The 140,000-nt window shown below is 45.9% G+C and overlaps 5 protein-coding genes and 5 long non-coding RNA genes across 34 annotated transcripts in view; 5 read left to right on the top strand and 5 right to left on the bottom strand.

Moving 5' to 3' along the window:
- LOC127928839 (uncharacterized) overlaps window positions 1-13,774 on the top strand; it is a 22,455-nt gene extending 8,681 nt beyond the window's left edge. Inside the window, exons 7-8 of the mRNA XM_052516264.1 lie at window positions 453-672; window positions 13,625-13,774. Of these exons, the coding sequence (XP_052372224.1) occupies window positions 453-542 (90 nt within the window). The 3' untranslated portion in view covers window positions 543-672; window positions 13,625-13,774. The remainder of the gene's footprint in view (window positions 1-452; window positions 673-13,624) is intronic.
- A 15,709-nt stretch (window positions 13,775-29,483) lies between these two features.
- On the top strand, window positions 29,484-30,647 carry LOC127928843 (uncharacterized). Of its 4 annotated transcripts, XR_008132439.1 has the most exons (5): window positions 29,488-29,571; window positions 29,609-29,725; window positions 29,843-29,959; window positions 30,350-30,427; window positions 30,506-30,647. It is a non-coding gene; the product is annotated as an uncharacterized LOC127928843 (long non-coding RNA). The 4 variants fall into 4 exon arrangements; XR_008132438.1 differs by having other exon boundaries at window positions 30,350-30,647; XR_008132437.1 differs by lacking the exons at window positions 30,350-30,427; window positions 30,506-30,647 and adding an exon at window positions 30,116-30,339.
- Window positions 30,648-30,688: 41 nt separating this feature from the next.
- Window positions 30,689-43,961, top strand: LOC127928842 (mesothelin-like protein). 3 transcript variants are annotated; one of them, XM_052516269.1, is made up of 9 exons: window positions 30,689-30,779; window positions 31,032-31,166; window positions 31,943-32,133; window positions 32,360-32,521; window positions 32,735-32,871; window positions 40,171-40,304; window positions 41,559-41,653; window positions 41,791-42,055; window positions 42,187-43,961. In XM_052516269.1, the coding sequence occupies exons 2-9, from the start codon at window positions 31,109-31,111 to the stop codon at window positions 42,273-42,275; spliced, it is 1,131 nt and encodes a 376-aa protein (XP_052372229.1). In that variant the 5' UTR covers window positions 30,689-30,779; window positions 31,032-31,108; the 3' UTR covers window positions 42,276-43,961. The 3 variants fall into 3 exon arrangements, with proteins under 3 accessions (XP_052372229.1, XP_052372228.1, XP_052372226.1); XM_052516268.1 differs by having other exon boundaries at window positions 40,171-40,337; window positions 42,199-43,961; XM_052516266.1 differs by having other exon boundaries at window positions 40,171-40,337.
- Window positions 43,962-44,784: 823 nt separating this feature from the next.
- On the bottom strand, window positions 44,785-84,918 carry LOC127928841 (thioredoxin domain-containing protein 11-like). Its single transcript, XM_052516265.1, has 14 exons — window positions 84,547-84,918; window positions 82,403-82,560; window positions 82,114-82,180; window positions 79,904-80,001; window positions 74,286-74,419; window positions 73,305-73,398; window positions 71,624-71,736; window positions 70,397-70,600; window positions 69,520-70,168; window positions 64,190-64,232; window positions 61,292-62,145; window positions 49,730-49,759; window positions 49,345-49,486; window positions 44,785-44,893 (listed from the first exon to the last, which is right to left on the bottom strand). The coding sequence occupies exons 1-14, from the start codon at window positions 84,669-84,671 to the stop codon at window positions 44,785-44,787; spliced, it is 2,820 nt and encodes a 939-aa protein (XP_052372225.1). The 5' UTR covers window positions 84,672-84,918.
- On the bottom strand, window positions 65,380-69,365 carry LOC127928836 (uncharacterized). Of its 11 annotated transcripts, none has more exons than XR_008132422.1 (3): window positions 69,344-69,365; window positions 66,986-67,139; window positions 65,380-65,398 (listed from the first exon to the last, which is right to left on the bottom strand). It is a non-coding gene; the product is annotated as an uncharacterized LOC127928836 (long non-coding RNA). The 11 variants fall into 11 exon arrangements; XR_008132423.1 differs by lacking the exon at window positions 69,344-69,365 and adding an exon at window positions 69,293-69,314; XR_008132424.1 differs by lacking the exon at window positions 69,344-69,365 and adding an exon at window positions 68,868-68,889.
- Window positions 71,744-73,297, bottom strand: LOC127928835 (uncharacterized). Of its 4 annotated transcripts, XR_008132417.1 has the most exons (4): window positions 72,924-73,297; window positions 72,384-72,783; window positions 72,180-72,232; window positions 71,744-72,126 (listed from the first exon to the last, which is right to left on the bottom strand). It is a non-coding gene; the product is annotated as an uncharacterized LOC127928835 (long non-coding RNA). The 4 variants fall into 4 exon arrangements; XR_008132415.1 differs by lacking the exon at window positions 72,180-72,232 and having other exon boundaries at window positions 72,331-72,783; XR_008132414.1 differs by having other exon boundaries at window positions 71,744-72,232.
- A 351-nt stretch (window positions 84,919-85,269) lies between the features above and the next one.
- Window positions 85,270-103,134, bottom strand: LOC127928838 (uncharacterized). 7 transcript variants are annotated; one of them, XR_008132431.1, is made up of 6 exons: window positions 102,264-103,134; window positions 102,070-102,133; window positions 101,521-101,712; window positions 86,688-86,783; window positions 86,561-86,624; window positions 85,270-85,902 (listed from the first exon to the last, which is right to left on the bottom strand). It is a non-coding gene; the product is annotated as an uncharacterized LOC127928838 (long non-coding RNA). The 7 variants fall into 7 exon arrangements; XR_008132435.1 differs by lacking the exon at window positions 86,561-86,624 and adding an exon at window positions 85,903-85,934 and having other exon boundaries at window positions 85,270-85,838; XR_008132433.1 differs by lacking the exon at window positions 86,561-86,624 and having other exon boundaries at window positions 85,270-85,934; window positions 101,521-101,680; window positions 101,906-102,133.
- Window positions 89,996-99,106, top strand: LOC127928837 (phospholipase A2-like). Its single transcript, XM_052516263.1, has 4 exons — window positions 89,996-90,135; window positions 90,631-90,859; window positions 97,672-97,778; window positions 98,636-99,106. The coding sequence occupies exons 1-4, from the start codon at window positions 90,093-90,095 to the stop codon at window positions 98,782-98,784; spliced, it is 528 nt and encodes a 175-aa protein (XP_052372223.1). The 5' UTR covers window positions 89,996-90,092; the 3' UTR covers window positions 98,785-99,106.
- A 2,098-nt stretch (window positions 103,135-105,232) lies between the features above and the next one.
- LOC127928833 (bifunctional apoptosis regulator-like) lies at window positions 105,233-134,275 on the bottom strand. Its single transcript, XM_052516260.1, has 5 exons — window positions 133,919-134,275; window positions 114,538-114,682; window positions 109,836-110,018; window positions 106,706-106,902; window positions 105,233-105,692 (listed from the first exon to the last, which is right to left on the bottom strand). The coding sequence occupies exons 1-5, from the start codon at window positions 134,239-134,241 to the stop codon at window positions 105,500-105,502; spliced, it is 1,041 nt and encodes a 346-aa protein (XP_052372220.1). The 5' UTR covers window positions 134,242-134,275; the 3' UTR covers window positions 105,233-105,499.
- LOC127928834 (uncharacterized) lies at window positions 110,026-113,475 on the top strand. The gene is made up of 4 exons (XR_008132413.1): window positions 110,026-110,205; window positions 110,259-110,549; window positions 111,442-112,778; window positions 112,869-113,475. It is a non-coding gene; the product is annotated as an uncharacterized LOC127928834 (long non-coding RNA).
- Window positions 134,276-140,000: the final 5,725 nt, after the last annotated feature.

Here is a 140,000-nt window from a genome sequence, read left to right as displayed (position 1 = left end):
TCACACACACACAGACACATACACACACGCATACACACACACATACACACACACACGCATTCACACACACAGACACACACACACGCATATACACACACACACACACCACACTCTCACATGGACAGATACACACACACACACAGACACATACACACAGGCATACACACACACATACACACACACACTCATTCACACACACAGACACATACACACACGCATACACACACACATACACACACACACGCATTCACACCCTCAGACACACACACATGCATATACACCCACACACACACTCTTCAAACACACACCCACACTATCACACACATACATTCATTTCCACAGACACACAGACACAGACACAGACACACACACAGACAAACACACAGACACACACAGACACAGACACAGACACACGAACTGTAATATTAACCCTCGCTGTGTGTTCTCTGCAGGTGTCTGCAGCTCTAGCAGCTAACATGGGAGACAACATAAACAGCAACACCATCGCTGCCCTCGGCAGAGTCAACTACAGGTCTATCTGAGGGTCAGATCACCATGGCACCCGCCAGCGTTCTGTGGGCTTCCTTCAGCATTCTGAGCACTGTGATTGGCTGGAACCAGGGCCAGGCCATGGCCATCATCCAATCACTGATGCTGTCAGGAGCCGTGAAGGTAACCTAGTTTATCACCTAGTACTGGTTGTTGTTGTGGTAGTTAATCACCTAGTACTGGTTGTTGTTGTGGTAGTTAATCACCTAGTACTGGTTGTTGTTGTGGTAGTTAATCACCTAGTACTGGTTGTTGTTGTGGTAGTTAATCACCTAGTACTGGTTGTTGTTGTGGTAGTTAATCACCTAGTACTGGTTGTTGTTGTGGTAGTTAATCACCTAGTACTGGTTGTTGTTGTGTAGTTAATCACCTAGTACTGGTTGTTGTTGTGGTAGTTAATCACCTAGTACTGGTTGTTGTTGTCAACTGGGTAGTTAATCACCTAGTACTGGTTGTTGTTGTGGTAGTTAATCACCTAGTACTGGTTGTTGTTGTTGTGGTAGTTAATCACCTAGTACTGGTTGTTGTTGTTTCTTGTAGTTAGTCACCTAGTACTGGTTGTTGTTGTTGTAGTTAATCACCTAGTACTGGTTGTTGTTGTTGTAGTTAGTCACCTAGTACTGGTTGTTGTTGTTGGTAGTTAGTTAATCACCTAGTACTGGTTGTTGTTGTGGTAGTTTATCACCTAGTACTGGTTGTTGTTGTGGTAGTTAGTTAATCACCTAGTACTGGTTGTTGTTGTTGTAGTTAGTCACCTAGTACTGGTTGTTGTTGTTGTAGTTAATCACCTAGTACTGGTTGTTGTTGTTGTAGTTAGTCACCTAGTACTGGTTGTTGTTGTGGTAGTTAATCACCTAGTACTGGTTGTTGTTGTGGTAGTTTAATCACCTAGTACTGGTTGTTGTTGTAATAGTTAGTTAATCACCTAGTACTGGTTGTTGTTGTGGTAGTTAATCACCTAGTACTGGTTGTTGTTGTGGTAGTTAATCACCTAGTACTGGTTGTTGTTGTGGTAGTTAATCACCTAGTACTGGTTGTTGTTGTGGTAGTTAATCACCTAGTACTGGTTGTTGTTGTGGTAGTTAATCACCTAGTACTGGTTGTTGTTGTGGTAGTTTATCACCTAGTACTGGTTGTTGTTGTGGTAGTTAATCACCTAGTACTGGTTGTTGTTGTGGTAGTTAATCACCTAGTACTGGTTGTTGTTGTGGTAGTTACATCACCTAGTACTGGTTGTTGTTGTGGTAGTTAATCACCTAGTACTGGTTGTTGTTGTTGGTAGTTAATCACCTAGTACTGGTTGTTCACCTAGTACTGTTGTGGTAGTTAATCACCTAGTACTGGTTGTTGTTGTGGTAGTTAATCACCTAGTACTGGTTGTTGTTGTGGTAGTTAGTTAATCACCTAGTACTGGTTGTTGTTGTGGTAGTTAATCACCTAGTACTGGTTGTTGTTGTGGTACAATCACCTAGTACTGGTTGTTGTTGTGGTAGTTAATCACCTAGTACTGGTTGTTGTTGTGGTAGTTAATCACCTAGTACTGGTTGTTGTTGTGGTAGTTAATCACCTAGTACTGGTTGTTGTTGTGGTAGTTAATCACCTGATACTGGTTGTTGTTGTGGTAGTTAATCACCTAGTACTGGTTGTTGTTGTGGTAGTTAATCACCTAGTACTGGTTGTTGTTGTGGTAATTAATCACCTAGTACTGGTTGTTGTTGTGGTAGTTAATCACCTAGTACTGGTTGTTGTTGTGGTAGTTAATCACCTAGTACTGGTTGTTGTTGTGGTAGTTAATCACCTAGTACTGGTTGTTGTTGTGGTAGTTAATCACCTAGTACTGGTTGTTGTTGTGGTAGTTAATCACCTAGTACTGGTTGTTGTTGTGGTAGTTAATCACCTAGTACTGGTTGTTGTTGTGGTAGTTAATCACCTAGTACTGGTTGTTGTTGTGTTAGTTAATCACCTAGTACACCTGGTTGTTGTTGTGGTAGTTAATCACCTAGTACTGGTTGTTGTTGTGGTAGTTAATCACCTAGTACTGGTTGTTGTTGTGGTAGTTAATCACCTAGTACTGGTTGTTGTTGTGGTAGTTAATCACCTAGTACTGGTTGTTGTTGTGGTAGTTAATCACCTAGTACTGGTTGTTGTTGTGGTAGTTAATCACCTAGTACTGGTTGTTGTTGTGGTAGTTAATCACCTAGTACTGGTTGTTGTTGTAGTAGTTATCACCTAGTACTGGTTGTTGTTGTGGTAGTTAATCACCTAGTACTGGTTGTTGTTGTGGTAGTTAATCACCTAGTACTGGTTGTTGTTGTGGTAGTTAATCACCTAGTACTGGTTGTTGTTGTGGTAGTTAATCACCTAGTACTGGTTGTTGTTGTGGTAGTTAATCACCTAGTACTGGTTGTTGTTGTGGTAGTTAATCACCTAGTACTGGTTGTTGTTGTTGGTAGTTAATCACCTAGTACTGGTTGTTGTTGTGGTTAGTTAATCACCTAGTACTGGTTGTTGTTGTGGTAGTTAATCACCTAGTACTGGTTGTTGTTGTGGTAGTTAATCACCTAGTACTGGTTGTTGTTGTTGGTAGTTAATCACCTAGTACTGGTTGTTGTTGTGGTAGTTAATCACCTAGTACTGGTTGTTGTTGTGGTAGTTAATCACCTAGTACTGGTTGTTGTTGTGGTAGTTAATCACCTAGTACTGGTTGTTGTTGGTAGTTAATCACCTAGTACTGGTTGTTGTTGTTGTAGTTAATCACCTAGTACTGGTTGTTGTTGTGGTAGTTAATCACCTAGTACTGGTTGTTGTTGTGGTAGTTAGTCACCTAGTACTGGTTGTTGTTGTTGGTAGTTAGTTAATCACCTAGTACTGGTTGTTGTTGTGGTAGTTTATCACCTAGTACTGGTTGTTGTTGTGGTAGTTAGTTAATCACCTAGTACTGGTTGTTGTTGTGGTAGTTAATCACCTAGTACTGGTTGTTGTTGTTAGTAGTTAATCACCTAGTACTGGTTGTTGTTGTTGTAGTTAATCACCTAGTACTGGTTGTTGTTGTGGTAGTTAATCACCTAGTACTGGTTGTTGTTGTGGTAGTTAATCACCTAGTACTGGTTGTTGTTGTGGTAGTTAGTTAATCACCTAGTACTGGTTGTTGTTGTGGTAGTTATCACCTAGTACTGGTTGTTGTTGTCACCTAGTACTGTAGTTAATCACCTAGTACTGGTTGTTGTTGTGTAGTTAATCACCTAGTACTGGTTGTTGTTGTTGGTAGTTTAGTTAATCACCTAGTACTGGTTGTTGTTGTGGTAGTTAATCACCTAGTACTGGTTGTTGTTGTGGTAGTTAATCACCTAGTACTGGTTGTTGTTGTGGTAGTTAATCACCTAGTACTGGTTGTTGTTGTGGTAGTTAATCACCTAGTACTGGTTGTTGTTGTGGTAGTTAATCACCTAGTACTGGTTGTTGTTGTGGTAGTTAATCACCTAGTACTGGTTGTTGTTGTGGTAGTTAATCACCTAGTACTGGTTGTTGTTGTGGTAGTTAATCACCTAGTACTGGTTGTTGTTGTGGTAGTTAATCACCTAGTACTGGTTGTTGTTGTTGTAGTTAGTTAATCACCTAGTACTGGTTGTTGTTGTGGTAGTTAATCACCTAGTACTGGTTGTTGTTGTGGTAGTTAATCACCTAGTACTGGTTGTTGTTGTGGTAGTTAATCACCTAGTACTGGTTGTTGTTGTGGTAGTTAATCACCTAGTACTGGTTGTTGTTGTGGTAGTTAATCACCTAGTACTGGTTGTTGTTGTGGTAGTTAATCACCTAGTACTGGTTGTTGTTGTGGTAGTTAATCACCTAGTACTGGTTGTTGTTGTGGTAGTTAATCACCTAGTACTGGTTGTTGTTGTGGTAGTTAATCACCTAGTACTGGTTGTTGTTGTGGTAGTTAATCACCTAGTACTGGTTGTTGTTGTGGTAGTTAATCACCTAGTACTGGTTGTTGTTGTGGTAGTTAATCACCTAGTACTGGTTGTTGTTGTGGTAGTTAATCACCTAGTACTGGTTGTTGTTGTGGTAGTTAATCACCTAGTACTGGTTGTTGTTGTGGTAGTTAATCACCTAGTACTGGTTGTTGTTGTGGTAGTTAATCACCTAGTACTGGTTGTTGTTGTGGTAGTTAATCACCTAGTACTGGTTGTTGTTGTGGTAGTTAATCACCTAGTACTGGTTGTTGTTGTGGTAGTTAATCACCTAGTACTGGTTGTTGTTGTGGTAGTTAATCACCTAGTACTGGTTGTTGTTGTGGTAGTTAATCACCTAGTACTGGTTGTTGTTGTGGTAGTTAATCACCTAGTACTGGTTGTTGTTGTGGTAGTTAATCACCTAGTACTGGTTGTTGTTGTGGTAGTTAATCACCTAGTACTGGTTGTTGTTGTGGTAGTTAATCACCTAGTACTGGTTGTTGTTGTGGTAGTTAATCACCTAGTACTGGTTGTTGTTGTGGTGGTTAATGGTAGTTAATCACCTAGTACTGGTTGTTGTTGTGGTAGTTAATCACCTAGTACTGGTTGTTGTTGTGGTAGTTAATCACCTAGTACTGGTTGTTGTTGTGGTAGTTAATCACCTAGTACTGGTTGTTGTTGTGGTAGTTAATCACCTAGTACTGGTTGTTGTTGTGGTAGTTAATCACCTAGTACTGGTTGTTGTTGTGGTAGTTAATCACCTAGTACTGGTTGTTGTTGTGGTAGTTAATCACCTAGTACTGGTTGTTGTTGTGGTAGTTAATCACCTAGTACTGGTTGTTGTTGTGGTAGTTAATCACCTAGTACTGGTTGTTGTTGTGGTAGTTAATCACCTAGTACTGGTTGTTGTTGTGGTAGTTAATCACCTAGTACTGGTTGTTGTTGTGGTAGTTAATCACCTAGTACTGGTTGTTGTTGTGGTAGTTAATCACCTAGTACTGGTTGTTGTTGTTGTGGTAGTTAATCACCTAGTACTGGTTGTTGTTGTGGTAGTTAATCACCTAGTACTGGTTGTTGTTGTGGTAGTTAATCACCTAGTACTGGTTGTTGTTGTGGTAGTTAATCACCTAGTACTGGTTGTTGTTGTGGTAGTTAATCACCTAGTACTGGTTGTTGTTGTGGTAGTTAATCACCTAGTACTGGTTGTTGTTGTGGTAGTTAATCACCTAGTACTGGTTGTTGTTGTTGGTAGTTAATCACCTAGTACTGGTTGTTGTTGTGGTAGTTAATCACCTAGTACTGGTTGGTTGTTGTTGTGGTAGTTAATCACCCTAGTACTGGTTGTTGTTGTGGTAGTTAATCACCTAGTACTGGTTGTTGTTGTGGTAGTTAATCACCTAGTACTGGTTGTTGTTGTGGTAGTTAATCACCTAGTACTGGTTGTTGTTGTGGTAGTTAATCACCTAGTACTGGTTGTTGTTGTTGTAGTTAATCACCTAGTACTGGTTGTTGTTGTGGTAGTTAATCACCTAGTACTGGTTGTTGTTGTGGTAGTTAATCACCTAGTACTGGTTGTTGTTGTGGTAGTTAGTTAATCACCTAGTACTGGTTGTTGTTGTGGTAGTTAATCACCTAGTACTGGTTGTTGTTGTGGTAGTTAATCACCTAGTACTGGTTGTTGTTGTGTAGTTAATCACCTAGTACTGGTTGTTGTTGTGGTAGTTAATCACCTAGTACTGGTTGTTGTTGTGGTAGTTAATCACCTAGTACTGGTTGTTGTTGTGGTAGTTAGTTAATCACCTAGTACTGGTTGTTGTTGTGGTAGTTTATCACTGGTAGTACTGGTTGTTGTTGTGGTAGTTAATCACCTAGTACTGGTTGTTGTTGTGGTAGTTAATCACCTAGTACTGGTTGTTGTTGTGGTAGTTTATCACCTAGTACTGGTTGTTGTTGTGGTAGTTAATCACCTAGTACTGGTTGTTGTTGTGGTAGTTAATCACCTAGTACTGGTTGTTGTTGTGGTAGTTAATCACCTAGTACTGGTTGTTGTTGTGGTAGTTAATCACCTAGTACTGGTTGTTGTTGTGGTAGTTAATCACCTAGTACTGGTTGTTGTTGTGGTAGTTAATCACCTAGTACTGGTTGTTGTTGTGGTAGTTAATCACCTAGTACTGGTTGTTGTTGTGGTAGTTAATCACCTAGTACTGGTTGTTGTTGTGGTAGTTAATCACCTAGTACTGGTTGTTGTTGTTGGTAGTTAGTTAATCACCTAGTACTGGTTGTTGTTGTGGTAGTTAATCACCTAGTACTGGTTGTTGTTGTGGTAGTTAATCACCTAGTACTGGTTGTTGTTGTGGTAGTTAATCACCTAGTACTGGTTGTTGTTGTGGTAGTTAATCACCTAGTACTGGTTGTTGTTGTGGTAGTTAATCACCTAGTACTGGTTGTTGTTGTGGTAGTTAATCACCTAGTACTGGTTGTTGTTGTGGTAGTTAATCACCTAGTACTGGTTGTTGTTGGTAGTTAGTTAATCACCTAGTACTGGTTGTTGTTGTGGTAATTAATCACCTAGTACTGGTTGTTGTTGTGTAGTAGTTAATCACCTAGTACTGGTTGTTGTTGTGGTAGTTAATCACCTAGTACTGGTTGTTGTTGTGGTAGTTAATCACCTAGTACTGGTTGTTGTTGTGGTAGTTAATCACCTAGTACTGGTTGTTGTTGTGGTAGTTAATCACCTAGTACTGGTTGTTGTTGTGGTAGTTAATCACCTAGTACTGGTTGTTGTTGTGGTAGTTAATCACCTAGTACTGGTTGTTGTTGTGGTAGTTAATCACCTAGTACTGGTTGTTGTTGTGGTAGTTAATCACCTAGTACTGGTTGTTGTTGTGGTAGTTAATCACCTAGTACTGGTTGTTGTTGTGGTAGTTAATCACCTAGTACTGGTTGTTGTTGTGGTAGTTAATCACCTAGTACTGGTTGTTGTTGTGGTAGTTAATCACCTAGTACTGGTTGTTGTTGTGGTAGTTAATCACCTAGTACTGGTTGTTGTTGTGGTAGTTAATCACCTAGTACTGGTTGTTGTTGTGGTAGTTAATCACCTAGTACTGGTTGTTGTTGTGGTAGTTAATCACCTAGTACTGGTTGTTGTTGTGGTAGTTAATCACCTAGTACTGGTTGTTGTTGTGGTAGTTAAATCACCTAGTACTGGTTGTTGTTGTAGTAGTTAATCACCTAGTACTGGTTGTTGTTGTGGTAGTTAATCACCTAGTACTGGTTGTTGTTGTGGTAGTTAATCACCTAGTACTGGTTGTTGTTGTGGTAGTTAAATCACCTAGTACTGGTTGTTGTTGTGGTAGTTAATCACCTAGTACTGGTTGTTGTTGTGGTAGTTAATCACCTAGTACTGGTTGTTGTTGTGGTAGTTAATCACCTAGTACTGGTTGTTGTTGTGGTAGTTAGTCACCTAGTACTGGTTGTTGTTGTGGTAGTTAATCACCTAGTACTGGTTGTTGTTGTGGTAGTTAATCACCTAGTACTGGTTGTTGTTGTGGTAGTTAATCACCTAGTACTGGTTGTTGTTGTGGTAGTTAATCACCTAGTACTGGTTGTTGTTGTGGTAGTTAATCACCTAGTACTGGTTGTTGTTGTGGTAGTTAATCACCTAGTACTGGTTGTTGTTGTGGTAGTTAATCACCTAGTACTGGTTGTTGTTGTGGTAGTTAATCACCTAGTACTGGTTGTTGTTGTGGTAGTTAATCACCTAGTACTGGTTGTTGTTGTGGTAGTTAATCACCTAGTACTGGTTGTTGTTGTGGTAGTTAATCACCTAGTACTGGTTGTTGTTGTGGTAGTTAATCACCTAGTACTGGTTGCTGCTGGTAGTTAGTTAATCACCTAGTACTGGTTGTTGTTGTGGTAGTTAATCACCTAGTACTGGTTGTTGTTGTGGTAGTTAATCACCTAGTACTGGTTGTTGTTGTGGTAGTTAATCACCTAGTACTGGTTGTTGTTGTGGTAGTTAATCACCTAGTACTGGTTGTTGATGTGGTAGTTAATCACCTAGTACTGGTTGTTGTTGGTAGTAGTTAATCACCTAGTACTGGTTGTTGTTGTGGTTAGTTAATCACCTAGTACTGGTTGTTGTTGCTGGTTGTTAGTTAATCACCTAGTACTGGTTGTTGTTGTGGTAGTTAATCACCTAGTACTGGTTGTTGTTGTGGTAGTTAATCACCTAGTACTGGTTGTTGTTGTGGTAGTTAATCACCTAGTACTGGTTGTTGTTGTGGTAGTTAATCACCTAGTACTGGTTGTTGTTGTGGTAGTTAGTTAATCACCTAGTACTGGTTGTTGTTGTGGTAGTTAATCACCTAGTACTGGTTGTTGTTGTGGTAGTTAGTTAATCACCTAGTACTGGTTGTTGTTGTGGTAGTTAATCACCTAGTACTGGTTGTTGTTGTGGTAGTTAATCACCTAGTACTGGTTGTTGTTGTGGTAGTTAATCACCTAGTACTGGTTGTTGTTGTGGTAGTTAATCACCTAGTACTGGTTGTTGTTGTGGTAGTTAATCACCTAGTACTGGTTGTTGTTGTGTTAGTTTATCACCTAGTACTGGTTGCTGCTGGTAGTTAGTTTATCACCTAGTACTGGTTGTTGTTGTTGGTAGTTAGTTAATCACCTAGTACTGGTTGTTGTTGTGGTAGTTAATCACCTAGTACTGGTTGCTGCTGGTAGTTAGTTAATCACCTAGTACTGGTTGTTGCTGGTAGTTAGTTAATCACCTAGTACTGGTTGTTGTTGGTAAGTAGTTAGTTAATCACCTAGTACAGGTTGTTGTTGTGGTAGTTAGTTAATCACATAGTACTGGTTGTTGTTGGTAGTTAGTTAATCACCTAGTACTGGTTGTTGTTGTGGTAGTTAGTTAATCACATAGTACTGGTTGTTGTTGGTAAGTAGTTAGTTAATCACCTAGTACAGGTTGTTGTTGTGGTAGTTAGTTAATCACATAGTACTGGTTGTTGTTGGTAAGTAGTTAGTTAATCACCTAGTACAGGTTGTTGTTGTGGTAGTTAGTTAATCACATAGTACTGGTTGTTGTTGGTAAGTAGTTAGTTAATCGCCTAGTACTGGTTGTTGTTGGTAAGTAGTTAGTTAATCACCTAGTACAGGTTGTTGTTGTGGTAGTTAGTTAATCACCTAGTACTGGTTGTTGTTGTTGGTAGTTAGTTAATCACCTAGTACTGGTTGTTGTTGTTGGTAGTTAGTTAATCACCTAGTACTGGTTGTTGTTGTTGGTAGTTAGTTAATCACCTAGTACTGGTTGTTGTTGTGGTAGTCAGTTAATCACCTAGTACTGGTTGTTGTTGTTGGTAGTTAGTTAATCACCTAGTACTGGTTGTTGTTGGTAGTTAGTTAATCACCTAGTACTGGTTGTTGTTGGTAGTTAGTTAATCACCTAGTACTGGTTGTTGTTGGTAGTTAGTTAATCACCTAGTACTGGTTGTTGTTGGTAGTTAGTTAATCACCTAGTACTGGTTGTTGTTGGTAGTTAGTTAATCACCTAGTACTGGTTCTTGTTTTTGGTAGTTAGTTAATCACCTAGTACTGGTTGTTGTTGCTGGTAGTTAGTTAATCACCTAGTACTGGTTGTTGTTGCTGGTAGTTAGTTAATCACCTAGTACTGGTTGTTGTTGTGGTAGTTAGTTAATCACCTAGTACTGGTTGTTGTTGCTGGTAGTTAGTTAATCACCTAGTACTGGTTGTTGTTGCTGGTAGTTAGTTAATCACCTAGTACTGGTTGTTGTTGTTGGTAGTTAGTTAATCACCTAGTACTGGTTGTTGTTGTTGGTAGTTAGTTAATCACCTAGTACTGGTTGTTGTTGTTGGTAGTTAGTTAATCACCTAGTACTGGTTGTTGTTGTGGTAGTTAGTTAATCACCTAGTACTGGTTGTTGTTGCTGGTAGTTAGTTAATCACCTAGTACTGGTTGTTGTTGTTGGTAGTTAGTTAATCACCTAGTACTGGTTGTTGTTGCTGGTAGTTAGTTAATCACCTAGTACTGGTTGTTGTTGTTGGAAGTTAGTTAATCACCTAGTACTGGTTGTTGCTGGTAGTTAGTTAATCACCTAGTACTGGTTGTTGTTGTTGGAAGTTAGTTAATCACCTAGTACTAGTTGTTGCTGGTAGTTAGTTAATCACCTAGTACTGGTTGTTGTTGTTGGTAGTTAGTTAATCACCTAGTACTGGAGGTTGCTGGTAGTTAGTTAATCACCTAGTACTGGTTGTTGCTGGTAGTTAGTTAATCACCTAGTACTGGTTGTTGTTGTTGGTAGTTAGTTAATCACCTAGTACTGGTTGTTGTTGTTGGTAGTTAGTTAATCACCTAGTACTGGTTGTTGCTGGTAGTTAGTTAATCACCTAGTACTGGTTGTTGCTGTTTAGTTAATCACCTAGTACTGGTTGTTGTTGTTGGTGGTTAGTTAATCACCTAGTACTGGTTGTTGTTGGTAGTTTGTTAATCACCTAGTACTGGTTGTTGTTGTTGGTAGTTAGTTAATCACCTAGTACTGGTTGTTGTTGGTAGTTAGTTAATCACCTAGTACTGGTTGTTGCTGGTAGTTAGTTAATCACCTAGTACTGGTTGTTGTTGTTGGAAGTTAGTTAATCACCTAGTACTGGTTGTTGCTGGTAGTTAGTTAATCACCTAGTACTGGTTGTTGTTGTTGGAAGTTAGTTAATCACCTAGTACTGGTTGTTGTTGGTAGTTAGTTAATCACCTAGTACTGGTTGTTGCTGGTAGTTAGTTAATCACCTAGTACTGGTTGTTGTTGTTGGTAGTTAGTTAATCACCTAGTACTGGTTGTTGTTGTTGGAAGTTAGTTAATCACCTAGTACTGGTTGTTTTTGTTGGTAGTTAGTTAATCACCTAGTACTGGTTGTTGTTGTTGGAAGTTAGTTAATCACCTAGTACTGGTTGTTGTTGTTGGTAGTTAGTTAATCACCTAGTACTGGTTGTTGTTGTGGTAGTTAGTTAATCACCTAGTACTGGTTGTTGTTGCTGGTAGTTAGTTAATCACCTAGTACTGGTTGTTGTTGTTGGTAGTTAGTTAATCACCTAGTACTGGTTGTTGCTGGTAGTTAGTTAATCACCTAGTACTGGTTGTTGTTGTTGGTAAGTTAGTTAATCACCTAGTACTGGTTGTTGCTGGTAGTTAGTTAATCACCTAGTACTGGTTGTTGTTGTTGGAAGTTAGTTAATCACCTAGTACTGGTTGTTGCTGGTAGTTAGTTAATCACCTAGTACTGGTTGTTGTTGTTGGAAGTTAGTTAATCACCTAGTACTGGTTGTTGCTGGTAGTTAGTTAATCACCTAGTACTGGTTGTTGTTGTTGGAAGTTAAATCACCTAGTACTAGTTGTTGCTGGTAGTTAGTTAATCACCTAGTACTGGTTGTTGCTGTAGTTAGTTAATCACCTAGTACTGGTTGTTGTTGCTGGTAGTTAGTTAATCACCTAGTACTCGTTGTTGTTGGTAGTTAGTTAATCACCTAGTACTGGTTGTTGTTGTTGTACTGGTTGTTGTTGTTGGTAGTTAGTTAATCACCTAGTACTGGTTGTTGTTGTTGGTAGTTAGTTAATCACCTAGTACTGGTTGTTGCTGGTAGTTAGTTAATCACCTAGTACTGGTTGTTGTTGTTGGAAGTTAGTTAATCACCTAGTACTGGTTGTTGTTGTTGGAAGTTAGTTAATCACCTAGTACTGGTTGTTGCTGGTAGTTAGTTAATCACCTAGTACTGGTTGTTGTTGTTGGTAGTTAGTTAATCACCTAGTACTGGTTGTTGTTGTTGGTAGTTAGTTAATCACCTAGTACTGGTTGTTGTTGTTGGTAGTTAGTTAATCACCTAGTACTGGTTGTTGTTGTTGGAAGTTAGTTAATCACCTAGTACTGGTTGTTGTTGTTGGAAGTTAGTTAATCACCTAGTACTGGTTGTTGTTGTTGGTAGTTAGTTAATCACCTAGTACTGGTTGTTGTTGTAGTTAGTTAATCACCTAGTACTGGTTGTTGTTGCTGGTAGTTAGTTAATCACCTAGTACTGGTTGTTGTTGTTGGTAGTTAGTTAATCACCTAGTACTGGTTGTTGCTGGTAGTTAGTTAATCACCTAGTACTGGTTGTTGTTGTTGGAAGTTAGTTAATCACCTAGTACTGGTTGTTGCTGGTAGTTAGTTAATCACCTAGTACTGGTTGTTGCTGTTGGAAGTTAGTTAATCACCTAGTACTGGTTGTTGCTGGTAGTTAGTTAATCACCTAGTACTGGTTGTTGTTGGTAGTTAGTTAATCACCTAGTACTGGTTGTTGCTGGTAGTTAGTTAATCACCTAGTACTGGTTGTTGTTGGGAAGTTAGTTAATCACCTAGTACTAGTTGTTGCTGGTAGTTAGTTAATCACCTAGTACTGGTTGTTGCTGGTAGTTAGTTAATCACCTAGTACTGGTTGTTGCTGGTAGTTAGTTAATCACCTAGTACTGGTTGTTGCTGGTAGTTAGTTAATCACCTAGTACTCGTTGTTGTTGGTAGTTAGTTAATCACCTAGTACTGGTTGTTGTTGTTGTACTGGTTGTTGTTGTTGGTAGTTAGTTAATCACCTAGTACTGGTTGTTGTTGGTAGTTAGTTAATCACCTAGTACTGGTTGTTGTTGTTGGTAGTTAGTTAATCACCTAGTACTGGTTGTTGTTGTTGGTAGTTAGTTAATCACCTAGTACTGGTTGTTGTTGGTAGTTAGTTAATCACCTAGTACTGGTTGTTGTTGTTGGAAGTTAGTTAATCACCTAGTACTGGTTGTTGCTGGTAGTTAGTTAATCACCTAGTACTGGTTGTTGTTGTTGGTAGTTAGTTAATCACCTAGTACTGGTTGTTGTTGTTGGTAGTTAGTTAATCACCTAGTACTGGTTGTTGTTGTTGTTTGATAATATCATCTGAATCTGTACTGAATCTGTAGAATCTGTACTTGAATCATTATTCTGTCGTCGTTCACCATTTTCTTCCTTTTGATCAGATGATCAGAACCTTCCTTCGTTTGTTTCATACACTCATCCGTGTTGTCGTTTTCACCTCTACTTCCTGTCAGATCAACAGCGCATCCACCTTGACAGCGCTGGGTTCCCTGGTGACCGGTGTTCCCTCGGCAACCTTAGGCAGCATCAGCGGCACAGAACTCCTCTACGCGTCCCAGGATGCCACATTCATAACATACATGCAGACCGCCCCGACCATCTTAATCCAGACTTTCGTCACTCAGGTACCGTGTCGCAGTTAAAGTCTTCCTCACTTAACCTTTTGGTTCCTACTATGAGAACTGTTGAGTATTTCCAGTTAATTCTATAGCAGTGAAACACATTTCTTAGCTGAATGCTTGTAATATAGATGGATAAAAGCATGGATGTTTGACTGACCGACAAACTGATTGATTAATATGGTGTCTATTCTCCCCATACAGTTGACTGATTGATTAGGTGTCTATTCTCCCTATACAATTGATTGATTGATTAGGTGTCTATTCTCCCCATAGGGTTGACTGATTGATTAATATGGTGTTTATTCTCCCCATAGGGTTGACTGATTGATTAATATGGTGTCTATTCTCCCCATACAGTTGACTGATTGATTAATATGGTGTCTATTCTCCCCATAGGGTTGACTGATTGATTAATATGGTGTCTATTCTCCCCCATATAGTTGACTGATTGATTAATATGGTGTCTATTCTCCCCATAGGGTTGACTGATTGATTAATATGGTGTCTATTCTCCCCATACAGTTGACTTGATTGATTAATACAGTTGACTGATTGATCTGTCTATTCTCCCCACAGTTGACTGATTGATTAATTAATGGTGTCTATTCTCCCATTACAGTTGACTGATTGATTAATATGGGGTCTATTCTCCCCATACAGTTGACTGATTGATTAATATGGTGTCTATTCTCCCCATAGGGTTGACTGATTGATTAATATGGTGTCTATTCTCCCCATATAGTTGACTGATTGATTAATATGGTGTCTATTCTCCCCATAGGGTTGACTGATTGATTAATATGGTGTCTATTCTCCCCATAGGGTTGACTGATTGATTAATATGGGGTCTATTCTCCCCATACAGTTGACTGATTGATTAATATGGTGTCTATTCTCCCCATCCAGTTGACTGATTGATTAGGTGTCTATTCTCCCCATACAGTTGACTGATTGATTAATATGGTGTCTATTCTCCCCATACAGTTGACTGATTGATTAGGTGTCTATTCTCCCCATACAGTTGACTGATTGATTAATATGGTGTCTATTCTCCCATTACAGTTGACTGATTGATTAATATGGGGTCTATTCTCCCCATACAGTTGACTGATTGATTAGGTGTCTATTCTCCCCATACAGTTGACTGATTGATTAATATGGTGTCTATTCTCCCATTACAGTTGACTGATTGATTAATATGGTGTCTATTCTCCCTATACAATTGATTGATTGATTAATGTGGTGTCTATTCTCCCCATCCAGTTGATCACAGTGAACCCTAACCCAGACAGTATTCTCCAGAACGTCCCAGACAGCATGTCTCCTGAGATCCCCAGGTCCCTGCTGCAGGGCTTCTCTCAGAGCAGTGTGGTGGTGGAGAAACTGAACCAGAAGACGTGGAGACACGAACAGGTGACGGGAGCACACACACACACACACACACACACACACACACACACACACACACACACACACACACACATACTGTGAACACACACACACACACACACAGAAAACACACGCACACAGAAAACACACACACACAGTGAACACACACAGTGAACACACACAGTGAACACACACAGTGAACACACAGAGTGAACACACACAGTGAACACACAGTGAATTTAAGAAACTATAATCCTGTTCTTTTATTTTCAGGCTGTGTTGTTCTTTGACACAGTGGCTCTAGGAATTGACAACTCCGACAAGTGAGTCTGGGAACATCTGCACATTGTGATGTACAGTATATATATATATACACAGATATATATCTATATATATATACACAGACATATATATATATACACAGATATATATATATATATATATACACAGATATATATATATATACACAGATATATATACACAGATATATATATATACACACACAGAGCATTCGGAAAGTATTTACGTAAGTATTCAGACCCTTTACTCAGTACTTTGTTGAAGCACCTTTGGCAGCGATTACAGCCTTGAGTCTTCTTGGGTATGATGCTACAAGCTTGGTACACCTGTATTTGGGAGTTTCTCCAATTCTTCTCTGTAGATCCTCTCGAGCTCTGTCAGGTTGGATGGGGAGTGTCGCTGCACAGCTATTTCAGGGCTCTCCAGAGATGCTAGATCAGGTTCAAGTCTGGGCTCTGGCTGGGCCACTCAAGGACATTCAGAGACTTGTCCCAAAGCCACTCCTGCGTTGTTTTGGCTGTGTGCTTAGGGTCGTTGTCCTATTGGAAGGCGAACCCTCGTCCCAGTCTGGGGTTCTGAGCGCTCTGGAGCAGGTTTTCATCAAAGACCTCTCTGTACTTTGCTCCGTTCGTCTTTCCCTCGATCCTGACTCGTCTCCCAGTCCCTGCCACTGAAAAACATCCCCACAGCATGATGCTGCCACCACCATGAATCCCCGTAGGGATGGTACCAGGTTTCCTCCAGATGTGACGCTTGGCGTTTAGGCCAAAGAGTTCAATCTTGGTTTTATCAGAACATCTTGTTTCTCATAGGTCTGAGAGTCCTTTAGGTACCTTTTGGCAAACTCCAAGCGGGCTGTCATGTGCCTTTTACTGAGGAGTAGCTTCCGTCTGGCTACTCTGCCATAAAGGCCTGATTGGTGGAGTGCTACAGAAATGGTTTTCCTTCTGGAAGGTTCTCCCATCTCCACAGAGGAACTCTAGAGCTCTGTCAGAGTGACCATCGGGTTCCCTGACCAAGGCCCTTCTCCCCCGATTGCTCAGTTTGGCCAGGCGGACAGCTCTTGGAAGAGTCTTGGTGGTTCCAAACTTGATGGAGGCCACTGGGTTCTTGGGGACCCACAATGCTGCAGAAATGTTTTGGTACCCTTCCCCAGACCTGTGCTTCGACGTTCTTCTGTCTCGGAGCTCTATGGATCATTCCTTCGACCTCATGGCTAGGTTCTTGCTCTGACATGCACTGTCAACTGGGACCTTATACAGACAGGTGTGTGTCATGTCCAATCAATTAAATTCACCACAGGTGGACCTCAATCAAATTGTAGAAACATGTCAAAGATGATCAATGGAAACAGGATGCACCTGAGCTCATTTTCAACATGTCAAGGATGATCAATGGAAACACGATGCACCTGAGCTCATTTTCAACTCTCATAGCAAAGGGTCTGAATACTTATGTAAATAAGGTATTATATTTTTTGTTTGTAATACATTTGCAAAAATGTCTAAAAAACAGTTTTCACTTTGTCATTATGGGGTATTGTGTGTAGATAAAAAAACAGTTTTAATTATGAAATCCATTTTAGAACAAGGCTGTAACGTAACAAAATGTGGAAAAAGTCCAGGTGTCTGAATACTTTCAGAATGCACTTTAAAACCAGGAAGTGTCATGTGGGCGTGTTGATGGTGTCTCAGTGCAATTTCTCTCAGTTTAATGGTTATTTATTTTCAATTATTGTGTGTGTGTCCGCGCCTTTGTGCGTGTGCATGTGTGTGTGTGTGTGTGTGTGTGTGTGCGTGCGTGTGTGTGTGTCTGTGTGTGTGTGCGTGCGTGCGTGTGTGTCTGTGTGTGTCCCCAGTATGTCATCCAGCGTGCTCCAGGGCTTCACCTGCACCAGAGTGGCCAGTATGACCACAACCAAGATCAAGAAACTGGTCAAGGCCTGCAGGAGGAAGGGCAAGAAGAGGGTCACTGAGAGAGACTCAGGTCAGATACCAGCTGTTGTTGTTGTTTTCACTGTGGTTGTTGTTGTAGTTGTTGTCGTACTCAAAGAGACTCAGGTCAGCCTCTCATCACCAAGCTTAATACCAGCTGTTGTTGTTGTCGTTGTTGTTGTCGTACTCAAAGAGACTCTGGTCAGCCTCTCATCACCAAGCTTAATACCAGCTGTTGTTGTAGTTGTTGTCGTACTCAAAGAGACTCTGGTCAGCCTCTGGTCAGCCTCTGGTCAGCCTCTCATCACCAAGCTTAATACCAGCTGTTGTTGTCGTTGTTGTTGTCGTACTCAAAGAGACTCTGGTCAGCCTCTCATCACCAAGCTTAATACCAGCTGTTGTTGTAGTTGTTGTCGTACTCAAAGAGACTCTGGTCAGCCTCTCATCACCAAGCTTAATACCAGCTGTTGTTGTAGTTGTTGTCGTACTCAAAGAGACTCTGGTCAGCCTCTGGTCAGCCTCTGGTCAGCCTCTCATCACCAAGCTTAATACCAGCTGTTGTTGTTGTCCTTGTTGTTGTCGTACTCAAAGAGACTCTGGTCAGCCTCTCATCACCAAGCTTAATACCAGCTGTTGTTGTAGTTGTTGTCGTACTCAAAGAGACTCTGGTCAGCCTCTCATCACCAAGCTTAATACCAGCTGTTGTTGTAGTTGTTGTCGTACTCAAAGAGACTCAGGTCATTGTTGGATTCCAACAGTTGTTTGAGAAGTCAGCATGTAAAGGGATTATCCAACAGTTGTTTGAGAAGTCAGCATGTAAAGGGATTATTCAACAGTTGTTTGAGAAGTCAGCATGTAAAGGGATTATCCAACAGTTGTTTGAGAAGTCAGCATGTAAAGGGATTATTCAACAGTTGTTTGAGAAGTCAGCATGTAAAGGGATTATCCAACAGTTGTTTGAGAAGTCAGCATGTAAAGGGAATATCCAACAGTTGTTTGAGAAGTCAGCATGTAAAGGGATTATCCAACAGTTGTTTGAGAAGTCAGCATGTAAAGGGATTATTCAACAGTTGTTTGAGAAGTCAGCATGTAAAGGGATTATTCAACAGTTGTTTGAGAAGTCAGCATGTAAAGGGATTATCCAACAGTTGTTTGAGAAGTCAGCATGTAAAGGGATTATCCAACAGTTGTTTGAGAAGTCAGCATGTAAAGGGATTATCCAACAGTTGTTTGAGAAGTCAGCATGTAAAGGGATTATTCAACAGTTGTTTGAGAAGTCAGCATGTAAAGGGATTATCCAACAGTTGTTTGAGAAGTCAGCATGTAAAGGGAATATTAATTTGATAAATAATCATCATATTATTATATGTTTGTGTGAACCACAGTTGACCTGCATGTACAACTACATCAAGGAAGAGTCAAATGTCACCAGCTACAACCTGTACCCTCCTGACATGCTGCTTTACTACGAGTGAGTACCGCATGTCACACATTCAACCAATCAATCAATACATCAATTAACCAATCAACCAATAAATACATTGACCAACCAATCAACCAATCAATCAACCAATCAATTAACCAATCAACCAATTAACCAATCAACCAATAGATACATTGACCAACCAACCAATCAACCAATAAATCCATTTACCAATCAACCAATCAATACATTAACCAATCAACCAATCAACCAATAAATACATTAAGTTACTGATGAATGAAACTGGTTTATTAAGTTACTGATGAATGAAACTGGTTTATTAAGTTACTGATGAATGAAACTGGTTTATTAAGTTACTGATGAAACTGGTTTATTAAGTTACCGATGAATGAAACTGGTTTATTAAGTTACTGATGAATGAAACTGGTTTATTAAGTTACTGATGAAACTGGTTTATTAAGTTACAGATGAATGAAACTGGTTTATTAAGTTACTGATGAATGAAACTGGTTTATTAGGTTACTGATGAATGAAACTGGTTTATTAAGTTACTGATGAATGAAACTGGTTTATTAAGTTACTGATGAATGAAACTGGTTTATTAAGTTACTGATGAAACTGGTTTATTAAGTTACAGATGAATGAAACTGGTTTATTATGTTACTGATGAATGAAACTGGTTTATTAAGTTACTGATGAATGAAACTGGTTTATTAAGTTACTGATGAAACTGGTTTATTAAGTTACAGATGAATGAAACTGGTTTATTATGTTACTGATGAATGAAACTGGTTTATTAAGTTACTGATGAATGAAACTGGTTTATTAAGTTACTGATGAATGAAACTGGTTTATTAAGTTACTGATGAAACTGGTTTATTAAGTTACTGATGAATGAAACTGGTTTATTAAGTTACTGATGAATGAAACTGGTTTATTAAGTTACTGATGAATGAAACTGGTTTATTAAGTTACTGATGAATGAAACTGGTTTATTAAGTTACTGATGAATGAAACTGGTTTATTAAGTTACTGATGAATGAAACTGGTTTATTAAGTTACTGATGAATGATACTGGTTTATTAAGTTACTGATGAAACTGGTTTATTAAGTTACTGATGAATGAAACTGGTTTATTAAGTTACTGATGAATGAAACTGGTTTATTAAGTTACTGATGAAACTGGTTTATTAAGTTACTGATGAAACTGGTTTATTAAGTTACTGATGAATGAAACTGGTTTATTAAGTTACTGGTTTATTAAGTTACTGATGAATGAAACTGGTTTATTAAGTTACTGATGAAACTGGTTTATTAAGTTACCGATGAATGAAACTGGTTTATTAAGTTACTGGTTTATTAAGTTACTGATGAAACTGGTTTATTAAGTTACTGATGAATGAAACTGGTTTATTAAGTTACTGATGAATGAAACTGGTTTATTAAGTTACTGATGAAACTGGTTTATTAAGTTACTGATGAAACTGGTTTATTAAGTTACCGATGAATGAAACTGGTTTATTAAGTTACTGGTTTATTAAGTTACTGATGAATGAAACTGGTTTATTAAGTTACTGATGAAACTGGTTTATTAAGTTACTGATGAAACTGGTTTATTAAGTTACCGATGAATGAAACTGGTTTATTAAGTTACTGGTTTATTAAGTTACTGATGAATGAAACTGGTTTATTAAGTTACTGATGAAACTGGTTTATTAAGTTACTGATGAAACTGGTTTATTAAGTTACTGATGAAACTGGTTTATTAAGTTACTGATGAATGAAACTGGTTTATTAAGTTACTGATGAATGAAACTGGTTTATTAAGTTACTGATGAAACTGGTTTATTAAGTTACTGATGAAACTGGTTTATTAAGTTACTGATGAATGAAACTGGTTTATTAAGTTACTGATGAAACTGGTTTATTACGTTACTGATGAAACTGGTTTATTAAGTTACTGATGAAACTGGTTTATTAAGTTACCGATGAATGAAACTGGTTTATTAAGTTACTGATGAATGAAACTGGTTTATTAAGTTACTGGTTTATTAAGTTACTGATGAATGAAACTGGTTTATTAAGTTACTGATGAAACTGGTTTATTAAGTTACTGGTTTATTAAGTTACTGATGAAACTGGTTTATTAAGTTACTGATGAAACTGGTTTATTAAGTTACTGATGAAACTGGTTTATTAAGTTACTGATGAATGAAACTGGTTTATTAAGTTACCGATGAATGAAACTGGTTTATTAAGTTACTGATGAATGAAACTGGTTTATTAAGTTACTGATGAAACTGGTTTATTAAGTTACTGATGAAACTGGTTTATTAAGTTACTGATGAAACTGGTTTATTAAGTTACTGTTGAATGAAACTGGTTTATTAAGTTACTGATGAATGAAACTGGTTTATTAAGTTACTGATGAATGAAACTGGTTTATTAAGTTACTGATGAAACTGGTTTATTAAGTTACTGATGAAACTGGTTTATTAAGTTACTGATGAAACTGGTTTATTAAGTTACTGATGAATGATACTGGTTTATTAAGTTACTGATGAATGATACTGGTTTATTAAGTTACTGATGAATGAAACTGGTTTATTAAGTTACTGATGAATGATACTGGTTTATTAAGATACTGATGAATGAAACTGGTTTATTAAGTTACTGATGAATGATACTGGTTTATTAAGTTACTGATGAATGATACTGGTTTATTAAGTTACTGTTGAATGAAACTGGTTTATTAAGTTACTGATGAATGAAACTGGTTTATTAAGTTACTGATGAATGATACTGGTTTATTAAGTTACTGATGAATGATACTGGTTTATTAAGTTACTGTTGAATGAAACTGGTTTATTAAGTTACTGATGAATGAAACTGGTTTATTAAGTTACTGATGAATGATACTGGTTTATTAAGTTACTGATGAATGATACTAGTTTATTAAGTTACTGTTGAATGAAACTGGTTTATTAAGTTACTGTTGAATGAAACTGGTTTATTAAGTTACTGATGAATGAAACTGGTTTATTAAGTTACTGATGAATGAAACTGGTTTATTAAGTTACTGATGAAACTGGTTTATTAAGTTACTGATGAATGATACTGGTTTATTAAGTTACTGATGAAACTGGTTTATTAAGTTACTGATGAATGAAACTGGTTTATTAAGTTACTGATGAATGAAACTGGTTTATTAAGTTACTGATGAATGAAACTGGTTTATTAAGTTACTGATGAAACTGGTTTATTAAGTTACTGATGAAACTGGTTTATTAAGTTACTGATGAATGAAACTGGTTTATTAAGTTACTGATGAAACTGGTTTATTAAGTTACTGATGAAACTGGTTTATTAAGTTACTGATGAATGAAACTGGTTTATTAAGTTACTGATGAAACTGGTTTATTAAGTTACCGATGAATGAAACTGGTTTATTAAGTTACTGGTTTATTAAGTTACTGATGAATGAAACTGGTTTATTAAGTTACCGATGAATGAAACTGGTTTATTAAGTTACCGATGAATGAAACTGGTTTATTAAGTTACTGATGAAACTGGTTTATTAAGTTACTGATGAAACTGGTTTATTAAGTTACTGATGAAACTGGTTTATTAAGTTACTGATGAAACTGGTTTATTAAGTTACAGATGAATGAAACTGGTTTATTAAGTTACTGATGAATGAAACTGGTTTATTAAGTTACTGATGAAACTGGTTTATTAAGTTACTGATGAAACTGGTTTATTAAGTTACTGATGAAACTGGTTTATTAAGTTACTGATGAATGAAACTGGTTTATTAAGTTACTGATGAATGAAACTGGTTTATTAAGTTACTGATGAATGAAACTGGTTTATTAAGTTACTGATGAATGAAACTGGTTTATTAAGTTACTGATGAAACTGGTTTATTAAGTTACTGATGAATGAAACTGGTTTATTAAGTTACTGATGAAACTGGTTTATTAAGTTACTGATGAAACTGGTTTATTAAGTTACTGATGAAACTGGTTTATTAAGTTACTGATGAATGAAACTGGTTTATTAAGTTACTGATGAATGAAACTGGTTTATTAAGTTACTGATGAATGAAACTGGTTTATTAAGTTACTGATGAAACTGGTTTATTAAGTTACTGATGAATGAAACTGGTTTATTAAGTTACTGATGAAACTGGTTTATTAAGTTACTGATGAATGATACTGGTTTATTAAGTTACTGATGAATGATACTGGTTTATTAAGTTACTGATGAATGAAACTGGTTTATTAAGTTACTGATGAATGATACTGGTTTATTAAGTTACTGATGAATGAAACTGGTTTATTAAGTTACTGATGAATGATACTGGTTTATTAAGTTACTGATGAATGATACTGGTTTATTAAGTTACTGTTGAATGAAACTGGTTTATTAAGTTACTGATGAATGAAACTGGTTTATTAAGTTACTGATGAATGATACTGGTTTATTAAGTTACTGATGAATGATACTGGTTTATTAAGTTACTGTTGAATGAAACTGGTTTATTAAGTTACTGATGAATGAAACTGGTTTATTAAGTTACTGATGAATGATACTGGTTTATTAAGTTACTGATGAATGATACTAGTTTATTAAGTTACTGTTGAATGAAACTGGTTTATTAAGTTACTGATGAATGAAACTGGTTTATTAAGTTACTGATGAATGATACTGGTTTATTAAGTTACTGATGAATGAAACTGGTTTATTAAGTTACTGATGAATGAAACTGGTTTATTAAGTTACTGATGAATGATACTGGTTTATTAAGTTACTGATGAAACTGGTTTATTAAGTTACTGATGAAACTGGTTTATTAAGTTACTGATGAATGAAACTGGTTTATTAAGTTACTGATGAATGATACTGGTTTATTAAGTTACTGATGAATGATACTGGTTTATTAAGTTACTGATGAATGAAACTGGTTTATTAAGTTACTGTTGAATGAAACTGGTTTATTAAGTTACTGATGAATGAAACTGGTTTATTAAGTTACTGATGAATGATACTGGTTTATTAAGTTACTGATGAAACTGGTTTATTAAGTTACTGATGAATGATACTGGTTTATTAAGTTACTGATGAATGAAACTGGTTTATTAAGTTACTGATGAAACTGGTTTATTAAGTTACTGATGAATGATACTGGTTTATTAAGTTACTGATGAATGAAACTGGTTTATTAAGTTACTGATGAAACTGGTTTATTAAGTTACTGATGAATGAAACTGGTTTATTAAGTTACTGATGAAACTGGTTTATTAAGTTACTGATGAATGATACTGGTTTATTAAGTTACTGATGAAACTGGTTTATTAAGTTACTGATGAATGAAACTGGTTTATTAAGTTACTGATGAATGAAACTGGTTTATTAAGTTACTGATGAATGAAACTGGTTTATTAAGTTACTGATGAAACTGGTTTATTAAGTTACTGATGAAACTGGTTTATTAAGTTACTGATGAATGAAACTGGTTTATTAAGTTACTGATGAAACTGGTTTATTAAGTTACTGATGAAACTGGTTTATTAAGTTACTGATGAATGAAACTGGTTTATTAAGTTACTGATGAATGAAACTGGTTTATTAAGTTACTGATGAAACTGGTTTATTAAGTTACTGATGAAACTGGTTTATTAAGTTACTGATGAATGATACTGGTTTATTAAGTTACTGATGAATGATACTGGTTTATTAAGTTACTGATGAATGAAACTGGTTTATTAAGTTACTGATGAATGATACTGGTTTATTAAGTTACTGATGAATGAAACTGGTTTATTAAGTTACTGATGAATGATACTGGTTTATTAAGTTACTGATGAATGATACTGGTTTATTAAGTTACTGTTGAATGAAACTGGTTTATTAAGTTACTGATGAATGAAACTGGTTTATTAAGTTACTGATGAATGATACTGTTTTATTAAGTTACTGATGAATGATACTGGTTTATTAAGTTACTGTTGAATGAAACTGGTTTATTAAGTTACTGATGAATGAAACTGGTTTATTAAGTTACTGATGAATGATACTGGTTTATTAAGTTACTGATGAATGATACTAGTTTATTAAGTTACTGTTGAATGAAACTGGTTTATTAAGTTACTGATGAATGAAACTGGTTTATTAAGTTACTGATGAATGATACTGGTTTATTAAGTTACTGATGAATGAAACTGGTTTATTAAGTTACTGATGAATGAAACTGGTTTATTAAGTTACTGATGAATGATACTGGTTTATTAAGTTACTGATGAAACTGGTTTATTAAGTTACTGATGAAACTGGTTTATTAAGTTACTGATGAATGAAACTGGTTTATTAAGTTACTGATGAATGATACTGGTTTATTAAGTTACTGATGAATGATACTGGTTTATTAAGTTACTGATGAATGAAACTGGTTTATTAAGTTACTGTTGAATGAAACTGGTTTATTAAGTTACTGATGAATGAAACTGGTTTATTAAGTTACTGATGAATGATACTGGTTTATTAAGTTACTGATGAAACTGGTTTATTAAGTTACTGATGAATGATACTGGTTTATTAAGTTACTGATGAATGAAACTGGTTTATTAAGTTACTGATGAAACTGGTTTATTAAGTTACTGATGAATGATACTGGTTTATTAAGTTACTGATGAATGAAACTGGTTTATTAAGTTACTGATGAAACTGGTTTATTAAGTTACTGGTTTATTAAGTTACTGATGAAACTGGTTTATTAAGTTACTGATGAAACTGGTTTATTAAGTTACTGATGAAACTGGTTTATTAAGTTACTGATGAATGAAACTGGTTTATTAAGTTACCGATGAATGAAACTGGTTTATTAAGTTACTGATGAAACTGGTTTATTAAGTTACCGATGAATGAAACTGGTTTATTAAGTTACTGGTTTATTAAGTTACTGATGAATGAAACTGGTTTATTAAGTTACTGATGAAACTGGTTTATTAAGTTACCGATGAATGAAACTGGTTTATTAAGTTACTGATGAAACTGGTTTATTAAGTTACCGATGAATGAAACTGGTTTATTAAGTTACTGGTTTATTAAGTTACTGATGAAACTGGTTTATTAAGTTACTAATGAATGAAACTGGTTTATTACGTTACTGATGAATGAAACTGGTTTATTACGTTACTGATGAATGAAACTGGTTTATTACGTTACTGATGAAACTGGTTTATTAAGTTACTGATGAATGAAACTGGTTTATTACGTTACTGATGAAACTGGTTTATTAAGTTACTGATGAAACTGGTTTATTAAGTTACTGATGAAACTGGTTTATTACGTTACTGTTGAATGAAACTGGTTTATTAAGTTACTGATGAATGAAACTGGTTTATTAAGTTACTGATGAATGAAACTGGTTTATTAAGTTACTGATGAATGAAACTGGTTTATTAAGTTACTGATGAAACTGGTTTATTAAGTTACTGATGAATGAAACTGGTTTATTAAGTTACTGATGAATGAAACTGGTTTATTAAGTTACTGTTGAATGAAACTGGTTTATTAAGTTACTGATGAATGAAACTGGTTTATTAAGTTACTGATGAATGAAACTGGTTTATTAAGTTACTGATGAAACTGGTTTATTAAGTTACTGATGAATGATACTGGTTTATTAAGTTACTGATGAAACTGGTTTATTAAGTTACTGATGAATGAAACTGGTTTATTAAGTTACTGATGAATGAAACTGGTTTATTAAGTTACTGATGAATGATACTGGTTTATTAAGTTACTGATGAATGAAACTGGTTTATTAAGTTACCGATGAATGAAACTGGTTTATTAAGTTACTGATGAATGAAACTGGTTTATTAAGTTACTGATGAATGAAACTGGTTTATTAAGTTACTGATGAAACTGGTTTATTACGTTACTGTTGAATAATGCCAGATGTATTTGTTTATTTATACTGTATGAATATAAAGGTGTTGTATTGTATTACAGGACACCTGTCAGGACTACTACTGTATGAATATAAAGGTGTTGTATTGTATTACAGGACACCTGTCAGGACTACTACTGTATGAATATAAAGGTGTTGTATTGTATTACAGGACACCTGTCAGGACTACTACTGTATGAATATAAAGGTGTTGTATTGTATTACAGGACACCTGTCAGGACTACTACTGTATGAATATAAAGGTGTTGTGTTGTATTACAGGACACCTGTCAGGACTACTACTGTATGAATATAAAGGTGTTGTATTGTATTACAGGACACCTGTCAGGACTACTACTGTATGAATATAAAGGTGTTGTATTGTATTACAGGACACCTGTCAGGACTACTACTGTATGAATATAAAGGTGTTGTATTACAGGACACCTGTCAGGACTACTACTGTATGAATATAAAGGTGTTGTATTGTATTACAGGACACCTGTCAGGACTACTACTGTATGAATATAAAGGTGTTGTATTGTATTACAGGACACCTGTCAGGACTACTACTGTATGAATATAAAGGTGTTGTATTACAGGACACCTGTCAGGACTACTACTGTATGAATATAAAGGTGTTGTATTACAGGACACCTGTCAGGACTACTACTGTATGAATATAAAGGTGTTGTATTGTATTACAGGACACCTGTCAGGACTACTACTGTATGAATATAAAGGTGTTGTATTGTATTAGCTACAGTCAGGTTTCTCAGGACACCTGTCAGGACTACTACTGTATGAATATAAAGGTGTTGTATTGTATTAGCTACAGTCAGGTTTCTCAGGACACCTGTCAGGACTACTTCAGTGAGCTGGGAGACGCAGACTTCTCCGTGTTCTCCGACGCGCTCAGCTTCAAACGCACAGCCCTGGTTAACAATGTCAAGACCTGCCTGGTGAGTCATCACACTGTCACACAACATGGGTGTGGTCCAAATGACTCCACTAATCCCTTTAATAGTACACTACTTTTGACCGGGCCTATCGGTCTCTGGTCTCAGTAGTACACTATAAATCTACAACCTCCTTCCATTGCTTTCTGCAATGCAGTAAAGGCAGATTGAAGCTCTGGAATTAACCTGGTTAACCCTGGGGGGCAGCAACAGGAGCATCTGAAAGAGTCTGGTTAACCCTGGGGGGGAATAGCAACAGTAACATCTGAAAGAGTCTGGTTAACCCTGGGGGGGAATAGCAACAGTAGCATCTGAAAGAGTCTGGTTAACCCTGGGGGGGAATAGCAACAGTAGCATCTGAAAGAGTCTGGTTAACCCTGGGGGGGAATAGCAACAGTAACATCTGAAAGAGTCTGGTTAACCCTGGGGGGGAATAGCAACAGTAGCATCTGAAAGAGTCTGGTTAACCCTGGGGGGTATAGGGGGCAGCAACAGTAGCATCTGAAAGAGTCTGGTTAACCCTGGGGGGGAATAGCAACAGTTTAGAATGGCAATATAGACCGTCAATATAGAATGACAATATAGACCGTCAATACAGAATGACAATATAGAATGGCAATATAGAATGGCAATATATAAATGCTTATGATATGAGCTTGCATTTGATGCGATCTGATTGCACGTCGTGATGTCAGTGCTGTGTTGTGTCCATCTGTCCCTGCAGGGTATCAGCGGCACGGTTCTGAGCAGTGACAACCTGCAGGTCCTAGGTAACATGGTGTGTGTTCTGGACGGTTCCTACATCCAGAACTCTGACCAGCTCATCCTGCAGAAACTACAAAACTGTAATGACCTCACCGACGAACAGGTGGCTGCCATAGAAACGCTGTTGACGTCTGGGAAAACACAGTACGGGTAAGTCAACATGGAAACATGGAATTAAACAAACGCATCTGACTGACTGACTGACTGGTCTGAAACTGACTGATTGACTGACTGACTGACTGACTGGGCTGAAACTGACAGACTGACTGGGCTGAAACTGACAGACTGACTGGGCTGAAACTGACTGACTGACTGACTGACTGGTCTGAAACTGACTGATTGACTGACTGACTGACTGACTGACTGGGCTGAAACTGACAGACTGACTGGGCTGAAACTGACTGGCTGAAACTGACTGACTGACTGACTGGGCTGAAACTAACTGACTGACTGGGCTGAAACTGACTGGCTGAAACTGACTGACTGACTGGGCTGAAACTGGCTGACTGACTGACTGGGCTGAAACTGACTGACAGACTGGGCTGAAACTGACTGACTGGGCTGAAACTGACTGGCTGAAACTGACTGACTGACTGGGCTGAAACTAACTGACTGATTGGGCTGAAACTGACTGGCTGAAACTGACTGACTGACTGGGCTGAAACTGACTGACTGACTGACTGACTGGGCTGAAACTGACTGACTGACTGGGCTGAAACTACCTGACTGACTGGGCTGAAACTGACTGACTGACTGGGCTGAAACTGACTGACTAGGCTGAAACTGACTGACTGACTGACTGACTGGGCTGAAACTGACCGACTGAGCTGAAACTGACTGACTGGGAAGAAATTGACTGATTGGGCTGAAACTGTAGCTGAAGTTAGGATTGGGCCCTAAAATGTAAACATTATATGTCAGATACACTGATGTACTTCCCATCAACAGTATAGTTGAGTCTGTACTGTGAGAGTTTCCTGTCAACAGTATAGTTGAGTCTGTACTGTGAGAGTTTCCTGTCAACAGTATAGGTGAGTCTGTACTGTGAGTTTCCTGTCAACAGTATAGTTGAGTCTGTACTGTGAGAGTTTCCTGTCAACAGTATAGTTGAGTCTGTACTGTGAGAGGGTCCTGTCAACAGTATAGTTGAGTCTGTACTGTGAGAGTTTCCTGTCAACAGTATAGGTGAGTCTGTACTGTGAGAGTTTCCTGTCAACAGTATAGTTGAGTCTGTACTGTGAGAGTTTCCTGTCAACAGTATAGTTGAGTCTGTACTGTGAGAGTTTCCCATCAACAGTATAGTTGAGTCTGTACTGTGAGAGTTTCCTGTCAACAGTATAGTTGAGTCTGTACTGTGAGAGTTTCCTGTCAACAGTATAGTTGAGTCTGTACTGTGAGAGTTTCCTGTCAACAGTATAGGTGAGTCTGTACTGTGAGAGTTTCCTGTCAACAGTATAGTTGAGTCTGTACTGTGAGAGTTTCCTGTCAACAGTATAGTTGAGTCTGTACTGTGAGAGTTTCCTGTCAACAGTATAGTTGAGTCTGTACTGTGAGAGTTTCCCGTCAACAGTATAGTTGAGTCTGTACTGTGAGAGTTTCCTGTCAACAGTATAGTTGAGTCTGTACTGTGAGAGTTTCCTGTCAACAGTATAGTTGAGTCTGTACTGTGAGAGTTTCCTGTCAACAGTATAGTTGAGTCTGTACTGTGAGAGTTTCCTGTCAACAGTATAGTTGAGTCTGTACTGTGAGAGTTTCCTGTCAACAGTATAGTTGAGTCTGTACTGTGAGAGTTTCCTGTCAACAGTCTAGTTGAGTCTGTACTGTGAGAGTTTCCTGTCAACAGTATAGTTGAGTCTGTACTGTGAGAGTTTCCTGTCAACAGTATAGGTGAGTCTGTACTGTGAGAGTTTCCTGTCAACAGTATAGGTGAGTCTGTACTGTGAGAGTTTCCTGTCAACAGTATAGTTGAGTCTGTACTGTGAGAGTTTCCTGTCAACAGTATAGTTGAGTCTGTACTGTGAGAGTTTCCTGTCAACAGTATAGTTGAGTCTGTACTGTGAGAGTTTCCTGTCAACAGTATAGGTGAGTCTGTACTGTGAGAGTTTCCTGTCAACAGTATAGGTGAGTCTGTACTGTGTGTTTCTCCAGACTCCCAGCTACCTGGAACAGAGAGACCCTGGACAACCTGGGTGTTCTGCCTCTCTACCTGACATCCTCCTTCTACAAGAACTTCTCTAAGGTCACAAACCACGACATCTGGCTGTGTGCGTGCATGCTGTGTGTGTGTGTGTGTGTGTGTGTGTGTGTGTGTGTGTGTGTGTGTGTGTGTACGTGTGTGTACGTGTGTGTACGTGTGTGTACGTGTGTGTACGTGTGTGTGTGTGTGTGTGTGTGTGTGTGTGTGTGTGTGTGTGTGTGTGTGTGTGTGTGTGTGTGTGTGTGTGTGTGTGTGTGTGTGTGTTTTTACAGGCTGTGTTGTGTTGTTCTCCAGAATGTAAAAGGCCAGTTCCTACAGTCATTCCTGAAGGTGCTGAGGAAGAATGGAACGTCCAGACAGAAGAAGAGAGGATGAAGACGGCTATCAGACAGTCCATCATCGACCAATCACAGTCCAAACGCTCCATAGGTGTGTCTACCCTGCACTAATATACCATGTCTGTCTGTCTGTCTGTCTGTCTGTCTGTCTGTCTCTGTCTCTCTCTCTCTCTCTCTCTCTCTCTCTCTCTCTCTCTCTCTCTCTCTCTCTCTCTCTCTCTCCCTCTCTCCCTCTCCCTCTCCCTCTCCCTCTCCCTCCTCCTCCTCCTCCTGAAAAGGGAATGTCTGTCTGTCTGTCTGTCCATAGTGAGTGAATAACAGTACTCTCCTCCCTGTCCATAGTGAGTGAATAACAGTACTCTCCTCCCTGTCCATAGTGAGTGAATAACAGTACTCTCCTCCCTGTCCATAGTGAGTGAATAACAGTACTCTCCTCCCTGTCCATAGTGAGTGAATAACAGTACTCTCCTCCCTGTCCATAGTGAGTGAATAACAGTACTCTCCTCCCTGTCCATAGTGAGTGAATAACAGTACTCTCCTCCCTGTCCGTAGTGAGTGAATAACAGTACTCTCCTCCCTGTCCGTAGTGAGTGAATAACAGTACTCTCCTCCCTGTCCATAGTGAGTGAATAACAGTACTCTCCTCCCTGTCCATAGTGAGTGAATAACAGTACTCTCCTCCCTGTCCGTAGTGAGTGAATAACAGTACTCTCCTCCCTGTCCATAGTGAGTGAATAACAGTACTCTCCTCCCTGTCCATAGTGAGTGAATAACAGTACTCTCCTCCCTGTCCATAGTGAGTGAATAACAGTACTCTCCTCCCTGTCCATAGTGAGTGAATAACAGTACTCTCCTCCCTGTCCATAGTGAGTGAATGCACGGTGGGAAATATCACTCAGGTCACGATCAGTGAGAATACGTTCCCCTTCAACTACGAGACCGTGACCAAGTTCAACTGCTGCCTGACGGCCAAGACAGTCGTTGACAACCTGGACGCCATCACCGCCAAGGTGGACGACCTGGAATACCTTGAAGTGGTCCTGGCGAGACTCAGAGAGGTACTGTCAGAATTATCATTACATCCGACCTGATATAAATACATTATCATTACATCTGACCTGATGTAAATACATTATCTTTACATCTGACCTGGTGTAAATACATTATCATCAGTTCTGATTAACAGAGAGAATGTACAGATAGTATGACATGGGTGTTATGAAGCTTTATCCTCCTGTTAGATTATGTGACTATACTTCCTGTTTCCTGTGTCCCGCCCGTCAGGCCTACTCCGCAAACTCCACCATCCCAGAAGCGAAGGTGCAGGTTCTTGGGCCGGCTTCGCGCGTTGCCACTAACGCTGACATCACCATGTGGAGCATCACCAAGATCGACACACTGTCAGCTCTGATGGACTCCTCCAATGGAGACTGGGATGCTGTTATGGTAGTCTATCTATCTATCTATCTATCTATCTATCTATCTATCTATCTCTGTCCTCCAATGGAAACTGGGATGCTGTTATGGTAGTCTGTCTGTCTGTCTGTCTGTCTGTCTGTCTGTCTGTCTGTCTGTCTGTCTGTCTGTCTGTCTGTCTGTCAAGTGATTAACCAATCAATCAGTCGGCCATTTACCAATCTATTCATGTCCCCCCTATAGGCGCAGGCCATCATCAGTAAGTACCTGAGTAACTCAGGAAATACTCTGGGCAGTGCCGAGCTCAACTCCATCGGAGGACCCAACCTGTGTTCACTAGACACCAGCCTCCTGAAGACCATTACACAGAGTAGCCTGAGGTAAGACCGAGAGGAGGACCCAACCTGTGTTCACTAGACACCAGCCTCCTGAAGACCATTACACAGAGTAGCCTGAGGTAAGACCGAGAGGAGGACCCAACCTGTGTTCTCTAGACACCAGCCTCCTGTAGCCTGTAACACAGAGTAGCCTGAGGTAAGACCGAGAGGAGGACCCAACCTGTGTTCTCTAGACACCAGCCTCCTGTAACCTGTAACACAGAGTAGCCTGAGGTAAGACCGAGAGGAGGACCCAACCTGTGTTCACTAGACACCAGCCTCCTGAGGAGGACCCAACCTGTGTTCTCTAGACACCAGCCTCCTGTAGCCTGTAACACAGAGTAGCCTGAGGTAAGACCGAGAGGAGGACCCAACCTGTGTTCTCTAGACACCAGCCTCCTGTAGCCTGTAACACAGAGTAGCCTGAGGTAAGACCGAGAGGAGGACCCAACCTGTGTTCTCTAGACACCAGTCTGTGTCTTCTCCTGATCTACAGTATGAGGAACAATCAGACAATAAGACAATCAGACGGTTGTGTTGATGTGTGATGTCAGACAATAAGATGGTTGTGTTGATGTGTGATGTCAGACAATAAGACAATAAGACGGTTGTGTTGATGTGTGATGTCAGACAATAAGACAATAAGACGGTTGTGTTGATGTGTGATGTCAGACAATAAGACAATAAGATGGTTGTGTTGATGTGTGATGTCAGACAATAAGACAATAAGACGGTTGTGTTGATGTGTGATGTCAGACAATAAGATGGTTGTGTTGATGTGTGATGTCAGACAATAAGACAATAAGATGGTTGTGTTGATGTGTGATGTCAGACAATAAGACAATAAGACGGTTGTGTTGATGTGTGATGTCAGACAATAAGATGGTTGTGTTGATGTGTGATGTCAGACAATAAGACAATAAGACGGTTGTGTTGATGTGTGATGTCAGACGGTTGTGTTGATGTGTGATGTCAGACAATAAGACAATAAGACGGTTGTGTTGACGTGTGATGTCAGACAATCAGACGGTTGTGTTGATGTGTGATGTCAGACAATAAGACGGTTGTGTTGATGTGTGATGTCAGACAATAAGACGGTTGTGTTGATGTGTGATGTCAGACAATAAGACAATAAGACGGTTGTGTTGATGTGTGATGTCAGACAATCAGACAATAAGATGGTTGTGTTGATGTGTGATGTCAGACAATAAGACAATCAGACGGTTGTGTTGATGTGTGATGTCAGACAATCAGACGGTTGTGTTGATGTGTGATGTCAGACAATCAGACGGTTGTGTTGATGTGTGATGTCAGACAATAAGACAATAAGACGGTTGTGTTGATGTGTGATGTCAGACAATAAGACAATAAGATGGTTGTGTTGATGTGTGATGTCAGATGGTTGTGTTGATGTGTGATGTCAGACAATAAGACAATAAGATGGTTGTGTTGATGTGTGATGTCAGACAATAAGACAATAAGATGGTTGTGTTGATGTGTGATGTCAGATGGTTGTGTTGATGTGTGATGTCAGACAATAAGACAATAAGATGGTTGTGTTGATGTGTGATGTCAGATGGTTGTGTTGATGTGTGATGTCAGACAATAAGACAATAAGATGGTTGTGTTGATGTGTGATGTCAGACAATAAGACAATAAGACGGTTGTGTTGATGTGTGATGTCAGACAATAAGATGGTTGTGTTGATGTGTGATGTCAGACAATAAGACGGTTGTGTTGATGTGTGATGTCAGACAATAAGATGGTTGTGTTGATGTGTGATGTCAGACAATAAGATGGTTGTGTTGATGTGTGATGTCAGACAATAAGACAATAAGACGGTTGTGTTGATGTGTGATGTCAGACAATAAGACAATAAGACGGTTGTGTTGATGTGTGATGTCAGACAATAAGACAATAAGACGGTTGTGTTGATGTGTGATGTCAGACAATAAGACAATAAGACGGTTGTGTTGATGTGTGATGTCAGACAATAAGACGGTTGTGTTGATGTGTGATGTCAGACAATAAGACAATAAGACGGTTGTGTTGATGTGTGATGTCAGACAATAAGACAATAAGACGGTTGTGTTGATGTGTGATGTCAGACAATAAGACAATCAGATGGTTGTGTTGATGTGTGATGTCAGACAATAAGATGGTTGTGTTGATGTGTGATGTCAGACAATAAGATGGTTGTGTTGATGTGTGATGTCAGACAATAAGACGGTTGTGTTGATGTGTGATGTCAGACAATAAGACAATAAGATGGTTGTGTTGATGTGTGATGTCAGACAATAAGACAATCAGATGGTTGTGTTGATGTGTGATGTCAGACAATAAGATGGTTGTGTTGATGTGTGATGTCAGACAATAAGACGGTTGTGTTGATGTGTGATGTCAGACAATAAGACAATAAGATGGTTGTGTTGATGTGTGATGTCAGACAATAAGACAATAAGATGGTTGTGTTGATGTGTGATGTCAGACAATAAGACAATCAGATGGTTGTGTTGATGTGTGATGTCAGACAATAAGATGGTTGTGTTGACGTGTGATGTCAGACAATAAGACAATCAGACGGTTGTGTTGATGTGTGATGTCAGACAATAAGACAATCAGACGGTTGTGTTGATGTGTGATGTCAGACAATAAGACGGTTGTGTTGATGTGTGATGTCAGACAATAAGACAATAAGACGGTTGTGTTGATGTGTGATGTCAGACAATCAGACGGTTGTGTTGATGTGTGATGTCAGATGGTTGTGTTGATGTGTGATGTCAGACAATAAGATGGTTGTGTTGATGTGTGATGTCAGACAATAAGACAATCAGACGGTTGTGTTGATGTGTGATGTCAGACAATAAGACAATAAGATGGTTGTGTTGATGTGTGATGTCAGACAATAAGATGGTTGTGTTGATGTGTGATGTCAGACAATAAGATGGTTGTGTTGATGTGTGATGTCAGACAATAAGATGGTTGTGTTGATGTGTGATGTCAGACAATAAGATGGTTGTGTTGATGTGTGATGTCAGACAATAAGATGGTTGTGTTGATGTGTGATGTCAGACAATAAGATGGTTGTGTTGATGTGTGATGTCAGACAATAAGATGGTTGTGTTGATGTGTGATGTCAGACAATAAGATGGTTGTGTTGATGTGTGATGTCAGACAATAAGATGGTTGTGTTGATGTGTGATGTCAGACAATAAGACAATAAGATGGTTGTGTTGATGTGTGATGTCAGACAATAAGACAATAAGATGGTTGTGTTGATGTGTGATGTCAGACAATAAGACGGTTGTGTTGATGTGTGATGTCAGACAATAAGATGGTTGTGTTGACGTGTGATGTCAGACAATAAGACAATCAGACGGTTGTGTTGATGTGTGATGTCAGACAATAAGACGGTTGTGTTGATGTGTGATGTCAGACAATGAGACAATCAGACGGTTGTGTTGATGTGTGATGTCAGACAATAAGATGGTTGTGTTGATGTGTGATGTCAGACAATAAGACAATCAGACGGTTGTGTTGATGTGTGATGTCAGACAATAAGACAATAAGATGGTTGTGTTGATGTGTGATGTCAGACAATAAGATGGTTGTGTTGATGTGTGATGTCAGACAATAAGATGGTTGTGTTGATGTGTGATGTCAGACAATAAGATGGTTGTGTTGATGTGTGATGTCAGACAATAAGACAATAAGATGGTTGTGTTGATGTGTGATGTCAGACAATAAGATGGTTGTGTTGATGTGTGATGTCAGACAATAAGATGGTTGTGTTGATGTGTGATGTCAGACAATAAGACAATAAGATGGTTGTGTTGATGTGTGATGTCAGACAATAAGATGGTTGTGTTGATGTGTGATGTCAGACAATAAGACAATAAGATGGTTGTGTTGATGTGTGATGTCAGACAATAAGATGGTTGTGTTGATGTGTGATGTCAGACAATAAGACAATAAGATGGTTGTGTTGATGTGTGATGTCAGACAATAAGACGGTTGTGTTGACGTGTGATGTCAGACAATAAGACAATAAGACGGTTGTGTTGATGTGTGATGTCAGACAATAAGACAATCAGACGGTTGTGTTGATGTGTGATGTCAGACAATAAGACAATCAGACAGTTGTGTTGATGTGTGATGTCAGACAATAAGACAATAAGACGGTTGTGTTGATGTGTGATGTCAGACAATAAGACGGTTGTGTTGATGTGTGATGTCAGACAATAAGACAATCAGACGGTTGTGTTGATGTGTGATGTCAGACAATAAGACGGTTGTGTTGATGTGTGATGTCAGACAATAAGATGGTTGTGTTGATGTGTGATGTCAGACAATAAGACGGTTGTGTTGATGTGTGATGTCAGACAATCAGATGGTTGTGTTGATGTGTGATGTCAGACAATAAGATGGTTGTGTTGATGTGTGATGTCAGACAATCAGACGGTTGTGTTGATGTGTGATGTCAGACAATAAGATGGTTGTGTTGATGTGTGATGTCAGACAATAAGATGGTTGTGTTGATGTGTGATGTCAGACAATAAAGATGGTTGTGTTGATGTGTGATGTCAGACAATAAGACGGTTGTGTTGATGTGTGATGTCAGACAATAAGACGGTTGTGTTGATGTGTGATGTCAGATGGTTGTGTTGATGTGTGATGTCAGACAATAAGATGGTTGTGTTGATGTGTGATGTCAGACAATAAGACGGTTGTGTTGATGTGTGATGTCAGATGGTTGTGTTGATGTGTGATGTCAGACAATAAGACGGTTGTGTTGACGTGTGATGTCAGACAATAAGATGGTTGTGTTGATGTGTGATGTCAGACAATAAGATGGTTGTGTTGATGTGTGATGTCAGACAATAAGATGGTTGTGTTGACGTGTGATGTCAGACAATAAGATGGTTGTGTTGATGTGTGATGTCAGACAATAAGACGGTTGTGTTGATGTGTGATGTAATACAATAAGACAATAAGACGGTTGTGTTGATGTGTGATGTCAGACAATAAGACAATCAGACGGTTGTGTTGACGTGTGATGTCAGATGGTTGTGTTGATGTGTGATGTCAGACAATAAGACGGTTGTGTTGATGTGTGATGTCAGATGGTTGTGTTGATGTGTGATGTCAGATGGTTGTGTTGATGTGTGATGTCAGACAATAAGATGGTTGTGTTGACGTGTGATGTCAGATGGTTGTGTTGACATGTGATGTCAGACAATAAGATGGTTGTGTTGACGTGTGATGTCAGACGGTTGTGTTGATGTGTGATGTCAGACAATAAGACGGTTGTGTTGATGTGTGATGTCAGATGGTTGTGTTGATGTGTGATGTCAGACAATAAGATGGTTGTGTTGATGTGTGATGTCAGACAATAAGACGGTTGTGTTGATGTGTGATGTCAGACGGTTGTGTTGATGTGTGATGTCAGACGGTTGTGTTGATGTGTGATGTCAGACAATAAGACGGTTGTGTTGATGTGTGATGTCAGACAATAAGATGGTTGTGTTGACGTGTGATGTCAGACAATAAGATGGTTGTGTTGATGTGTGATGTCAGACAATAAGATGGTTGTGTTGATGTGTGATGTCAGACAATAAGATGGTTGTGTTGATGTGTGATGTCAGACAATAAGATGGTTGTGTTGACGTGTGATGTCAGACAATAAGATGGTTGTGTTGATGTGTGATGTCAGACAATAAGATGGTTGTGTTGATGTGTGATGTCAGACAATAAGATGGTTGTGTTGACGTGTGATGTCAGACAATAAGACAATAAGACGGTTGTGTTGATGTGTGATGTCAGACAATCAGACGGTTGTGTTGACGTGTGATGTCAGATGGTTGTGTTGATGTGTGATGTCAGACAATAAGACAATCAGACGGTTGTGTTGATGTGTGATGTCAGATGGTTGTGTTGATGTGTGATGTCAGACAATAAGACAATCAGACGGTTGTGTTGATGTGTGATGTCAGACGGTTGTGTTGATGTGTGATGTCAGATGGTTGTGTTGATGTGTGATGTCAGATGGTTGTGTTGATGTGTGATGTCAGACAATAAGACGGTTGTGTTGATGTGTGATGTCAGACAATAAGACGGTTGTGTTGATGTGTGATGTCAGACAATAAGACGGTTGTGTTGATGTGTGATGTCAGGTTGTGTTGATGTGTGATGTCAGACAATAAGATGGGTGTGTTGATGTGTGATGTCAGACAATAAGGTTGTGTTGATGTGTGATGTCAGACAATAAGATGGTTGTGTTGATGTGTGATGTCAGATGGTTGTGTTGATGTGTGATGTCAGACAATAAGATGGTTGTGTTGATGTGATGTCAGACAATGATGTCAGATGGTTGTGTTGATGTGTGATGTCAGACAATAAGATGTGTTGATGTGTGATGTCAGATGGTTGTGTTGATGTGTGATGTCAGACAATAAGACGGTTGTGTTGATGTGTGATGTCAGATGGTTGTGTTGATGTGTGATGTCAGACAATAAGACGGTTGTGTTGATGTGTGATGTCAGATGGTTGTGTTGATGTGTGATGTCAGACAATAAGACGGTTGTGTTGATGTGTGATGTCAGATGGTTGTGTTGATGTGTGATGTCAGACAATAAGATGGTTGTGTTGATGTGTGATGTCAGACAATAAGACGGTTGTGTTGATGTGTGATGTCAGACAATAAGACAATAAGGCGGTTGTGTTGATGTGTGATGTCAGATGGTTGTGTTGATGTGTGATGTCAGACAATAAGACGGTTGTGTTGATGTGTGATGTCAGACAATAAGATGGTTGTGTTGATGTGTGATGTCAGACAATAAGACGGTTGTGTTGATGTGTGATGTCAGACAATAAGATGGTTGTGTTGATGTGTGATGTCAGACAACAAGACAATAAGACGGTTGTGTTGATGTGTGATGTCAGACAACAAGACAATAAGACGGTTGTGTTGATGTGTGATGTCAGACAATAAGATGGTTGTGTTGACGTGTGATGTAATACAATAAGACAATAAGACAATAAGACGGTTGTGTTGATGTGTGATGTCAGACAACAAGACAATAAGACGGTTGTGTTGATGTGTGATGTCAGACAATAAGATGGTTGTGTTGACGTGTGATGTAATACAATAAGACAATAAGACAATAAGACGGTTGTGTTGATGTGTGATGTCAGACGGTTGTGTTGATGTGTGATGTCAGATGGTTGTGTTGATGTGTGATGTCAGACAATAAGACAATAAGACAATAAGACGGGTGTGTTATCTGTTTCACCGTGTTGCAGTAAGGCCAATGCCCTGACGGTGACCAACTGCAGCATAATGAAGAAGAGAACGCTGTTCGTCATCGCTGAAGGGGCCTTCCAGAGCCGTAGTACTGTCTCTGCTACCTCCTACCAGCTAACACAGCCATACATAGGTACCTCCTACCAGCTAACACAGCCATACATAGGTACCTCCTACCAGCTAACACAGCCATACATAGGTACCTCCTACCAGCTAACACAGCCATACATAGGTACCTCCTACCAGCTAACACAGCCATACATAGGTACCTCCTACCAGCTAACACAGCCATACATAGGTACCTCCTACCAGCTAACACAGCCATACATAGGTACCTCCTACCAGCTAACACAGCCATACATAGGTACCTCCTACCAGCTAACACAGCCATACATAGGTACCTCCTACCAGCTAACACAGCCATACATAGGTACCTCCTACCAGCTAACACAGCCATACATAGGTACCTCCTACCAGCTAACACAGCCATACATAGGTACCTCCTACCAGCTAACACAGCCATACATAGGTACCTCCTACCAGCTAACACAGCCATACATAGGTACCTCCTACCAGCTAACACAGCCATACATAGGTACCTCCTACCAGCTAACACAGCCATACATAGGTACCTCCTACCAGCTAACACAGCCATACATAACATACATAACATACATACAGTTGAAGTCGGAAGTTTAGATACGAGTCTACTCTGCCTGTCCACTAGGGGGTGCTGACTCAGCCTACTCTTTCTGACCACTAGGGGGTGCTGACTCAGTCTACTCTCTGTCTGACCACTAGGGGGTGCTGACTCAGTCTACTCTGTCTGTCCACTAGGTGGTGCTGACTCAGTCTACACTCTGTCTGACCACTAGGGGGTGCTGACTCAGCCTACTCTGTCTGTCCACTAGGTGGTGCTGACTCAGCCTACTCTTTCTGACCACTAGGGGGTGCTGACTCAGTCTACTCTCTGTCTGACCACTAGGGGGTGCTGACTCAGCCTACTCTGTCTGTCCACTAGGGGGTGCTGACTCAGCCTACTCTGTCTGACCACTAGGGGGTGCTGACTCAGCCTACTCTGTCTGTCCACTAGGGGGTGCTGACTCAGCCTACTCTGTCTGTCCACTAGGGGGTGCTGACTCAGCCTACTCTTTCTGACCACTAGGGGGTGCTGACTCAGTCTACTCTCTTTCTGACCACTAGGGGGTGCTGACTCAGTCTACTCTCTGTCTGACCACTAGGGGGTGCTGACTCAGCCTACTCTGTCTGTCCACTAGGGGGTGCTGACTCAGCCTACTCTGTCTGTCCACTAGGGGGTGCTGACTCAGCCTACTCTGTCTGACCACTAGGGGGTGCTGACTCAGTCTACTCTCTGTCTGTCCACTAGGGGGTGCTGACTCAGCCTACGTCCAGCGTCTGTCCACCTCTAACATCAGTATGGACATGGACACTTTCATCAGCCTGGACCCTACTGTTATACAGGTGTGTATGTGTGTGCGTTTCTACCTACCTACCTACCTACCTACCTACCTACCTACATACATACATACATACATACATACATACATACATACCTGTCTGTCTGTCTGTCGTTATCCCCCTAACCCCTCCACCCTCAGACTCTGGGTGTGAGCCAGGTCAAAGGTCTGCTTGGTTCTAACCTGCCAGAGCTGAAAAGCTATGAGAACCAGAGCGCGGTCCGGACCTGGATCAGCACCCGTTTCCAGGCCGACCTGGACTATCTAGGGCTGGGTCTGAAGGGAGGCAAGGCTGACCCCATCACGGTTGGCGTGGGAACCATCATACTTCCTACCAGTGCAGGGGTAACTGGAGGAGCTGGGCCAGTCAACACCGTGGCTGGAGGAGCTTCTGCTACTACTACAGGTAAAACATAACCGTTCCTTCTTATCTAAGATCAGTTGGTTCTCTTTCATTTCTCTGTGAGCTCCGAGAGAGAGATTTATGATTTGAGGTTCAGTGAACAAAGTTATAATGTATGTTTTGTTTCTGTGTAGCGAGCGGCGGAGCGATCAACAGACCAACGTTCGGCCTCCACCTTCTCCTCACCACTCTGGCCATCGCTGTCCTGTACATTCTACACTGATTTCAGAGATTTTATATTTCAGAGTGAGAGAGTTAACTGACTCCATTAGCATCAAGTCGCATTCGGCTCAGACAGGGAAAAACATTATGTAAAGTTCTCAAACAGGAAACAAAAATGTATACATTTAGAGTCAGGTAGTGCCTTAGATATTGTAAATATCACTGAATACAAGGATATACTGGACCTATCAAAAGACTATAAAACCATCTAGCACTTTAGTCACGTCAATGTTTCTGCTCTGACAAGTTCTGCATTTTATTTAAGTGTCACTTTGTATGTTGTTCTGTCTTGGTGGTTGGAATGAAGTCTGTTCTGTCTTGGTGGTTGGAATGAAGTCTGTTCTGTCTTGGTGGTTGGAATGAAGTCTGTTCTGTCTTGGTGGTTGGAATGAAGTCTGGTTCTGTCTTGGTGGTTGGAATGAAGTCTGGTTCTGTCTTGGTGGTTGGAATGAAGTCTGTTCTGTCTTGGTGGTTGGAATGAAGTCTGGTTCTGTCTTGGTGGTTGGAATGAAGTCTGGTTCTGTCTTGGTGGTTGGAATGAAGTCTGGTTCTGTCTTGGTGGTTGGAATGAAGTCTGGTTCTGTCTTGGTGGTTGGAATGAAGTCTGGTTCTGTCTTGGTGGTTGGAATGAAGTCTGGTTCTGTCTTGGTGGTTGGAATGAAGTCTGGTTCTGTCTTGGTGGTTGGAATGAAGTCTGTTCTGTCTTGGTGGTTGGAATGAAGTCTGGTTCTGTCTTGGTGGTTGGAATGAAGTCTGGTTCTGTCTTGGTGATTGGAATGAAGTCTGTTCTGTCTTGGTGATTGGAATGAAGTCTGGTTCTGTCTTGGTGGTTGGAATGAAGTCTGGTTCTGTCTTGGTGGTTGGAATGAAGTCTGGTTCTGTCTTGGTGGTTGGAATGAAGTCTGGTTCTGTCTTGGTGGTTGGAATGAAGTCTGGTTCTGTCTTGGTGGTTGGAATGAAGTCTGGTTCTGTCTTGGTGGTTGGAATGAAGTCTGTTCTGTCTTGGTGGTTGGAATGAAGTCTGGTTCTGTCTTGGTGGTTGGAATGAAGTCTGGTTCTGTGTTGGTGATTGGAATGAAGTCTGTTCTGTCTTGGTGATTGGAATGAAGTCTGGTTCTGTCTTGGTGGTTGGAATGAAGTCTGTTCTGTCTTGGTGATTGGAATGAAGTCTGTTCTGTCTTGGTGGTTGGAATGTTTTTTATAAGAAGAATTTGTAGGGCTCTATTCAGTCTGTGTAGCTGAAAGGTCATTTCCTATTGAGCCAAGATCTGCAGCATTTACCATGAATGCAGTCTACGCTACGGGAACATCTGCAGCATTTACCATGAATGCAGTCTACGCTACGGGAACATAATGCTGTACTGCTGAACTTCCACCACGTGGATTGAATAGAGCCACTTGTCTTTGCCTTCGGGTGAAAATATGAAGGTATTTCATTACATGACAAAGAAGTCTTGTGTTGGTGATGTCGTCTTTCTGGGACAGCCATTTTGTTTTTCTCAGGGTTAGTATCTCCAACACTTATCCACCGAGCCAAAACCCTGTTCAATGTCATGACAACCAATTCCTCTGGTGCAGAATGATTATGTCATTAGAATGTCACTGTGCTTTTGTTCATGTCAGCTCAAACTAAATAGTAGATGTTGAATGTATGACTTAATTAATAAAAATGTATATTATTACACAATCCCCCCCAATTTTTAAAAATGTATTTATAAAGAAATAAACAGCCTATGAACGAACAGCTGATAATAAAAAAATACGTTTTTCTACAAATTAACAAAACATTTTAGCGGTTGTGAAATTATTGTATTTTTCAGGGCTCAGTTTATTCCTAACAAACCAGTACAGAACTCAATCAGAAAGACTCACAGTGCTGCATTGAGACAATTAGAGTAATATAACTTACAGATCATACAACAACCACCAGACCATGAATACTCACATTCTACGTTGTCTATTTCTATGGCACACATATTTTACCGTTGCCAAGGCAGCGGTGAATTGCATAACAAGGGACAGGGCGGGATGGGATGGAACACTGTCAATGACAATTCAATTGTTCTTTTGAGTTAAATCTAATTGAAGTCGTACATTTTTGCCGTTGCCAAGGCAACCGTTAACTGCATAGCTGGGGACAGGGCAGGATGGGACGGAACACTGTCAATGACAACATTCTGTGACAGTTAAATTGTTCTATTGAGTTAAATCTAATTGAAGTCATACATTTTTGCCGTTGCCAAGGCAACCGTTAACTGCATAGCTGGGGACAGGGCGGGATGGGACGGAACACTGTCAATGACAACATTCTATGACAGTTAAATTGTTCTATTGAGTTAAATCTAATTGGTCTTTCAAACACGTGGCAGCCTGCTGTGCAGTTCTACTGGGTGGAAGCTGAGACAAACAACAGACTGTGTTGGAAGAGCAACTTGTCTCAGACGACATGACACAATGTTGTAGCTAGCTTCCCAAAAGACACAGGAGTCTCCTGCTGGTTATTATGGGCTTTATAAGCGCTTATAAACCCCCAGGAGGGTCTTGCAGGAGGGACACGTGTGCTTGGCGTCTTTGAGCCTGTCGAAACAGAACGGGATGAGACAGCAACCCAGAACAAACCTGAGGAGGAGGAACAACGGTCACACATTGTAAGGAGATGCATCTTAAGGCCTGAAAGGGATTTTATTTCTCTTAATCACAATCATCTTTTACCAGTTAAATGTAGTCACAAATTAAATACATTTTGTATACAAATGTTTTCCAAAATATTGCATTCAAATATCTCATTAAATATAGTGTATGCATATTTGCACAAATGCATTTCAACCTGAATGAAGTCAGCTTAAATATTTTGGTTTCATTTTGTTAAAACACTCCAGAGCGTATTTTTTATTTTATTTTACCTTTATTTAACCAGGTAGGCTAGTTGAGAACACCTTTATTTAACCAGGTAGGCTAGTTGAGAACACCTTTATTTAACCAGGTAGGCCAGTTGAGAACACCTTTATTTAACCAGGTAGGCTAGTTGAGAACACCTTTATTTAACCAGGTAGGCTAGTTGAGAACACCTTTATTTAACCAGGTAGGCTAGTTGAGAACACCTTTATTTAACCAGGTAGGCCAGTTGAGAACACCTTTACTTAACCAGGTAGGCCAGTTGAGAACACCTTTATTTAACCAGGTAGGCCAGTTGAGAACACCTTTATTTAACCAGGTAGGCTAGTTAAGAACACCTTTATTTAACCAGGTAGGCTAGCTGAGGAACACCTTTATTTAACCAGGTAGGCTAGTTGAGAACACCTTTATTTAACCAGGTAGGCTAGTTGAGAACACCTTTATTTAACCAGGTAGGCTAGTTGAGAACACCTTTATTTAACCAGGTAGGCTAGTTGAGAACACCTTTATTTAACCAGGTGGCTAGTTGAGAACACCTTTATTTAACCAGGTAGGCCAGTTGAGAACACCTTTATTTAACCAGGTAGGCCAGTTGAGAACACCTTTATTTAAACAGGTAGGCCAGTTGAGAACACCTTTATTTAAACAGGTAGGCTAGTTGAGAACACCTTTATTTAACCAGGTAGGCTAGTTGAGAACACCTTTATTTAACCAGGTAGGCCAGTTGAGAACACCTTTATTTAACCAGGTAGGCTAGTTGAGAACACCTTTATTTAACCAGGTAGGCTAGTTGAGAACACCTTTATTTAACCAGGTAGGCTAGTTGAGAACACCTTTATTTAACCAGGTAGGCTAGTTGAGAACACCTTTATTTAACCAGGTAGGCTAGTTGAGAACAAATGTATTTAACCAGGTAGGCTAGTTGAGAACACCTTTATTTAACCAGGTAGGCTAGTTGAGAACACCTTTATTTAACCAGGTAGGCTAGCTGAGGAACACCTTTATTTAACCAGGTAGGCTAGTTGAGAACACCTTTATTTAACCAGGTAGGCTAGTTGAGAACACCTTTATTTAACCAGGTAGGCTAGTTGAGAACACCTTTATTTAACCAGGTAGGCTAGTTGAGAACACCTTTATTTAACCAGGTAGGCTAGTTGAGAACACCTTTATTTAACCAGGTAGGCTAGTTGAGAACACCTTTATTTAACCAGGTAGGCTAGTTGAGAACACCTTTATTTAACCAGGTAGGCTAGTTGAGAACACCTTTATTTAACCAGGTAGGCTAGTTGAGAACACCTTTATTTAACCAGGTAGGCTAGTTGAGAACACCTTTATTTAACCAGGTAGGCTAGTTGAGAACACCTTTATTTAACCAGGTAGGCTAGTTGAGAACACCTTTATTTAACCAGGTAGGCTAGTTGAGAACACCTTTATTTAACCAGGTAGGCTAGTTGAGAACACCTTTATTTAACCAGGTAGGCTAGTTGAGAACACCTTTATTTAACCAGGTAGGCTAGTTGAGAACACCTTTATTTAACCAGGTAGGCTAGTTGAGAACACCTTTATTTAACCAGGTAGGCTAGTTGAGAACACCTTTATTTAACCAGGTAGGCTAGTTGAGAACACCTTTATTTAACCAGGTAGGCTAGTTGAGAACACCTTTATTTAACCAGGTAGGCTAGTTGAGAACACCTTTATTTAACCAGGTAGGCTAGTTGAGAACACCTTTATTTAACCAGGTAGGCTAGTTGAGAACACCTTTATTTAACCAGGTAGGCTAGTTGAGAACACCTTTATTTAACCAGGTAGGCTAGTTGAGAACACCTTTATTTAACCAGGTAGGCTAGTTGAGAACACCTTTATTTAACCAGGTAGGCTAGTTGAGAACACCTTTATTTAACCAGGTAGGCTAGTTGAGAACACCTTTATTTAACCAGGTAGGCTAGTTGAGAACACCTTTATTTAACCAGGTAGGCTAGTTGAGAACACCTTTATTTAACCAGGTAGGCTAGTTGAGAACACCTTTATTTAACCAGGTAGGCTAGTTGAGGAACACCTTTATTTAACCAGGTAGGCTAGTTGAGAACACCTTTATTTAACCAGGTAGGCTAGTTGAGAACACCTTTATTTAACCAGGTAGGCTAGTTGAGAACACCTTTATTTAACCAGGTAGGCTAGTTGAGAACACTTTTATTTAACCAGGTAGGCTAGTTGAGAACACCTTTATTTAACCAGGTAGGCTAGTTGAGAACACCTTTATTTAACCAGGTAGGCTAGTTGAGAACACCTTTATTTAACCAGGTAGGCTAGTTGAGAACACCTTTATTTAACCAGGTAGGCTAGTTGAGAACACCTTTATTTAACCAGGTAGGCTAGTTGAGAACACCTTTATTTAACCAGGTAGGCTAGTTGAGAACACCTTTATTTAACCAGGTAGGCTAGTTGAGAACACCTTTATTTAACCAGGTAGGCTAGTTGAGAACACCTTTATTTAACCAGGTAGGCTAGTTGAGAACACCTTTATTTAACCAGGTAGGCTAGTTGAGAACACCTTTATTTAACCAGGTAGGCTAGTTGAGAACACCTTTATTTAACCAGGTAGGCCAGTTGAGGACAAGTTCTCATTTACAACTGCGACCTGGCCAAGATAAAGCAACGCAGTGTGACACAGACAACACAGAGTTACACATGGAGTAAACAAAACATACAGTCAATAATACAGTAGAACAAAAAAATAAAAAAGTCTATATACAGTGAGAGCAAATGAGGTGAGATAAGGGAGTTAAAGGCAATAAATAGGCCATGGTGGCGTAGTCATGACAATATAGCAATTAAAACATTGGAATTGTGGATAAATACTTAATCTTTCTATCTGTAAAATACCAAAGTCGTAGGTAAAAATGCATTTTTATCTAGAATAAACAATTGCCCAACATATCAACAATTCCCTCTGGGCCAAGTCTGGAGAAAACATCAAAGCATAACCTCACAACATGTGGTGAAGGAAGAGGACTCTGAAGCTGAGAGAAATTAGCTTGTTTTGTGGGGACTTTCAGGAAATGGCAGTTAAAAAAGTCAAATACACTGAAATTAGACGACCCATTAGACAACCCATTAGACGACCCATTAGACGACCCATTAGACTACCCATTAGACGACCCATTAGACTACCCATTAGACGACCCCATTAGACGACCCATTAGACGACCCCATTAGACGACCCATTAGACTACCCATTAGACGACCCATTAGACGACCCCATTAGACAACCCATTAGACAACCCATTAGACGACCCATTAGACGACCCATTAGACGACCCATTAGACGACCCATTAGACTACCCATTAGACGACCCATTAGACTACCCATTAGACGACCCCATTAGACGACCCATTAGACGACCCCATTAGACTACCCATTAGACGACCCATTAGACGACCCATTAGACGACCCCATTAGACAACCCATTAGACAACCCATTAGACAACCCATTAGACGTCCCATTAGACGACCCATTAGACGACTGTTTTGCAAGGAGGAATGGGAAAAAATTTCAGTCTCTCGATGTGCAAAACTGATAGAGACATACCCCAAGTGACTTACAGCTGTAATCACAGCAAAAGGTGGCGCTACAAAGTATTAACTGAAGGGGGCTGAATAATTTTGCACGCCCAATTTTTCAGTTTTTGATTTGTTAAAAAAGTTTGAAATATCCAATAAATGTCGTTCCACTTCATGATTGTGTCCCACTTGTTGTTGATTCTTCACAAAAAAATACAGTTTTATATCTTTATGTTTGAAGCCTGAAATGTGGCAAACGGTCGCAAAGTTCAAGGGGGCCAAATACTGTACATTCATTTTCATCAAGTTTGACATTTGTTTGTTTATTTTGTGAAAATTACTAATATTAATGGATCAAAATAACAACAAATTGCTAGATTGATTCAAGTCATTTCAGCCTGTGGTGTCTGACCTGAACCCACTGACAAACAGTAGGATTGGCTTTCACCCCACACACACACACACACACTACACCACAGACACACACACACTACACCACACACACACACACACACAACACACACAAAACACACACACACACACACACACACACAAACACACACACACACACACACACACACACACACACTTACAGCTACACACACTCACACACTTGTACGCACCCACAGAAGAAGAGTCCCCCACAGAAGGGTAGGTGAGGACACCAGAGGAGAAGTCAACCTTAGTGACCACGGTCTGGTGACAGGTAGGACAGGTCATCTGGACAGGACTGTCCCCAAACGCACCGATGGCCACTGGAGGGGGGTATTATTAATTCTCTAAGTCATTAACGTGTTAATTCATTCATTCCTAAACCTCAAAGCATGGCTTCATTCATTCATCAATTCATCCATTAAATTCATTCATTCATCAATTCATCCATTAAATTAATTCATTCATCCATCCATTCATTATTTATTTCTTCCAACATCTGTCCAAAAATACAGTTTTAACCTCTTTATAGTTAACAAGCACTCAACCCAAAGTGTAGGACATACCAACAGGCACCTGGACGTTGGCCATCGTCCCTGAGAGGAAAAGAGTTGACTTTAACAGAGAACACAGCAAGACACAAACACACTGGACACTCAACTTGCTTAGCCAGAGAGAAAACATTCAAAAGTTCAAACTTTGTTTGTTTTTTTTTGATAAGCTTACATTTTTCATCATTACTTTTCCAATAACAGATCAAATCTCTTATAAAACAAGGTCTGCTGTGCTAGTCTTACTGCTCTGCTGGTCAAGTCTGGTACTTTTCTTCTACTCACTAACACAGGAGGGTGAACAGAGTCAGTAGCCGGATCCGCCCATCCTACCAAACAGTCTGTCCTGTTATCTACTGTACCCTGTCTCCTACAAACAGTCTGTCCTGTTATCTACTGTTGTACTTTCACCAAACAGCCTGTACTGCTATCTACTGTCCTGTCTCCTACCAAACAGCCTGTACTGACACAGACACCTGACCAAACAGCCTGTCCACAAACAGCCTGTACTGTTATCTACTGTCCTGTCTCCACCAAACAGCCTGTACTGTTATCCTGTCCTGTCTCCTAACACTGCCCTGTCCTGTCTGTCCTGTTATCTACTGTACCCTGTCTCCTACACACACACACTGTCACATCACTGTACACTCAAACAGCCTGTACTGTTATCTACTGTCCCTGTCTCACCAAACAGCCTGTCCTGTTATCTACTGTCTGTCTCCCCTCCTGTCTCTACAAACAGCCTGTACTGTTAGGTCCTGTCTCCTAGGACTACTGTCCAGAAACAGGTACTGCTATCTACTGTACCCTGTCTCCTACCAAACAGTCAACCTATCTACTGTGACCCTGTACTGGTCTGGTGTCTCCTACCAAACAGCCTGTATCTGCTGTCTGGACCTGTACTGCTATCTAGGACTGTCCCCAAACAGCCTGTACTGTATATCTACTGCCACCTACCAAACAGCCTGTACTGCTATCTACTGGAGGGCCTGTTATCTACTGTCCCTGTCTCCTACCAAATTGTACTGTTATCTCATTCATTCCTACAGTACCTCAAAGCATGGCTTCAAACAGCCTCATTCTCTACCAAACAGCCTGTACTGCTATCTATTCATCTCATTAAACAGCCTTCATTTATCCATCAATTCATCCATTAAATTAATGCTATCTACTGTCCTGTCTCCTACCAAAATCCATTGTTTATCTTCTTCCAACTGTCTCCACTGAAAACACAAACAGGCCTGTTTAACTACTCCTTCTGTCTCTACCAAACAGCCTGTACTGTTATCTATAGTTACTGTTATCTACTGTCCTGTCTCTACAAACAGCCTGTAGTTTCTGCTACTACTGTCCTGTCTCCCAAACAGTAGTACTAGGACATACCAACAGGCACCTGGATCTACTGTCCTGTCTCCTACCAAACAGCCTGGCCATCCCTGTCCCTGAAACAGCCTGTACTGAGAGTTGAGTACTGTCTCAGAGAACACACAGCAAGACGGACAAAAACAGCCTGTAATGGAACACTGTCAACTAATGCTGTAGCCCTGTCTCTACCAAACATTCAGCAACTAATACTGTCCTAGTCCAGAGAGAAAACATGTCCTGTCTCCTACCAAACAGCCTGTTTTTTCATTGTCTAAATAAAATACTCTGTGTCCTGTTTGTTGATGTAAGCTTACATTTTTTCATCATGCTTTTCCTGTCAATAACAGACACATGATCTCTTATAAACAGTACTGTACTAGGTCTGCTGTAATCTACTGGAAACAGCCTGTACTGCTCTGCTGGTCAAAAAGGAGTCTACTGTCCTGTCTCCTACTTTTCTATCTACTGTCACTCCTACACAAACAGCCTGTACTGAATCTACTGTCCTGTCTCCTGTCTCTACTACCAAACAGCCTGTCTACTGTCCTGTCTCCTACCAAACAGCCTGTACTGTTATCTACTGTCCTGTCTCCTACCAAACAGCCTGTACTGTTATCTACTGTCCTGTCTCCTACCAAACAGCCTGTACTGTTATCTACTGTCCTGTCTCCTACCAAACAGCCTGTACTGTTATCTACTGTCCTGTCTCCTACCAAACAGCCTGTACTGTTATCTACTGTCCCTGTCTCCTACCAAACAGCCTGTCCTGTTATCTACTGTCCTGTCTCCTACCAAACAGCCTGTCCTGTTATCTACTGTCCTGTCTCCTACCAAACAGCCTGTACTGTTATCTACTGTCCTGTCTCCTACCAAACAGCCTGTACTGTTATCTACTGTCCTGTCTCCTACCAAACAGCCTGTCTGTTATCTACTGTCCTGTCTCCTACCAAACAGCCTGTCCTGTTATCTACTGTCCTGTCTCCTACCAAACAGCCTGTCCTGTTATCTACTGTCCTGTCTCCTACCAAACAGCCTGTACTGCTATCTACTGTCCTGTCTCCTACCAAACAGCCTGTACTGTTATCTACTGTCCTGTCTCCTACCAAACAGCCTGTACTGTTATCTACTGTACCCTGTCTCCTACCAAACAGCCTGTCCTGTTATCTACTGTCCTGTCTCCTACCAAACAGCCTGTCCTGTTATCTACTGTCCTGTCTCCTACCAAACAGCCTGTACTGTTATCTACTGTCCTGTCTCCTACCAAACAGCCTGTACTGTTATCTACTGTCCTGTCTCCTACCAAACAGCCTGTACTGTTATCTACTGTCCTGTCTCCTACCAAACAGCCTGTCCTGTTATCTACTGTCCTGTCTCCTACCAAACAGCCTGTCCTGTTATCTACTGTCCTGTCTCCTACCAAACAGCCTGTACTGTTATCTACTGTCCTGTCTCCTACCAAACAGCCTGTACTGCTATCTACTGTCCTGTCTCCTACCAAACAGCCTGTACTGTTATCTACTGTCCTGTCTCCTACCAAACAGCCTGTACTGTTATCTACTGTCCTGTCTCCTACCAAACAGCCTGTACTGTTATCTACTGTACCCTGTCTCCTACCAAACAGCCTGTACTGCTATCTACTGTCCTGTCTCCTACCAAACAGCCTGTACTGTTATCTACTGTCCTGTCTCCTACCAAACAGCCTGTACTGTTATCTACTGTACCCTGTCTCCTACCAAACAGCCTGTACTGTTATCTACTGTCCTGTCTCCTACCAAACAGCCTGTACTGTTATCTACTGTCCTGTCTCCTACCAAACAGCCTGTACTGTTATCTACTGTCCTGTCTCCTACCAAACAGCCTGTCCTGTTATCTACTGTCCTGTCTCCTACCAAACAGCCTGTACTGTTATCTACTGTCCTGTCTCCTACCAAACAGCCTGTACTGTTATCTACTGTCCTGTCTCCTACCAAACAGCCTGTACTGTTATCTACTGTCCTGTCTCCTACCAAACAGCCTGTACTGTTATCTACTGTACCCTGTCTCCTACCAAACAGCCTGTACTGTTATCTACTGTCCTGTCTCCTACCAAACAGCCTGTACTGTTATCTACTGTCCTGTCTCCTACCAAACAGCCTGTACTGTTATCTACTGTCTACTGTCCTGTACTGTTATCTGTCCTGTCTCAAAACAGCCTGTACTGTTATCTACTGTCCTGTCTCCTACCAAACAGCCTGTACTGTTATCTACTGTCCTGTCTCTCTACCAAACAGCCTGTACTGTTATCTACTGTCCTGTCTCCTACCAAACAGCCTGTACTGTTATCTACTGTCCTGTCTCCTACCAAACAGCCTGTACTGTTATCTACTGTCCTGTCTCCTACCAAACAGCCTGTACTGTTATCTACTGTCCTGTCTCCTACCAAACAGCCTGTGTTATCTACTGTCCTGTCTCCTATCAGCCTGTCCTGTCTACTGTCCTGTCTCCTACCAAACAGCCTGTACTGCTATCTACTGTCCTGTCTCCTACCAAACAGCCTGTCCTGTTATCTACTGTCCTGTCTCTCTACCAAACAGCCTGTACTGTTATCTACTGTCCTGTCTCTACCAAACAGCCTGTACTGTTATCTACTGTCCTGTCTCCTACCAAACAGCCTGTACTGCTATCTACTGTCCTGTCTCCTACCAAACAGCCTGTCCTGTTATCTACTGTCCTGTCTCCTACCAAACAGCCTGTCCTGTTATCTACTGTCCTGTCTCCTACCAAACAGCCTGTCCTGTTATCTACTGTCCTGTCTCCTACCAAACAGCCTGTCCTGTTATCTACTGTCCCTACTGTCTCCTACCAAACAGCCTGTCCTGTTATCTACTGTCCTGTCTCCTACCAAACAGCCTGTCTGTTATCTACTGTCCCTGTCTCCTACCAAACAGCCTGTACTGTTATCTACTGTCCTGTCTCCTACCAAACAGCCTGTACTGTTATCTACTGTCCTGTCTCCTACCAAACAGCCTGTCTGTTATCTACTACCAAACAGCCTGTACTGTTATCTACTGTCCTGTCTCCTACCAAACAGCCTGTACTGTTATCTACTGTCCTGTCTCCCAAACAGCCTGTACTGTTATCAAACAGCCTGTACTGTTATCTACTGTCCTGTCTCCTACCAAACAGCCTGTACTGTTATCTACTGTCCTGTCTCCTACCAAACAGCCTGTACTGCTATCTACTGTCCTGTCTCCTACCAAACAGCCTGTACTGTTATCTACTGTCCTGTCTCCTACCAAACAGCCTGTACTGCTATCTACTGTCCTGTCTCCTACCAAACAGCCTGTACTGTTATCTACTGTCCTGTCTCCTACCAAACAGCCTGTACTGTTATCTACTGTCCTGTCTCCTACCAAACAGCCTGTACTGTTATCTACTGTCCTGTCTCCTACCAAACGGCCTGTACTGCCTGTCCTGTCTCCTACCAAACAGCCTGTACTGTTATCTACTGTCCTGTCTCCTACCAAACAGCCTGTACTGTTATCTACTGTCCTGTCTCCTACCAAACAGCCTGTACTGTTATCTACTGTCCTGTCTCCTGTACTGTTATCTACCAAACAGCCTGTACTGCTATCTACTGTCCTGTCTCCTACCAAACAGCCTGTACTGTTATCTACTGTCCTGTCTCCTACCAAACAGCCTGTACTGTTATCTACTGTCCTGTCTCCTACCAAACAGCCTGTCCTGTTATCTACTGTCCTGTCTCCTACCAAACAGCCTGTACTGTTATCTACTGTCCTGTCTCCTACCAAACAGCCTGTACTGTTATCTACTGTCCTGTCTCCTACCAAACAGCCTGTACTGCTATCTACTGTCCTGTCTCCTACCAAACAGCCTGTCCTGTTATCTACTGTCCTGTCTCCTACCAAACAGCCTGTACTGTTATCTACTGTCCTGTCTCCTACCAAACAGCCTGTACTGCTATCTACTGTCCTGTCTCCTACCAAACAGCCTGTCCTGTTATCTACTGTCCTGTCTCCTACCAAACAGCCTGTACTGTTATCTACTGTACCCTGTCTCCTACCAAACAGCCTGTACTGTTATCTACTGTCCTGTCTCCTACCAAACAGCCTGTACTGTTATCTACTGTCCTGTCTCCTACCAAACAGCCTGTCCTGTTATCTACTGTCCTGTCTCCTACCAAACAGCCTGTACTGTTATCTACTGTCCTGTCTCCTACCAAACAGCCTGTACTGCTATCTACTGTCCTGTCTCCTACCAAACAGCCTGTACTGCTATCTACTGTCCTGTCTCCTACCAAACAGCCTGTACTGTTATCTACTGTACCCTGTCTCCTACCAAACAGCCTGTACTGCTATCTACTGTACCCTGTCTCCTACCAAACAGCCTGTACTGTTATCTACTGTCCTGTCTCCTACCAAACAGCCTGTACTGCTATCTACTGTCCTGTCTCCTACCAAACAGCCTGTACTGCTATCTACTGTCCTGTCTCCTACCAAACAGCCTGTACTGCTATCTACTGTCCTGTCTCCTACCAAACAGCCTGTACTGCTATCTACTGTCCTGTCTCCTACCAAACAGCCTGTACTGCTATCTACTGTCCTGTCTCCTACCAAACAGCCTGTCCTGTTATCTACTGTCCTGTCTCCTACCAAACAGCCTGTACTGCTATCTACTGTCCTGTCTCCTACCTATACTGCTATTCAAGTTATCGTTACGCACTGTGTATAGAGCCAAGTTATCGTTCCTCAGTGTGTATAGAGCCAAGTTATCGTTCCTCAGTGTGTATAGAGCCAAGTTATCGTTAGTCAGTGTGTATAGAGCCAAGTTATCGTTCCTTACTGTGTATAGAGCCAAGTTATTGTTACTCAGTGTGTATAGAGCCAAGTTATCGTTACTCAGTGTAAATAGAGCCAAGTTATCGTTCCTCATTGTGTATAGAGCCAAGTTATCGTTCCTCATTGTGTATAGAGCCAAGTTATCGTTCCTCAGTGTGTATAGAGCCAAGTTATCAATACTCATTGTGTATAGAGCAAAGTTATCGTTACTCAGTGTGTATAGAGCCAAGTTATCGTTCCTTACTGTGTATAGAGCCAAGTTATCGTTCCTTACTGTGTATAGAGCCAAGTTATCGTTACTCAGTGTGTATAGAGCCAAGTTATCGTTCCTCATTGTGTATAGAGCCAAGTTATCGTTACTCAGTGTGTATAGAGCCAAGTTATCGTTCCTCATTGTGTATAGAGCCAAGTTATCGTTCCTCATTGTGTATAGAGCCAAGTTATCGTTACTCAGTGTGTATAGAGCCAAGTTATCATTACTCATTGTGTATAGAGCCAAGTTATCGTTCCTCAGTGTGTATAGAGCCAAGTTATCGTTCCTTACTGTGTATAGAGCCAAGTTAACGGTACTCAGTGTGTATAGAGCCAAGTTATCATTCCTCATTGTGTATAGAGCCAAGTTATCGTTACTCAGTGTAAATAGAGCCAAGTTATCATTCCTCATTGTGTATAGAGCCAAGTTATCGTTCCTCATTGTGTATAGAGCCAAGTTATCGTTACTCAGTGTGTATAGAGCCAAGTTATCGTTCCTCATTGTGTATAGAGCCAAGTTATCGTTCCTCATTGTGTATAGAGCCAAGTTATCGTTACTCAGTGTGTATAGAGCCAAGTTATCATTACTCATTGTGTATAGAGCCAAGTTATCGTTCCTCAGTGTGTATAGAGCCAAGTTATCGTTCCTTACTGTGTATAGAGCCAAGTTAACGGTACTCAGTGTGTATAGAGCCAAGTTATCATTCCTCATTGTGTATAGAGCCAAGTTATCGTTACTCAGTGTAAATAGAGCCAAGTTATCATTACTCATCGTGTTTTATATTATTAGTGACATTATTCTTCTAGTATTTCTCTCTGCATTGTTCGGATGGGCCTGTAAACATTTCACTGTTAGTTTACACCTGTTGTTTAAGAAGCATGTGACAAATAACATTAGATTTGATCTAAAATAGCACCCTATTCCCTCTATAGTCCACTACTTTAGACCAGAGCCTCATGGAACCCTATTCCCTCTATAGTCCACTACTTTAGACCAGAGCCTCATGGCACCCTATTCCCTCTATAGTCCACTACTTTAGATCAGGTCCCTTAGGATGCCATTTCAGACGCAATCACCCAGGTATGTCTGTCCCATCCACCAGCTGAGAACCACCACACCTCCCAATCAGCCAGGTATGTCTGTCCCATCAACCACCTGAGAACCACCACACCTCCCAATCAGCCAGGTATGTCTGTCCCATCAACCACCTGAGAACCACCACACCTCCCAATCAGCCAGGTATGTCTGTCCCATTCATCACCCCTCACAACCAGCCAGGTATGTCTGTCCCATCCATCACCCCTCACAATCAGCCAGGTATGTCTGTCCCATCCACCACCCACCAGCTGAGAACCACCACACCTCCCAATCAGCCAGGTATGTCTGTCCCATCCATCACCCCTCCCAATCAGCCAGGTATGTCTGTCCCATCAACCACCTGAGAACCACCACACCTCCCAATCAGCCAGGTATGTCTGTCCCATCCATCACCCCTCACAATCAGCCAGGTATGTCTGTCCCATCAACCACCTGAGAACCACCACACCTCCCAATCAGCCAGGTATGTCTGTCCCATCCACCACCTGAGAACCACACCACCTCCCAATCAGCCAGGTATGTCTGTCCCATCAACCACCTGAGAACCACCACACCTCCCAATCAGCCAGGTATGTCTGTCCCATCCACCACCTGAGAACCACCACACCTCCCAATCAGCCAGGTATGTCTGTCCCATCAACCAGCTGAGAACCACCACACCTCCCAATCAGCCAGGTATGTCTGTCCCATCAACCAGCTGAGAACCACACCACCTCCCAATCAGCCAGGTATGTCTGTCCCATCCACCACCTGAGAACCACCACACCTCCCAATCAGCCAGGTATGTCTGTCCCATCAACCAGCTGAGAACCACACCACCTCCCAATCAGCCAGGTATGTCTGTCCCATCCACCACCTGAGAACCACCACACCTCCCAATCAGCCAGGTATGTCTGTCCCATCAACCAGCTGAGAACCACACCACCTCCCAATCAGCCAGGTATGTCTGTCCCATCCATCACCCCTCCCAATCAGCCAGGTATGTCTGTCCCATCCACCACCTGAGAACCACACCACCTCCCAATCAGCCAGGTATGTCTGTCCCATCCACCACCTGAGAACCACCACACCTCCCAATCAGCCAGGTATGTCTGTCCCATCAACCACCTGAGAACCACCACACCTCCCAATCAGCCAGGTATGTCTGTCCCACCCACCACCTGAGAACCACCACACCTCCCAATCAGCCAGGTATGTCTGTCCCACCCACCACCTGAGAACCACCACACCTCCCAATCAGCCAGGTATGTCTGTCCCACCCATCACCTGAGAACCACCACACCTCCCAATCAGCCAGGTATGTCTGTCCCATCCATCACCTGAGAACCACACACCTCCCAATCAGCCAGGTATGTCTGTCCCATCCATCACCTGAGAACCACCACCTCCCAATCAGCCAGGTATGTCTGTCCCATCCATCACCACCTCCCAATCAGCCAGGTATGTCTGTCCCATTCATCACCACCTCCCAATCAGCCAGGTAGGTCTGTCCCATCCATCACCACCTCCCAATCAGCCAGGTATGTCTATCCCATCCACCACCACCTCCCAATCAGCCAGGTATGTCTGTCCCATCCATCACCACCTCCCAATCAGCCAGGTATGTCTGTCCCATCAACCACCACCTCCCAATCAGCCAGGTATGTCTGTCCCATCCATCACCACCTCCCAATCAGCCAGGTATGTCTGTCCCATCCACCACCACCTCCCAATCAGCCAGGTATGTCTGTCCCATCCATCACCACCTCCCAATCAGCCAGGTATGTGTGGATCAGCCCATACATTGAGTCCATACATCGTTGGCATAGTTACTGCTTCAGTGTGGATGGAGTCGAAGGGGACAAACAGCAGCCTATTCCGCATCTCGTAGTTTTTTACACTTCGATTGAACAACGGACTGAAGAAGGGGACCAGGTACAGCGAACCGTTGGGATGTTTATCTCAGTGTTACAGATGAGAGAGAAGAGCTAACGGACTGAAGAAGAGGACCAGGTACAGCGAACCGTTGGGATGTTTATCTCAGTGTTACAGATGAGAGAGAAGAGCTAACGGACTGAAGAAGAGGACCAGGTACAGCGAACCGTTGGGATGTTTATCTCAGTGTTACAGATGAGAGAGAAGAGCTAACGGACTGAAGAAGGGGACCAGGTACAGCGAACCGTTGGGATGTTTATCTCAGTGTTACAGATGATGAGAGAAGAGCTAACGGACTGAAGAAGAGGACCAGGTACAGCGAACCGTTGGGATGTTTATCTCAGTGTTACAGACGAGAGAGAAGAGCTAACGGACTGAAGAAGGGGAGCAGGTACAGCAAACCGTTGGGATGTTTATCTCAGTGTTACAGACGAGAGAGAAGAGCTAACGGACTGAAGAAGGCAAGCAGGTACAGCGAACCGTTGGGATGTTTATCTCAGTGTTACAGATGAGAGAGAAGAGCTAACGGACAGAAGAAGTGAAACCTTCTCTGGGCTGAAATGAGCAGCATGTGTTCTCAGGGTGCAGAACCAGGTTACACTGATAATGCTCAGACCCACCCACCCAACACAGAGACACGCCAGGTCATGAGAATCCAGCCACCTCTCAGGAAGTCATGCGCCCAATCATCTAATGAAACATTATCCTTCCTCAGCATATTTTATGCGCCAATGATTGTGATTGTATGTATGTATGTATGTATGTATGTATGTATGTATGTATGTATGTATGTATGTATGTAGTATCACTGGCAGACATGTGGGGCCTCTACTGTCCATATTGACGAGGTGCAACCAGCAATCCTATTGGCTGTCGAGATGCAACCAGCAATCCTATTGGCCGTCAGCTGAAGGCAAATGCATCTCGACATCTCGAGACTGAAGAAAACGAATAATACACAACGCGGTTGATTAAATTAAAAGATTTTTAATCAGTAAAAATCTGTTCAATATTTGACATGTAAAACAGCTGCATCTTCTCTTTTCCTGAATTAACATAGAAAGACATTTTTAGCGATTCTTGTAAAAATAGATGAACAAAAAGAACCAGAAACAAAATGCACCTTCTCTGTGGAGAAATCACCTGGTGCTCCTTGGAAAAATACAAACACACAACCAAAAACCCAGGCTTCAGAAGACAGCTTCTCACTACTAAACTCACCGAGTGTATATGTCCCAAATGGAAACCCTATTAGCTAGACTAGCACTGCATCTAGAATAGGGTGCCATTTGAGGCGCATTTCTAGTGTTCATCGGCCCATTGGGCTTTATTCCATTTCTTGTCGTTCCATGTCACCAACTGCCCATTTGACTTGTATTTGTGTCTCTCTGTGACGGGGCTGGTCGCTCCTCTCTGACCTCACTGGGTAGAACCTTCTCCCGGACCACTAGCCCTTATGGATTCTACAGTTGGCATTATGACTGGACATTCTAGAGTGTTACACACATTCTAAAGTCCGAAGCTTAGAGGCGTCATCAACAACACGCTGCATTGTCTGTAGTATCATCTCCTTTCCTTCCCGTCTCTCTCTGGTCCCAGAGGACATCCTACGGTACCTGGTTATAAAGCTGCTGTGTCTATGTCGTGTTCCCTCCTTCCACTAGGAGAACATTATGAAGCTGTGATTCCTCTGGTCTCCCACCTCCTCTACTCCCACCATCTGTCAGGGCCCCCGTAGTACCTCCTCTTTCTTCTAGGGGGGGTCAAGAGGCTGTGATTCATCAGCTGTTTCCATTCTACCAGCATTACTTGGCATGACATGCCCCTTCATTAAGAGGCCATATAACTCCTCCTCCTCCCCTGTCTCCTCCTCCTCCTCCCCTGTCTCCTCCTCCTCCTCCCCTCCTGTCTCCTCCTCCTCCTCCCCTCCTGTCTCCTCCTCCTCCCCTCCTGTCTCCTCCTCCTCCCCTCCTGTCTCCTCCTCCTCCCCTGTCTCCTCCTCCTCCCCTGTCTCCTCCTCCTCCTCCTCCCCCTCCTCCTCCCCCTCCTCCTCCTCCTCCCCCCCTGTCTCCTCCTCCTCCTCCTCCCCTGTCTCCTCCTCTGTCTCCTCCTCCTCCTCCCCTGTCTCCTCCTCCTCCTCCCCTGTCTCCTCCTCCTCCTCCTCCCCTGTCTCCTCCTCCTCCTCCCCTGTCTCCTCCTCCTCCCCTGTCTCCCTGGCTCTCAGCGCTCCCAGTAAAACCCTCAGCAGGGTATTCTCCTCCCCTGTCAAGAGGCCATATAACTCCTCTCCTCCCCTGTCTCCTCCTCCTCCTCCTCCTCCCCTGTCTCCCTGGCTCTCAGCGCTCCCAGTAAAACCCTCAGCAGGGTATTCTCCTCCCCTGTCAAGAGGCCATATAACTCCTCTCCTCCCCTGTCGTCTCCTCCTCCTCCTCCCCTGTCTCCTCCTCCTCCTCCTCCCTGTCTCCTCCTCTTCGTTCTCCTCCTCCCCTCTCTCTGTCTCCCTGGCTCTCAGAGCTCCCAGTAAAACCCTCAGCAGTGTATTCTCAGTGAGAAGGTTCTCTGATGCGTCCGCTAGTTCCTGTAGTCTCCTGACCGCCTCCCCTAACTGACGACTCTTCTCCTTGTGCTGCTCCACTAGGCTCAGCCTCTCGCGCTGCAGCTCGCCATTCTGGGACTGCAGCAGTGCATTGTGGGTCTCCAGGGCCACGGCGTGGAAGGATAACCGCCGGTTGTCTCGCCACAGCTGGGCCAGTTGGTTGGAGAGGCGCTGGCGTGCACGATGTAATGTCTGGACTTCTCCTTGTAGAGCGCGGAACTCCGCCTTGAGGAGAACGTGAGGGTGAGGGTCGGATCCGTCTGCTTTCATTGGCTGGTGGGCGGAGTCGGAGTGCTTCAGGATGAAGCGTAATAGGGTGGGGAGAGTGATGGGCGTGTCCTCCGGGAACTTGACGGACAGGTGTTTCCTAAGAGACGAAGAGAGTCAGGAAGTAACATTAGACTAGTTAGTCTAACTAAATGAGGCATGAGAGGCTGTGGGAAATCTTTCATATTAGTGAATCATAGACAACAGGTGTTTATAGACAACAGGTCTTGTTTAGTACACAGAGAACAGTCTATTCAATATCAGGTCTTGTTTAGTACAGAGAGAACAGTCTATTCAATATCAGGTCTTGTTTAGTACACAGAGAACAGTCTATTCAATATCAGGTCTTGTTTAGTACAGAGAACAGAAATATCAGTCTTGTTAAATATCAGGTCTTGTTTAGTAAACAGAGAACAGTCTATTCAATATCAGGTCTTGTTTAGTACACAGAGAACAGTCTATTCAATATCAGGTCTTGTTTAGTACACAGAGAACAGTCTATTAAATATCAGGTCTTGTTTTGTTTAGTACACAGAGAACAGTCTATTCAATATCAGGTCTTGTTTAGTACAGAGAGAACAGTCTATTAAATATCAGGTCTTGTTTACACAGTACAGAGAGAACAGTCTATTCAATATCAGGTCTTGTTTAGTACACAGAGAACAGTCTATTCAATATCAGGTCTTGTTTAGTACACAGAGAACAGTCTATTCAACAACAGTCTAAGCAGGTCATGTACAATACAGGTCTTGTTTAGTGTGTTCTGGTCTTACAGAGAGAACTGTGTCTTGAGGAGGACAGGTATGTCTTCTGTACTTACCTGTGTCTGAGGAGGACAGGTATGTGTTCTGTCTTACCTGTGTCTGAGGAGGACAGGTATGTGTTCTGTCTTACCTGTGTCTGAGGAAGACAGGTATGTGTTCTGTATTACCTGTGTCTGAGGAGGACAGGTCATGTGGTTCTGTATTACCTGTGTCTGAGGAGGACAGGTATGTGTTCTGTCTTACCTGTGTCTGAGGAAGAGGAGGACAGGTGTGTGTTCTGTCTTACCTGTGTCTGAGGAAGGGAGGACAGGTATGTGTTCTGTCTTACCTGTGTCTGAGGAGGACAGGTATGTGTTCTGTCTTACCTGTGTCTGAGGAGGACAGGTATGTGTTCTGTCTTACCTGTGTCTGAGGAAGGGAGGACAGGTATGTGTTCTGTCTTACCTGTGTCTGAGGAAGGGAGGACAGGTGTGTGTTCTGTCTTACCTGTGTCTGAGGAAGGGAGGACAGGTATGTGTTCTGTATTACCTGTGTCTGAGGAGGACAGGTATGTGTTCTGTATTACCTGTGTCTGAGGAGGACAGGTATGTGTTCTGTATTACCTGTGTCTGAGGAAGAGGAGGACAGGTATGTGTTCTGTCTTACCTGTGTCTGAGGAAGAGGACAGGTGTGTGTTCTGTCTTACCTGTGTCTGAGGAAGAGGAGGACAGGTATGTGTTCTGTATTACCTGTGTCTGAGGAAGAGGAGGACAGGTATGTGTTCTGTATTACCTGTGTCTGGGGAAGGAGGAGGACAGAGGGGAAGTGATTACCACAGGTATGAACTCCTGTGTCTGAGGAAGAGGAGGACAGGTATGTGTTCTGTATTACCTGTGTCTGCAGGTATGTGTTCTGTATTACCTGTGTCTGACAACAGGAGACAGTATGTGTTCTTTCTCCTGTTACTGGGGGACAGGAAGTTTAACTGTGTCTGAAACAGTTGAATATCAATGGAATGTAAAAGGACAGGTAAATGTTCTGTATTACCTGTGTCTGGGGAAGAGGAGGACAATTCAGCACTTACGTGTCTGACAAAACAGAAACAACCCCCAACCAGTCAGACAGCCAGGTATGTGTTCAACCAGCCAACCAGTCAGCCAGTCAGACAGCCAGTCTGGGGAAGCCAGGACAGGTCAGCCAGTGTCTGGGGAAGCCAGGACAGCCAGTGTCTGAGGAAGCCAGGACAGGTAGCCAGCCAGTGTCTGCCAGCCAGCCAGCCAGCCAGCCAGCCAGCCAGCCATTACCTGTGTCTGGGGAACCAGCCAGCCAGCCAGCCAACCAGCTTAGCCAGGGGAGCCAGCCATTACCTGCCAGCCAACCAGCCAGGTCAGCCTGTATTACCTGTGTCTGGGGAAGAGGAGGACAGGTGTGTGTTCTGTCTTACCTGTGTCTAGGGAGGACCAGCCTTAGCCAGCCTGAGGAGGACCTGTCTTACCTGTGTCTGGAGAAGAGGAACCAGCCTTACCTGTGTCTGGGGAACCAGGACAGTCAGCCATTACCTGCCAGCCAGGACAGGTATGTCAGCCTGTATTACCTGTGTCTGAGGAAGCCAGCCAGCCTGTATTAACCAACCAGCCAGTCAGCCTTACCAGCCAGGACAGGTAGCCAACCAGTCAGTCACCCAGTCAGCCAACCAGCCAGGTCAGCCAACCAGCTAGTCAGTCAGTCAGTCAGCCAGCCAACCAGTCTGTATTACCTGTGTCTGGGGGAGAGGAGGACAGGTATGTGTTCTGTATTACCTGTGTCTGAGGAGGACATTACCAGCCAGCCAGGACAGAGGGAGCCACCATGAACTCCCACGGCAGCGCGCCACGTTCACCCTACACACAGAGACAGTCATGCGTCACATCCTGTTACTACAGGAAGTTTAACCAGTTGAATATCAATGCCAATCAAAAAAGCCAACCCAATTCAGCACTAGTCACAAAACAGAAACAACCCCCCCAACCAGTCAGTCAGCCAGCCAACCAGCCAACCAGTCAGCCAGTCAGACAGCCAGTCAGCCAGCCAGCCAGCCAGCCAGCCAGGCAGCCAACCAGCCAACCAGCCAGCCAGCCAACCAGCCAGTCAGACAGCCAGTCAGACAGCCAACCAGCCAGTCAGCCAACCAGCCAGCCAGTCAGCCAACCAGCCAGCCAGCCAGCCAGCCAGCCAACCAGCCAGTCAGCCAGTCAGTCAGCCAACCAGCCAGTCAGCCAGCCAACCAGTCAGTCACCCAGTCAGCCAGCCAGCCAGTCAGCCAACCAGCCAGTCAGTCAGTCAGCCAGCCACCCAGCCAGTCAGCCCTCAGCCTGCCGCATGGTGAGCCAGTGCTGTCAACCAGCGGAACATTCTACCAGCCAGCTGGATGATGACCAGTCAGGCCAGCAACAGAGCCAGTAGCCACACCACCAGACTGCCAGTAGAACAGCACCACCATCCTGGTCAGAACCCAGCCATTTTATATCCCACCTGGCGATGGTGACTGTGCTGTTTCCAGAACAGCACCACTGGATGATGACGTGGTTTAGAACAGAACACATTTTATATCCAGTAGAACAGCACCACATCCTGGAGAACAGCACCATAACCCCTGACTGTAGTAGAACAGCACCATAACCCCTGACTGTAGTAGAACAGCACCATAACCCCTGACTGTAGTAGAACAGCACCACAACCCCTGACTGTAGTAGAACAGCACCATAACCCCTGACTGTAGTAGAACAGCACCATAACCCCTGACTGTAGTAGAACAGCACCATAACCCCTGACTGTAGTAGAACAGCACCATAACCCCTGACTGTAGTAGAACAGCACCACAACCCCTGACTGTAGTAGAACAGCACCATAACCCCTGACTGTAGTAGAACAGCACCATAACCCCTGACTGTAGTAGAACAGCACCATAACCCCTGACTGTAGTAGAACAGCACCATAACCCCTGACTGTAGTAGAACAGCACCACAACCCCTGACTGTAGTAGAACAGCACCACAACCCCTGACTGTAGTAGAACAGCACCATAACCCCTGACTGTAGTAGAACAGCACCATAACCCCTGACTGTAGTAGAACAGCACCATAACCCCTGACTGTAGTAGAACAGCACCATAACCCCTGACTGTAGTAGAACAGCACCATAACCCCCCTGACTGTAGTAGAACAGCACCACAACCCTGACTGTAGTAGAACAGCACCACAACCCCTGACTGTAGTAGAACAGCACCACAACCCCTGACTGTAGTAGAACAGCACCATAACCCCTGACTGTAGTAGAACAGCACCATAACCCCTGACTGTAGTAGAACAGCACCATAACCCCTGACTGTAGTAGAACAGCACCATAACCCTTGACTGTAGTAGAACAGCACCATAACCCCTGACTGTAGTAGAACAGCACCATAACCCTGACTGTAGTAGAACAGCACCATAACCCCTGACTGTAGTAGAACAGCACCATAACCCCTGACTGTAGTAGAACAGCACCATAACCCCTGACTGTAGTAGAACAGCACCATAACCCCTGTCCATCCTAGAAACCAGAAACCAGTCTGAACTGAACAACTAGGACGTGTCTTAAAAGGTCTGTCAAATCAAACCACACAGTTATTATGTTAAACCAGTGGGGGGTGAGGACCACCCTCCCTCTCCCTCTCTGCTCCTCCCTCTCCTGCTCCTCCTCCCTCCCTCTCTGCTCCTCCCTCTCCTGCTCCTCCTCTCTCCCTCCCTGCTCCTCCCTCTCCTGCTCCTCCTCCTCCCTCCCTGCTCCTCCATCTCCTGCTCCTCCTCCCTCTCCTCCTCTCCCTCCCCCTCCCTCCCCACTCATTTTCCTCCCTTTCTACTCCCTCTCCCTGACTGCCTCCTCTCTCTCTCCTCCCTCCCTGCTCCTCCCTCTCTGCTCCCCCTCCCTGCTCCTCCTCTCTCTCCCCCTCCCCCTCTCCTCCCTCATTTTCTTCTCTCCCTTCTCACCCTCTCCCATTTTCTTCTCTCCTCCCTCTCCCCCCTCCCTCCTCCCTCCCTCCTCTCTTTCCTCCCTCCCTGCTCCTCCCTCTCCTGCTCCTCCTCCCTGCTCCTCCTCTCTCTCTCCCCCCTCTCCACTCCTCCCTCATTTTCTTCTCTCCTTTCTACTCCATCTCCCTGGATGCCTCTCTCTCACCCACCCTGTGAGGATCCATGACAGTGGTAAGGAAAGAGGTGGTGGTCAGCTCTGAGATGAGGGTCTCTTCTGGGGCCTCTCCTCCTCCTCCTCTCTCCTCCCCACCAGGCGTCTCTGCAGTGGGCTGTGGGAGGTGCTAAAGTTCCTGATGAACAACTCTGGAGGGGCAAGACGACACACACATGGGTAAAGCTGTCTATTTTCCCTAGATCTGGCCTGGGTTCAAATACTATTAGAAATCTTTCAAATACTTTGCTTTAGCCTGCCTGGAGTGCCAGATGGGTGGGGTTTGCAGTTTCAGGACGTTTCTATTGGTCCATTAAGCCAGGCCAGCTCAATCAAGCACAGCTGCAGAATTTTTATGATTTCCAAATGGTATTTAAACCCAGGTCTGTTTCCAAGTAGACAGTGACTCTAACAGCAGCTGGTTGACCCAGTAGCTCCCAGAGACTCTGTAAGAGTAGCTAGTTGACCCAGTAGCTCCCCAGTCTTACCCAGAGACTCTGTAACAGTAGCTAGTTGACTCAGTAGCTCCCCAGAGACTCTGTAACAGTAGCTAGTTGACCCAGTAACTCCCCAGTCTTACCCAGAGACTCTGTAACAGTAGCTAGTTGACCCAGTTCCTCCCCAGAGACTCTAACAGTAGCTAGTTGAACCAGTAACTCCCCAGTCTTACCCAGAGACTCTGTAACAGTAGCTAGTTGACCCAGTAGCTCCCCTTACCCAGAGACTCTGTAACAGTAGCTAGTTGACCCAGTAGCTCCCCAGTCTTATCTAGAGACTCTGTAACAGTAGCTAGTTGACCCAGTAACTCCCCAGTCTTATCTAGATCTGTAACAGTAGCTAGTTGACCCAGTAACTCCCCAGTCTTACCCAGTGACTGTAACAGTAGCTCGTTGACCCAGTATCTCCCCAGTCTTACCCAGAGAGTCTGTAACAGTAGCTAGTTGACCCAGTAACTCCCCAGTCTTACCCAGTGACTGTAACAGTAGCTTGTTGACCCAGTATCTCCCCAGTCTTACCCAGAGAGTCTGTAACAGTAGCTAGTTGACCCAGTAACTCCCCAGTCTTACCCAGTGACTGTAACAGTAGCTTGTTGACCCAGTATCTCCCCAGTCTTATCTAGAGACTCTGTAACAGTAGCTAGTTGACCCAGTATCTCCCCAGTCTTACCCAGAGAGTCTGTAACAGTAGCTAGTTGACCCAGTAACTCCCCAGTCTTACCCAGTGACTGTAACAGTAGCTAGTTGACCCAGTATCTCCCCAGTCTTACCCAGAGAGTCTGTAACAGTAGCTAGTTGACCCAGTAGCTCCCCAGTCTTATCTAGAGACTCTGTAACAGTAGCTAGTTGACCCAGTAACTCCCCAGAGACTCTGTAACAGTAGCTAGTTGACCCAGTAGCTCCCCAGTCTTACCCAGAGAGTCTGTAACAGTAGCTAGTTGACCCAGTAACTCCCCAGAGAGTCTGTAACAGTAGCTAGTTGACCCAGTAGCTCCCCAGTCTTAGACTCTGTAACAGTAGCTAGTTGACCCAGTAACTCCCCAGTCTTACCCAGAGACTCTGTAACAGTAGCTAGTTGACCCAGTAACTCCCAGTCTTACCCAGAGACTCTGTAACAGTAGCTAGTTGATCTAGTAACTCCCCAGTCTTACCCAGAGACTCTGTAACAGTAGCTAGTTGACCCAGTAACTCCCCAGAGACTCTAACAGTAGCTAGTTGACCCAGTAACTCCCCAGTGACTCTAACAGTAGCTAGTTGACCCAGTAACTCCCCAGTCTTACCCAGAGACTCTGTAACAGTAGCTAGTTGACCCAGTAACTCCCCAGAGACTTAACAGAGAGTTCTGTAACAGTAGCTAGAGATCTAGTAACTCCCCAGTCTTACCCAGAGACTCTGTAACAGTAGCTAGTTGACCCAGTAACTCCCCAGTGACTCTAACAGTAGCTAGTTGACCCAGTAACTCCCCAGTCTTACCCAGAGAGTCTGTAACAGTAGCTAGTTGACCCAGTAACTCCCCAGTCTTATCTAGATACTCTGTAACAGTAGCTAGTTGACCCAGTAACTCCCCAGTCTTACCCAGTGACTGTAACAGTAGCTTGTTGACCCAGTATCTCCCCAGTCTTACCCAGAGAGTCTGTAACAGTAGCTAGTTGACCCAGTAACTTCCCAGTGACTCTGTAACAGTAGCTAGTTGACCCAGTAGCTCCCCAGTCTTACCCAGAGAGTCTGTAACAGTAGCTAGTTGACCCAGTAACTCCCCAGAGACTCTGTAACAGTAGCTAGTTGACCCAGTAGCTCCCCAGTCTTACCCAGAGACTCTGTAACAGTAGCTAGTTGATCTAGTAACTCCCCAGTCTTACCCAGAGACTCTGTAACAGTAGCTAGTTGACCCAGTAACTCCCCAGTCTTACCCAGAGACTCTGTAACAGTAGCGGTTCCTCTGTGGTCCAGAACGTAGTGCACCTCATCCTTCAGGTTCACGATGGTCGCAAACGACTGTGCGCCATCACCGGTCCCGTTGCCTAGCAACCTTCCTAACTCCCCAGGCCACCGCCACCCATCTCGTCGTTGCCTAGCGCCCCAAGGCGCACCGCCAGCGGCCAGTGGAGGACGGAGTCCAGGATGTAGAACCTGAGCGTCTTATTTGTCCGACACCTCAACCCTTTAATCCCGCCTGCTTCCTGGTCCTGGGAGGACGGGGAGGAGTCCTGGGAGGAGGATGGTGAGGGAGGGGGTGTCCCTAACCCCTCGTTGTCTAGCCCTAGCCCCTGCTGTGGGAGCAGGGAAACCCCTAGCTGTCCCAGAGTTCTACAACAGGCACTATAGCGACCTGACGACGGGCTGTAGCTACTCAGGATGTTACTACAGGCAACCGTCGTCACCGTCGCAGCAACAGGTAGGCAGCATCGTCTGAGGTAGGACTGGAGCACGGCAGCGCCACCTGATGTCTGGGAGGGGAAGGTGCACAGGGGAGAGCGACCCGGATTGGACTGGTTGAGACAAAGCTCACACACCCTGGAGGTGGAGCCTGGGAGGGGGTGTGGCCTGGGCAGAACCACTGAGAGGCAGCAGAGAGGGGGGGACAGGGGCTGGAAGGGTCCACTGTAGTAGTAGTGGTCAGAGGGGTGGTGGTGGTGGTGAGGGGAGTCGCTACAGGAATGGTAGCGAACCGCGACGTCTGCAATCTAGAAGGGGGTCGAAGAGTTCAATTAATGTGGATTTAGACATTCTCATCTTCAGAGATCTGAAGCCGTCTGACTACATTCATCTAGATGGAACAATTCACAACGATGTTCTCGAGCCATGTTTTATTCTTCATCACATCAAAACATTAAATGTTGTAGTAAATTTATTTCATTGTAGTTGTAGTAGTGGTTGATGTAAGGGTCGTCGTTGTTGTCGTGGTGACTCACCTGCGTCAGCAGCGGGTCGGGGCCGTGCCCCAGGGGATTGTGGGGCAGGAAGAGCAGGAGGGCAGGGCCTTTGGTCAGTTCCTGCTCCAGAAGGCGGGACTTAGCACCAGTCGGCGCCAGCCATTGGAGGACTGTCTCGCGGTGCTCAAAGACCCAGGAACAGATGCCTTCAGAGGTGAAGTTACGCTCCCAACTAGGGAAAATCTGAGGGGGAGGGAGGAGGCAGGGGAGGGAGGGGAGAGAGGGGGGAGACGGGGGAGAGAGAGATAGGGGATAGAGGGGGGAGACGGGGAGAGAGAGGGGGATAAAGGGAGAGAGAGGGGATAGAGAGATAGAGGGGAGACGGGGGAGAGAGAGAGGGGATAGGGGGGAGGAGGGGGAGACGGGGAGAGAGGGGGATAGAGGGGGAGAGAGGGAGAGACGGGGGGATAGAGGGGGATCGGGGGGGGAGGGAGAGGGGGATAGAGGGGAGAGAGGGGGAGAGAAGGGGTAGAGGGGGAGAGGGGGTAGAGGGGGACAGAGACAGAAAGGTAAAGCTAAACCTCCATAGGAACAAATGACAGTACCAGGAGATTTTCCCGAATATTTGACCCAACCAGGAGAAAGTCACTATCGCATTAGATGAAACCAAGACTCCTCTCAGGGCCGGGCTGCTGGTGCTCACTAGCAGGAGTGACTTTTCCCAGCAGGTTAGGATAATTAACGTGGCAGGTTAGGATAATTAGGTTAAGGTTAAGAAAAGGGTTAGCTAAAATTGTCCCATGATCTACAATCAGGTCTGCCCTTAAAAAAAAAACAGTCTTGGTTTCCACTAATGCGACTCTGGGCCCTGACAAGTCTGTTTGTCACGTGCTGATGACATCACCAATGAGCAGTGAGTAGTTGAAGTGTCGGTAGACAAGGGGGGTGGGCGTGTGTCGACTGACCAATGAGGAGTTGAAGGGGGTGGGCGTGTGTCGACTGACCAATGACGAGTTGAAGGGGGGTGGGCGTGTGTCGACTGACCAATGAGGAGTTGAAATGTCGGTAGACAAGGGGGTGGGCGTGTGTCGACTGACCAATGAGGAGTTGAAGGGGGGTGGGCGTGTGTCGACTGACCAATGAGGAGTTGAAGTTGAACAAATGGGGTGGGCGTGTGTCGACTGACCAATGAGGAGTTGAAGGGGGGTGGGCGTGTGTCGACTGACCAATGAGAAGTTGAAGGGGGGTGGGCGTGTGTCGACTGACCAATGAGGAGTTGAAGTGTCGGTGCAGGTAGACGGTCTGGTCATCTCTGACTGAGATGGACTCTGCCACCTGTCTACTGGTCACCACCCCGAAACGCACCGCACCACGGAAGTCTGAGGCAGGGAAGAGCAACACACACTTTCATTCATCTTTTACTTCTCATTTCTATAGTCACAGAACTAGAATGAGTAGAACAGGCCTTGCTATGTATTGGGCAGAGCTTCCAAGTCTGGTCTATTCATTCTATTTCAATGGCTATGACATTCTACTCCGGTGGCAAAAACCCCAGCAGGTAGCGGTTAGCTTACCTCTTCAGGGCTTTAGGGAGTTAGCATGTAGCGGTTAGCTTACTTCTCTTCAGGGCTTTAGGGAGTTAGCATGTAGCGGTTATCAAAGACACTGGATGAGAGGACTTACATTTATCCATCAACAACATGGATGTTAATGTTTAGCTTTACCTCTCTTCAGGGCTTTAGGGAGTTAGCATGTAGCGGTTAGCTTACCTCTCTTCAGGGCTTTAGAGAGTTAGCCAGTTAGCATGTAGCGGTTAGCTTACTTCTCTTCAGGGCTTTAGGGAGTTAGCCAATTAGCATGTAGCTGTTAGCTTACCTCTTCAGGGCTTTAGGGAGTTAGCCAGTTAGCATGTAGCTGTTAGCTTACTCTCTTCGGGGCTTTAGGAGTTAGCATGTAGCATGTAGTTAGCTTACTTCTCTTCAGGGCTTTAGGGAGTTAGCCAATTAGCATGTAGCTGTTAGCTTACCTCTTCAGGGCTTTAGGGAGTTAGCCAATTAGCATGTAGCTGTTAGCTTACCTCTCTTCGGGGCTTTAGGGAGTTAGCATGTAGCGGTTAGCTTACTTCTCTTCAGGGCTTTTAGGGAGTTAGCCAATTAGCATGTAGCTGTTAGCTTACCTCTCTTCAGGGCTTTAGGGAGTTAGCATGTAGCGGTTAGCTTACTTCTCTTCAGGGCTTTAGGGAGTTAGCCAATTAGCATGTAGCTGTTAGCTTACCTCTCTTCGGGGCTTTAGGGAGTTAGCATGTAGCGGTTAGCTTACTTCTCTTCAGGGCTTTAGGGAGTTAGCCAATTAGCATGTAGCTGTTAGCTTACTCTCTTCAGGGCTTTAGGGAGTTAGCCAGTTAGCATGTAGCAGTTAGCTTACCTCTCTTCAGGGCTTTAGGGAGTTAGCCATGTAGCGGTTAGCTTACCTCTCTTCGGGGCTTTAGGGAGTTAGCCAGTTAGCATGTAGCGGTTAGCTTACCTCTCTTCAGGGCTTTAGCCAGTTAGCATGTAGCTTAGCTTACCTCTTCGGGGCTTTAGGGAGTTAGCATGTAGCGGTTAGCTTACCTCTCTTCAGGGCTTTAGGGAGTTAGCCAGTTAGCATGTAGCGGTTAGCTTACCTCTCTTCGGGGCTTTAGGGAGTTAGCATGTAGCGGTTAGCTTACTTCTCTTCAGGGCTTTAGGGAGTTAGCCAATTAGCATGTAGCGGTTAGCTTACCTCTCTGCGGGGCTTTAGCCAGTTAGCATGTAGCGGTTAGCTTAACTCTCTTCGGGCTTTAGCCAGTTAGCATGTAGCGGTTAGCTTACCTCTCTTCGGGGCTTTAGGGAGTTAGCCAGTTAGCATGTAGCGGTTAGCTTACCTCTCTTTGGGGCTTTAGGGAGTTAGCATGTAGCGGTTAGCTTACCTCTCTTCAAGGCCTGCAGAGCTGAGGAGAGATATGTGATGTAGCCGGGAGGCTGAGGAGAAGTGTTGAACTGGAAATAACCCACTACCCCCGGCTGGGAGGCAGAAGAGGAGAACAGACATGAAACACGTGACTTGGGTTGCAAAAATCTGGTAACTTCCTCAAAATTCAAAGGTTTTCCAGAAACCCTGGTTAGAGGATTCTGGAATTCCTGTTTATTCCCTCCTGATTCTGTGAATCCTCCAAACAGGATTTCTGTTCAACCTGGGCATTATGGGAAAGGTATTGTGACATCACAGGTCATAGAAGCAGTAGAAGCAGTCAGCCATGTCAGAAAGACTCACTTTTAATCTAGGTCTTATCTACAGGCTAAACCCTGCTAGCAAAACAAACCAGGCTCTCTGTTTTGACAGACAGAGGCCCTACAGAAAGGATTAAAACAAGAAACTGGCTAAACAGCTCCTCGACAACATAACACCCTCCACCATACCGTACACGACACCTGACCCACAGGTACACCACACCTAGTGGACCACTCCCAAATGGCACCCGGTTCCCTATATATATAGGTGTCCTACTGTTTAACCATGGCCCTGTAGGGCACGATAAAGGGAACAGGGTTCCATTTGAGATAGTGTCACTCATTGTGACATCATTACATAGAACTCTTGTCTTTCAACAGAAAAATAACACCCAAAGCATAACACTCATTTCCTCTCATCTGTCTTTATTCTTATTCCCTTCAGCCCCCACCCCCCCCCCATTCTTATCCCCTTATTCCCTTCAGCCCCCCCATTCTTATCCCCTTATTCCCTTCAGCCCCCCCCCCCATTCTTATCCCCTTATTCCCTTCAGCCCCCACCCCCCATTCTTATCCCCTTATTCCCTTCAGCCCCCCATTCTTATCCCCTTTTTCCCTTCAGCCCCCCCCCCCCCCCCCATTCTTATCCCCTTATTCCCGTATTCCCCCCCCCCCCATACCTCATGATAAGACAGGAAGTCTTGTAGTGTGGCTCGTGATGGTAGGTAGGTCAGTGGGGTGATGACTCTCAGGATGAACCTCTCTACATAGGAAGCCAGGAACGGACCCTTGTACTCTATAGGGCCAAACCTCCAGAACCAGACAGGGGGGGGGGGTACAACATGTCAGAGTAGGAGGACCCATTTAGAACCAGACAGGGGGGTCATACCCATTTAGAACCAGACAGGGGGGATGTCAGAGTAGGAGGACCCATTTAGAACCAGACAGGGGGGATACAACATGTCAGAGTAGGAGGACCCATTTAGAACCAGACAGGGGGATACAACATGTCAGTCAGAGTAGGAGGACCCATTTAGAACCAGACAGGGGGGATACAACATGTCAGAGTAGGAGGACCCATTTAGAACCAGACAGGGGGGATACAACATGTCAGAGTAGGAGGACCCATTTAGAACCAGACAGGGGGGGTACAACATGTCAGAGTAGGAGGACCCATTTAGAACCAGACAGGGGGATACAACATGTCAGAGTAGGAGGACCCATTTAGAACCAGACAGGGGGGATACAACATGTCAGAGTAGGAGGACCCATTTAGAACCAGACAGGGGGGATACAACATGTCAGAGTAGGAGGACCCATTTAGAACCAGACAGGGGGGGGATACAACATGTCAGAGTAGGAGGACCCATTTAGAACCAGACAGGGGGATACAACATGTCAGAGTAGGAGGACCCATTTAGAACCAGACAGGGGGGATACAACATGTCAGAGTAGGAGGACCCATTTAGAACCAGACAGGGGGGATACAACATGTCAGAGTAGGAGGACCCATTTAGAACCAGACAGGGGGATACAACATGTCAGAGTAGGAGGACCCATTTAGAACCCAGACAGGGGGATACAACATGTCAGAGGGAGGACCCATTTAGAACCAGACAGGGGGATACAACATGTCAGAGTAGGAGGACCCATTTAGAACCAGACAGGGGGGGGGGATACAACATGTCAGAGTAGGAGGACCCATTTAGAACCAGACAGGGGGGATACAACATGTCAGAGTAGGAGGACCCATTTAGAACCAGACAGGGGGGATACAGACCCATTTAGAACCAGACAGGGGGGGATACAACATGTCAGAGTAGGAGGACCCATTTAGAACCAGACAGGGGGGATACAACATGTCAGAGTAGGAGGACCCATTTAGAACCAGACAGGGGGGGATACAACATGTCAGAGTAGGAGGACCCATTTAGAACCAGACAGGGGGGTCAGAGTAGGAGGACCCAAGAACCATGTCAACATGTAGGAGGACCCATTTAGAACCAGACAGGGGGGATACAACATGTCAGAGTAGGAGGACCCATTTAGAACCAGACAGGGGGATACAACATGTCAGAGTAGGAGGACCCATTTAGAACCAGACAGGGGGGATACAACATGTCAGAGTAGGAGGACCCATTTAGAACCAGACAGGGGGGGATACAACATGTCAGAGTAGGAGGACCCATTTAGAACCAGACAGGGGGGTCAGAGTAGGAGGACCCATTTAGAACCAGACATGTCAGAGTAGGAGGACCCATTTAGAACCAGACAGGGGGGGGATACAACATGTCAGAGTAGGAGGACCCATTTAGAACCAGACAGGGGGGGATACAACATGTCAGAGTAGGAGGACCCATTTAGAACCAGACAGGGGGGTACAACATGTCAGAGTAGGAGGACCCATTTAGAACCAGACAGGGGGGATACAACATGTCAGAGTAGGAGGACCCATTTAGAACCAGACAGGGGGGATACAACATGTCAGAGTAGGAGGACCCATTTAGAACCAGACAGGGGGATACAACATGTCAGAGTAGGAGGACCCATTTAGAACCAGACAGGGGGGATACAACATGTCAGAGTAGGAGGACCCATTTAGAACCAGACAGGGGGGGGGATACAACATGTCAGAGTAGGAGGACCCATTTAGAACCAGACAGGGGGGGATACAACATGTCAGAGTAGGAGGACCCATTTAGAACCAGACAGGGGGATACAACATGTCAGAGGACCCATTTAGAACCAGACAGGGGGGATACAACATGTTAGGAGGACCCATTTAGACCAGACAGGGGGGATACAACATGTCAGAGTAGGAGGACCCATTTAGAACCAGACAGGGGGGATACAACATGTCAGAGTAGGAGGACCCATTTAGAACCAGACAGGGGGGATACAACATGTCAGAGTAGGAGGACCCATTTAGAACCAGACAGGGGGGATACAACATGTCAGAGTAGGAGGACCCATTTAGAACCAGACAGGGGGGATACAACATGTCAGAGTAGGAGGACCCATTTAGAACCAGACAGGGGGGATACAACATGTCAGAGTAGGAGGACCCATTTAGAACCAGACAGGGGGGATACAACATGTCAGAGTAGGAGGACCCATTTAGAACCAGACAGGGGGGATACAACATGTCAGAGTAGGAGGACCCATTTAGAACCAGACAGGGGGGATACAACATGTCAGAGTAGGAGGACCCATTTAGAACCAGACAGGGGGGATACAACATGTCAGAGTAGGAGGACCCATTTAGAACCAGACAGGGGGGATACAACATGTCAGAGTAGGAGGACCCATTTAGAACCAGACAGGGGGATACAACATGTCAGAGTAGGAGGACCCATTTAGAACCAGACAGGGGGGATACAACATGTCAGAGTAGGAGGACCCATTTAGAACCAGACAGGGGGGGGGATACAACATGTCAGAGTAGGAGGACCCATTTAGAACCAGACAGGGGGGTCAGATAGGAGGACATTTCCAGAGACAACATGGAGGAGGACCCATTTAGAACCAGACAGGGGGGGGATACAACATGTCAGAGTAGGAGGACCCATTTAGAACCAGACAGGGGGGTACAACATGTCAGAGTAGGAGGACCCATTTAGAACCAGACAGGGGGGATACAACATGTCAGAGTAGGAGGACCCATTTAGAACCAGACAGGGGGGGGATACAACATGTCCAGAGTAGGAGGACCCATTTAGAACCAGACATGGGGGGGATACAACATGTCAGAGTAGGAGGACCCATTTAGAACCAGACAGGGGGGGATACAACATGTCAGAGTAGGAGGACCCATTTAGAACCAGACAGGGGGGGGTCAGAGTAGGAGGGGAACCAGACAGGGGATACAACATGTCAGAGTAGGAGGACCCATTTAGAACCAGACAGGGGGGGGATACAACATGTCAGAGTAGGAGGACCCATTTAGAACCAGACAGGGGGGATACAACATGTCAGAGTAGGAGGACCCATTTAGAACCAGACAGGGGGGATACAACATGTCAGAGTAGGAGGACCCATTTAGAACCAGACAGGGGGGATACAACATGTCAGAGTAGGAGGACCCATTTAGAACCAGACAGGGGGGATACAACATGTCAGAGTAGGAGGACCCATTTAGAACCAGACAGGGGGATACAACATGTCAGAGTAGGAGGACCCATTTAGAACCAGACAGGGGGGGTACAACATGTCAGAGTAGGAGGACCCATTTAGAACCAGATACAGGGGGAGGACCCATTTAGAACCAGACAGGGGGGGGGATACAACATGTCAGAGTAGGAGGACCCATTTAGAACCAGACAGGGGGGATACAACATGTCAGAGTAGGAGGACCCATTTAGAACCAGACAGGGGGGATACAACATGTCAGAGTAGGAGGACCCATTTAGAACCAGACAGGGGGGGGGGGGTACAACATGTCAGAGTAGGAGGACCCATTTAGAACCAGACAGGGGGGGGATACAACATGTCAGAGTAGGAGGAGGGACCCATTTAGAACCAGACAGGGGGGATACAACATGTCAGAGTAGGAGGACCCATTTAGAACCAGACAGGGGGGGATACAACATGTCAGAGTAGGAGGACCCATTTAGAACCAGACAGGGGGGATACAACATGTCAGAGTAGGAGGACCCATTTAGAACCAGACAGGGGGGTACAACATGTCAGAGTAGGAGGACCCATTTAGAACCAGACAGGGGGGACAACATGTCAGAGTAGGAGGACCCATTTAGTACAACATGTCAGAGTAGGAGGACCCATTTAGAACCAGACAGGGGGGTACAACATGTCAGAGTAGGAGGACCCATTTAGAACCAGACAGGGGGGATACAACATGTCAGAGTAGGAGGACCCATTTAGAACCAGACAGGGGGGGATACAACATGTCAGAGTAGGAGGACCCATTTAGAACCAGACAGGGGGATACAACATGTCAGAGTAGGAGGACCCATTTAGAACCAGACAGGGGGGGATACAACATGTCAGAGTAGGAGGACCCATTTAGAACCAGACAGGGGGGGGATACAACATGTCAGAGTAGGAGGACCCATTTAGAACCAGACAGGGGGGATACAACATGTCAGAGTAGGAGGACCCATTTAGAACCAGACAGGGGGGGATACAACATGTCAGAGTAGGAGGACCCATTTAGAACCAGACAGGGGGGATACAACATGTCAGAGTAGGAGGACCCATTTAGAACCAGACAGGGGGGGATACAACATGTCAGAGTAGGAGGACCCATTTAGAACCAGACAGGGGGGAATACAACATGTCAGAGTAGGAGGACCCATTTAGAACAACAGACCCATTTAGGGGGGGGGATACAACATGTCAGAGTAGGAGGACCCATTTAGAACCAGACAGGGGGATACAACATGTCAGAGTAGGAGGACCCATTTAGAACCAGACAGGGGGGGACAACATGTCAGAGTAGGAGGACCCATTTAGAACCAGCCTTTAGATTACACGGACAGAGGGGAATAAAACCTCATGAAGTAAACAGAATATTATCACGACAGTAACAACCAAACAAGACAACATGAATAGACTAGATTCTCCCTCTAGATATAAAATGAATAGAATAGAATAGATTCTCCCTCTAGATATAAAATGAATAGAATAGAATATTCCCTCTAGATATAAAACATGAATAGACTAGATTCTCCTCTAGATATAAAATGAATAGACTAGATTCTCCCTCTAGATATAAAATGAATAGAATAGATTCTCCCTCTAGATATAAAATGAATAGACTAGATTCTCCCTCTAGATATAAAATGAATAGACTAGATTCTCCCTCTAGAATAAAGGTGAATGACAGGATATAAAATGAATAGACTATAAATATAAATATAGAGCAACTAGACTAAATCTCATTTAACTGCACTAGAATAAGTAGATGACAGGGTATAGATATAGAGCAACTAGACTATATCTAATTTAACTCTGCTAGAACAGGCGGATGACAGACTAGTTGCTCTATATCTATACCCTGTCATCTACCTGTTCTAGTGCAGTTAAATGAGATAGATATAAAACAACTAGACTATAAAACAACTAGACTATACCATATCTCATTTAACTGCACTAGAACAGGTAGATGACAGGGTATAGATATAGAGCAACTAGACTATATCTCATTTAACTCTGCTAGAAAAGGTTGGATGACAGGATATAGATATAGAGCAACTAGACTACCTCCTTTTCCTCTTATAGAACAGGTGGATGACAGGGTATAGATATAGAGCAAATAGACTATATCTCCTTTAACTCTTGTAGAACAGGTGGATGACAGGATATTGGTAGAAGCTCTTCTGTTTCCTGCATTTCCCCTGGCTCCACCAACAGTTCACAGACCAGGAGTCCCACAAACTGCACCTGTACAAACAGACAGCAGAGGCAGAATAAGACCAAGCACAGCACACCACCTGTACAGACCAAGAGTCCCATTTAGAAACAGAGGCAGAATAAGACCACAGCACACCACCTGCACAGACCAGGAGTCCCATTTAGAAACAGAGACAGGATAAGACCACAGCACACCACCTGTACAGACCAGGAGTCCCATTTAGAGACAGAGGCAGAATAAGACCACAGCACACCACCTGTACAGACCAGGAGTCCCATTTAGAGACAGAGGCAGAATAAGACCACAGCACACCACCTGTACAGACCAGGAGTCCCATTTAGAAACAGAGACAGGATAAGACCACAGCACACCACCTGTACAGACCAGGAGTCCCATTTAGAAACAGAGACAGGATAAGACCACAGCACACCACCTGTACAGACCAGGAGTCCCATTTAGAGACAGAGGCAGAATAAGACCACAGCACACCACCTGTACAGACCAGGAGTCCCATTTAGAAACAGAGACAGGATAAGACCACAGCACACCACCTGTACAGACCAGGAGTCCCATTTAGAGACAGAGGCAGAATAAGACCACAGCACACCACCTGTACAGACCAGGAGTCCCATTTAGAGACAGAGGCAGGATAAGACAGGATAAGAGACAGCAGAATAAGACCACAGCACACCACCTGTACAGACCAGGAGTCCCATTTAGAGAGACAGGATAAGACCACAGCAGACAGACCAGGAGTCCCATTTAGACAGAGACAGGATAAGACCACAGCACACCACCTGTACAGACCAGGAGTCCCATTTAGAAACAGAGACAGGATAAGACCACAGCACACCACCTGTACAGACCAGGAGTCCCATTTAGAAACAGAGACAGGATAAGACCACAGCACACCACCTGCACAGACCAGGAGTCCCATTTAGAAACAGAGACAGGATAAGACCACAGCACACCACCTGCACAGACCAGGAGTCCCATTTAGAGACAGAGGCAGAATAAGACCACAGCACACCACCTGTACAGACCAGGAGTCCCATTTAGAAACAGAGACAGGATAAGACCACAGCACACCACCTGTACAGACCAGGAGTCCCATTTAGAAACAGAGACAGGATAAGACCACAGCACACCACCTGCACAGACCAGGAGTCCCATTTAGAAACAGAGACAGGATAAGACCACAGCACACCACCTGTACAGACCAGGAGTCCCATTTAGAAACAGAGACAGGATAAGACCACAGCACACCACCTGTACAGACCAGGAGTCCCATTTAGAAACAGAGACAGGATAAGACCACAGCACACCACCTGCACAGACCAGGAGTCCCATTTAGAAACAGAGACAGGATAAGACCACAGCACACCACCTGTACAGACCAGGAGTCCCATTTAGAAACAGAGGCAGAATAAGACCACAGCACACCACCTGTACAGACCAGGAGTCCCATTTAGAAACAGAGGCAGAATAAGACCACAGCACACCACCTGTACAGACCAGGAGTCCCATTTAGAAACAGAGACAGAATAAGACCACAGCACACCACCTGTACAGACCAGGAGTCCCATTTAGAAACAGAGGCAGGATAAGACCACAGCACACCACCTGTACAGACCAGGAGTCCCATTTAGAAACAGCTTCACAATTGAATACAGTAACTAGGAGGTGTATTGAGTTGTACTGTCTACAGTAGAAACAGACTGGCACCCAGACTATATAGCACCATACTGTAGCTGTGCAATAGACCAGGGGTGTATTCATTAGTCCAAAACCATTGCATAAACATTTGGTCTGTTGCATAAACATTTTGCAACAGAAACCTCTTCCTCCAAATGGAAAACATTTTGCAATGAAAACAAGTTTCTATACAACAAATTCAAGTAGGTCCCACCCTGTTTGCTTCCTGAGCAATAAACGGTTTCCATTGCAAAAAGTTTTGCAAACGTCTGTGACTAATGAATACAACCCTGTTCTGAAATATACTGTTCTGAACCAACCCTCAGCACGATAAGCCAGTCCACAATGTGCAGTTCCCTGCCTGTCTGGCCAGCCTCCGGGCGACCTCTTGGCGAGTGGTGATGGAGTGTGAGCGTGTGCGTGTGCGTGTGTGTGTGTGCGTGCGTACCTGTTTGACCAGCCTCCGTGCGACCTCCTGGACCTCTTGGCGAGTGGTGATGGAGTGTGAGCGTGTGTGTGTGTGTGCGTGCGTACCTGTTTGACCAGCCTCCGTGCGTGGAGTGTGTGTGTGTGTGTGTGTGTGCGTGTGTGTGTGTGCGTACCTGTTTGACCAGCCTCCGTGCGACCTCCTGGACCTCGTGGCGCGTGTGTGTGTGTGTGTGTGTGTGCGTGTGTGTGTGTGCGTACCTGTTTGACCAGCCTCCGTGCACCTCCTGGGAGCGTAGTGAGCACACCAGGGAGCGTAGAAGAAGATGACGGACACCTCTGCCGCGCCCCTCAGCCTCTCCACCTGCTCCAACTGACCCAGGTACAGGTCCACTACAGGGGCCTCGGCAGAGAAGAACCTCACCGGGGGACGCGCCGACGCAACCACATTCTTAGCCCGGCTAGGAGGGAGAAGAGGGACGGAAGGGGGTGTCAGAGAGAGAGAGAGAGAGAGAGGAGGGATGGAAGGGGGTGGGTGTGAGAGAGTTAACCGAGACTGTTCTCTACCTATAAAAAGTTGCTTACAGCCGCACTAGGGTCAGACAGCTGCACTAGGGTCAGACAGCAGCACTAGGGTCAGACAGCTGCACTAGGGTCAGACAGCCGCACTAGGGTCAGACAGCCGCACTAGGGTCAGACAGCCGCACTAGGGTCAGACAGCCGCACTAGGGTCAGACAGCAGCACTAGGGTCAGACAGCAGCACTAGGGTCAGACAGCAGCACTAGGGTCAGACAGCTGCACTAGGGTCAGACAGCAGCACTAGGGTCAGACAGCTGCACTAGGGTCAGACAGCAGCACTAGGGTCAGACAGCAGCACTAGGGACAGACAGCAGCACTAGGGTCAGACAGCTGCACTAGGGTCAGACAGCTGCACTAGGGTCAGACAGCAGCACTAGGGTCAGACAGCAGCACTAGGGTCAGACAGCAGCACTAGGGTCAGACAGCTGCACTAGGGTCAGACAGCAGCACTAGGGTCAGACAGCAGCACTAGGGTCAGACAGCAGCACTAGGGTCAGACAGCAGCACTAGGGTCAGACAGCTGCACTAGGGTCAGACAGCTGCACTAGGGTCAGACAGCTGCACTAGGGTCAGACAGCTGCACTAGGGTCAGACAGCAGCACTAGGGTCAGACAGCAGCACTAGGGTCAGACAGCTGCACTAGGGTCAGACAGCAGCACTAGGGTCAGACAGCAGCACTAGGGTCAGACAGCAGCACTAGGGTCAGACAGCTGCACTAGGGTCAGACAGCTGCACTAGGGTCAGACAGCTGCACTAGGGTCAGACAGCTGCACTAGGGTCAGACAGCAGCACTAGGGTCAGACAGCAGCACTAGGGTCAGACAGCAGCACTAGGGTCAGACAGCAGCACTAGGGTCAGACAGCTGCACTAGGGTCAGACAGCTGCACTAGGGTCAGACAGCAGCACTAGGGTCAGACAGCAGCACTAGGGTCAGACAGCTGCACTAGGGTCAGACAGCTGCACTAGGGTCAGACAGCTGCACTAGGGTCAGACAGCTGCACTAGGGTCAGACAGCAGCACTAGGGTCAGACAGCTGCACTAGGGTCAGACAGTAGCACAGCAATCCAGGGATGAGAAATGAGTTGTGTTGAGAGTTCTATTCCCGAACTGTCCCATTGTCCCATCTGTTACACCAAGAAGATTGAACGACCGGTAAAAACCTATCCATTCTCTAATGGGTCAGTTAGGAGAACAACTCATTTCTAAAGCCTGGATTGAGAGGTGTTTTTCCGAGCCATTATCTCACACCGACTCCGTGGTGTGTTAATCTACCATTCCAGTGTTTTACTTGCTATTTTGTGTTTACTTTGCCACCATGGACTTTTTTTTTGCCTTCACCTTCCTTCTCACCTCATTTGCTCACATTGTATATAGACTTGTTTCTACTGTATTATTGACTGTATGTTTGTTTATTCCATGTGTAACTCTGTGTCGTTGTTTGTGTCGAACTGCTTTGCTTTATCTTGGCCAGGTCGCAGTTGTAAATGAGAACTTGTTCTCAACTTGCCTACCTGGTTAAATAAAAAAATATATTTTAAAAAATCTACTCAGGGATGCTGTTCGACCCCAGTGCAGTTGTAAGACAGACAGACAGACAGAAAGCTAGATCAGGGGGTTTTACCTCTCCTCGGGGACCCCCAGTTGGCTAGACAGATAGCTAGATCAGGGGGTTTTACCTCGGGGACCCTCAGTTGTTTTTAATCTATTCCATAGTTATCACACCTGATTCAACGAATCATCAAGCCGTTGTGAATTAGGTGAGTTTGTTCAGGGACACAACAAAACTGTGAAATGCCTGGTGGTTTGTCACTAAAAACCACAGATATCTCCCGGCAGTTTATCAGCCATCCGAACGATGTTTACCTACCTGCAGGTAAATGTAACGGCCAGTAGTAGCAGGACGCTCAGCAGTATCGCCCCGCAGACAAGCACTGGTCTCCGGGCCATCAGACTAGACACCTGCCGAAGAGACTGCCGCAGCCACCGAAGCATTACAGGGAACTACCCGGCTATCCCTCCCATCGGATCTACACGCCCTGGCGGTACAAGGCCATTCAGCTAGCGGGCGGGGAGGTTGTAGGTTCCGCGAGGCGCGGTAGGGTTATTGTAGGTTCCGTAGGTCGCACATTTATAGTGTTTTAGGCAGAGTTTAGTTCAAACACGAACAAGCCAACCTTCCTTCCCCACGTAGACTTAGCTACTTCCGCAATGACGCTGCTCCACGTCAAGGGAGCGTCGGGAAGTGAATCGGTCAAATCGGAAAAGTAGAATCGTTCGACTTTATTGTAGTAGGAGTTCAATATTCAATCAGAATACAAGTGTCTTAAACTATGAATTTACTCCATTGCTTATAGTTCTAAATTGATACGTATTGCATCGTAAAAAGTAAGGTGGTTGTTTTTGCAAAGGTTTCGTGTTATGAATTGTTTCGTAATTGTCAGATTGTCTCTCAAACTGCAAAACCGCAGCTGCCATATCTGTGGTATTACTGTCAGAGACCGCTAGGTCGGGGTCGTTCTCCACTGCAACGCTTTCTCTGAGTTTTGGGCATCGCAGCCGAATTTAAAGGTGAGACTGACTAATACAAATAATATTGCATAATAAATACTCGATATTATTTGTAGATCAGTCGGTCACAATTTGTCAGTTGGTCACAACTTACACATGACACATCACGGTTTTGAATCAGGCATTCTTTCATTTTTATTTATTTAAGTAGGCAAGAACCAATTCTTATTTACAATGACGGCCTACCGGGGAACAGCGGGATAACTGCCTTGTTACAGAACGAGAGACGTTTACCTTGTCAGCTCGGGGATTCGAGCCAACAATCTTTCGGTTACTGGCCCAACACACTAACCACTAGGCTACCTGCCGCCCCTACACTCTAACCACCAGGCTACCTGCCGCCCCTACACTCTAACCACCAGGCTACCTGCCGCCCCTACACTCTAACCACCAGGCTACCTGCCGCCCCTACACTCTAACCACCAGGCTACCTGCCGCCTCTACACTCTAACCACCAGGCTACCTGCCGCCCCTACACTCTAACCACCAGGCTACCTGCCGCCCCTACACTCTAACCACCAGGCTACCTGCCGCCCCTACACTCTAACCACCAGGCTACCTGCCGCCCCTACACTCTAACCACCAGGCTACCTGCCGCCCCTACACTCTAACCACTAGGCTACCTGCCGCCCCTACACTCTAACCACTAGGCTACCTGCCGCCCCTACACTCTAACCACCAGGCTACCTGCCGCCCCTACACTCTAACCACCAGGCTACCTGCCGCCCCTACACTCTAACCACCAGGCTACCTGCCGCCCCTACACTCTAACCACCAGGCTACCTGCCGCCCCTACACTCTAACCACCAGGCTACCTGCCGCCCCTACGCTCTAACCACTAGGCTACCTGCCGCCTCTCGCTCTAACCACCAGGCTACCTGCCGCCTCTACGCTCTAACCACCAGGCTACCTGCCGCCTCTACGCTCTAACCACCAGGCTACCTGCCGCCCCTACGCTCTAACCACTAGGCTACCTGCCGCCCCTACGCTCTAACCACTAGGCTACCTGCCGCCCCTACACTCTAACCACTAGGCTACCTGCCGCCCTACACTCTAACCACCAGGCTACCTGCCGCCCCTACACTCTAACCACCAGGCTACCTGCCGCCCCTACACTCTAACCACCAGGCTACCCACTGGCTACCTGCCCCTACACTCTAACCACCAGGCTACCTGGCTACCTGCCCCCTACACTCCACTAACCAACCACCAGGCTACCTGCCGCCCCTACACTCTAACCACCAGGCTACCTGCCGCCCTACACTCTAACCACTAGGCTACCTGCTGCCCCTACACTCTAACCACTAGGCTACCTGCCGCCCCTACACTCTAACCACTAGGCTACCTGCCGCCCCTACACTCTAACCACCAGGCTACCTGCCGCCCCTACACTCTAACCACCAGGCTACCTGCCGCCCTACACTCTAACCACTAGGCTACCTGCCGCCCCTACACTCTAACCACTAGGCTACCTGCCGCCCCTACACTCTAACCACTAGGCTACCTGCCGCCCCTACACTCTAACCACTAGGCTACCTGCCGCCCTACACTCTAACCACTAGGCTACCTGCCGCCCCTCACTCTAACCACTCTAACCACCAGGCTACCTGCCGCCCCTACACTCTAACCACTAGGCTACCTGCCGCCCCTACACTCTAACCACTAGGCTACCTGCCCCCTACACTCTAACCACCAGGCTACCTGCCGCCTCTACACTCTAACCACTAGGCTACCTGCCGCCTCTACACTCTAACCACTAGGCTACCTGCCGCCCCTACACTCTAACCACTAGGCTACCTGCCGCCTCTACACTCTAACCACTAGGCTACCTGCCGCCCCTCTACACTCTAACCACTAGGCTACCTGCCGCCTCTACACTCTAACCACTAGGCTACCTGCCGCCTCTACACTCTAACCACTAGGCTACCTGCCGCCTCTACACTCTAACCACTAGGTCCAACACGGACAGTGTCCATGACCATGAAAGGTGTATTGAATCACAGGTATCGCCTCCTGGGTGGATGCTCTCCTCAACCCCTGTCCTAAAATCGAAGTACATTCATTCTAACCTTAAACGGGTCGGGGGACTGGCCTATGATCAGCTTCCGGGTCAACCATTTTTTTTAAAAATCGCATATGGTAGGAGTTCCCAAACCTAAATAAAAAATAATAAAAAAGGATTTCCCAAACCTGTTTTGGCCTCGCGACCACAACCATGTTAAAAAAACTGATGTAATTAACAGCCAATGTTTCGTTTTTTATTTGGGGACCGTGCCAGTCAATTGAAAAACATTCTAACAATATTTCTGATTGCATTCTCAACTCACCACCACATACTTCAATGTGGGGCTATGACAGTCAATTGCAAACGAGTCTGACGTAATGTACATCTCACCAGCGCTAATGAGATGGGTGTGCTTGATGCATGTCGATTCGAAGCTTCTCAAAGTCAGGATCAACCTGGATCAATATGTGTTTTAATGCAGAGGGGACCACTGAATCCAGCTTCACACATATATGAGCTGGCAAAGGGCAGCCTATCATACGTTTTATGGTGCTTTCACGACAACTGGGAACTCGGAAAAATACGAGGTCACATGATGACGTCAGTGATATTCAGGTCGTAAAAGTCGGAGCTCGGAGACCTAGAAAGATGTTTCAGGTCCGAGTTGGATGACCGTTCAAAACGATTTTTCCCACAGTCGGAGTTCGTTTATTTCCGAGTTCTCGGTTGTCGTAAACACACTGAAGTCGGAGATTTCCAGTTCCCTCCTGTTCGGAGTTCCCAGTTGTTTTGAACGCGTCATTAATTAATATTCTAACCTTAGAGGGCAGGGTATCTGGATGTGGTTTGATGTACATAGTTTACAATCGAAGTAACCTGCTGCAGTATATCTCCGAGTTCTGTATAGCCCTTTTTTTTTTAACCGCCAGTTCTGTACTCAGCCCCATATGGCAACAGTCAATTGAAATGACTGACATTAATCTCAAGATGCCTGCCAGTTGGACCATCTGTGCAGACCTGGATCCCAATAGATGTTTTACCATCTGCAGAGGGGACCTGCCCACCAGCTCCCACCATAGATGGCAGCACCATCTACGTTTTATGGTGCAAAACGTCCATCTGGAAAAATACGAGGTCAAATGGCAATCTGAGAGCTCTGAGACCACCATAGATGTTTGCACCATCTGCGCAGTTGGATGACCGTTCAAAACGATTTTTCCCACCATAGATTCGTTTACACCATTCTGGTTGTCGTAGAGGCCTGCCCGCCGTCCCACCATAGATGTAGCATAGTTCCCACCATAGATGTAGCACCATCTGTGCCCGTGGTCCCACCATAGATTAGCAATCTGCGCACCTGCTGCAGTCCCACCATAGATCACCATCTGCGAGTTCTGTACCCGCCCTCTCACCATAGATCTAGCACCATCTGCGCAATGCGTCCATATGGCAAAGATGTAGCACCATTGATAACTGGAGGCCTGCAAGGCCTGCCGCCGTCCCACCATAGATGTAGCACCATCTGTTCTTTCCCATATGGAAACTGTTTTTCTTCCATTCATCCTCGGGAATCGTGAAACATAACAATATCTCATCGAAAATAGCATCCCCTGACATGTATAGCGAACAAACGCAATGGGCTTCTAGGCCCTCACTGCTAACGGCCATTTAGACAGCATAAACTGGGGAGTTTTTGATTCGTTCAGTCAGAACATAAATACTTCGTTTAGCAATGTTATCTGAAAAAAAAGCTATTGGTGTGAGTTTCTGTGCCTCTGCCTGACTCCAAATTGTTTTTACCATGTCAATTGCGACCGGTATTATCAAAGTCTCTGCAATAGTGTTGTGGTTTCATCGCATAATGAGCCGAGCCATTCACTGTGGGAACGATTCAAGTGCCCCGGTCAAGTGCGGCCTCTGGCCCTTTCCCATGATCTAAGGCCGCGCTCTGGTTTCATTTGATCTTTTAGATTTGAAAAAGGTCCATTTAGATTTTGAAATACAAATACAATATTATAATATTGTATGCTATTTATTGTACATACTGTATATACATTTTTTTTAGTCCGGATTTTGTCAATTCTCCCGCACAGTGGCGACTTCAGCATGTACATCTTGGTGGAGCAAAAGCAATGTGGGCTGCCGGCCAGCAAAGCCACTACACAACACTAAACAATACATTCATTGCACTATAACTGTGACAAACGGTGCCCTCAAACTGTTAGGGCCTACATAAAGCTGTCCCAACACCTCACCTTGTGAAGGTGGCGCAGCGCTCCTTTGTGGGCCAATTCTGTCATCAAACTTTGTCATCCAAGTCTGTCATTCTCTGGATTTATGGTGGGAACTCTGAAATGAAACACACAGCCACTCCATTCGTTCGTGGTTGCTTTGCGATGCTTGGAGTTGGAGCTACTTATTCCTTCCAAGCGATTCATTGTTGAATTTGCGATTTCCAGTTCGATGTGTAATCTTTATGTTCAAAGGCCGATAATTTCTCTAAATGATTTATCTTAATATGACAAGGATTAAAAAAGATTTGCCAGTAGATTGTCGACTGTCATGATGATGACTGCTAGTTACGATTTTGAAAGTAAGACGTTGACATGATCAGTCCAATCAAAGCTACTGTAGATATAACGTGATTTGACATTTATATATATATATTTCAAAGTCCTAAAAATGTGGGGCTCAAAAGTGAATGAATGGTCGCCACTGCTCCCGCAACCCCATGTTCATATCAGTCGACCTCACGTGGAGTCGCGAGCCCTAGTTTGGGAAACTCGGTCATAAACTGACGCGTTCTAGAACAGAAGACCATAACTCGGCGCGTGGCTTGCATGGAGATGTCTGCTTTATACCTCGCTCTGCTTCTGTTTTCGGGTAAGTGTTCTGTTCTCTGTCACTTTCAGGAAAGTCGTTTTTACACAATTGTATCTAAACAACAACATTGATGTCAAATTGTATTGCGTGGTTGTTTTCAGAAAAGCAAAAAAAAGCTGGGCGTAAATTGGAATGGCTGCACATATGCCCAAAGGGGAGAAGGCTATAGGCTATTAATAAAAGGGATTTTCATTCGTTAAGACACAAATCAGTTTTATATATGTATTTGTCATACAGGTGAATCCCTGCATTGTACAGCAGCAGCCTGTTGTCTGGTCTAGGACAGCCTACAGAGCAGGGGAAAGTTGGCGTGTGCGTGTTAGAATCTTACACATTTCTCCAAAAAACAAAGCCGTCAAATTGTACATCAATTTAGTTTGTTGCTCACTGTAGCCTGTGTGTGTTTGTCTCTCTGTAAGTACACACACACTCACAGCGGTTATAGTAAATACATCAACCGTTTGTTTAACAATACCTTTTACAATCTAAATTTAGAGCATGTTATCCACGGGATAACCAGATCTTACGAAGGGACTGAGTTAGCGACAACACCGACAGTCACCTCCCCGTTACCGGAGCGATGGCGGCGGCGGGACAAGCGGGGCTTGTTGGAGTTGGCGGGCGTCGTTAAATGCAGCACTGGGAGGTCGGCGGTGGCTTACATCATGTATGGATGTTACTGCGGGCTGGGAGGCCAGGGATGGCCCCGAGACAAGGCTGACTGGTGAGTACCATCACACACACACAGAGCTACTACTGGACCAGGGCTGGGAGGCCAGGGATGGCCCCGAGACAAGGCTGACTGGTGAGTACCATCACACACACACAGAGCTACTACTGGACCAGGGCTGGGAGGCCAGGGATGGCCCCGAGACAAGGCTGACTGGTGAGTACCATCACACACACACAGAGCTACTACTGGACCAGGGCTGGGAGGCCAGGGATGGCCCCGAGACAAGGCTGACTGGTGAGTACCATCACACACACACAGAGCTACTACTGGACCAGGGCTGGGAGGCCAGGGATGGCCCCGAGACAAGGCTGACTGGTGAGTACCATCACACACACACAGAGCTACTACTGGACCAGGGCTGGGAGGCCAGGGATGGCCCCGAGACAAGGCTGACTGGTGAGTACCATCACACACACACACACACACACACACACAGAGCTACCACTGGACCAGGGCTGGGAGGCCAGGGATGGCCCCGAGACAAGGCTGACTGGTAAGTACCATCACACACACAGAGCTACTACTGGACCAGGGCTGGGAGGCCAGGGATGGCCCCGAGACAAGGCTGACTGGTGAGTACCATCACACACACACAGAGAGCTACTACTGGACCAGGGCTGGGAGGCCAGGGATGGCCCCGAGACAAGGCTGACTGGTGAGTACCATCACACACACAGAGCTACTACTGGACCAGGGCTGGGAGGCCAGGGATGGCCCCGAGACAAGGCTGACTGGTGAGTACCATCACACACACACAGAGCTACTACTGGACCAGGGCTGGGAGGCCAGGGATGGCCCCGAGACAAGGCTGACTGGTGAGTACCATCACACACACACAGAGCTACTACTGGACCAGGGCTGGGAGGCCAGGGATGGCCCCGAGACAAGGCTGACTGGTGAGTACCATCACACACACACAGAGCTACTACTGGACCAGGGCTGGGAGGCCAGGGATGGCCCCGAGACAAGGCTGACTGGTGAGTACCATCACACACACACAGAGCTACTACTGGACCAGGGCTGGGAGGCCAGGGATGGCCCGAGACAAGGCTGACTGGTAAGTACCATCACACACACAGAGCTACTACTGGACCAGGGCTGGGAGGCCAGGGATGGCCCCGAGACAAGGCTGACTGGTAAGTACCATCACACACACACAGAGCTACTACTGCACTTAGCCCTGGTTTAATTACAGCCGTGGCTTGGCACCAACTCTGATTTCTAAATACATCCACAGACCATGAATATCTAGAACCAGTAATTTCATGCTGTAATGTTCTGTCTGCCAGGGATGGCCCCGAGACAAGGCTGACTGGTGAATATCTAGAACCAGTAATTTCATGCTGTAATGTTCTGTCTGCCAGGGCCGGATCCAGGCATAAGCAACATAATCAGCATAAACGGTGACTTTTGGCCCCAAAAAATACATGTATTTTATTTTAGGAACTCAGTCGGTGTCTCACTGCTGAGAGTTAGAAGAGGTGTACAGATAGAGGTGTACAGTTAGAACAGTGAGGTGTACAGAGAGGTGTACCAGATAGAGGTGTACAGTTGTACAGATAGAGGTGTACAGTGAGAGGTGTACAGTGAGAGGTGTACAGTGAGAGGTGTACAGTGAGAGGTGTACAGAGAGGTGTACAGTGAGGTGTACAGTGAGAGGTGTGATAGAGGTGTACAGTTAGTTAGGTGTACAGTGAGGTGTACAGTGAGAGGTGTACAGTGAGAGGTGTACAGATAGAGGTGTACAGTGAGAGGTGTAGAGGTGAGAGGTGTAAGATGAGGTGTACAGTGTACAGATGTAGAGGTGTACAGATAGAGGTGTACAGTGAGAGGTGTACAGTGAGAGGTGTACAGTGAGAGGTGTACAGTGAGAGGTGTACAGTGAGAGGTGTACAGATAGTGGTGTAGAGGTGTAGAAAAGAGTGAGAGGTGTAGAGTGAGAGGTGTAGAGTGAGAGGTGTACAGATAGAGGTGTACAGATAGAGGTGTACAGATAGAGGTGTACAGATAGAGGTGTGTACAGATAGAGGTGTACAGATAGAGGTGTACAGTAGAGGTGTACAGTGAGAGGTGTACAGTGAGAGGTGTACAGTGAGAGGTGTACAGTGAGAGGTGTACAGTGGTGTACAGTAGAGGTGTACAGATAGAGGTGTACAGTGAGAGGTGTACAGTGAGAGGTGTACAGTGAGAGGTGTACAGTGAGAGGTGAGAGGTGTACAGTTGTACAGATAGAGGTGTAGATAGAGGTACAGTTAGAGGTGTACAGTGAGAGGTGTACAGTGTAGGTGTACAGTGAGAGGTGTACAGTGAGAGGTGTACAGTGAGAGGTGTACAGTGAGAGTGAGTGTACAAGAGGTGAGAGGTGTACAGTGGTGTACAGTGAGAGTGTACAGTGAGAGGTGTACAGTGAGAGGTGTACAGTGAGAGGTGTACAGTGAGAGGTGTACAGTGAGAGGTGTACAGTGAGAGGTGTACAGTGAGAGGTGTAGAGGTGTACAGTGAGTTAGGTGTACAGTGAGAGTGTGTACAGTGAGAGGTGTACAGTGAGAGGTGTACAGTGAGAGGTGTACAGTGAGAGGTGTACAGTGAGAGGTGTACAGTTAGAAGTGTACAGTGAGAGGTGTACAGTGAGAGGTGTACAGTGAGAGGTGTACAGTGAGAGGTGTACAGAGAGGTGTACAGTGAGAGTGTACAGTGAGGTGTACAGTGAGAGGTGTACAGTGAGAGGTGTACAGTGAGAGGTGTACAGTGAGAGGTGTACAGTGAGAGGTGTAGAGTGAGAGGTGTACAGTGAGAGGTGTACAGTGAGAGGTGTACAGTGAGAGGTGTACAGTGAGAGGTGTACAGTGAGAGGTGTACAGTGAGAGGTACAGATAGAGGTGTACAGTGAGAGGTGTACAGTGAGACAGGTGTACAGTGAGAGATGTACAGTGAGTGGTGTGTACAGTTAGAGGTGTACAGTTAGAGGTGTACAGTGAGAGGTGTACAGTTAGAAGTGTACAGTGACAGTGAGAGGTGTACAGTGAGAGGTGTACAGTTAGGTGAGTGAGAGGTGTGTGACAGTGAGAGGTGTACAGTGAGAGGTGTACAGGTGTACAGTTAGAGGTGTACAGTTAGAGGTGTACAGTTAGAGGTGTACAGTGAGAGGTGTACAGTGTAGAGGTGTACAGTGAGAGGTGTACAGTGAGAGGTGTACAGTGAGGTGTAGGTGTACAGTTAGAGGTGTACAGATGTAGATAGAGTGTACAGATGAGAGGTGTACAGTGTAGAGGTGTACAGTTAGAGGTGTACAGTTAGAGTGTACAGTGAGTGGTGTACAGTGAGAGGTGTACAGTGAGAGGTGTACAGTGAGAGGTGTACAGTGAGAGGTGTACAGTGAGAGGTGTACAGATGACAGTGAGAACAGTGTACAGTGAGAAGTGTACAGTGAGAAGTGTACAGTGAGAGGTGTACAGTTAGAGTGTACAGTTAGAGGTGTACAGTGAGAGGTGTACAGTGTGTACAGTGAGAGGTGTACAGTTAGGTGTACAGTGAGAGGTGTACAGTGAGAGGTGTACAATGAGAGGTGTACAATGAGAGGTGTACAGTGAGGTGTACAGTGAGAGGTGTACAGTGAGAGGTGTACAGTGAGAGGTGTACAGTGAGAGGTGTACAGTGAGAGGTGTACAGTGAGAGGTGTACAGTGTACAGTGAGACAGTGTGTACAGTGAGAGGTGTACAGTGAGAGGTGTACAGTTAGGTGAAGGTGTACAGTTAGAAGTGTACAGTTAGAAGTGTACAGTTGTAGAGAGTGTGTACAGTGAGAGGTGTACAGTGAGAGGTGTACAGTGAGAGGTGTACAGTGAGAGGTGTACAGTGAGAGGTGTACAGTGAGAGGTGTACAGTGAGAGGTGTACAGTGAGAGGTGTACAGTGAGAGGTGTACAGTGAGAGGTGTACAGATAGAGGTGTACAGTGAGAGGTGTACAGTGAGAGGTGTACAGTGAGAGGTGTACAGTGAGAGGTGTACAGATAGAGGTGTACAGTGAGAGGTGTACAGTGAGAGGTGTACAGTGAGAGGTGTACAGTTAGAGGTGTACAGTGAGAGGTGTACAGTGAGAGGTGTACAGTGAGAGGTGTACAGTTAAAGGTGTACAGTGAGAGGTGTACAGTGAGAGGTGTACAGTGAGAGGTGTACAGATAGAGGTGTACAGATAGAGGTGTACAGTGAGAGGTGTACAGATAGAGGTGTACAGATAGAGGTGTACAGATAGAGGTGTATAGTTAGTGTAGAAGTGTACAGTGAGAGGTGTATAGTGAGAGTGTACAGTGAGAGGTGTACAGTGAGAGGTGTACAGTGAGAGGTGTACAGTGAGAGGTGTACAGAGGTGTACAGTTCGAGGTTGTGTGGAACAACAGCCGTTTTCCCTGTTGTTTTGATAGAGGTGTATAGTTAGAAGTGTACAGTGAGAGGTGTACAGTGAGAGGTGTACAGTGAGAGGTGTACAGTTCGAGGTTGTGTGGAACAACAGCCGTTTTCCCTGTTGTTTTGACAGTCACTGACAGTCACTCAATTAGAGATGTCAGCTAACCATTTTCAGATTGGTAAATTAGTCTATCCAGTTAGAGTTGAAGTCAGAAGTTTACATACACTTTAGCAAAATACATTTAAACTCAGTTTTTCACAATTCCTGACATTTGATTCTAGTAAAAAAAAAATGCTTTCTTAGGTCACCACTTTATATTAAGAATGTGAAATGTCAGAATAATCATAGAGAGAATGATTTATTTCAGCTTTTATTTCTTTCTTCACATTCCCAGTGGGTCAGAAGTTTACATACACTCAATTAGTATTTGATAGCATTGCCCTTAAACAATTTAAACTTCGGTCAAACATTTTGGGTAGCCTTCCACGAGCTTCCCACAATAAGTTGGGCGAATTTTGGCCCATTCCTCCTGACAGAGCTGGAGTAACTGAGTCAGGTTTGTAGGCCTCCTTGCTCACACACGCTTTTTCAGTTCTGCTCACAAATTTTCTATATGATTGAAGTCAGGGCTTTGTGATGGACACTCCAATACCTTGACTTTGTTGTCCTTAAGCCATTTTGCCACAACTTTGGAAGTATGCTTGGGGTCATTGTCCATTCGGAAGACCCATTTGCAACCAAGCTTTAACTTCCTCACTGATGTCTTGAGATGTTGCTTCAATATATCCACATAATTTTCCTCCCTCATGATGCCATCTATTTTGTGAAGTGCACCAGTCCCTCCTGCAGCAAAGCAGCCCCACAACATGATGCTGCCACCCCCGTGCTTCACGGTTGGGATGGTGTTCTTCGGCTTGCAAGCCTCCCCCTTTTTCCTCCAAACATAACGATGGTCATTATGGCCAAACAGTTCTATTTTTGTTTCATCATACCAGAGGACATTTCTCCAAAAAGTACGATCTTTGTCCCCATGTGCAGTTGCAAACCATAATCTGGGTTTTTTATGGCCGTTTTGGAGCAGTGGCTTCTTCCTTGCTGAGCGACCTTTCAGGTTATGTCGATATATGACTCGTTTTACTGTGGATATAGATACTTTTGTACCTGTTTCCTCCAACATCTTCACAAGGTCCTTTGCTGTTGTTCTGGGATTGATTTGCATTTTTCGCACCAAAGTACGTTCATCTCTAGGAGACAGAACGCGTCTCCATCCTGAGCGGTATGACGGCTGCGTGGTCCCATGGTGTTTGTACAGATGAATGTGGTACCTTCAGCTGTTTGGAAATTGCTCCCAAGGATGAACCAGACTTGTGGAGGTCTATAACAAAAATTCTTAGCTAATTTATTCTTATTTTCCCATGATGTCAAGCAAGAGGAACTGAGTTTGAAGGTAGGCCTTGAAATACATCCACAGGTACACCTCCAATTGACTCAAATGATGTCAATTAGCCTATCAGAAACTTCTAAAGCCATGACATTATTTTATGGAATTTTCCAAGCTGTTTAAAGGCACAGTCAACTTAGTGGATGTAAACATCTGACCCACTGGAATTGATACAATGAATTATAAGTGAAATAATCTATCTGTAAACAATTGTTGGAAAAATTACTTGTGTCATACACAAAGTAGATGTCCTAACCAACTTTCCAAAACTATAGGTTTGTCATAAAGACATTTGTGGTGTGGTTGTTGAAAAACGAGATTTAATGGCTCCAACTTAAGTGTATGTAAACTTCTGACTTCAACTGTATGTAAACTTGTAGAAAATCATGGCCAAATAGCGGCTAGGCATTCAGGGCACGTGCACAGGGGACCTGACCTCCAGGGGACCTGACCTCCAGGGGGCCTGACCTCCAGGGGCCTGACCTGGGGACCTGACCTCCAGGGGGCCTCCAGGGGCCTGACCTCCAGGGGCCTGACCTCCAGACCTGGGCCCCAATTGATTTTGTTAATCACACTCACAGATATCATTAAAGGTGCAATATGTGGAAATCTCTCAGCCATTTTCTGGTTGCTGAAATTCAAATAGTTTGCCTAATAATTGACCAAATCTCGGGTTAGGACCCCCCCAAAAGGCTAGATCCGGACCTGCTGTCTCCTGTCCCATGGCCAACAGATAGTTTCTCAGGCCCTCCATTTTGAGCTTGGAAAAATATGGACTGAATTCTGCTTTTGTTGATGAGCTACTACATAGTCCGAGGCTGAAGAGAACACAAGCCAAAGCCATTGTCCTCACATAATGGATTGTATAGCAGACTAGATTTACATAAAGCACTTTGAGAAATTGTACCAGAGTTAACTCCCATCAACAGCACGATTGTGTTATTTTCTGTCCACAAGGTGCTGTCACAAGCATGACTGTTGCTATGGGAAGGCTGAGAATCTGGGTTGTCAGACCAAGACGGACAAGTACCAGTGGACCTGTGAGAACAAGATGTCCAACTGCGGTACAAACGACACATCCCCATAATTCAACACTGTATTTCTGTATGAACTACACATCCCATAATGCAACACTGTATTTCTGTATGAACTACACATCCCATAATGCAACACTGTATTTCTGTATGAAATACACATCCCATAATGCAACACTGTATTTCTGTATGAACTACACATCCCATAATGCAACACTGTATTTCTGTACTGAATAAGCACATCCCATAATAACACTGGTTCATCATTCTGCCTGAACTAACCCTAACCTTAAATGAAGAGCTCAAAGCACATGTATGTTTATGATGTAGCCAATTCTAACTGTGGTAACTAGTAACAACCGTGGATACAAGCTGTATTTCCAGGTCTGAAGCCAAGGGGCAATTTTCCATCGATAATGTGACAAATGCAGTCCTATTGCATTCTATTTAGTCCTATTGCATTCTATAAGAGTTCTATTGCATTCTATTTAGTCCTATTGCATTCTATATAGTCCTATTGCATTCTATATAGTCTATATAGTCATTTATATAGTGCATTCTATTTAGTCCTATTGCATTCTATATAGTCCTATTGCATTCTATTTAGTCCTATTGCATTCTATTTAGTCCTATTGCATTCTATTTAGTCCTATTGCATTCTATTTAGTCCTATTGCATTCTATATAGTCCTATTGCATTCTATATAGTCCTATTGCATTCTATTTAGTCCTATTGCATTCTATTTAGTCCTATTGCATTCTATTTAGTCCTATTGCATTCTATTTAGTCCTATTGCATTCTATTTAGTCCTATTGCATTCTATTTAGTCCTATTGCATTCTAAGAATTCTAAATTCCACCCTGTTGTGTTCTTTCCGGTGGTTCTAGAGTCTCTGAAGAACAGGTGTGACAAGATTCTGTGCAGGTGTGACCGGGAGGCGGCCAGGTGTCTGAGGAGAGCACCCTTCATCCCTAAATACTCGGTCTGGCCTGACTTCATGTGTGGATACGAACAGCCCACCTGTACCCGTCACTGATGCTGTTACACAGTGTGTGTGAGAGAGACTAGTGTTTTCTCTGGTTTGTCCTGGCTAGTGGTGTGTGTGTAATAAAGACCTACAGTACTTTACCCTCTGTCCGTCTGATGGGCACGGCCCATGGGTCTGATTAACAGTGTGAGAGAGAGAGACTAGTGTTTTCTCTGGTTTGTCCTGGCTAGTGGTGTGTGTGTAATAAAGACCTACAGTACTTTACCCTCTGTCCGTCTGACGGGCACGGCCCATGGGTCTGATTAACAGTGTGAGAGAGAGAGACTAGTGTTTTCTCTGGTTTGTCCTGGCTAGTGGTGTGTGTGTGTAATAAAGACCTACAGTACTTTACCCTCTGTCCGTCTGACGGGCACGGCCCATGGGTCTGATTAACAGTGTGAGAGAGAGAGACTAGTGTTTTCTCTGGTTTGTCCTGGCTAGTGGTGTGTGTGTAATAAAGACCTACAGTACTTTACCCTCTGTCCGTCTGACGGGCACAGCCCATGGGTCTGATTAACAGTGTGAGAGAGAGAGACTAGTGTTTTCTCTGGTTTGTCCTGGCTAGTGGTGTGTGTGTAATAAAGACCTACAGTACTTTACCCTCTGTCCGTCTGACGGGCACGGCCCATGGGTCTGATTAACAGTGTGAGAGAGAGAGACTAGTGTTTTCTCTGGTTTGTCCTGGCTAGTGGTGTGTGTAATAAAGACCTACAGTACTTTACCCTCTGTCCGTCTGACGGGCACGGCCCATGGGTCTGATTAACAGTGTGAGAGATCAGATGACTAGTGTTTTCCTGGTTTGTCCTGGCTAGTGGTGACTGAGGAATAAAGACCTACAGTACTTTAAACAGCTTGTAGACTGGCCCATGGGTCTGATTAACAAAAGAAAATAGCAAGGACATTATTCTAACCTGGTGTTGGTGTGTGTGTGTATGTTAGAATCTATGGTGTGTGTGTGTGTGTTAGAATCTAATGGTGTGTGTGTGTGTGTGTTAGAATCTAATGGACTCAAACAGCAGTGTGTTAGAATCTAATGGTGATTAACAGTGTGAGAGAGAGACTGAGTGTTTTCTCTGGTTTGTCCTGGCTATAAAGACCTACAGTGTGTGTTAGAGTCTAATGGTGTGTGTGTGTGTGTGTTAGAATCTAATGGTGTGTGTGTGTGTGTGTTAGAATCTAATGGTGTGTGTGTGTGTGTTAGAATCTAATGGTGTGTGTGTGTGTGTTAGAATCTATGGTGTGTGTGTGTGTGTGTTAGAATCTAATGGTGTGTTGTGTTAGAATCTAATGGTGTGTGTGTGTATGTTAGAGTCCCACAACGATATGACGGCATTGCTCAAAAAAACTGTCAAATTGTTGGCGTGTTCGTGTTAGAATCTAATGGCGTGATTTCATCTGTCCTAAAACAAAAATACATTCTCTCATCTCATCTGTCCTAAAACAAAAATACATTCTCTCATCTGTCCTAAAACAAAAATACATTCTCTCATCTCATCTGTAGGCCTACAACAAAAATACATTCTCTCATCTCATCTGTCCTAAAACAAAAATACATTCTCTCATCTGTCCTAAAACAAAAATACATTCTCTCATCTCATCTGTCCTAAAACAAAAATACATTCTCATCTGTAGGCCTACAACAAAAATACATTCTCTCATCTGTAGGCCTACAACAAAAATACATTCTCTCATCTGTAGGCCTACAACAAAAATACATTCTCTCATCTGTAGGCCTACAACAAAAATACATTCTCTCATCTGTAGGCCTACAACAAAAATACATTCTCTCATCTGTAGGCCTACAACAAAAATACATTCTCTCATCTGTAGGCCTACAACAAAAATACATTCTCTCATCTGTAGGCCTACAACAAAAATACATTCTCTCATCTGTAGGCCTACAACAAAAATACATTCTCTCATCTCATCTGTAGGCCTACAACAAAACTACATTCTCATCTCATCTGTAGGAAAAATCTTTGGAACAAACACAAAGTTTCATCATATTCTTAAAAAAAAAAAAAAACATATTTTATTAATTTGTTTGTTTGCCGAGTCTTCATTTTTTTGGGAGAGAAACCAGAAACCATAACAACCCAGGTAACGCATCAGAGGGAATCACAGTCAAATCACATTTGGTTTGTCACATACACATATTTAGCAGATGTTATTGCGGGTGTAGCAAAAATGGTTGTGCACCCTCACCATGGTAACGCATCAGAGGGAATCACAGTCAAATCACATTTGGTTTGTCACATACACATATTTAGCAGATGTTATTGCAGCAAAAATGGTTGTGCACCCTCACCATGGTAACGCATCAGAGGGAATCACAGTGCACCAGAAGTAGTATTACCAGTTTAATTAAAGGGGACATTCCACCACTGTTAAACCTCATTCATCATCTCCAGTATACAACTTAGTTTGTCCCAAATGGCATCCCTTATATTTAACCAGGCAAGTCTGTTAAGAACACATTCTTATTTACAATGATGGCCTAGGAACAGTGGGTTAAACTGCCTTGTTTAGGGGCAGAACGACAGATTTTACCTCGTCAGCTCGGGGATCCAATCTAGCAACCTTTCGATTACTAGCCCAACTCTAACCACTAGGCTACCTGCCGCCCCTACACTCTAACCACTAGGCTACCTGCCGCCCCTCCACTCTAACCACTAGGCTTCCTGCCGCCCCTCCACTCTAACCACTAGGCTACCTGCCGCCCCTCCACTCTAACCACTAGGCTACCTGCCGCCCCTCCACTCTAACCACTAGGCTACCTGCCGCCCCTCCACTCTAACCACTAGGCTACCTGCCGCCCCTACACTCTAACCACTAGGCTACCTGCCGCCCCTACACTCTAACCACTAGGCTACCTGCCGCCCCTACACTCTAACCACTAGGCTACCTGCCGCCCCTCCACTCTAACCACTAGGCTACCTGCCGCCCTCCACTCTAACCACTAGGCTACCTGCCGCCCCTACACTCTAACCACTAGGCTACCTGCCGCCCCTACACTCTAACCACTAGGCTACCCTGCCGCCCCTACACTCTAACCACTAGGCTACCCTGCCGCCCCTACACTCTAACCACTAGGCTACCCTGCCGCCCCTCACTCTAACCACTAGGCTACCTGCCGCCCCTACACTCTAACCACTAGGCTACCCTGCCGCCCCTACACTCTAACCACTAGGCTACCCTGCCGCCCCTACACTCTAACCACTAGGCTACCCTGCCGCCCCTACACTCTAACCACTAGGCTACCCTGCCGCCCCTACACTCTAACCACTAGGCTACCTGCCGCCCCTACACTCTAACCACTAGGCTACCTGCCGCCCCTACACTCTAACCACTAGGCTACCTGCCGCCTCTACACTCTAACCACTAGGCTACCTGCCGCCCCTACACTCTAACCACTAGGCTACCCTGCCGCCTCTACACTCTAACCACTAGGCTACCCTGCCGCCTCTACACTCTAACCACTAGGCTACCTGCCGCCCCTACACTCTAACCACTAGGCTGCCTGCCGCCCCTACACTCTAACCACTAGGCTACCTGCCGCCCCTACACTCTAACCACTAGGCTACCTGCCGCCCCTATATAGACCACAACTTACGGAAAAGTGGTTGAATTCCACTAAATGAAAAAATAAACAAGATTTTTTTTATTTTTTAAAGACAGATATTTAATCATTCCATCTACGCAATTAGAAACCAACCAACCTCAGGACAGGTGGGAAAGAATGAACCTATTCATGAACAATTAAACAAATTGACAATTTAAAACAACATTTTGTCACAAACAAACGTAAAACATCCTTCAGGCCATTGGTTACATGAGAGGGACCAATGAGGCGATAGCCCTTTTATGTTAAACAATGGGAGTCCCATCTGTCCCAGCGTTCATCCCAAACGGCACCCTCTAGGCCCTGGTCAAAAGTAGTGCACTACATAGGGAATCGGGTGCCATTTGGGACGAACACTCAAACAGGCGATTTCCTTAAATTGAAAATGACAACAGCTGGATATCGCCATGTTTAAACTCTTTCTGAATGCAGGAAGTAGAAATAGTTTTTTATTTACGATTACCATATGAAACTCAAGTGCTTAACTTAACCTTTTTTTTAAGTAACCTTGTAAAAAGAAAAAAAGGGCATTATGTGTGTTGCCTTCCAACGAGACAAGCTGAGCTCCACGTCACCATGGAAACAGAATGTTGTGGCACCCTATTCCCTACAGAGGTTCTGGTCAAATATAGTGCACACTGCACTATATAGGGAATAGGACAGGGTGTCAGAATAAAACTAACAGGAACCTGGGCCCCTACCCTCCTGTAGGTTTTATACTCCAACCTTGTTCCTGGAGAGATACCCTCCTGTAGGTTTTAACTCCAACCTTGTTCCCAGAGTGAAAACCTACCGGATGGTAGCTCTCCAGGAACAGGGTTGGAGTTAAAACCTACAGGAGGGTATCTCTCCAGGAACAGGGTTGGAGTTAAAACCTACAGGAGGGTATCTCTCCAGGAACAGGGTTGGAGTTAAAACCTACAGGAGGGTATCTCTCCAGGAACAGGGTTGGAGTTAAAAACCTACAGGAGGGTATCTCTCCAGGAACAGGGTTGGAGTTAAAACCTACAGGAGGGTATCTCTCCAGGAACAGGGTTTGAGTTAAAACCTACAGGAGGGTTTCTCTCCAGGAACAGGGTTTGAGTTAAAACCTACAGGAGGGTTTCTCTCCAGGAACAGGGTTGGAGTTAAAACCTACAGGAGGGTATCTCTCCAGGAACAGAGTGATTACATTTATCACCACTGACCCCCATAACAGAATCATATCAACCCTCTCTAGTTATTACCACTGACCCCCATAACAGGCAAACACACAACCTCTTCCCTTCAATATGAATTACCCTCATTATATATATATTTAGAAACTGGGTGATTCGAGCCCTGAATGCTTATTGGCTGATAGCCGTGGTATATTAGACCGTATACCACGGGTATGACAACATTACGTTGTTAACCAGTTTATAATAGCAATAATGCTACTCGGGGGTTTGTGGATTTAAAAAATATATATATTTTATTTATTTAACCATTATTTAACCAGGCAAGTCAGTTAATAAGAACAAATTCTTATTTACAAAGACGGCCTAGGAACAGTGGGTTAACTGCCTTGTTCAGAACGACAGCTCGGGGATTTGACCTTCGCAACCTTTCGGTTTCTGTCCCAATGCTGTAACCACTAGGCTACTCCGCGATGCGTCATGCATGAAGAACAGCCCTCAGCCGTGGTATATTGGCCATATACCACACCCCCTCTGGCCTTATTGCTTAAACATACCACTTTAATTAAGACATTAGGAGAAACCATCCAATATTATACAGAACTTGGTCTGCGTCTCCATTGGTAACCCATTCCCTGTATAGTGCACTGCTGTTGACCAGAGCTCTATGGGGCTTCCTACGGTCCCGGGTCAAAAGTAGTTCACTATAATATAGGGAGTAGTGAGCCTTTTGAGACACACACATTAAGACATTGGTTTGTCTGGCTCACAGATGGCTGCCTGTTGCTATGATACTGCGGGCTACGCTGGCATCCTTCCTGTTGCTATGATACTGCGGGCTACGCTGGCATCCTTCCCGTTGCTATGATACTGCGGGCTACGCTGGCATCCTTCCCGTTGCTATGATAGTGTGATCCTGGGCTACGCTGGCATCCATCCCTGCGGTTGCTATGATACTGTGGGCTACGCTGGCATCCTTCCCGTTGCTATGATACTGCGGGCTACGCTGGCATCCTTCCCGTTGCTATGATACTACGCTGGCATCCATCCCGCGGGCTACGCTGGCATCCTTCCCGTTGCTATGATACTGCGGGCTACGCTGGCATCCATCCCGTTGCTATGATACTGCGGGCTACGCTGGCATCCATCCCGTTGCTATGATACTGTGGGCTACGCTGGCTTCATTCCGTTGCTATGATACTGTGGGCTACGCTGGCATCCTTCCCGTTGCTATGATACTGTGGGCTACGCTGGCATCCATCCCGTTGCTATGATACTGATACGGTGGGCACCGACCCCAGGGACTCTGGCTCTGAAGTCACTACCCCACCCCATAGGGACTCTGAAGTAGTGCACTACCCCATAGGGACTCTGGTCAGAAGTAGTGCACTACCCCATAGGGACTCTGGTCAGAAGTAGTGCACTACCCCATAGGGACTCTGGTCAGAACTGTAGCTGCACTACCCCATAGGGACTCTGGTAGTGCACCACCCCATGAGGGGCTCTGAAGTAGTGCACTACCCCATAGGGACTCTGGTCAAAGTAGTGCACTACCCCATAGGGACTCTGAAGTAGTGCAGGCTCTGACTACCCCATAGGGACTCTGAAGTAGTGCCCCCCATAGGGACTCTGAAGTAGTGCACTGGGAAGTAGTGCACTACCCCATAGGGACTCTGGGACTCTGAAGTAGTGCACTACCCCATAGGGACTCTGGTCAGAAGTAGTGCACTACCCCATAGGGACTCTGGTCAGAAGTAGTGCACTACCCCATAGGGACTCTGGTCAGAAGTAGTGCACTACCCCATAGGGACTCTGGTCAGAAGTAGTGCACTACCCCATAGGGACTCTGGTCAGAAGTAGTGCACTACCCCATAGGGACTCAGAAGTAGTGCACTACCCCATAGAGACTCAGAACTAGTGCCCTTCGTAGGAGCCGGCCAGTCCTTCACGGCCCCCGTGTGTCCGGGTGCATTAGCTGCTGCACCACCAGGTCTATGTTGATGATGGGGTTGAAATACAGAGCCCAGTAGAACAGACAGTTACACACAAACTGAGGGACCACCGGCCAGAACAGGGCGAAGGCAAAACCCTGGGAGGACATCCTCCACAGGTGACCCCACATCTTCTGAGGGAGACTCCTGGAGGGGAGAGGGAGACTTCATTACATTAAACAACTAACTATGCAGAGAGAAAGTTGGTGTGACGGGGACGGAGACAGTGAGACGGACAGAGAGACAGTTGGTGTGACGGGACGGAGACAGTGAGACAGACAGAGAGACAGTTGGTGGGACGGAGACAGTGAGACGGACAGAGAGACAGTTGGTGGGACGGAGACAGTGAGACGGACAGAGAGACAGTTGGTGTGACAGAGACAGTGAGACGGACAGAGAGACAGTTGGTGTGACAGAGACAGTGAGACGGACAGAGAGACAGTTGGTGTGACGGAGATGGAGACAGTGAGACAGACAGAGAGACAGTTGGTGTGACAGAGACAGTGAGACGGACAGAGAGACAGTTGGTGTGACGGAGATGGAGACAGTGAGACGGACAGAGAGACAGTTGGTGTGATGGGGACGGAGACAGTGAGACGGACAGAGAGACAGTTGGTGTGACGGACGGAGACAGTGAGACAGACAGAGAGACAGTTGGTGTGACGGAGATGGACAGTGAGACAGTAAGACAGTGAGACACAGAGAGACAGTTGGTGTGACGGAGACAGTGAGACACAGAGAGACAGTTGGTGTGAGGAGACAGTGAGACGGACAGAGAGACAGTTGGTGTGACGGAGATGGAGACAGTGAGACAGACAGAGAGACAGTTGGTGTGACAGAGACAGTGAGACGGACAGAGAGACAGTTGGTGTGACGGAGATGGAGACAGTGAGACGGACAGAGAGACAGTTGGTGTGACGGAGACAGTGAGACGGACAGAGAGACAGTTGGTGTGACGGAGATGGAGACAGTGAGACGGACAGAGAGACAGTTGGTGTGACGGAGATGGAGACAGTGAGACGGACAGAGAGACAGTTGGTGTGACGGGGACAGTGAGACGGACAGAGAGACAGTTGGTGTGACAGAGACAGTGAGACAGACAGCGAGACAGTTGGTGTGACGGAGACAGTGAGACAGACAGAGAGAAACACACACGGTACCTGATCTCAGCTCGGTTATAGAACCTCCACAGGACACAGCCCTCCAGCACAGACAGCAGCACGGCGTTGACGATGATGAACCGTGACGTCCAGTAGTGAACCGACAGCCAATCCCAGGCAAACTCAGCGATCAGCTGGTACGGAAGGAGGAGGTACTTAACTAGGAACTCCGCCCACTGGCGCCAGCTGGGGTGCCCCTGGAGGGAGAGAGAGAGGGGGGGTGGAGGGAGAGTGAGAGGGGGGTGGAGGGAGTGAGAGGGGGTGGAGGGAGAGAGAGAGGGGGGTGGGGGAGAGAGAGGGGGTGGAGGGAGAGAGAGAGGGGGTGGGTGGAGAGAGAGAGGGGGTGGGTGGAGAGAGAGAGGGGGTGGGTGGGTGGAGAGAGAAGAGAGAGGGGGTGGAGGGAGGGAGAGAGAGAGGGGGTGGAGGGAGGGAGAGAGAGGGGGGTGGAGGGAGGGAGAGGGGTGGGTGGAGAGAGAAGAGAGAGGGGTGGAGGGAGGGAGAGAGGGGGTGGAGGGAGGGAGAGAGGGGGTGGAGGGAGGGAGAGGGGGTGGGTGGAGAGAGAAGAGAGAGGGGGGTGGAGAGAGAAGAGAGGGGGTGGAGGGAGGGAGAGAGGGGGTGGAGGGAGGGAGAGAGGGGGTGGAGGGAGGGAGAGAGGGGGGTGGGAGGGAGGGAGAAGAGAGAGGGGGTGGAGGGAGGGAGAGAGGGGGTGGAGGGGAGGGAGAGAGGGGGTGGAGGGAGGGAGATGGGGTGGGTGGAGAGAGAAGAGAGAGGGGGTGGAGAGAGAAGAGAGAGGGGGTGGAGGGAGGGAGAGAGGGGGTGGAGGGAGGGAGAGAGGGGGGTGGAGGGAGGGAGGGGGGTGGGTGGAGAGAGAAGAGAGTGGAGGGAGGGAGAGAGAGAGGGGGGTGGAGGGAGGGAGAGAGAGAGGGGGTGGAGGGAGGGAGAGAGAGAGGGGGTGGAGGGAGGGAGAGAGAGAGGGGGGTGGAGGGAGGGAGAGAGAGAGGGGGGGGTGGAGGGAGGGAGAGAGAGGGGGGTGGAGGGAGGGAGAGTTGTCTATGACCAGACTACATTTACAGTAGTTTACGTCTCGTTGTCTATGACCAGACTACATCTACAGTAGTCTACGTCTAGTTGTCTATGACCAGACTACATCTACAGTAGTCTACGTCTAGTTGTCTATGACCAGACTACATCTACAGTAGTCTACGTCTAGTTGTCTATGACCAGACTACATCTACAGTAGTCTACATCTAGTTGTCTATGACCAGACTACATCTACAGTAGTCTACGTCTAGTTGTCTATGACCAGACTACATCTACAGTAGTCTACGTCTAGTTGTCTATGACCAGACTACATCTACAGTAGTCTACATCTAGTTGTCTATGACCAGACTACATCTACAGTAGTCTACATCTAGTTGTCTATGACCAGACTACATCTACAGTAGTCTACGTCTAGTTGTCTATGACCAGACTACATCTACAGTAGTCTACGTCTAGTTGTCTATGACCAGACTACATCTACAGTAGTCTACGTCTAGTAGTCTATGACCAGACTACATCTACAGTAGTCTACGTCTAGTTGTCTATGACCAGACTACATCTACAGTAGTCTACATCTAGTTGTCTATGACCAGACTACATCTACAGTAGTCTACATCTAGTTGTCTATGACCAGACTACATCTACAGTAGTCTACATCTAGTTGTCTATGACCAGACTACATCTACAGTAGTCTACGTCTAGTTGTCTATGACCAGACTACATCTACAGTAGTCTACGTCTCGTTGTCTATGACCAGACTACATCTACAGTAGTCTACGTCTAGTAGTCTATGACCAGACTACATCTACAGTAGTCTACGTCTAGTAGTCTATGACCAGACTACATCTACAGTAGTCTACATCTAGTAGTCTATGACCAGACTACATCTACAGTAGTCTACGTCTAGTAGTCTATGACCAGACTACATCTACAGTAGTCTACATCTAGTAGTCTATGACCAGACTACATCTACAGTAGTCTACGTCTAGTTGTCTATGACCAGACTACATCTACAGTAGTCTACATCTAGTTGTCTATGACCAGACTACATCTACAGTAGTCTACGTCTAGTTGTCTATGACCAGACTACATCTACAGTAGTCTACGTCTAGTTGTCTATGACCAGACTACATCTACAGTAGTCTACAACTAGTTGTCTATGACCAGACTACATCTACAGTAGTCTACATCTAGTTGTCTATGACCAGACTACATCTACAGTAGTCTACGTCTAGTTGTCTATGACCAGACTACATCTACAGTAGTCTACATCTAGTTGTCTATGACCAGACTACATCTACAGTAGTCTACGTCTAGTTGTCTATGACCAGACTACATCTACAGTAGTCTACATCTAGTTGTCTATGACCAGACATACCGACCACATCTACAGTAGTCTACATCTAGTTGTCTATGACCAGACTACATCTACAGTAGTCTACAACTAGTTGTCTATGACCAGACTACATCTACAGTAGTCTACATCTAGTTGTCTATGACCAGACTACATCTACAGTAGTCTACGTCTAGTTGTCTATGACCAGACTACATCTACAGTAGTCTACGTCTAGTTGTCTATGACCAGACTACATCTACAGTAGTCTACGTCTAGTTGTCTATGACCAGACTACATCTACAGTAGTCTACGTCTAGTTGTCTATGACCAGACTACATCTACAGTAGTCTACGTCTAGTTGTCTATGACCAGACTACATCTACAGTAGTCTACATCTAGTTGTCTATGACCAGACTACATCTACAGTAGTCTACATCTAGTTGTCTATGACCAGACTACATCTACAGTAGTCTACGTCTAGTTGTCTATGACCAGACATACTGACCACATCTACAGTAGTCTACATCTAGTTGTCTATGACCAGACATACTGACCACATCTACAGTAGTCTACATCTAGTTGTCTATGACCAGACTACATCTACAGTAGTCTACATCTAGTTGTCTATGACCAGACTACATCTACAGTAGTCTACGTCTAGTTGTCGTCTATGTCTGGAGTCGTACCGACACGCCTACCTTTATTTATCAAATAAATACAATCCTACGTGACAGTTGAGCCGTCCAATGGTACCTGGTGGTTGAGGGGGAGGCTGTCCTCCATTGGCTCGCTGGTGCGTGAGAGGGCGGGACAGCAGGTGTGCAGGAAGGGGAGGAAGGTTTCGGAGTAGTCGAAGAGGTAGAGGTAGAGGATGGTGAGGCGAGGAGAACTCTTCAAAGCATAGAGCAGGAACAGAGATTTACCTGCATTCACAGCCTGGTGGGGGGTTGAGAGACGGTGGGAGAGAGGAGAGGGGTAGACAGAGGGGTAGACAGAGGGGTAGACAGAGGGGTAGACAGAGGGGTAGACAGGAGAGGGGTAGACAGAGGGAGACAGGAGAGGGGTAGACAGAGGGGTAGACAGAGGGGTAGACAGAGGGGTAGACAGAGGGGTAGACAGAGGGGTAGACAGGAGAGGGGTAGACAGAGGGGTAGACAGGAGAGGGGGTAGACAGAGGGAGACAGGAGAGGGGTAGACAGAGGGAGACAGGAGAGGGGTAGACAGAGGGAGACAGGAGAGGGGTAGACAGAGGGAGACAGGAGAGGGGTAGACAGAGGGAGACAGGAGAGGGGTAGACAGAGGGAGACAGGAGAGGGGTAGACAGGAGAGGGGTAGACAGAGGGAGGGGTAGACAGGAGAGAGGTAGACAGAGGGAGAGAGGAGACGGGTAGACAGGAGAGAGGTAGACAGAGGGAGAGAGGAGAGGGGTAGACAGGAGAGAGGTAGACAGAGGGAGACAGGAGAGGGGTAGACAGGAGAGGGGTAGACAGAGGGAGACAGGAGAGGGGTAGACAGAGGGAGGGGTAGACAGGAGAGAGGTAGACAGAGGGAGAGAGGAGACGGGTAGACAGGAGAGAGGTAGACAGAAGAGAGGTAGACAGAGGGAGAGAGGAGAGGGGTAGACAGGAGAGAGGTAGACAGAGGGAGACAGGAGAGGGGTAGACAGGAGAGGGGTAGACAGGAGAGGGGGAGACAGGAGAGGGGGAGACAGGAGAGGGGAGACAGGAGAGGGGGAGACAGGAGAGGGGGAGACAGGAGAGGGGGAGACAGGAGAGGGGGAAACAGGAGAGGGGGAAACAGGAGAGGGGGAGACAGGAGAGGGGGAGACAGGAGAGGGGGAGACAGGAGAGGGGGAGACATGAGAGAGGGGAGACAGGAGAGGGGGAGACAGGAGAGGGGGAGACAGGAGAGGGGTAGACAGGAGAGGGGGAGACAGGAGACAGGAGAGGGGTAGACAGGAGAGGGGTAGACAGGAGAGGGGTAGACAGGAGAGGGGAGACAGGAGAGGGGGAGACAGGAGAGGGGGAGACAGGAGAGGGGGAGACAGGAGAGGGGAGACAGGAGAGGGGAGACAGGAGAGGGGGAGACAGGAGAGGGGGAGACAGGAGAGGGGAGACATGAGAGGGGAAACAGGAGAGGGGAGACAGGAGAGGGGGAGACAGGAGAGGGGAGACAGGAGAGGGGGAGACAGGAGAGGGGGAGACAGAGGGAGACAGGAGAGGGGTAGACAGACGGAGACAGGAGAGGGGTAGACGGAGGGAGGGGTAGACAGGAGAGAGGTAGACAGAGGGAGAGAGGAGACGGGTAGACAGGAGAGAGGTAGACAGAGGGAGAGAGGAGAGGGGTAGACAGGAGAGAGGTAGACAGGAGAGGGGTAGACAGGAGAGGGGTAGACAGGAGAGGGGTAGACAGGAGAGGGGTAGACAGAGGGAGACAGGAGAGGGGTAGACAGAGGGAGACAGGAGAGGGGTAGACAGAGGGAGACAGGAGAGGGGTAGACAGAGGGAGAGAGGTAGACAGGAGAGAGGTAGACGGAGGGAGACAGGGGGAGACAGGAGAGGGGTAGACAGAGGGAGACAGGTGAGGGGTAGACAGAGGGAGACAGGTGAGGGGTAGACAGAGGGAGACAGGTGAGGGGTAGACAGAGGGAGACAGGAGAGAGGAGAGGGGTAGACAGAGGGAGAGAGGAGAGGGGTAGACAGAGGGAGACAGGAGAGAGGTAGACAGAGGGAGACAGGTAGACGGAGGGAGACAGGAGAGGGGTAGACGGAGGGAGACAGGAGAGGGGTAGACGGAGGGAGACAGGAGAGGGGTAGACAGAGGGAGACAGGAGAGAGGTAGACGGAGGGAGACAGGAGAGGGGTAGACAGAGGGAGACAGGAGAGGGGTAGACAGAGGGAGACAGGAGAGGGGTAGACGGAGGGAGACAGGAGAGGGGTAGACAGAGGGAGACAGGAGAGAGGTAGACAGGAGGGAGACAGGAGAGGGGTAGACAGAGGGAGACAGGAGAGAGGTAGACAGAGGGAGACAGGAGAGAGGGAGACAGGAGAGAGGGAGACAGGAGAGAGGGAGACAGGAGAGAGGGAGACAGGAGAGGGGTAGACAGGAGAGGGGTAGACAGGAGAGGGGTAGACAGGAGAGGGGTAGACAGGAGAGGGGTAGACAGGAGAGGGGTAGACAGAGGGAGACAGGAGAGGGGTAGACAGAGGGAGAGAGGTAGACAGAGGGAGAGAGGAGAGGGGTAGACAGAGGGAGACAGGAGAGGGGTAGACAGAGGGAGACAGGAGAGGGGTAGACAGAGGGAGACAGGAGAGGGGTAGACAGAGGGAGACAGGAGAGAGGTAGACAGAGGGAGACAGGAGAGAGGTAGACAGAGGGAGACAGGAGAGAGGTAGACAGGAGAGGGGTAGACAGGAGAGGGGTAGACAGGAGAGGGGTAGACAGGAGAGGGGTAGACAGGAGAGGGGTAGACAGGAGAGGGGTAGACAGGAGAGGGGTAGACAGGAGAGAGGTAGACAAAGGGAGACAGGAGAGGGGTAGACAGGAGAGGGGTAGACAGGAGAGAGGTAGACAGGAGAGAGGTAGACAGAGGGAGACAGGAGAGAGATAGACAGAGGGAGACAGGAGAGAGGTAGACAGAGGGGGACAGGAGAGAGGTAGACAGAGGGGGACAGGAGAGAGGTAGACAGGAGAGAGGTAGACAGAGGGGGACAGGAGAGAGGTAGACAGAGGGAGAGAGGAGAGGGGTAGACAGGAGAGGGGTAGACAGAGGGGGACAGGAGAGAGGTAGACAGAGGGAGAGAGGAGAGGGGTAGACAGGAGAGGGGTAGACAGAGGGGGACAGGAGAGAGGTAGACAGAGGGAGAGAGGAGAGGGGTAGACAGGAGAGAGGTAGACAGAGGGAGACAGGAGAGAGGTAGACAGAGGGGGACAGGAGAGAGGTAGACAGGAGAGAGACCGTTCAAACCATCATTAAACCCTAAATGACTTATCAAATGATGCACACAGCATATCTTAACGGGCTTCAACTTCAACCAGAGCATATAAAGTATTTATTAAAGGGTGCGTCAATAGTAGAGGTCGACCGATTATGATTTCTCAACGCCGATACCGATTATTGGAGGACCGAAAAAGCCGATGCCGATTAATCGGCCGATTCTTTTCACATTTATTTGTAATAATGACAATTACAACAATACTGAATGAACACTTATTTTAACTTAATATAATACATCAATAAAATCAATTTAGCCTCAAATAAATAATGAAACATGATCAATTTGGTTTAAATAATGCAAAAACAAAGTGTTGGAGAAGAAAGTAAAAGTGCAATATGTGCCATGTAAGAAAGATAACGTTTCAGTTCCTTGTTCAGAACATGAGAACATATGAAAGCTGGTGGCTCCTTTTAACATCTTCAGAGTTCTTCAATATTCCCAGTTCTTCAATATTCCCAGTTCTTCAATATTCCCAGTTCTTCAATATTCCCAGTTCTTCAATATTCCCAGTTCTTCAATATTCCCAGTTCTTCAATATTCCCAGGTAAGGTTTTAGGTTGTAGTTATTATAGGACTATTTCCCTCTCTACCATTTGTATTTCATTAACCTTTGACTATTGGATGTTCTTATAGGCACTATAGTATTGCCAGTGTAACAGTATAGCTTCCGTCCCTCTCCTCGCTCCTCCCTGGGCTCGAACCAGCAACACAACGACAATTAGCGCGCGCTAACTAGCTAGCCATTTCACTTCGGTTACACCAGCCTCATCTCGGGAGTTGATAGGCTTGAAGTCATAAACAGAGCAATGCTTGACGCACAACGAAGAGCTGCTGGCAAAACGCAAGAAAGTGCTGTTTAAATGAATGTTCAGGCGCCTGCTTCTGCCTAATAATAATAATAATAATAATAATAAATGCCATTTAGCAGACGCTTTTATCCAAAGCGACTTAGTCATGTGTGCATACATTCTACGTATGGGTGGTCCCGGGAATCGAACCCACTACCCTGGCGTTACAAGCGCCATGCTCTACCAACTGAGCTACAGAAGGACCACACAGCGCCTACCACCGCTCAGTCAGATAATATGCAACGCAGGACACGCTAGATAATATCTAGTAATATCATCAACCACTAGTGATTATGATTGTTTTTTATAAGATAAGTTTAATGCTAGCTAGCAACTTACCTTGGCTTACTGCATTTGCGTAACAGGCAGGTCGTTATTGCGTTGGACTAGTTAACTGTACGGTTGCAAGATTGGATGCCTCGAGCTGACAAGGTGAAAATCTGAACCCTGAGGTTCTGAGGTGGCTCGACCCAGGCAGTTTCTAAGTTAATATATAATAAGTGGTATTTCTGGGTTCTGAGGTGGGTTCTGTCACCTTGTACTCCCAGAGGTTCTGAGGTGGCTCGACCCAGGCAGTTTCTATATAATACGTAGTATTTCTGGGTTCACCTTGTATTCCCAGAGGTTCTGAGGTGGCTTGACCCCCAGTTCCTTGATCCTCTCCAGTTCAGCCATCATGGCTCTCCTGTGGGCCTGGTTGTCTATGTTATAGGGAGCTCTGGTCAGCTCCTCATCACCGAGCATCAACAATAACCTGAGAGATATATCATAAAGCCATTAAATAACCAGGACATAACTATAGTTCTCCATGTTACCTCATCACTACCTAACATCAACAATAACCTGAGAGATATATCATAAAGCCATTAAATAACCAGGTTCTCCATGTTAACTCATCACTTACCTAACATCAACAATAACCTGACCATGAAAGAAAGAGAGCGAGCGAGGAGACAGAGAGAGAGACACAGAGAGAGACACAGAGAGAGACACAGAGAGAGACAGAGAGAGACACAGAGAGAGACACAGAGAGAGACAGAGAGAGAGACAGAGAGAGAGACAGAGAGAGAGAGACAGAGATAGAGAGACAGAGAGAGACAGAGAGAGAGAGAGACAGACAGAGAGAGAGACAGAGAGAGAGAGACAGAGAGAGAGACAGAGAGACAGAGACAGAGAGAGAGAGAGAGAGACAGAGAGAGAGACAGAGACAGAGAGAGAGAGAGAGACAGAGGAAGGATTCTTTAGAGACAGAGAGAGAAGAGAGAGAGGAGAGTTCCAGAGAGAACAGAACCGACAGAGAACATTCCTCACCGAGACAGAGAGAGAGACAGAGAGAGGGTTCTTTATAGACAGAGAGAGACAGAGAGAGACAGAGTGACAGAGAGAGAGACAGAGAGAGACAGAGAGAGACAGAGAGACAGAGAGAGAGACAGACCAGAGACAGAGAGAGAGAGACAGAGAGAGAGACAGAGAGAGACACAGAGAGACAGACAGAGAGAGAGAGACAGAGACTCCAGAGAGACTGAGACAGAGAGACAGAAACATCACCTGACAGACAGAGAGAGACAGAGAGAGAGAGAGAGAGACAGGTAGAGAGAGACAGACAGAGAGGAGAGACAGAGAGACAGGAGGAGAGACAGAGAGATAGGAGAGAGACAGAGAGACAGGTAGAGAGAGACAGAGAGACAGAGAGACAGAGAGAGGAGACAGAGAGACAGACAGAGAGAGACAGACAAAAGAGACAGACAAAAAGAGACAGACAAAAAGGACAGACAAAAAGAGACAGAGAGACAGAGACAGAGAGAGAGAGAGACAGAGACAGAGAGAGAGAGACAGAGAGAGAGAGACAGAGAGAGAGAGACAGAGAGAGACAGAGAGAGAGAGACAGAGAGAGATGAGACAGAGAGAGAGAGAGACAGAGAGAGACAGAGAGAGACACAGGAGAGACACAGAGAGACACAGAGAGACAGTAGACAGAGAGGAGAGACAGAGAGACAGAGAGAGACAGAGAGAGAGAGACAGAGAGAGACAGAGGAAGGATTCTTTATAGACAGAGGTCCAAGCCCCAGGCGTTCCAACCAGAACAGAACCGTACTATAGGACATTCCTCACCGTCCATTAACGTTCTCCTGTAGGAAGGGTTCTTTATAGACAGAGGTCCAGGCCCCAAGGTGTTCCAACCAGAACAGAACCTCCTCCGGAGTCCATTTTGACACAGGCTTACTGACCAGAGGTCATGGACTCCATCTCCACTGGACCAGTGGTACACCAGAAACATCACCTGGTAGGAGAGACACAGATAGGAGAGACGTGAGACAAGTAGGAGAGACACAGAGATAGGAGAGACGTGAGACAGGTAGGAGAGACACACAGATAGGAGAGACGTGAGACAGGTAGGAGAGACGTGAAAAAGGTAGGAGAGACACACAGATAGGAGAGACGTGAGACAGGTAGGAGAGAGGAGAGATGGGTAGGAGAGACACAGATAGGAGAGACGTGAGACAGGCAGGAGGGACACACAGATAGGAGAGACGTGAGACAGGTAGGAGAGACACACAGATAGGAGAGACGTGAGACAGGTAGGAGAGAGGAGAGACAGGTAGGATAGAGGAGAGACAGGTAGGAGAGAGGAGAGACGGGTAGGAGAGAGGAGACAGGTAGGAGAGAGGAGAGACAGGAGGAGAGACACAGGTAGGAGAGAGGAGAGACGGGTAGGAGAAAGGAGAGACGGGTAGGAGAGAGGAGAGACGGGTAGGAGAGAGGAGAGACGGGTAGGAGAGAGGAGAGACGGGTAGGAGAGAGGAGAGACGGGTAGGAGAGAGGAGAGACGCGTAGGAGAGAGGAGAGACGGGTAGGAGAGAGGAGAGACGGGTAGGAGAGAGGAGAGACGGGTAGGAGAGAGGAGAGACGGGTAGAAGAGAGGAGACAGGTAGGAGTGAGGAGACAGGTAGGAGAGAGGAGAGACGGGTAGGAGAGAGGAGAGACGGGTAGGAGAGAGGAGAGACGGGTAGGAGGGACAGGAGAGACGGGTAGGAGAGAGGAGAGACGGGTAGGAGAGAGAGACAGGTAGGAGAGAGGAGAGACGGGTAGGAGAGAGGAGACGGGTAGGAGAGAGGAGAGACGGGTAGGAGAGAGGAGAGACGGGTAGGAGAGAGGAGAGACGGGTAGGAGGGACAGGAGAGACGGGTAGGAGAGAGGAGAGACGGGTAGGAGAGAGGAGAGACGGGTAGGAGAGAGGAGAGACGGGTAGGAGAGAGGTGAGACAGGTAGGAGAGAGGAGACAGGTAGGAGAGAGGAGACAGGTAGGAGAGAGGAGAGACGGGTAGGAGAGAGGAGAGACGGGTAGGAGAGAGGAGAGACGGGTAGGAGAGAGGAGAGACGGGTAGGAGAGAGGAGAGACGGGTAGGAGAGAGGAGAGACGGGTAGGAGAGAGGAGAGACGGGTAGGAGAGAGAGGAGAGACGGGTAGGAGAGAGGAGACAGGTAGGAGAGAGGAGAGACGGGTAGGAGAGAGGAGAGACGGGTAGGAGAGAGGAGAGACGGGTAGGAGAGAGGAGAGACGGGTAGAAGAGAGGAGACAGGTAGGAGAGAGGAGAGACGGGTAGGAGAGAGGAGAGACGGGTAGGAGAGAGGAGAGACGGGTAGGAGAGAGGAGACAGGTAGGAGAGAGGAGACAGGTAGGAGAGAGGAGACAGGTAGGAGAGAGGAGAGACGGGTAGGAGAGAGGAGAGACGGGTAGGAGAGAGGAGAGACGGGTAGGAGAGAGGAGAGACGGGTAGGAGGGAGGAGAGACAGGTAGGAGAGAGGAGAGACGGGTAGGAGAGAGGAGAGACGGGTAGGAGAGAGGAGAGACGGGTAGGAGAGAGGAGACAGGTAGGAGAGAGGAGAGACGGGTAGGAGAGAGGAGAGACGGGTAGGAGAGAGGAGAGACGGGTAGGAGAGAGGAGAGACGGGTAGGAGAGACAGGAGAGACGGGTAGGAGGGACAGGAGAGACGGGTAGGAGACAGGAGAGACGGGTAGGAGACAGGAGAGACGGGTAGGAGACAGGAGAGACGGGTAGGAGGGACAGGAGAGACGGGTAGGAGAGGAGAGAGAGACGGGTAGGAGAGAGGAGAGACGGGTAGGAGCGAGAGGAGAGACGGGTAGGAGAGAGGAGAGAGGGTAGGAGGGACAGGAGAGAGGGGGAGAGAGGTGAGAGACGGGTAGGAGAGAGGAGAGACGGGTAGAGAAGGAGAGACCCACTAGTTTAGGAGACGGGTAGGAGAGAGGAGAGACGGGTAGAGAGAGGAGAGACGGGTAGAAGAGAGAGAGACGGGTAGAAGAGAGGAGAGACAGGGAGGAGAGAGGAGAGACGGGTGGAGGGACAGGAGAGACGGGTAGGAGGGACAGAGAGACAGGTAGGAGAGGAGAGACGGGAAGGAGAGACATCATTCGCACATACTAACATGAAGCATTCAGACTGTCATTCAAATAAACTCACAGACAGACAGACAGACAGACAGACAGACAGAGACAGACAGTTATTCCCTCTTCAGGAGGAGGGAGGAGACAGACAGACAGACAGTTATTCCTCTTCAGGAGGAGGAGGGAGGAGACAGACAGACAGACAGTTATTCCCTCTTCAGGAGGAGGAGGGAGGAGACAGACAGACAGACAGTTATTCCCTCTTCAGGAGGAGGAGGGAGGAGACAGACAGACAGACAGTTATTCCCTCTTCAGGAGGGAGGAGACAGACAGACAGACAGTTATTCCCTCTTCAGGAGGAGGAGGGAGGAGACAGACAGACAGACAGACAGACAGACAGACAGACAGACAGAACTGCCACGCAGAAAGATATATACAGACGTTGCTCTCTTACTGCCACATGATCAGAACAAATAGACAAAACCACACACAGTGACCCTTCAACACACACACACCCCCTGTCCCCCAACGACACACTGTGACCATTTCTGTAACACAGAGAGAAAAGTCAGCTGACACACACACTACAATCATTCCTGTCCCCCCACACACTACAACCATTCCTGTCCCCCCCACACACTACAATCATTCCTGTCCCCCCCACACACTACAATCATTCCTGTCCCCCACACACTACAATCATTCCTGTCCCCCCCACACACTACAATCATTCCTGTCCCCCCACACTACAATCATTCCTGTCCCCCCCACACACTACAATCATTCCTGTCCCCCCACACACACTACAATCATTCCTGTCCCCCCACACACACTACAATCATTCCTGTCCCCCACACACTACAATCATTCCTGCCCCCCACACACTACAATCATTCCTGTCCCCCCACACACACTACAATCATTCCTGTCCCCCACACACTACAATCATTCCTATCCCCCCACACACTACAATCATTCCTGTCCCCCACACACACTACAATCATTCCTATCCCCCACACACTACAATCATTCCTGCCCCCCACACTACAATCATTCCTGCCCCCCACACACTACAATCATTCCTGTCCCCCCCACACACTACAATCATTCCTATCCCCCACACACCCCCTACAATCATTCCTGCCCCCCCACACACCCCAATCATTCCTGACCCCCCCCCACACACTACAATCATTCCTGTCCCCCCCCATCAAACCCCCTGGTCCTTCTGTGGCTCAGTCCCCCAGAGCATCCCGCTCTCTGACCTCTCCCCAGGGTCAGTGGGTTCGATTCTCTGACCACCCATACAGAATGTATGCACACATGACTCTGAGTCCTCTCCCCATAAAACCCCAGCTAAATGGCATATACCTCTTATTATAACCCAATCATTCCTGACCCCCCCCACAAACAATCATTCCTGACCCCCCCATCAAACACCTCCCTCTCAATCATCAAACCCCCCCTGACCCCCCCACACACTACAATCATTCCTGTCCCCCCACACACTACAATCATTCCTGACCTCCCCCATCACACTACAATCATTCCTGACCTCCCCCTCACACACCCCAATCATTCCTGACCTCTCCCCATCAAACCCTACAATCATTCCTGACCTCCCCCACACTACAATCATTCCTGTCCCCCCCCCCACACACCCCAATCATTCCTGTCCCCCCCACAAACCCCAATCATTCCTGACCCCCCCCACAACAATCATTCCTGACCCCCCCACAAACAATCATTCCTGACCCCCCCACTACAATCATTCCTGACCCCCCCACAAACCCCAATCCCTCCTGACTCCCCCACAAACTACAATCATTCCTGACCTCCCCCATCAAACTACAATCATTCCTGACCTCCCCCATCAAACTACCCTCATTCCTGTCCCCCCCATCAAACACTACAATCATTCCTGTCCCCATCAAACCCCTCAATCATTCCTGTCCCCCACACACACCCTACAACCATTCCCCATCAAACCCCCACACTACAATCATTCCTGACCCCCCCACACCCCCTACAATCATTCCTGACCCCCCCACACTACAATCATTCCTGTCCTCTCCCCATCAAACCCCAATCATTCCTGACCCCCCCATCAAACCCCAATCATTCCTGTCCCCCCCCACACTACAATCATTCCTGTCCCCCATCACACCCCCTCCAATCATTCCTCCCCCAAACCCCCTCACACTACAATCATTCCTCTCCCCATCAAACCCCCTACAATCATCTCCCCATCAAACCCCTCCCTCTCTCTGACCTCTCCCCATCAAACCCCTCCTCTCTCTGACCTCTCCCCATCAAACCCCTCCCTCTCTCTGACCTCTCCCCATCAAACCCCTCCCTCTCTCTGACCTCTCCCCATCAAACTCCCTCTCTCTCTGACCTCTCCCCATCAAACACCCTCCCTCTCTCTGACCTCTCCCCATCAAACCCCCTCTCTCTGACCTCTCCCCATCAAACCCCCTCTCTCTCTGACCTCTCCCCATCAAACCCCCTCTCTCTGACCTCTCCCCATCAAACCCCCTCCCTCTCTCTGACCTCTCCCCATCAAACCCCCTCCCTCTCTCTGACCTCTCCCCATCAAACCCCCTCCCTCTCTCTGACCTCTCCCCATCAAACCCCTCCCTCTCTGACCTCTCCCCATCAAACCCCTCCCTCTCTCTGACCTCTCCCCATCAAACCCCTCCCTCTCTCTGACCTCTCCCCATCAAACCCCTCCCTCTCTCTGACCTCTCCCCATCAAACCCCTCTCTCTCTCTGACCTCTCCCCATCAAACCCCTCCCTCTCTGACCTCTCTCTCTGACCTCTCCCCAGGACCCCCTCTCTCTGACCTCTCCCCTGACCTCTCCCCATCAAACCCCCTCCCCTCCCCCATCTCTCTGACCTCTCCCCATCAAACCCCTCCCTCTCTCTGACCTCTCCCCATCAAACCCCTCCCTCTCTGACCTCTCCCCATCAAACCCCCTCCCTCTCTCTGACCTCTCCCCATCAAACCCCTCCCTCTCTCTGACCTCTCCCCATCAAACCCCCTCCCTCTCTCTGACCTCTCCCCATCAAACCCCTCCCTCTCTCTGACCTCTCCCCATCAAACTCCCTCTCTCTCTGACCTCTCCCCATCAAACTCCCTCTCTCTCTGACCTCTCCCCATCAAACACCCTCCCTCTCTCTGACCTCTCCCCATCAAACCCCTCTCTCTGACCTCTCCCCATCAAACCCCCTCCCTCTCTCTGACCTCTCCCCATCAAACCCCTCTCCTCTCTCTGACCTCTCCCCATCAAACCCCTCTCTCTCTGACCACTCTCTCTGACCTCTCCCCATCAAACCCCTCCCTCTCTCTGACCTCTCCCCAACAAACCCCCTCCCTCTCTCTGACCTCTCCCCATCAAACCCCCTCCCTCTCTCTGATCTCTCCCCATCAAACCCTCTCTCTCTCTCTGACCTCTCCCCATCAAACCCCCTCTCTCTCTGACCACTCTCTCTGACCTCTCCCCATCAAACCCCCTCCCTCTCTCTGACCTCTCCCCATCAAACCCCCTCCCTCTCTCTGACCTCTCCCCATCAAACCCCTCTCTCTCTCTGACCTCTCCCCAACAAACCCCCTCCCTCTCTCTGACCTCTCCCTATCAAACCCCCTCCCTCTCTCTGACTTCTCCCCATCAAACCCCTCCCTCTCTCTGACCTCTCCCCATCAAACCCCTTCCTCTCTCTGACCTCTCCCCATCAAACCCCTCTCTCTCTGACCTCTCTCTCCCCTCTCCCCATCAAACCCCCTCTCTCTCTGACCTCTCCCCATCAAACACCCTTCCTCTCTCTGACCTCTCCCCATCAAACCCCTCTCTCTCTGACCTCTCCCCATCAAACCCCTCTCTCTCTGACCTCTCTCCCATCTCTCCCCAAAACCCCCTCCCTCTCTCTGACCTCTCCCCATCAAACCCCCCCTCTTTCTGACCTCTCCCCATCAAACCCCCTCCCTCTCTCTGACCTCTCCCCATCAAACCCCTCCCTCTCTCTGACCTCTCCCCGTCAAACCCCCTCCCTCTCTCTGACCTCTCCCCATCAAACCCCTCCCTCTCTCTGACCTCTCCCCATCACACCCCTCCCTCTCTCTGACCTCTCCCCATCAAACTCCCTCCCTCTCTCTGACCTCTCCCCATCAAACCCCCTCTCTCTCTGACCTCTCCCCATCAAACCCCCTCCCTCTCTCTGACCTCTCCCCATCAAACCCCCTCCCTCTCTCTGAGCTCTCCCCATCAAACCCCCTCCCTCTCTCTGACCTCTCCCCATCAAACCCCCTCCCTCTCTCTGACCTCTCCCCATCAAACCCCCTCCCTGACCTCTCCCCATCAAACCCCCTCCCTCTCTCTGACCTCTCCCCATCACCCCCTCCCTCTCTCTGACCTCTCCCCATCAGGACCCCCCCTCTCTCTGACCTCTCCCCAACCCCCTCATCCCTCATCTGACCTCTCCCAAACCCCCTCCCTCTCTCTGACCTCTCCCAAACCCCCTCCCTCTCCCTCTCTCTTACCGCGACACAGGTGAGTGCAGTGAGAACTCCAGAGAAGAACCCTCCTGCTCCTCTACCAGGACTGGTCTTGGGGATTCCTCTGGCTGCCTGATCACCATACCTACAGACAGGTTACACACAGACAGACAGGTTACACAGACAGACAGGTTATACAGGCTACAGACCGGTAGCAGACTGGTAACAGACAGCAGACTGGTAACAGACCGGTAACAGACTGGTTACAGACCGGTAGTTACAGACATGCTACAGACCGGTAGCAGACTGGTAACAGACCGGTAGCAGACTGGTAACAGACCGGTAGCAGACTGGTAACAGACCGGTTACAGACTGGTAACAGACCGGTTACAGACATGTAACAGACTGGTAACAGACGGGTTACAGCCCGGTAACAGACTGGTAACAGCCTGGTTACAGACCGGTAGCAGACTGGTAACAGACCGGTAGCAGACTGGTTACAGACTGGTAACAGACCGGTAACAGACTGGTAACAGCCTGGTTACAGACCGGTAGCAGACTGGTAACAGACCGGTTACAGACTGGTAACAGACGGGTTACAGACTGGTAACAGACGGGTTACAGCCCGGTAACAGACTGGTAACAGACGGGTTACAGCCCGGTAACAGACTGGTAACAGCCTGGTTACAGACCGGTAGCAGACTGGTAACAGACCGGTAGCAGACTGGTTACAGACTGGTAACAGACCCAGACTGGTAACAGACGGGTTACAGCCCACAGACTGGTAACAGCCTGGTTACAGACCTTAGCAGACTGGTAACAGACCGGTAGCAGACTGGTAACAGACCGGTAGCAGACTGGTAACAGACCGGTTACAGACTGGTAACAGACCGGTTACAGACTGGTAACAGACCCATACAGACTGGTAACAGACCGGTTACAGACTGGTAACAGACAACAGCCCGGTAACAGACTGGTAACAGACCGGTAGAAGACCGGTAGAAGACCGTTACAGACTGGTTACAGACTGGTAACAGACCGGTTACAGACTGGTTACAGACTGGTTACAGACTGGTTACAGACTGGTAACAGACCGGTTACAGACCGGTTACAGACTGGTTACAGACCGGTAACAGACCGGTTACAGACTGGTTACAGACCGGTAACAGACTGGTTACAGACCGGTAACAGACCGGTAGCAGACTGGTAACAGACCGGTAGCAGACTGGTAACAGACTGGTTACAGACTGTTAACAGCCCGGTAGCAGACCGGTAGCAGACTGGTAACAGACCGGTAGCAGACTGGTTACAGACTGGTAACAGCCCGGTTACAGACCGGTAACAGACTGGTAACAGACCGGTAGAAGACGGGTTACAGACCGGTAGCAGACTGGTAACAGACCGGTAGCAGACTGGTTACAGACTGGTAACAGCCCGGTTACAGACCGGTAACAGACTGGTAACAGACCGGTAGAAGACGGGTTACAGACCGGTAGCAGACTGGTAACAGACCGGTAGCAGACTGGTTACAGACTGGTAACAGCCCGGTTACAGACCGGTAACAGACTGGTAACAGACCGGTAGAAGACGGGTTACAGACCGGTAGCAGACTGGTAACAGACCGGTAGCAGACTGGTTACAGACTGGTAACAGCCCGGTTACAGACCGGTAGCAGACTGGTAACAGACCGGTAGCAGACTGGTTACAGACTGTTAACAGCCCGGTTACAGACCGGTAGCAGACTGGTAACAGACCGGTAGCAGACTGGTTACAGACTGGTAACAGCCCGGTTACAGACCGGTAACAGACTGGTAACAGACCGGTAGAAGACGGGTTACAGACCGGTAGCAGACTGGTAACAGACCGGTAGCAGACTGGTTACAGACTGGTAACAGCCCGGTTACAGACCGGTAGAGACCGGTAGCAGACTGGTAACAGACGGGTTACAGCCCGGTAACAGACTGGTAACAGACCGGTAGAAGACCGGTAGCAGACTGGTAACAGACCGGTTACAGACTGGTAACAGACTGGTAACAGACCCAACAGACCGGTAACAGACCGGTAACAGACTGGTAACAGACCGGTAACAGACCGGTTACAGACCGGTAGCAGACTGGTAACAGACCGGTAGCAGACTGGTAACAGACCGGTAGCAGACTGGTAACAGACCGGTAGCAGACTGGTAACAGACCGGTAGCAGACTGGTAACAGACCGGTAGCAGACTGGTAACAGACCGGTAACAGACTGGTAACAGACCGGTAGCAGACTGGTAACAGACCGGTAGCAGACTGGTAACAGACCGGTAGCAGACTGGTAACAGACCGGTAACAGACCGGTAACAGACCGGTAACAGACCGGTAACAGACCCCCTAACAGACTGGTAACAGACCCGGTAGCAGACCGGTAACAGACTGGTAACAGACCGGTAGCAGACTGGTAACAGACCGGTTACAGACTGGTAACAGACTGGTAACAGACCGGTAGCAGACTGGTAACAGACCGGTAGCAGACTGGTAACAGACCGGTAGAAGACCGGTTACAGACCGGATAGCAGACTGGTAACAGACCGGTAGGACTGGTAACAGACCGGTAGCAGACTGGTAACAGACCGGTAGCAGACTGGTAACAGACCCCCCCAGACTGGTAACAGACCGGTAGCAGACTGGTTACAGACTGGTAACAGACCAGTTACAGCCCGGTAACAGACCGGTAGCAGACCGTAGCAGACTGGTAACAGACCGGTAGCAGACTGGTTACAGACTGGTAACAGACGGTTACAGCCCGGTAACAGACGGGTTACAGCCCGGTAACAGACTGGTAACAGACCGGTAACAGACTGGTAACAGCCCGGTAACAGACTGGTAACAGACCGAACAGACTGGTAACAGACCGGTAACAGACTGGTAACAGACCGGTAACAGACTGGTAACAGACTGGTAACAGACTGGTAACAGACTGGTAACAGACCGGTAGCAGACTGGTAACAGACCGGTAGCAGACTGGTTACAGACTGGTAACAGACCGGTTACAGCCCATAACAGACCGGTAGCAGACCGGTAGCAGACTGGTAACAGACCGGTAGCAGACTGGTTACAGACTGGTAACAGACGGGTTACAGCCCGGTAACAGACGGGTTACAGCCCGGTAACAGACTGGTAACAGACCGGTAACAGCCGGTTACAGACCGGTAACAGACTGGTAACAGACCGGTAGAAGACGGGTTACAGACCGTAGCAGACTGGTAACAGACCGGTAGCAGACTGGTTACAGACTGGTAACAGCCCGGTTAAGACCGGTAACAGACTGGTAACAGACCGAACCGGTAGCAGACTGGTAACAGACCGGTAGCAGACTGGTTACAGACTGGTAACAGCCCGGTTACAGACCGGTAACAGACTGGTAACAGACCGGTAGAAGACGGGTTACAGACCGGTAGCAGACTGGTAACAGACCGGTAGCAGACTGGTTACAGACTGGTAACAGCCCGGTTACAGACCGGTAGCAGACTGGTAACAGACCGGTAGCAGACTGGTTACAGACTGTTAACAGCCCGGTTACAGACCGGTAGCAGACTGGTAACAGACCGGTAGCAGACTGGTTACAGACTGGTAACAGCCCGGTTACAGACCGGTAACAGACTGGTAACAGACCGGTAGAAAAGGGTTACAGACCGGTAGCAGACTGGTAACAGACCGGTAGCAGACTGGTTACAGACTGGTAACAGCCCTTTCCCCCGGTAGCAGACCGCCAGACTGGTAACAGACGGGTTACAGCCCGGTAACAGACTGGTAACAGACCTCAGACTGGTAACAGACCTTACAGACTGGTAACAGACTGGTAACAGACCGGTAACAGACTAGCAGACCGGTAGCAGACTGGTAACAGACTGGTAACAGACCGTTACAGACCGGTAGCAGACTGGTAACAGACCGGTAGCAGACTGGTAACAGACCGGTAGCAGACTGGTAACAGACCGGTAACAGACTGGTAACAGACTAGCAGACTGGTAACAGACCGGTAGCAGACTGGTAACAGACGGTAACAGACTGGTAACAGACCCGCAGACTGGTAACAGACCGGTAGCAGACTGGTAACAGACCGGTAGCAGACTGGTAACAGACCGGTAACAGACTGGTAAAAGACCGGTAGCAGACCGGTTACAGACCGGTAACAGACTGGTAACAGACCGGTAGCAGACCGGTAACAGACTGGTAACAGACCGGTAGCAGACTGGTAACAGACCGGTTACAGACTGGTAACAGACTGGTAACAGACCGGTAGCAGACTGGTAACAGACCGGTAGGACTGGTAACAGACGGGTAGAAGACCGTTACAGACCCGGTAGCAGACTGGTAACAGACCGGTAGCAGACTGGTAACAGACCGGTAGCAGACTGGTAACAGACCGGTAGCAGACTGGTAACAGACCGGTAGCAGACTGGTAACAGACCCGGTAGCAGACTGGTAACAGACCGGTAGCAGACTGGTTACAGACTGGTAACAGACCAGTTACAGCCCGGTAACAGACCGTGCAGACCGGTAACAGACTGGTAACAGACCGGTAGCAGACTGGTTACAGACTGGTAACAGACGGGTTACAGCCCGGTAACAGACGGGTTACAGCCCGGTAACAGACTGGTAACAGACCGGTAACAGACTGGTAACAGCCCAACAGACTGGTAACAGACCGGTAACAGACTGGTAACAGACCCGGTAACAGACTGGTAACAGACCGGTAACAGACTGGTAACAGACTGGTAACAGACTGGTAACAGACTGGTAACAGACCGGTAGCAGACTGGTAACAGACCGGTAGCAGACTGGTTACAGACTGGTAACAGACCGGTTACAGCCCGGTAACAGACAAGCAGCAGACCGGTAGCAGACTGGTAACAGACCGGTAGCAGACTGGTTACAGACTGGTAACAGACGGGTTACAGACCGGTAACAGACGGGTTACAGCCCGGTAACAGACTGGTAACAGACCGGTAACAGACTGGTAACAGCCCGGTAACAGACTGGTAACAGCCCGGTAACAGACTGGTAACAGCCCGGTAACAGACCGGTAACAGACTGGTAACAGACCGGTAACAGACTGGTAACAGACTGGTAACAGACCGGTAGCAGACTGGTTACAGACTGGTAACAGACCGGTTACAGACCGGTTACAGACGGGTTACAGCCCGGTAACAGACTGGTAACAGACCGGTAGAAGACTGGTTACAGACTGGTAACAGACCGGTTACAGACCGGTAACAGACGGGTTACAGCCCGGTAACAGACTGGTAACAGACCGGTAGAAGACCGGTTTGGGGTGTCTACATGCTTCTGTAGATACAGTGCATTCAGAAAGTATTCAGACCCCTTCCCATTTTCCCACATTATGTTACAGCCTTATTCTAAAAAGGATTAAATAAAATATTTTCTTCATCAATCTACACACAATACCCCATAATGACATCACAATACCCCAGAATGACATCACAATACCCCATAATGACATCACAATACCCCATAATGACATCACAATACCCCATAATGACATCACAATACCCCATAATGACATCACAATACCCCATAATGACATCACAATACCCCATAATGACATCACAATACATAATGACATCACAATACCCCATAATGACATCACAATACCCCATAATGACATCACAATACCCCATAATGACATCACAATACCCCATAATGACATCACAATACCCCATAATGACATCACAATACCCCATAATGACATCACAATACCCCATAATGACAAAGCTAAAATAGGTTTAGAAATGTTTGCAAAAAAAATTAAATAAACTGAAATACCTTATTTACATAAGTATTCAGACCCTTTGCTATGAGACTCAAAATTGAGCTCAGGTGCATCCTGTTTCCATTGATCATCCTCGACAGGTTTCTACAACTTGATTGGAGTCCACCTGTGGTAAATTCAATTGATTGGACATGATTTGTAAAGGCACACACCTGTCTATATAAGGTCCCACAGTTGACAGTGAATGTCAGAGCAAAAACCAAGTCATGAGGTCAAAGGAACTGTCAGTAGAGCTCAGAGGCAGGATTGCATCGAGGCACAGATTTCGGGAAGGGTACAAAAACATTTCTGCAGCATTGAAGGTCCCCAAGAACACAGTGGTCTCCATCATTCTTAAATGAAGGACGTTTGGAACCACCAAGACTCTTCCTGGAGCTGGCCGCCCGGCCAAATTGAGCAGTCGGGAGAAGGACCTTGGTCAAGGAGGTAACCAGAACCTGATGGTCACTCTGACAGAGCTCCAGAGTTCCTCTGTGGAGATGGGAGAACCTTCCAGAAGGACAACCATCACTGCAGCACTCCACCAATCAGGCCTTTATGGTGGAGTGGCCAGACGGAACCACTCTTCAGTAAAGGCCCATGACAGACCACTGGGTTTGCCAAAAGGCACCTAAAGACTCTCAGACCTGATGAAACATGATTTTTGGTCTGTTGAAACGAACTCCTTGGCCTAAATGCCAAGCATCATGTCTGGAGGAAACCTGGCACCATCCCTACGGTGAAGCATGGTGTTGGCAGCATCATGCTGTTTTCAGCGGCAGAGAGACTAGTCAGGATCAAGGCAAAGATGTACGGGCAAAGTACAGAGAGATCCTTGATGAAATCCTGAGCGCTCTGGAGCAGGTTGTCAGACTGGGGAAAAGGTTCACCTTCCAAAGGGACAACGACCCTAAAGCACACAGCCAAGACAACGCAGGAGTGGCTTTTGGGCAAGTCTCTGAATGTCCTTGAGTGGCCCTGCCAGAGACCGGACTTGAACCTGATCTAGCATCTCTGGAGAGACCTGAAAATAGCTGTGCAGCGGCACGAACCTGACAGAGCTCGAGAGGATCTACAGAGAAGAATGGGAGAAACTCCCCAAATACAGGTGTGCCAATCATTCACATGAAGACTCGAGGCACCTTTGGTAGCGATTACAGCATCAACAAAGTACTGAGTAAAGGGTCTGAAAACGTACGTAAATGTGATAGTTTTTTAATAATAAATTAACGAGGGAAAATAAACAATTTCATCAATTTTAGATTAAGGCTGTGACCTAACAAAATGTGGAGTAAGTCAATAGGTCTGAATACTTTCCGAAGGCACTGTATGTATATATACAGTACCAGTCAAAAGACAGGACGTAACCCCTTGAATGATTAGGTTTCTTCATTTTTAAAAACTATTTTTCTACATTGTAGAATAACAGTGAAGACATCAAAACTATGAAATAACACGTATGGAATCATGTAGTAACCAAAAAAAAGTGTTAAATGGAAATATATTTTATATTTGAGATTCTTCAAAGTTGCCACCCCTTGCCCCGAAGACAGCCCTGCACACTCTTTGCATTCTCTCAACCAGCCTCATGAGGTAGTCACCTGGAATGCATTTCAATTAACAGGTGTGCCTTGTTAAAAGTTCATTTGTGGAATTTCTTTCCTTCTTAATGCATTTTGAGCCAATCAGTTGTGTTGTGACACATTAGGGGAGTTATACAGACAAACCATCTCAATTGGGTTGAGGGTGATTATGGAGGCCAGGTCATCCGATGCAGCACTCCATCACCTTCTTTCTTGGTCAAATAGCCCTTACACAGCCTGGAGGTGTGTTGGGTCACTGTCCTGTTGAAAAACAAGTGATGTGCAAACCAGATGGGATGGCGTATCACTGCAGAATGCTGTGGAAGCCATGCTGGTTAAGTGTGTCTTGAATTCTAAATAAATCCCTGACAGTGTCACCAGCAAAGCACCACCACACCTCCTCCTCCATGCTTCACGGTGGGAACCACACATTCGGAGATCATCCGTTCACCTACTCTCGTCTCACAAAGACACTTTGGTTGGAACCAAAAATCTCCAATTTGGACTCCAGACCAAAAGGACATCCACCGGTCTAATGTTCATTGCTCGTGTTTCTTGGCCCAAGCAAGTCTCTTCTTATTATTGGTGTCCTTTAGTAGTGGTTTCTTTGCAGCAATTCAACCATGAAGGCCTGATTCACGCAGTCTCCTCTGAACAGTTGATGTTGAGATGTGTCTGTTACCTGAACTATGAAGCATTTATTTAGACTGCAATCTGAGGTGCAGTTAATTGCTGTTTTCTGAGCCTGGTAACTCTAATGAACTTATCCTCTGCAGTGTCTTCCTTTCCTGTGGCGGTCCTCAGAGAGCCTGGTAACTCTAATGAACTTATCCTCTGCAGCAGAGGTAACTTCCTTCCTTTCCTGTGGCCTTTCCTGGTCCTCATGAGACAGTTTCATCATAGTGCTTGATGGTTTTTGAGACTGCACTGAAGAAACTTTCAAAGTTCTTGATATTTTCCGGGTTGACGGACCTTCATGTCTTAAAGTAATGATGAACTGTCATTTCTCTTTGATTATTTGAGCTGTTGTCGTCATAATATGGACTTGGTCTTTTACCACATAGCCATATCTTCAGTATACCACCCCTACCATGTCACAACACAACTGATTGTCTCAAACGCATTAAGAAGGAAATAAATTCCACAAATGAACTTTTAACAAGGCACACATGTTAATTGAAATGCCTTCAGGTGACTACCTCATGAAGCTGGTTGAGAGAATGCCAAGAGTGTGCAAAGCTGTCAACAAGGCAAAGGGTGGCTGCTTTGAGTAATCTCAAATAGGCCAGCAGGCTCTGAGTGTGTTAGTACAGTACCTCTGATAGAGCCAGCAGGCTCTGAGTGTGTTAGTACAGTACCTCTGATAGAGCCAGCAGGCTCTGTACATTAGTACAGTACCTCTGATAGAGCCAGCAGGCTCTGAGTGTGTTAGTACAGTACCTCTGATAGAGCCAGCAGGCTCTGAGTGTGTTAGTACAGTACCTCTGATAGAGCCAGCAGGCTCTGAGTGTGTTAGTACAGTACCTCTGATAGAGCCAGCAGGCTCTGAGTGTTGTTAGTATAGTACCTCTGACCCACCACCTCTGAGTGTGTTAAATAGTACCTCTGATAGAGCCAGCAGGCTCTGAGTGTGTTAGTACAGTACCTCTGATAGAGCCAGCAGGCTCTGAGTGTGGAGAGAGGAGGGGATTAGTACAGTACCTCTGATAGAGGGAGCAGGCTCTGAGAGTGGGTAGAGGATGGAGTACCCTCTGATGGAGAGCCAGCAGGCTCTGATGTGTTAGTACAGTACCTCTGATAGAGCCAGCAGGCTCTGAAGTGTCATTGGTTGAGTAAACAGTACCTCTGAAAGGCCACCTCTGGGAGATCTTGGGGTTCCCCTGGATCTCTGCTCTCCTGTACCCACCACCTCTGAGAACAACCCTCTACTGCATCTCTGAAAGAGATCTAGGGAGAGGGGTAGAGGAGGGAGAACTCAGGAGGAGATGACCTGAGAGAGGGGTAGAGGATGGAGAGAGGAGGGGATGAGAGAGGGTAGAAGAGAGGAGGGGATGAGAGAGGGTAGAGGATGGAGAGAGGAGGGGATGAGAGAGGGGTAGAGGATGGAGAGAGGAGGGGATGAGAGAGGAGTCCTGAGAGAGGGGTAGAGGATGGAGAGAGGAGGAGGAGGAGGAGATCTACTGAGAGGGGTTAAAATCAGGTTAATGGGATGAAGAAGTCTATAAAATAAATTGTCCAACATGGATGGATTTTTGTACATTCAGCCTTGGAGATCTACATGCCTCATTGGTTGAAGTTAAACATAAAGTAAAACCCATCACATTGCAAGGTGGAGATCACGCTGATACCCTGTCCTGTAGCCCAGGTCTGCCCAACCACTACTACTGATCTACTCTGCCCAACTCACTGGACTACTGTCCTGAGATCCTACTGTCCTGTGGGTTTTCAGCTGATACCCTCTTCCTGGTCAGTCCAACCCTTCTTCCTGGGGTTTTCAGATCTACTGTCCTGTACATTCAGTCCAACCCTCTTCCTGGAGATCTACTGTCCTGTACATTCAGTCCAACCCTCTTCCTGGAGATCTACTGTCCTGTACATTCAGTCCAACCCTCTTCCTGGAGATCTACTGTCCTGTACATTCAGTCCAACCCTCTTCCTGGAGATCTACTGTCCTGTGGGTTTTCAGTCCAACCCTCTTCCTGGAGATCTACTGTCCTGTACATTCAGGCCAACCCTCTTCCTGGAGATCTACTGTCCTGTGGGTTTTCAGTCCAACCCTCTTCCTGGAGATCTACTGTCCTGTACATTCAGGCCAACCCTCTTCCTGGAGATCTACTGTCCTGTGGGTTCAGGCCAACCCTCTTCCTGGAGATCTACTGTCCTGTGGGTTTTCAGTCCAACCCTCTTCCTGGAGATCTACTATATAGAATTGCAATACATATGGTATCGGCACCTAAGTATGGTGATAATATGGTGAGGTCTAGAGAGTGGTACCAGTACGTTAAGCTCATGCACCCTAGTACCTTACTTCAACACGATGTAGTACCTTACCTCAGCAGGATGTAGTACCTTACCTCAGCAGGATGTTGTACCTTACCTCAGCAGGATGTTGTACCTTACCTCAGCAGGATGTTGTACCTTACCTCAGCAGGATGTTGTACCTTACCTCAGCAGGATGTTGCACCTTACCTCAGCAGGATGTTGCACCTTACCTCAGCAGGATGTTGCACCTTACCTCAGCAGGATGTTGCACCTTACCTCAGCAGGATGTTGCACCTTACCTCAGCAGGATGTTGCACCTTACCTCAGCAGGATGTTGCACCTTACCTCAGCAGGATGTTGCACCTTACCTCAGCAGGATGTTGCACCTTACCTCAGCAGGATGTTGCACCTTACCTCAGCAGGATGTTGCACCTTACCTCAGCAGGATGTTGCACCTTACCTCAGCAGGATGTTGCACCTTACCTCAGCAGGATGTTGCACCTTACCTCAGCAGGATGTTGCACCTTACCTCAGCAGGATGTTGCACCTTACCTCAGCAGGATGTTGCACCTTACCTCAGCAGGATGTTGCACCTTACCTCAGCAGGATGTTGCACCTTACCTCAGCAGGATGTTGCACCTTACCTCAGCAGGATGTTGCACCTTACCTCAGCAGGATGTTGCACCTTACCTCAGCAGGATGTTGCACCTTACCTCAGCAGGATGTTGACTTTGGGGAAGCCCTCCCACTTTTCCCTGCATTCGGGGCACTCAGTCTTCCTACTCGACTCCCACCAGAGAGCCAGGCAGTGGCGGCAGAAGCTGTGACCACAGTTCAACGTTGTCGGGTTGACCAGGACGTCGTAGCAACAGTGGCACCCAAACTGGTCTTCGCTGATGGAGGGGCTGGCAGAGGGCCGGGGGTACGGAGAGGGAGGGGGGTCAGAGGTCACAGGAGGGGTTAGGGGGGAGGAGAGATCGGAGAGAGGGTTGGGGGCGGGGGCAGCAGCGGCACCCCCCTCCATCTGCTGGATCATCTGGGGTCTGGAGGAGAGAGACACAAAGAATAAGTGAGAGGGGGACAGAGGAGAGAGAGAACCAAAGAGGGGGACAGAGGAGAGAGAGAACTAAAGAGGGGGACAGAGGAGAGAGAGAACTATAAAGAGGGGGACAGAGGAGAGAGAGAACTAAAGAGGGGACAGAGGAGAGAGAGAACTAAAGAGGGGGATAGAGGACAGAGGGGAGAGAGAACCAAAGAGGGGGACAGAGGAGAGAGAGAACTAAAGAGGGGGACAGAGGAGAGAGAGAACTAAAGAGGGGACAGAGGAGAGAGAGAACTAAAGAGGGGGACAGAGGAGAGAGAGAACTAAAGAGGGGACAGAGGAGAGAGAGAACTAAAGAGGGGGACAGAGGAGAGAGAGAACTAAAGAGGGGGACAGAGGAGAGAGAGAACTAAAGAGGGGGACAGAGGAGAGAGAGAACTAAAGAGGGGGACAGAGGGAGAGAGAACTAAAGAGGGGGACAGAGGAGAGAGAGAACTAAAGAGGGGGGGACAGAGGAGAGAGAGAACAAAAGAGGGGGACAGAGGAGAGAGAGAACCAAAGAGGGGGACAGAGGAGAGAGAGAACTAAAGAGGGGGACAGAGGAGAGAGAGAACTAAAGAGGGGGACAGAGGAGAGAGAGAACTAAAGAGGGGGACAGAGGAGAGAGAGAACTAAAGAGGGGGACAGAGGAGAGAGAGAAGCAAAGAGGGGGACAGAGGAGAGAGAGAACTAAAGAGGGGGACAGAGGAGAGAGAGAACTAAAGAGGGGGACAGAGGAGAGAGAGAACTAAAGAGGGGGACAGAGGAGAGAGAGAACCAAAGAGGGGGACAGAGGAGAGAGAGAACTAAAGAGGGGGACAGAGGAGAGAGAGAACTAAAGAGGGGGACAGAGGAGAGAGAGAACCAAAGAGGGGGACAGAGGAGAGAGAGAACTAAAGAGGGGGACAGAGGAGAGAGAGAACTAAAGAGGGGGACAGAGGAGAGAGAGAGAACCAAAGAGGGGGACAGAGGAGAGAGAGAACTAAAGAGGGGGACAGAGGAGAGAGAGAACTAAAGAGGGGGACAGAGGAGAGAGAGAACCAAAGAGGGGGACAGAGGAGAGAGAGAACCAAAGAGGGGGACAGAGGAGAGAGAGAACCAAAGAGGGGGACAGAGGAGAGAGAGAACTAAAGAGGGGGACAGAGGAGAGAGAAACTATAAAGAGGGGGACAGAGGAGAGAGAACTAAAAGAGGGGACAGAGGAGAGAGAGAACTATAAAGAGGGGGGACAGAGAGAGAGAACAAAGAGGGGGAACTATAACAGAGGGGGCAGAGAGAGAACTAAAGAGGGGGACAGAGGAGAGAGAGAACTAAAGAGGGGGACAGAGGAGAGAGAGAACCAAAGAGGGGGACAGAGGAGAGAGAGAACCAAAGAGGGGGACAGAGGAGAGAGAGAACTAAAGAGGGGGACAGAGGAGAGAGAGAACCAAAGAGGGGGACAGAGGAGAGAGAGAACCAAAGAGGGGGACAGAGGAGAGAGAGAACTAAAGAGGGGGACAGAGGAGAGAGAGAACTAAAGAGGGGGACAGAGGAGAGAGAGAACTAAAGAGGGGGACAGAGGAGAGAGAGAACTAAAGAGGGGGACAGAGGAGAGAGAGAACTAAAGAGGGGGACAGAGGAGAGAGAGAACTAAAGAGGGGGACAGAGGAGAGAGAGAACTAAAGAGGGGGACAGAGGAGAGAGAGAACTAAAGAGGGGGACAGAGGAGAGAGAGAACAAAGAGGGGGACAGAGGAGAGAACTAAAGAGGGGGACAGAGGAGAGAGAGAACTAAAGAGGGGGACAGAGGAGAGAGAGAACTAAAGAGGGGACAGAGGAGAGAGAGAACTAAAGAGGGGGACAGAGGAGAGAGAGAGAACAGAAAGAGGGGGGGACAGAGGAGAGAGAGAACTAAAGAGGGGGACAGAGGAGAGAGAGAACTAAAGAGGGGGACAGAGGAGAGAGAGAACTAAAGAGGGGGACAGAGGAGAGAGAGAAACTAAAGAGGGGGACAGAGGAGAGAGAGAACTAAAGAGGGGGACAGAGGAGAGAGAGAAGCAAAGAGGGGGACAGAGGAGAGAGTGAACAAAGAGGGGGACAGAGGAGAGAGAGAAAAAGAGGGGGACAGAGGAGAGAGAGAACTAAAGAGGGGGACAGAGGAGAGAGAGAACTAAAAGGGGGGACAGAGGAGAGAGAGAACTAAAGAGGGGGATAGAGGAGAGAGAGAACAAAGAGGGGGACAGAGGAGAGAGAGAACTAAAAGAGGGGGACAGAGGAGAGAGAGAACTAAAGAGGGGGACAGAGGAGAGAGAGACTAAAAGAGGGGGGAGGAGAGAGAGAACCAAAGAGGGGACAGAGGAGAGAGAGAACTAAAGAGGGGGACAGAGGAGAGAGAGAACTAAAGAGGGGGACAGAGGAGAGAGAGAACCAAAGAGGGGGACAGAGGAGAGAGAGAACTAAAGAGGGGGACAGAGGAGAGAGAGAACCAAAGAGGGGGACAGAGGAGAGAGAGAACCAAAGAGGGGGACAGAGGAGAGAGAGAACTAAAGAGGGGACAGAGGAGAGAGAGAACCAAAGAGGGGGACAGAGGAGAGAGAGAACTAAAGAGGGGGACAGAGGAGAGAGAGAACCAAAGAGGGGGACAGAGGAGAGAGAAACTAAAGAGGGGGACAGAGGAGAGAGAGAACTAAAGAGGGGACAGAGGAGAGAGAGGGGAAGAGGAGAGAGAGAACAAAGAGGGGGACAGAGGAGAGAGAGAACCAAAGAGGGGGACAGAGGGGACAGAGAGAGAACTAAAGAGGGGACAGAGGAGAGAGAGACTAAAGGGGGGACAGAGGAGAGAGAGAACCAAAGAGGGGACAGGGACAAAGAGGACAGAGGAGAGAGAGAACTAAAGAGGGGACAGAGGAGAGAGAGAACTAAAGAGGGGGACAGAGGAGAGAGAGAACAAAGAGGGGGACAGAGGAGAGAGAACCAAAGAGGGGACAGAGGACAGAGGAGAGAGAGAACTAAAGAGGGGGACAGAGGAGAGAGAGAACCAAAGAGGGGGACAGAGGAGAGAGAGAACAAAGAGGGGACAGAGGAGAGAGAGAACTAAAGAGGGGGACAGAGGAGAGAGAGAACTAAAGAGGGGGACAGAGGAGAGAGAGAACCAAAGAGGGGGACAGAGGAGAGAGAGAACTAAAGAGGGGGACAGAGGAGAGTGCAAGAGAAAGAAACAGAATATGGGTTGTAAAAAAAAAACTTGCACTTCCTTACAACACTATATTGTATATCTACATAATATGACATTTGAAATGTCTTGATTATTTTGGAACCTCTGTGAGTGTAATGTTCACTGTTATTGTTAATTATCTACTCCATTTGCTTTGGCAATATTAACATATGTTTCCTGTGCCAGTAGAGCCCTTGAATTGAATATGAGAGAGAGAGAGAGAGAGAGAGAGAGAGAGAGAGAGAGAGAGAGAGAGAGAGAGAGAGACAGAGAGAGAGACAGAAAGAAAGAGAAAGGGAGAGAGAGACAAACAGAAAGGGGGAGAGAGACAAAACTATGAACTGTGTAAGACCCCAAATGGCAACTTATTACCGCAAATTAAAGTGTATTGGTCCTTTACACAGATGTTCAATGTTATTGCAGGTGCAGCAAAATGCACACCTTTCTAGCGCCAACATTGCAGTAATATTGAGCAATACACACTATCCAAAAGGAGGGGGGAAAAAAACAAGAAATATCACAACGACTACTTTTGACCAGAGCCCAGGGTCCATAGCATAGACACTCCTCCACAGCCCTATGGGTCATGGTTGACATATGTACACTCACTATACTAGGGAATAGGTTGCCATTTGGGATGACATTTTTTTCAAATATTACAGAATAACTGGCTTTGAGTTCTGACAATATATTTTATAGCTAATAACAGGAACCCACTTTTATAGCTTCCTTAAATTGAGTAGTACCTGACGTTTTGACAGACATATAGTTTGACTAACTAAATGAGTTAGTACCTGACGTTTTGATAGACATATAGTTTGACTAACTAAATGAGTTAGTACCTGACGTTTTGACAGACATATAGTTTGACTAACTAAATGAGTTAGTACCTGACCTTTTGACAGACATACAGTTTGACTAACTAAATGGGTTAGTACCTGACCTTTGACAGACATACAGTTTGACTAACTAAATGGGTTAGTACCTGACCTTTTGACAGACATATAGTTTGACTAACTAAATGAGTTAGTACCTGACCTTTTGACAGACATATAGTTTGACTAACTAAATGAGTTAGTACCTGACGTTTTGACAGACATACAGTTTGACTAACTAAATGAGTTAGTACCTGACCTTTTGACAGACATATAGTTTGACTAACTAAATGAGTTAGTACCTGACCTTTTGACAGACATATAGTTTGACTAACTAAATGAGTTAGTACCTGACCTTTTGACAGACATATAGTTTGACTAACTAAATGAGTTAGTACCTGACCTTTTGACAGACATACAGTTTGACTAACTAAATGAGTTAGTACCTGACCTTTTGACAGACATATAGTTTGACTAACTAAATGAGTTAGTACCTGACCTTTTGACAGACATGCAGTTTGACTAACTAAATGGGTTAGTACCTGACCTTTTGACAGACATATAGTTTGACTAACTAAATGAGTTAGTACCTGACCTTTTGACAGACATATAGTTTGACTAACTAAATGAGTTAGTACCTGACCTTTTGACAGACATGCAGTTTGACTAACTAAATGAGTTAAAATACCTGACCTTTTGACAGACATATAGTTTGACTAACTAAATGAGTTAGTACCTCACCTTTTGACAGACATACAGTTTGACTAACTAAATGAGTTAGTACCTGACCTTTGACAGACATATAGTTTGACTAACTAAATGAGTTAGTACCTGACCTTTTGACAGACATAGTTTGACTAACTAAATGAGTTAGTACCTGACCTTTGACAGACATGCAGTTTGACTAACTAAATGAGTTAGTACCTGACCTTTTGACAGACATGCAGTTTGACTAACTAAATGGGTTAGTACCTGACCTTTTGACAGACATATAGTTTGACTAACTAAATGAGTTAGTACCTGACCTTTGACAGACATGCAGTTTGACTAACTAAATGGGTTAGTACCTGACCTTTGACAGACATACAGTTTGACTAACTAAATGAGTTAGTACCTGACCTTTTGACAGACATATAGTTTGACTAACTAAATGAGTTAGTACCTGACGTTTTGACAGACATACAGTTTGACTAACTAAATGAGTTAGTACCTGACCTTTTGACAGACATATAGTTTGACTAACTAAATGGGTTAGTACCTGACCTTTGACAGACATATAGTTTGACTAACTAAATGAGTTAGTACCTGACCTTTGACAGACATATAGTTTGACTAACTAAATGAGTTAGTACCTGACCTTTTGACAGACATATAGTTTGACTAACTAAAATGAGTTAGTACCTGACCTTTGACAGACATGCAGTTTGACTAACTAAATGAGTTAGTACCTGACCTTTTGACAGACATACAGTTTGACTAACTAAATGGGTTAGTACCTGACCTTTTGACAGACATACAGTTTGACTAACTAAATGAGTTAGTACCTGACCTTTGACAGACATATAGTTTGACTAACTAAATGAGTTAGTACCTGACCTTTGACAGACATATAGTTTGACTAACTAAATGAGTTAGTACCTGACCTTT

The sequence above is a fragment of the Oncorhynchus keta genome, unplaced genomic scaffold (genome assembly GCF_023373465.1).
Source record: "Oncorhynchus keta strain PuntledgeMale-10-30-2019 unplaced genomic scaffold, Oket_V2 Un_scaffold_4275_pilon_pilon, whole genome shotgun sequence".
In the NCBI taxonomy this organism is placed as follows: Eukaryota; Metazoa; Chordata; class Actinopteri; order Salmoniformes; family Salmonidae; genus Oncorhynchus; species Oncorhynchus keta.
The sequence above is the reverse complement of the archived record's forward strand: the minus strand, read 5'-3'. Positions and strand labels throughout refer to the sequence as shown.

Bases quoted from the DNA above. Each gene is read 5' to 3' on its own strand.
- LOC127928842 (XM_052516266.1), top strand. From the start codon at position 31,109: ATGAAGACGGCTATCAGACAGTCCATCATCGACCAATCACAGTCCAAA. The intron at 31,167-31,942 runs GTGTGTCTACCC...CCCTGTCCATAG, and splicing joins ACAGTCCAAACGCTCCATAG to TGAGTGAATGCACGGTGGGA. The intron at 42,056-42,186 runs GTAAAACATAAC...GTTTCTGTGTAG, and splicing joins AGCTTCTGCTACTACTACAG to CGAGCGGCGGAGCGATCAAC.
- LOC127928833 (XM_052516260.1), bottom strand. From the start codon at position 134,241: ATGATCCAGCAGATGGAGGGGGGTGCCGCTGCTGCCCCCGCCCCCAAC. The intron at 106,903-109,835 runs GTACCATTGGAC...CTCTCCCTCCAG, and splicing joins GCCTCCCCCTCAACCACCAG to GGGCACCCCAGCTGGCGCCA. The intron at 105,693-106,705 runs GTACCGTGTGTG...TCTCCCCTCCAG, and splicing joins TATAACCGAGCTGAGATCAG to GAGTCTCCCTCAGAAGATGT.
- LOC127928841 (XM_052516265.1), bottom strand. From the start codon at position 84,671: ATGCTTCGGTGGCTGCGGCAGTCTCTTCGGCAGGTGTCTAGTCTGATG. The intron at 80,002-82,113 runs GCACACACACAC...GTACAGGTGCAG, and splicing joins CTGGTCAAACAGGTACGCAC to TTTGTGGGACTCCTGGTCTG. The intron at 70,169-70,396 runs GTGAGTCACCAC...ACCCCCTTCTAG, and splicing joins CCGACCCGCTGCTGACGCAG to ATTGCAGACGTCGCGGTTCG.
- LOC127928837 (XM_052516263.1), top strand. From the start codon at position 90,093: ATGGAGATGTCTGCTTTATACCTCGCTCTGCTTCTGTTTTCGG. The intron at 90,136-90,630 runs GTAAGTGTTCTG...ATCTAAATTTAG, and splicing joins CGCTCTGCTTCTGTTTTCGG to AGCATGTTATCCACGGGATA. The intron at 97,779-98,635 runs GTACAAACGACA...CGGTGGTTCTAG, and splicing joins GAACAAGATGTCCAACTGCG to AGTCTCTGAAGAACAGGTGT.